Source organism: Cyprinus carpio, unplaced genomic scaffold (genome assembly GCF_018340385.1).
Source record: "Cyprinus carpio isolate SPL01 unplaced genomic scaffold, ASM1834038v1 S000006625, whole genome shotgun sequence".
Classification (NCBI taxonomy): domain Eukaryota; kingdom Metazoa; phylum Chordata; class Actinopteri; order Cypriniformes; family Cyprinidae; genus Cyprinus; species Cyprinus carpio.
In genome coordinates, this window is record NW_024879257.1 from 253,465 (window position 1) to 369,753 (window position 116,289).

Consider the following 116,289-nt stretch of genomic DNA (forward strand, 5'->3'; position numbering starts at 1 on the left):
GGCAAGAAATACAAACATTTGGAATAACATGAGGCGTGATGTAGGCTAAATGTTTTTAACAGAATGATCCATATCACTTTTTTTGCGCAAATAGCACTTAAACATAAAGATAACGTATCAAACAGATCTTTCTTTCGAGCAAAATGAATGTTGCCACGCTTTCAGGTTTCAATATTTAGTAAAAAAGATTATTTTTCCTCACGACAAGATACTGCTGCACCTACCAATTTTCTGCACACACATGACACTGCATATAATCAACTTACTGGCAACCATTCACATCGATTTACATAGCTGAAAGACATCCGTGAGCCCCGTATGCACAAAATAAAAGAGTAATCATTTCAAAATACATTATTATCATACTATGCGTATGTATACTCACAAGGCCTGACGATAAATTGCCCGCGAATTTGGAAAGTTAGGGTTTGGAGGCGTCCCCTTGACAGTGAGGTACTCCAAAGAGCGAGACAGGTCCCAAATGTAGAAAGAAAAGCCCTATGCCAGAACATCATTTTAAACCGATATGGAGGTAGTCAGTAGGCGGTCCCGAACCGTAGAATCTGCGCATGTGATTGGTCCCTGCAAGGTTGTAGTCAGGAGTTTCTGCCCGTTCAGGCTGCTCGACAGTTCTCCCTCATGACGCATCCTTTTAAAACGTTCTGCTTTCAACACCATGATGCACACACTTAAATGTTTCAAGAATACAACTAATTTACTAGCGAAGGCTGCGTTCTCAGACAGAAGATTGTTATGTGATAAAAGTGGGGAAATGAAAGTGAAAGAGGAAATTCATTAATGCACACAGTTCCTCTCATATTTTATCAAATTGTTAGTTTTTGCTCAAAAGAGTCAGCTGACTAGCCACTGATTTCCATAAAAGTGCTCATTGACTTGCTTTGGCTAATTTCATATCTAGCTTTTTATTTTTCCTTAAGGCACAATTGAGCATGTCTAATAATAGGCCTAAGACACACCATCTTCATAATGTGATGCAATCAAAATTTTATTGGTATACTTGGGGGAGGGAAAAATGATTAACAGGTGATTTTTTTTCTTTTTTTTTGTTTTTCACTCCGCCTGGTGTCATATTTTCAAACATGCTTCTTCTCATACTAGTTGAATACAAAAGGAGAAGGCGGGGGGGGGATTTATTATGTACCAAAGTTTTGTGTTGTAGGAAATGACATGATTACTGAGGAAATTTTTGAAGATTAATTATTTACAATCTATCATATTTTTTAAATATGCAGTTCATATCATGTTTTTATGAGGAATTTCATATGTGTTTAGTAGCAGAACACAAACATTAGTCGCAGAATCTGGAATGTGGAAAAATGTCAGCATTTAAAGGGAATAGTCAACCAACCAAAAATGGAAAATTCTGTCGTTATTTTTGCCATGCCCAGGTCATTCCGACCGCCTAAAATAGAAGTTTAAAACTGTGAAGTTATTTCTTGACGTGAAGCACAGAAAAGGAGATGTTTCGCAGTATGTTTCTACACTGCTACTCTTCCACACAGTGAAAATGTGAAACGGGGACAAGGACTATATCCAGGAATCCTTAACATACAGAACAGAGGAAAGAAAACAGAAAAGGCGCCAAGTGCGAAAAGGCGAAGATCCCAATAGACTAACATGCAATACACTACATCTGGACGAGGAGGCGAAAATTCCCCCCCCTTTTTTTTGAAAAGATCCGTTTTTGGGACCCTTATCGGTACTCACATCACTATTCCGTCCTCCACTCCGATTCCCACAAACGGGCTCCTGCTATCTAATGGAACTTCCTATCGATATAATGACAATCCTCCGATTGCATTCCCATAAATCAAGTCTGTGATGTTTCCAGGGAACAGCGACCGTGGCCTGCGTAGGTTCTAGAGGCCTCCTGCTGCGGTCCCAAAACGAGAGGAATGGATAGGGGCGAGAAATAAAAACAAAGCCTGCAGGGAAAGAAGCGCCTCTGTCACTGTTCAGCGTCAAGCTCTCTTGGATGTGCGAAGGGATGGAAAGAAGGTAGAGAGAGTGTCTTGGAGGCAGATGGAGGATGGGGGTGTATAGAGAGAGTAAAAGTGAGAGGTTGCGAGAGAGAGAGGCAGAGATGCACGGCTCTACCAGGTCTCTGTTGTGCCATATAAGGACAATGGGGCCTGCCTGGAATCTCGGCTGTAATCTGTGTTTTAGAAGGGAACACCGAAAGACTTGGACTGAGTGACTAAATATGGTGCAACAGCAGTTTCATTGTTAAGACAAATAGGCATTCATTGGGATATCTTTCGACTGTTTACTCACCAACAATAAACTTCGGAGTAGCTGCAGACTTTTCATTCCGACAAAGACTAGCACCAATTAAGGAATGTGAAGTATTGCACCTGCACATGCTGTATGGTGCTGTAGAAACAGGAACATAAATGTTTGTTTATAGTTTGCTCATTCGTACTATAGAGAATTTCGGAGTTTGTATAGTCAGAGACACTAATACTGAACACAATTGACAGGCTCTTTCAAGTCTTGTCTGAACTTGTGATCATAATAAAAAAGATGATGTTATATTTTTTACTAAAGTGTCTCGCAAATATGCAGTGCACCTTTTTATCATCATGCACTCTAAAAGTGTTTATAATATTAGGCCTACATACAAACAGTAAAAGCCTGTTAATTAGTAACTAATTTACCATATACACTAAAAAAAAATAGAATTTCAGTCTTTCTACTTCAAAATTTCTGTGTAATAATTTGTGAAATTATGAAAACTGTTTTAAAGTAAATCCTACACCAATTTCTGTCAGTTTATACAGCGAAGAACTGTAAATGGCTTAACATCACATTATACGTAATTATACACAGTTTTGTCAAATGTATGGTTTTTGCAAGTGAAAACTATTCACAGAAGTTCTTGCATGACATCACATATGATTCTATTTTACAGAACTTTTTGAGGACATATTATTTATAGTGTGCATTGCAGTGCAACTTTTTATTTTATCAAATAAAATATATTATATATTATATATAAATATAATATAATATATTTATTTATTTATTTATTTTTGTACACCATTGACTTTCAATGCACAGGAAAAATTCAGTGACAATAGTCTTGTAAATGTCACTTTTTAGTTCTGGGTGAACAGGTCTTTATTTTCAGCAAGTGATAAACAATAAAATGTAGGAAAGGAATTATAATAATCCTACTTGGACCAGAGTTTGGCTTCAAAGCATACTGAAGTCCTATGTCTAAATACTTTGTTGTACTCTTATTGGAAGAGCAGTATCTCAGGAATTAGTCCTGACAGTGTGTCTGAAGGAGAACGGAAGGAGGGAATGGGAAATATGTGCTAGATTAAAGCTGAGTGAAGCACAGGCTGTTCAGGGTAGTCTCCTGAGACTCATCCAAAAACTAATTTCTGCTGAAGCCGTTCAGAGTAACTAGAGCATTAACATTTGCCTACCTTAGTAAGAGAACATCACCTTACTAGAGAAAATCTCACTACAATGTGCATATGAATCCACTTACAGTGTTACAAGCACAAGACATGGACATTCAAAAACAGGAAATTACATGTATACTGAGTTAAAACATTACTAAAGAAAAACAAAATGTTTGTTATCTATAATTTACCTATGTGCACATTCCGTTCTCATAAAAATCCTGAGTACATGCATAAGTGCACACTATTTTAGAGGGTCATATGTGTTTGGATATATTTGTCCTCAATGGAACGTGATTTCAGCTTAGCAGCAGGAAAGTAAGCAAATATTTGTCTGCTCAGATTTATTCAATTTGTTTCACATGATCTATCTGTTGGTGATTACCTTTTACTAAAAGGAAACATTCCCTGACAATGCTCTGGGAAAACTTCACCATCAACCTTTCAACAAACTGCTTTATTATTACCCTTGATCTGTGATAATATTGAGTGTGAAAAGCTAAACAAATCAAATGAAGTATTGAGTGAGTATGAAGTGACTTACCTTTGAAGGAAAATTAGGAAATTTGAAGAACTTGGCAATGGATGATGTTTACAGTGTTTGTGAGCTTTGCTGCTTTAAGGTGAAAGAAAACCAAACATATAACTCAATAAGAAGCACTTAAGAAAAAAAAAAGAAGAATGAATATAACGTCTTATTCTTCTAACATTTTCAATTCAGACTGCATGAATTACCACAATTTACATGCTTCCTCATTGTTGACATTAGCTAAAAATAGAACAAAAAAGTAGGTGTACAAACAAATAAGGCTGCTGTTGTTTTACAGCAAAAGTACATTTAATATTGCATATAACAGCTTTTAAAAGAAGATGATACAACATCAGATTCAAAATAAGTTAACTGAATGTCAAATTAAATTAAATATATGAGGAATACGAACATACTGTAAAATACTGTAAAATGCTGCATTGTTTGCACAGCTGAGAAGCTATAAACTGAGCAATCACAGTGGTTTTATTCATAAAACTAGTACTGTAAGTACATAAACCAACATTAAAAAGTAAAAAACTATATAATACATTCAAAATCTACAACCGGAGTAAGCTGGACAGAATATTTTGGTCTCTTTAATGGCAAATTGCTTTAATTGTGATCATATGACTTCCTCTTGTGTGTTGCTTCCTGATGACTGTAGAGATGGAAACAACAGAAACAGCTGAATGGGATGTAATGTTTCTCAGGCTTATGAAACTAAAAAATTACACTTGTTAATCAATATGTGGAAACAAAGTCAAACTCGAGCCCTCTCTTACCTCAGTTTTATGACTCTGTATTACGATGGCCATGAGGTTCTTGTGAAGGCACTGTTGCTGCGCATTTTAGGAAGAGTTTTGCTTTGTGCTCTTCCTTACTGCTGAGGAAATGATGGAGCAATCCATACAACAACGCCCTAAAACGGCAAGACAGAGCAATACAAAAAGCATAAAGGAATGGTTAACCAAAGCTTGAAAGCCCCTGGTCAAAAGAGCTTATTGGACATTCTTCCAAATAACTCTTTTCATGGTGGACATTTAAAAAACTGGTCAAAGGCTGAGTAAACAATGACAGATTTATATTTTTTAATTTTTTGGTTGACATGTTTAATATGCCCATATGTAAAACAGGAGGTTTGGACGAAAAGATAATGGCAATAAACCTAAATGCGTCTTGTCTTTCTAGGACAACTTTCATGAACTTGTTTGATCAAATTCAAAGGGTGACCGAGCGAGAATATAAGATGAAGGAATAGAAGCGAAGAGAAGTAGAAGAGAATAGAATGAAGATATATAATAATTAATATAATATAATATAATATAAATATAATATTATAGGTTTGAATATTTGATCTAGTACTTCAAAGACTGTGCCAGGGCTCCGTGTAAAGAAGGCCCCAGGATCCTTCACAGGTACATAATTTGGGGTTCCTGTCCATCCCTGGTCACTGCGCTCTGTGCTGATAATAAAACGTTATTACTCCAATCTACTTACATCTTGCACTCAGAGAATCTTCTCTGACATTGAGCTCATTGGCCACGAACTCCCAATCTAGGGGAACTTCAGTCTGACCTGATTCTGAGATACACTGTTTTTTAAAAACAATTTAACCTTCAAAAGTTTGTTTTTAGAATGTGTTTTGGTTGTGAGGTATAATGGAGAGCTATGACTGAGTGACCGTGCGTATGGTCCTCCTGCAGGGCTCACGTGCTCACCTGCGGTCAGCACCAAGGCGGTGTATTGAAACTTGTTGAACTGCAGATATTCTCGGATCAGTTCATTGATCAGCAGGTTCTCGTGGGACAGCGGCGGCCGCGGCGTGCTCTCAGCGTCCAGCGCGCTGAACACCTCTGCCCGGATCCTCGCCTTCAGCTGCCCCAGGACCCCACGGGCCTCCAGCGTCTCTCACAAAGCTACAGATCATGCATTTGAAAGCCAGAGAGAGGACATGCACTCCTGAGCTCCTGCAAAATCACCTTTTTAATACTGGATTAACTTGAACTATCTTAGATTTTTTTAAAAAGAGACACACACAAAATTCTGACCATCGACACCACACTACAGCTCGGATTAAAATTCTTTACATTAATCTGGATTTTGAAACAAAATATCTGGAAAAGGACAACAACTGACTAAGGACCCAACAGACCTTGCACCAGAAACTTAAAGCCATCAAAAGAAAAAAAAAAATATGTTACAGAGGACTATTTGTTACAAGGGACCAAAGTAAATACCTTTTCTAAAATCTTTCACCAAGTATTCTACAACAAACTATTTTTCAAAGAATAAAAAAAAGTTTTACTCCTCAAAACAGACAACAGTGTTAGAGAATATAGCAAGGCCTACCTTGTTGCCTGACCACGCACGTCCTACTTTTCAGAAGTGAAATAGGAAGTTGTAAATGTGACACGTCAAAACAATAGCAAAGAAAATCCATACCCAACCCCCCAAACAGGTGCTAATGGCCCATAACACCAGGCCCATTGGAGAACAATGTGTGGAGGCTATCCCACTAATCTACCCCCCGTGTTGCCACTTGACCCCCCGCACCGCACCGTTCCCCCCCCCACAACCACGCTCTCACCGACCAACCCCTCGCGCCTGATTGTCGCCTCCGTACCCACAAGGCTGCACAAGTTAGTCAAGCTGCTTTCTACGCCCACCACGCCCCATCCCTGCGCCACCAGGCCATCATCTTAGACTTCCTCCAAGCAGCACCGACGGGCACTGTGTCGGTTTTTCAGCTGCCCGTACCCACCTGGCACGACGACGGGCCACAACCTCTTTACTGCCTTAACCTATACACCACAACGGGGTAGTTGTGTGTGAAGAGATCAATGAGCTTGAACCGAATTCTCCAAACATCACAAGCAAAGAGCCCAACAGGGCCCAACAACAATAAGACCTCCCCACCCCAGAGGAAACAAGACAGAACCCCAGTCAACGAGCGGTCGTAAAAGGGGGCACCCACAAGAAAGACCCTCCCAGCTCAGAACAACCACAGACCTCTCATCCACGAGCTGTCCTAATAGTCAAACACTAGCCCCTGAGGGAAGAACTTCACCGCACTGGAAATTGAACTGGTGCGTCCGCGAGAAGCGAGAATGACATCTAATTTCTTGCTGCCCAAATCAGCCCAGTCAGCAACACCAACACACCCCACAACCAGAGCAACGAAACACCAAAAACAACAAACAGCTACGAACTCACATCAAGAGAGGGCACCGGACCTTAACGTGCCGCAACTTAGCTACTCAACAGCAGACACAGAGCCACTGGACCCTGACTACACAAGCACGTACCAACGGAGGCAAGCATGAGAGCCCTGACAAGGGCGAAACGGACACGGGACTACCATTGCAAAGACATCACACCTTCAGACGACACCCCCCACACTGATCACAACCTCCCAGAAAAACAAGTGACAGAGCCACGCCAAAAGCCTTCTTTCCTCACCAAAACCTCTACCACAAGCTTCCAGCCATACGCTCCAGAATAATGACACTTTCGTCGGCACCCAAGGAACACACACAAAAAACCCAGAATTTTTTTTCTCCTAATGACTTCAATGGGAAGTTTATAGATGAGAAGAAGCTCTTCCCCAAACAACAGAGTGGCACAAACTATGGTGCCCAAACACCATAGTGGCCCTCAAAAACTGCTTGACGTGGACACACTTGGGTCACCAAGCCACATATATAAGTCATACCGGACACTAACCGACACCTGAGAGACACAACCAGGAAAATAAGTGGCAACAGCACTACATAGCGGTGGTTACAAAACGCCACAACCACCTTTTATAGTGCAAAAATCCCATCTCCCCACTGCTGCCTGATAGAAGGACTTCCACCCAGCTACAATTTCAGCAGGGTGCATGCAAACCTCTCCAGAAGCCCTGTGCACTCCAACCTCGCTCACAACCTGGCACATCACCCCTCCCTGGATTCACATGTATCTACAACACAGTCCACCTGTACAGAAGCAAACTGTTCCCTCCCTTGGCAAAGACATCTAAAAGGGGGTGCACTTAAAACGTAGCATCCACCCCACTCCCAGACGCGAGCAGAGCTAGGCAGTAACCCAAAAACCAGACCGGGGAAAAACCACACAGCACCAAATAAAAGGGCCAAAGACCCCCCGTAAAAACACGTATTCCTGTCCAGCACACTGACGCAAAAGCTTCGATCAACTCTCTACCCCATCCACAGTCAACAGAACCAGATCAACAGTCCTCTCCTGCCTACCCCCCCAACCAGAACATGCAGCAGCGGCCCGGGTCAACCTCATTATATGCCCCAGACAGTGAGCAGAAAACCCAAACCAGGCATCTGCAAGCCAAGTCCCACCAACTTGACGCTGAAAGCACCATGCACACCCAATTGCTACAACCCGGATCTGCTTCACGACATACCGTCCTAGGACAAATGACCTGCGCAACCAATTAAACATCCCCTGGATAACACAAGCCTTTATATCGTTTATGTGGGAATATTCAAGGCCTGCCGTCATCTGTCTTTGGGCACTAAAAAGCAAGAACACCACAAGGCCTACACACAAAATCAAAAACTCCGATCATAATCATCCTGCTGTAGCCATGGAGCAGAGTAGATGGACCCACGGTTTGCCATAACAGGCTACAGAGAGAATACTGCATCAGCCATCCACCAAACTGCCTGCCGGGCGCAGGGAAGAGGACTCCAATGGCAGACTGCGAGGAGATTCGTACTGTAGGTACACTTAAAGCTCAGTGCTGGGTAACAGTACAGTAGATAATTTCATCACCGAGCCAAATCCAAATTTTCTCAGAGCATTCACAGTCAGCCAACTAACCCCACTGTCAGACCACAGTAAAATCACCCTCTAGCTAAACAGATCAAAACCCAACTCAGATGCATCAAAACAAACCCACCTCCACACCCTCAAACACAAATATAGATGGAAACAAAATAGTGAAGCCATCAAACCGTAATTTGTGAACCAAAAATACAAAACCTATTAAATAATTTCTTAGCTACGCCATTCCTTCACAACACTGAAGAGGTCAATTTAGCAGCAGACAGGATGAACCAAGTATTTGCAATGACTGCAACACTATCTAACCTCCTTTTAGCAAACAAAAAAATAAACAGGGAGCATGGACATGAGAAATGGTTTGACAACGAGTGCAAAAACCTTAGAAAAGAAGTAAGAACTTTATCAAATCAGAAACACAGAGATGCTGACAATGTAAACACATGCCAACTCTACCACGAGAAACTTAAACAATATAAATACATCTAAGAACGAAAAAGAAACAAAATCAGCTAAAAGTAATAGAACAATCTTTAGAATCAAACCGTTTCTGAGAACATTGGAACACACTAAACCAATCTTACCATTAAGAGTTACCCATCCAGAACAGATATGTGTGGATAAACCACTTCTCAAACCTCTTCAGCAAAATAAACAAAAACCATGAACAAAACTCACTATACAATAGACTATGTGTTCTAGAGTCAACCATTAAAGAGTACCAGAACACCCTAGATTATCCTGTTACACTAGCTGAACTGTGCAATAATATACAAACACTTAAACCCCAAAAAACATGTGGTATCGATGGCATTCTGAATGAAATGACTAAATGCACAGACCAAAAATTCAAACTGGCCATTCTTAAACTGTTTAATATCATTCTTAGTGCAGGTGTATTTCCCAGCACCTGTAACCAAGGCCGCAGCACCCCCAATTCATGATTGCTGCTGATGCAGGAAAATGTTCTGTGCTGGTCTGGTTTTGACTCAGGGAAGCATTTGATACGTTTATCACAGCACTCTGATTTGACGACTAGTGGGCATTTCGCGAGCTGCTCTGGATTGGTTTCCTCCTATCTTTCTGACCAGAGTTTTTCAGTGTCCTCAGGAAATCTTTCATGTCAATTCTGTCCTTTGTCCTGTGGTGTGCCGCAAGGTTCTGTGCTTGGCCCCCTGCTGTTCAGAGTCCTTTACACTGCTTTCCCTTGGAAAGATGATAAGTAGTTTTTAAACAATTCACTCATTATGATTGTTATCAGATGACGTCCAGTTATTTATTGCCCCATCTGAGTCCAAAGATAGGGAACACTAAACCACCTGGCCCTTTCTTCGGAACTGTTTAGAGTCCCTTAATATCATGGCGAGCCGGAGAACTTTCTGCCACTTACTAAAGATTAACAATCAGAAGAGGAATAGATTTTCTGCCCCATGACAACATTACCCTTAAAGATCAGAGCCATGGACCCTGGGCACGATGCTCCGTGATTCAGTCGTACTGCCGACTGCCATGGACATGCGAAAATACTGCGCCCGCCCCCACCACCCCCCCCCCCGGGACACGCATTTCGGACGCCTCATGGTGTCTCTCTAACCAGTCACCAGTATAACAGTCTGCCTGGTTCCAATACTCTCGTTTTTCCCATCCTCCGGAAACATTGCTGCACGAATAGGATCTATGGTTTCAAAAGAAAGATGGCGATGCCTTTTTCAGCCTTTTATTCCTTGCACGACTGGACACTTTGCAATGGTTGTACACTTGTGTGAATAAATCTTCTATAGACAACTGCAAGTGTACAAAGGCGAGCGCTAGCTTTTGACTAGACCAGCCAGGAGGTCAACACATTACTCCTGTCTGAATGCCCTTCATTGGCTTCCGTTGGTTAAAGTACATTTTTAAAATTTTGTGGTCATTACTTTCCGAGACTGCATGGTCAAGCACCTCTTACGTCCAGGATATTACAGATGCATACTCCCTATCCGGTCTCTGGGGTCTTCAGGCCAAGATCTTTTAACTGTTCCCAGAACACGTCTTAAGACAAGAGGTGACCGTGCTTTCTGTGTTGTGGCTCCAAGGCTCTGGGAACTCGCTCCCTTTAGCTCTGAGAACTATGAGTTCTGTGGAATCTTTTAAAAAACACTTAAAGACTCATCTTTTTGGACAAGCTTTTAATTAACAATATGATTTGTTTGTTATTGAAGTTTTATGGAATTTGATGGTAGTATAGTTGTAGAGTTGTACTAGGTTTGTACTTGTACAGTTGTTATTTTATTTTATTGTTTATTTTTATATTACTGTGCAGCACTTTGTGACCCTCCCTTGTTTGTGAAAGGTGCTATACAAATAAACTTTACTTACTTACTTATGGGTCGACAAATTCGACCCTAATAACTATCTCGGAATATGTGTAAACAGCAACTTAGGTAAACTCTTCTGTAACCTCCTAAACAGCAGACTCCTTCATTACCTTACTGACAGAAATGTCCTGAGTAAATGTCAAATCAGCTTCCAACCAAAATACCGCACATCAGACCATATATACACTCTACATACCCTAATTGACAAAGAAACCAAATAAAATAAAAGAAAAATCTTTTCATGCTTTGTTGACTTCAAAAAAGCTTTTGACTCCATCTGGCATGAGGGGCTTTACTTCAATTAATCCAATGCGGCATCGGAGGAAAAACATACAACATCATTAAATCCATGTACACTAATAACAAATTTGCAGTTAAAATTGGCAACAAACACAGATTTCCTCCCCCAGAGTCATGGCGTGAGACAGCGCTGTAGCTTAAGTCCTACACTATTCAATATTTACATCAATGAAATAGCAAGAGCCCTAGAACAGTCCCCAGCACCCGGTCTTACCCTACTAGACACTGAAGATAAATGTCTTCTGTTTGCGGATGATCTAGTGCTGCTGTCACCCACAAAAGAGGGTCCTGCACACCTTCTGTCAGACATGGGCCTTGTCAGTTAACCTTAAAAAGACTAAAATTATGATATTCCAAAAAAGGGGCCATTAACGAAAACCAACATCACAGTTTCAAATTAAACAACATGCCCTTGGAACGCACTAAAAATTACACATACCTCGGAATAAACACAATAAACTTTAACAAGGCTGTGAACGACCTGAGAGACAAGGCACAAAGAGCTTTTTACTCAATCAAGAAAAATATAAAACTTGACATCTCAATTGGAATCTGGCTAAAAATAATTCAATCAGTTATAGAACCAATCGCACTCTGTGGATGTGAGGTCTGGGGTCCACTCACAAACCAAGACTTCACCAAATGGGACAAAAAGCCAATTGAGACTCTGCAGGCAGAATTCTGTAAAAATATTCTTCGTGTACAACAAAAAAAACTTCACACAATGCCTGCAGAGCAGAATTAGGACGGTACCCACTAATAATTAAATTTAATTCCATGCGCACCTTAAAAGCAGTCATACTGAGACCCTCCGCCATAAAGCCTTAAGCTACCAAGAACTGAACCCAGAGAAAAGCCCCCTCAGCCAGCTGCTCTCAGAACTGACTTTACAATCCAAAACCCCAGCTCGACTAAAATCAAATCACTAAAAATACAGAAAGAGAAATATCTGAAACACTGGACAGAAGCAACAGCTCAACAAAGTGAATTAGAATGCTATCTGTCTTTAAACAGAGAATATAAATTGGCAGAATACCTAAAACACAGTGGCAGACCCTAAAAACTAAGAAAAGTCCTGACCATGTACACACTCAGTGACCGTAACCTCACTATAGAGACAGACAGACACAGACAGACCTGGCTGCCAAAAGAAGACAGATTGTGTCCACACAACATGAAGTGGAAACAGAATTGCACTTTTTAACAACATGCCCCAATTAAACACAAATTAGGGAAACTTTCTTCCCCCAATTCACAAACCAGCAACAAGCTCTAACCTGGCTGCAAGGTACGTCAAATCCTGCCATGACAAAGGGACAAGCAGCAGAACAGAAGCACAAGTCACAGCACACACACACAGACTGACATGACAGGCTCCAGTCCTTCTCCTGTCTCTTTATTTGAACTTTTTATTAGTACTTCATTTACTGAATACAGATATATAGACTCTATATGCTATAGGCTACTTCTATTCTTATGTATATTGTGTTAAATGTCTTTTAAATTGTTTCTATTGCTTTGGTAAACCTTTATTCAAGTGTGCTATTAGTATACTTCTTTTAACCTAAGTAAAAATAGGAAAGCATCCTTTTAGTTTACTTTTTATGTACTTCTCAGAAATGGGCTTTATGTACTTCTCAGAAATATACTTAAAATAACATTTAAGTATACTTGACTTATACTTACAAAAAGTCTAAATATACTTGAACTTTACTTAAGTATACTTAATAAAATAAACTTGAAGTATACTACTTTTTGGTAAGGGAATGTAAATATATACTATTTTACCATGCCAATAAAGCTACTTCAACTTGAATCTTTAAAGTGAGCTGGGCTATCTTGCACAACTGTGGAGAGATTTGAGGGTTACGTGAGTTGTATATGCGTTTACAATTTTTGTAATAATTTTTGCACAATAAAAAAAAAAAAAAAAAAAGATTTTGAGGTTTACGTTTAAGCATCTCTAAAACGTAAACATTAGAAACAAACCTTATGACTGAAAAATTTGTTATTAAAACAAACACGCAAAATAAATCATAACGTTGGAACGACGATATGATGCATTATGACAGTTTATGAGTATTAGCTTACGGCTTTTCAACTCTGTGACAGCTGCCATTGAAACAGAGTCGCACTTCCCAGACCCTTCCGCTAGAGGTCACTGTGGCTCTTTCTGCGTATATAGTTGTGCTAAAGCTTAGCCATTCCACTCCAAGTGCAAGCGCACGTTTGTTTATATTATTTTTATTAACATTACAAAATTAATGTTGAACTTAAAAAATCCCTGTATTAAACGCTTTCAAATAGCATACATAAAGAGTCAATTCAAAACAGCATACATAAAGAGAGAAAAAGGGGAAATAGAAACAGAATTACAATTTATTTTTTTATTTATACATATTTTTAAAAAGGAATACAAAATTATGTAAATTATAAATTTAATATAAATTATTAAAAATGATAAATATTCAATACAGTTAACATATATCTTTTATTGAATATATATGCAAATAATTTAGAGCGTATTAGTGCATTCCTTTTTCAGCGGCTTTAAAGAATGAACTAAAATAATATATTTTTTTAATACTAATTTTTTAATGCGAAATAAACTGAACAATAATGATGTTGAATTAAAAAAATATTAAACTCCTTTACATTACATACATATTTTAAAATAAGAATTAATAAACTAAATACAGTACGTTACCAATGTTGAATATTAAATTAACCTCATTATTAATATTAACATAACTAGATTTAATCAACAAATTCAAACCGCAATACGTAATGAGAGGAAAAATGGAAAACAGAAGTAAAAAAATAAATACATTATTTTACACATGAATAAAAAATTACTAAAATTATTAAAAATGATAAAGATGTTATCAAGTTAATGTAATTTATTTAATATATTACTACACAAGTAATTTAGAGAGTTTTAGGGCGTTGCCCTTCAGGCGGCTTCAAGTACTGCAATACTCAGTTTGAGTGAAAAAGGTAAAAACGAGGGGACAAAAAAAACAAAGGACCACGTGACGTCACCGCGGATTGCGGGGAAGCAAGCGGCGATGTGGAAAAAATCTTCACTCGAAATTCTTTGCTCGGTTCTGTCCCGGAAAAAGACAAAGATTTCTTATCGTGTCAGTTGTCGTCACCCTTCGTGCCCAAACCAACTTCTTCTAGGCCAGGCTGTAAAAATGGTAGGAAAACAGCTTAAAAAAGGACTCATGGCCTGCATACCAACGTAAGTCCTGACATTGATTAACGTTACACTAATGCAGCGCAGCGATGGTGCTTGTGACGGGCGGATTTTACACTGTTTGGGGTAAGCAAACAGTTGCAGCTGTAGGTAGATACTTCCAGAAACTTCACCAACATTATGATGACAGCATTGCGTTCATTAAAATGCTTTCAGTTAATTCAATGAGCTTGTAACCTCCTTAAGTAACCTCAAAACACACTGAAACTGAGCGTGGAAATCCTAATTCACGTGCATACTCAATTTACTCTACTCGCCGTGCTGCAACGTTACTCCAGTGCTGCCACTGCAAGTGTGTGATGGTTGTCTTTTAATAGATATATTTCCTGTTGAACATCATTATAATGGCTACAGTTAGCTCAACGGCATTTCTTTCTTTCCAGAACTAACCCTCAAAACCCCTCCAGAGGGGGATTTGTAGCAAGGTACGAACATTAGAGGCAAGTTAATGAAACTGATCCATTGACCTGCCCTTTACCGTACCTTCTTAATACAATTTTACTTTCATCATTTTCATTTGTATAATAGATTAACAGATTTATTTTTATAATAAAGATAATGAATTAATGAGACTCATTTCTTTCCAACAGGGCCTGTAAATTGAAGAAAATTTCTTTGAATGGGAGGCTCTGCTTATGTAAGTATTATCCATAGGATTGGTAAAAGCGATTTTTTTTTACTCTTCTTGATCAATTCCACCACAAGATTTAATGAATAAAGAAGTAAGGTAAATGGGACTTTTTTATCTCACAGTTGAGCTATTTTTCTCGCAAAAAAAGTATGAATTCTGAGTTTACATCTCATTAATTATTACCTTTTTTTATGAGGAATTAAGTTTTCATTTGCACATGGTTCTGTGTTGTTTGTTTTATTGTATTAATTTTAAGTTTATTTTTGATTAGTTTCCGCCGCAGAATAAAAAAAAAATCACAATTACGGACCATTCGAAGTTATGTCTCACAAATGTTGACTTTGCTTAGGTTATTGTGACTTTTTCTGTCTTACAAATTTTGAATTTTATATCTTCAGGTTTGGCGGTGTTGTCTCACATTTCTGACTTTTTCTCCAAAATTCTGAGATTTGCATTTCTCGCTATTCTGTTTTTTTTTTTTTTTTTTTTTTTTTTTTTTTTGTGACTACGCTAAGGAAGTAAAAAATAAAAAATCCCATGATTTTTACTGCATTCAGAGCTATTTGGGAGTTTACATTTCAGAGTTTCAGAAATTTATGATATTATATAAGTGTCAGAAATCGTCACAACAACTGTCTACATAATATTAGTATTATTATTCATTATTATTATTTTCTTCTTTTATGTGGCTTAAACAAGATTTTTCCCCCATAAATATTGAGCTCCATGTGGCGTGAGAAAATGTTTTATTGATGTTAAAATTATTACAGTTCAAACAGCGTTTCTCTGCCCTGTCTGGTGTGACCCAGCAGAGAGAGTAACAATAAAACTTTTATTATTTATTATTATTATAATAACTATTATTCAGTTTAGTTTATCTGTACAAGATTGGACACAGATAATAACATGTTAAAAACATAAAAAAATAATATACTAAAATGGAACACAGAAAATACGTTAAAAAGAAAAAAAACTATATATATATATATTTATATTATAGATACATTAAAATAAAAATGAATACTATAAAATGCATTTTAATTAGGTTCTGAGTAACTATATGGGTAGTCCCAAATGGTAAGTCGTGATGCTGTGGGTTGCTAGTGTGTTCTAGGTTATAGTACTGTCTGTGGATGTTCTGATATTTAGTGAGATTTTCTTATTTTGTCTGTCGGTGCCTGGGGAAAATGTGCTGTTATTCGCCTTAGAGCAAGGAATAGCACATTAAGTGGTTTTCGAGTTTCTTGCATTTTCTCTTTATATTTTTAATACTGCAAATTGAATTGTGAAAAGACACCATACTGAACAATATAAAACTAATACTAAAGTCACAAATAGTTATCTGTAAAGACACAAAACCTGTATATTATGCTATCCTATACATCTGAACAACAACACCCTTATAATGTAAAAAGAGTTCTTTGATGTCACTTTTTTACAGTTCTGGCCTTTGTTTTTGCCCGGCGCCCTCTCTCTTCACAGCATGCGACAGCTGTCATCTCACTATCATTTGTCCACAGAAGGGACATTAAGTGATGATACACTGACTTTTAATTTCGGCTAACGACTGTCCTCCTAACCAAACGGGTGGTTTGATCAAGTGGTTTTTGAGCAGATAATATTTTAATTAATGAAATAACGGAAGCAGTTCCAAACACAATAAGCGAACAGTGAGTACCCCTAGCAACCCCCTGAAAGAGCCGTGTTCCCCCAGCCACTACGGGAAGTGTGTACCGTTTGATGCTGGCCTGCGCATCGTAGATTACCGATCAATATCTGCCCATAGAAACAGGTTTTTGATTGACAGGCTGGATAATAGCTAAGTAAACAGAAAGAGATTTGCATAGTTAAATGGGCACTTTGAGAATGATTCCATGAAAGTTCTGCCACCAGCCGGTCAGCATCTCTGGGCTGAAGTTCATTTCGTGATTTATGTTAGTTGTGGTTATTTTATGACATTTAGATGAATAGTTTTTTTCTTTTTTTGAGTTTTATTTGGACGCTGAAGGAAGGTGGTAAATGGTTTTTAAACTTGCCTAATTAATTCAGTGACTTCCTCTATACAATAGTAACAAGCTATGCCGTATCGACTGAAGGTTTGTGTATGATCACACTAGGTCTTATACAAATAGGCCTCTTGAGGAACAAGCTTCACTGCAAACCCAACCCCCATGTGGGTTCATCTAAATTCCTGATTGCTAAAGATTTCTCATATATAGTCTGATAAACCGATTGGAGTGAAAATAGTGAACTCTGATAATTAGTACTGTTAACGTGGACACATCTTAAAACGATGTTGCTAATAAAGATCCGCGCGTAAACCTTAGGAGTTGTGTCGAGGTAATATCAATCAATAGCTTATCCAGACATCCACCATTAATAGCCCCTATCTTGGAGGGAGGGGATGCTGGTGGTGGATGCACTTACTTGAAATTGCTTCATTACTTTTTTTTTTTGTTTGACTTTTGTTTGCACGCACAGAGATTCAATAAATAATGCTATGATAACATAACTGATGAGTGTAAACATCGTTGCTCAATTGCTAATGTTTTTGTGCTGTATTGTTTTCCGCCTTATTCCCCTCGTTTCCCCCCTTGGTTTTAGGGGACCAGAGGAGCAAAGTTGTTTTGGAGGGCGGTCGGCTGAGGTTCCCATGCCATCCTCCTCAGTTTCCCTTCAGAACATACCCATCATCGCAAGCCCTCACCAAGATGAAGTTCAACCTTGTTGACATTGTTTGCAGTCCGACACAAGTGGGGATTGATAACACATGTGTTCAGCCATATCAGCATCATGTATATTCTATGTGAGCTTTAGTGACTTTTTTTATACAGCACGATTTCATATACACAATGCGTAATTCAAAGTGCCTTTACGTATTAAAAAATAGAAAAAAATATCATAAAATAAACACAGATATGCAATTATAATTTTCTCAATACCAGCAAAAAATAATCGTGCCTGAATGTTAGATCCAGTATTATAAACTTCACTGAATTTTGATTTTAAATCCATGTATTGAATGTTTCTTGATGGCAGTTATTTATAGACAAATCTTCATATTTAGAAAATATTGTCTCTGTATTCCATAATTAATTATAGTAATTGGAGAACAGATATTGTTCATAGTACAGTGTTTTCATCAGCCTCTATTTTATGATGTTTCGCTTACAGCATGTATTGATAGTGCAGTTTCACTATATTTTAGTGCTGTCAACCAATTTATCGTGATTAATTGCATCCAAAATAAAAGTTTTTGTTTACATAATATATGTATGTGTACTGTTTGTTTATTATGTATATAAAATACACACATTCCATATATATTTAGAAAATATTTACGTGTGTGTTTATATATATATTATTATTATATTTTATATTATATATATAAATATATTTAATATATAAACATAACTTATTTTTCTTAAATATATACATGCATGTTTATATTTATATATACATAATAAATAAACACAGCACACACACAAATATTATGTAAACAAAAACTTTTATTTTGAATGCGATTAATTGTTTGACAGCACTAATATTGAATATATTTATTTATATTTTTATTTAGATGGTGTGTATATATATATATATAATTTAGAGGAGGCATTAAATTGATTAAAAGTGACAGTGAAGACTTGTACATTTTTTACAAAGATTTATTTAAAATATATGGTGTATTAAATAATATTAATATATAATATGTAAATAATAATAATCAAATAATAATACATTTCAGCATTCTATTAATCAATGATTAACGAATCAGCATTTTAGAATGATTTCTGAAGGATCATGTGACACTGAAGACTTGAGTGGCAATGCTGAAAATCCATCTTTTTGTCGCAGGAATAAATTACATATATGAAAATAGAAAACATTAAAATTTAAATAAAATATCACAATATTACAATATATTACAATATTCATTTATTTTTTTTTAAGTGGTAGGGCACAAACATGCAATTACAGATCTCTCATGTAATATATTGTATAAGCTTTCCTGTGCATATATTGGCTATTTAACAATTACTGTGTAGGCAAAACTATCCACTTTATGATTTGCAGTGTTAGAAGAGCCTCCGAAGTCAGGAAACCTTTTAGACTAAGATCTACTCCTAAAGTGCTCTTTAGGGGCCTGGGCATTTCTCTGGGTCCCACTGATGATGTGTGGACACAAGTTCACTGGAATGGGGCCCAGAGAAAGGTCCTTCCTCTGCAGGCCACAGATTCGCAGCAGAGCAGCCCAGCCTAACATCCCCTCTGTGGTGCCGGGGCTCTTGGAGGCGGTTATCAGAGCTGGAGGCATCAGATTCTGATCACTGTCCTCAGCTGTGTGATAGAATGAGGAGTATAGCATCAAGCGTGATAAAACCCGTGGTGAGTGTGGATTCCGAATTCTTTCGGACCCTGACTCCAGGGGTCTTAATAAACTTCTGGTCCTTACATCCTCTCTTCCAAAGTATACTTCTGATTGCTTTGTCGCAGTCCTTTAAAAAGGGAAATCCAATCACGGTCAGGCTCATGGAACTAAAACTCACTTTACAAAAAGCTTGAAATTCATTGAGTTATGCAGATGAATCAGTACTGTTCTTTTGAATCCTTTAAGGATCCCAAAACATCTGCTTTCGATATTGCAGATTCCACAAATAAATGTGTTTATTTAATACCAATTTTGGCCTTTTTAAGCTAGATTGGGAGGAGTGGTTCATTCTGTGGGAATGACATGCATGGATGAACTGAAATTAATGCCAGTTGTCCGGTTCCCAACCCTCAACATAAAAGAAGAGTGTTGTAACAGAGAATGCTGATATACATCAAATTGAAGAAGTTTATACACAATGTAATTCAGTCAAAACCGGCCAATGAAAAGACTGTAAAGATGTCAGCAGGATAAATGACAAAGGATAAACAGAACTATTGCCAGAACTTTTATAAACTAGTGTATTGGGTTGTTTTCCCATGTCAGTATACCCAGATGGCCGTGTGTGTAGTACTCAATCCTGCACGCCTCCTGGTGATGACCCCATGGGCCTAATGAGAGCAGTGCTGAGAGATGGAGTCCCGTTGCAGAGCGTGTGGAAAAGAAAGATCCTGCTGTCCTCGTCGGTAAGCATGCTCGCTGGTTCAGTCACCAGTTTACGTCCATCCATAAATCGATTCCACAATATTCTGCTGTATGATCATTACTTGCCTAAAAAGTGGTTTTACTTGAAATCACCGAAGCCTTAATATTATTTATACACGATGTTTGGATCTTTGTATATTGTTTAAGGTCCCACTTTATTTAAAGGGATACTTCACCCCAAAATAAAAAATTTTTGTCATTAATCACTTACCCACCACTATCGTTCCAAACCTGTCAAGCATCGCTACTGTTCATAGTCTTTGGGAAAACAATTTTCAAGATATTTTGGATGAAAACCGTGAGGCTTGAGACTGTCCCATAGACTGCCAACGTAAAATACAACAGTGCCCCCCCACCCCCCCACCTCAAGGTCCATAAAAGGTATGGAAGGTTGTCGTCAGAATAATACTCCATCTGCTATCAGATGTGCAATCTGGGTTATATGAAGCAACGGAAACACTTTCTTGTACTCGAAGAAAAACAAAAAATAACGGACTTATATTCGGAACAATTCCTTTGTGCAAACAGTTCTCCTCTGTGTCTCTCCATATCACTGGGCAGTGCTGTGTATTTATCTTTGAATTTGAAAGAAAACAGCACATCCTTGTGGTTGTTGTGCGGATGACATTTTCAAAACATAATTAAAACCAATAAACCGGGTATGTGTTGAAATTGTAATAATAGTTTCACACTTTTTTATCGTAATCAAAATCATTACTTTGTGGAGCAAAAGATACTCTCTTACAAAAAACAAACAAAAAAATCGTTATACCTATACACCCAAACCTTTCTAAACCATATAAAACTGTCGTCATAAATATGCAAAAAAAGATACATTATTTCCACAGCATGGCACAAGAAATGTTAAAGGACAGTCATGACCGATTCTCCCTTTCATCACCATGACGAACATCATTCTTCCCTCATCCTCTTGTTGTATGTCCACATCGGCGATTGCAGCCATAAAAATACGTACAGAGAGATCTGACAAACTGTGGCAGTAGGTGCCTTTCCATTACAGATTGACACAAATTCTTTGCGACTATTTAATGTCGATAAAAAACTATAGCGAAATGATGGCGCGTTGTCTGTACAACCGATAGTATGCGAACTGAAAAACGTCATGACTGCCGATGTTGGTCGGTTTATGTATAGGCGCAGCCACTGCCACTAATCATTATTCTTAATCGCGAGAAGACGTAGACGTGTAGTTTTTAGGCAATAGTCAGCACGGAGAGCTCGCTTCCTGACAATATTGTAAACCAAAGCACTGAGAGTGGCCGCAGATCCATGTAAAAAAAAAAAAAAAAAAAAAACTGTTTCCCGCTACAGTTTTGCAAATATATCCTTTTTTTCGAATTGCCTGACAAAAACCACTATTCATGGAGTGTAAAAGCTTTTCACAATATATAGATGTTTTTGCTGCGTGTTTCAGTCTTGCGCCAATCTGGAAAAAGGGTAATGGAAATAAGCGCTTAGTGAGAAATTTTAGAAGAACTAGGTGGTAGTAAATACTAGATTTTTGAATGTTTTAATTACCTTTGTTTCAATTTACATCCTATCAGTTTCACCTTCCTTAAATAATTGGTAAATATTCTCTACTCCAACAGAACCAACGATGAGAGCGGAGCAAATGTGGATGCATCAAAAGATGTGAACCGTGAGGACCAGAGAGCAGTTCAAAACTCTGAATAGCTAAGCAGATCCGGCGCAGATCTCATGGGCACTCTGACAACACTCTCACCACTCCAGGACTCCAGGACAGTGAGGATTGACGTTTACAAGAATCCAAACTCCCCACAGAAAGAGAAAAGAAAGAGTGGTTGTAGTGTACTACCCCCTAACCTCTCCACCAGTGTGAGCACTTTTATTCCCATCCAGGGCTTTCATACTCTCTTCCCAGTTCTCCCCCTCTCTTGTGATTGGGTGAATGCGTTTGACAAAGGCTTTGATGAATGAACGGCAAAGCATTATACATTAACCGGACAGGGTTCTTAAAAGAGAGCCAAGCATCATTTACTGAATAAGTACACAAAAACCCATTTATTCACAGCCATTTTTGGCGGCCGTGTTTGTCTGTCATGTGCCTGTTACTTGTCCATAGTTAGCAATGGGAATGCAGCTTTGGTTTGCTGATAGTATGTGATGCATGTGCTTTTTTATGCCTCATTGTAATAAAATGCATTGTGAGGCGGTGACTGAGACTATCACATATATACTTACCAGATTATATTAATGAGTCTTTTAGAAATAAGGAAAAAAAAGATCATGTCCTATGCCGATGCAAATTTAATAAATGTCTTAATTAATCACATTTAATATGAAAAAGTTTTGAGAAGTGGCCCCTTTGGTAATACACAGAAGGTCAGTGTTTTCTTCAATTTCACTTTACTTTTACTGGAGGATTTTTAGATTCAAGTTAGTAGCAAGCTGGAATCGATCCAGCCCTTCGGCAGAAAGACGGACCAGAATAAATTTGTTGAAATTTACACCGTCATACTTTAATTAAAAAAATCATTTCAATTCTGTATACTTTTTTGCTTTTCAATCTGTATCAAGATTGTTAAAGCCAATAAAATCAATAAATGTTTGTGATTTAAGAACCTCTTCAGTTATTTTATATGAATATGCACAAAATCTGTAATCGCTTCTTTAGACTTTTAATGTTGCTATTCCAGCCACACATGGGGAAAAAAAAAATTGTGCATAGAAGGCAAATGTCAAATATGTGGAGGGAAAAAGTGCAGTGTTGATTAATTTCCTACAGGTCATTTAGTAGTGGGGTAAACTGTATGCCATTTACTACCGATTTGGGGAAATTATATGTATTTAATTTCATTTCAGTTAGTTTGCTTGTTGACAAACTCTTTGGACTTGCCATGTAGACCATTTTTTTTTTTTTAAAGCACAAAACGTGTATTTTAAAATGCTCTTTACATGCACTACTGTACAAAGGCTTGTACGATTTTTTTTTTATTGTTTTGGACGAAAGAATGCTAACCAAGGCAAGGTTTTTTTTTTTTTTTTTTTTTTTTTTTGTGAAACAACATTGTGAAATATTTTTACAATTTAAAATAACTTTTCTTTTTTAGTATATTTCATGATGTAATTTATTCCTGTGATGCAAAGCTGAATTTTCAGCATCATTACTCCAGTCTTCAGTGTCACATGATCTTTCAGAAATCAATGTAATATACTGATTTGGTGCTCTGGAAACATTTCTTACTATTATCAATGTTAAAAACAACTGTGCTCCTTAATATTTTTGTGGAAGCATGAGTTTTCTTTCAGGATTCTTTGATTAATAGAAACTGAAACAAGGCATCTTATATGAAATCTTTTTGAAAAATAAATGTCTTTAGTCTTTACGGTGTAACTTTTTTGTATCAATATGATGTGACCTTGCTGAATAAAACTATTAATTTCTTAAAAATAGAAGAAGAAAAGAAAGAAAGAAAATGTATTGACCCGAAAACGACATGGCAGTGCACGTGTTCACAGAACAATTTTTCAGTGAACTCCCAGGTGGATATCAAACGTATTTGATTCTGGTGGAGCTCAATCAGGATTTGCAGAATCTGACCGCATCAGAGGCTGGATTACTCTTGTTATTCTTAAGATCTATATCAGCTGATGGGGCTCATATATGGACAGCTGCTTCCCTGTATCTGCTTCATTATTCTGCATATAGAGACCGCAGGTTGCCTGTTCTTTCTGAAACGGGCGATCACCATCCCACACATTACGGTATTTGAATGTCAAATATGATGACTTTGCTGTCATTGCCGACAAACCAGCCATGCACTCTGAATCAGCTCCCACACTACGCACCTACTATCACATTCGCTTTGCTTCAGATCCTATCTCATGGTCTACATGGAGGCATTCCCACACAAACTGCATGGCATTCACCACAGCACCAATGTAAATGAAAAACTTGATAACTACACATGAAATTTAATTAAGAAATTTTTATGTTATTGTTAAATTAAATATAAAATATAACTGGACCACAACTGAAACAAAAACTGGATTAAAAACTAAACATAAAACACACACCACTACCCACACACACACACACCCACCACAACCATATATCTCTATCTATATATCTAAATTTTTTTGTTTTTTGTACAGGGGCTCATTATGATGTGATTTAAAATTTTTCTTTCTCTTCGGATAGGTGTTTCAGGCTCGTTGGTTGCATTAAAGCAAGATCTGTAAAGTTGCACAGCTAAAGTCTCAAATCCCAAAGAGCTATTTTTTTTCAAATTTCAAAAAATCTTCTGTGTCCAGCCGCGCGCCAAGGATAGTTTTTTTTGCGAGGTATTTACACTTTGGCTTTGAATGAAAAATACCATCATCGGCGGCAGCACCTGCTGGTACAGGAGAGCGTAACCGCTGCCTGGCCGGAACAGCTCAGATTTGCCAAAATGGTGCTACATTGAGTTGGTGAGAGACACAGAGGAGAGGAACTGTTGAATAAAGTCAGTATTTCTTGTTTTTTGAGTTGATACATAAAACGGTATTCTCGTCGCACGCAGCATAACGTTACAGGTGAATCACTGATGACAGATCGGGGACTATTCTGACGTTGTGCTTTTCATACTTTCCTTGGACCTTGACACTGTTACTTACTTGGCAGTCTATGGGACAGTTCTCAAGTCTATTGGATTTTCATCCAAAATACTTTAATTATTGTGTTCTGGAGATGAATGAAGACTTTTATGGGGTAAGTCGATTAATGACAAAAATTGTCATTTTGTGGTGGCAGTAAAAACCTTTAAACATGCCCCAACATTGTCTACATCACTGTGTGGGAAGATTTGCATAACACCCAAATGTAAGTGCAAAGGAAAGAAGGCGCTTAACTTGTGTTCTTGTGTAAGTAATTGTGTTGCCAAACATGTTGTTGTGGAAAGCAAAAACTACTTTGTTTGGCCCTTCCAAAAGAGGAACATTATCCGCTTCGTCATTCATGCCTAGCCGAGTTGATCCGATCTGGTCGCTGAGGAAATTCAGCCATCACAAAGCACTGAATAGCTGGCCGATCTGAGCATTTCACCTCAGCTTTCAGAACGATGAGCTTTGTAAAAATCAAACACGTTTTTCAGAAGGACGGGGCATAGAGGACCAACAATCATGTAGCAGTTATGTGGAAAATTATGTGTTTTTTTGAACCTTAAACCCACATTAAACACATTGCATTACACCAAATACACAACATAATGTTCTTTTTGGCCGCATCATTATGACCACTTTTTAAAGAATTTGCCACTGATGATTCAAACGCGAGTTTTGAGCAGTGTTGAATAGCGCTTGTTATTTGTCGTTTCATATCATATGACCCCTTTAATTTTGGTTATTGATAAATGTATGCTATAAAACATTTACAAACAAATTGGATATAAACATGGAAAAGGCAATACATAGCAATAATATGGCCCATGCTTATTAAATTCAATGGCCTTGTTTTAATGAAAGCAGTTAACACTTTTGGCAAGCCTAAACTACTAAGACCAACATTAATGATATGTTTAAAATGGATAAAAAAAATAACTAAGATGTAGTTTGAGAAATAGAAGGATGTATTCACAAAAATAGGTTGAATAAGTTTTTGTGATATATATAAAATACACTAAAAATACATAACTGACACAACTGAACTGAAACAAAAATATGGTTTCAACCCTAACTAAATAAAATTCACACAATGTTATTTATTGTTTTTATTATTTTGGGTATTGATAAATGTAGCTAATAAAACTTTTTACAAAATACTTTCTTTTTTTTTTAAAACATTAAATTAACATGAACATGCCAATAAATCGCACTATATACGACCATGCTGTTTACAATTTCATGCCATTGTTTTATGATACCAGTTAACTCTTTTTGGCAATCCTAAACAATACACTTAAGCCAAAATGAAAAGTAACAAATAAAGAAATAAACTGTCTAAAACAATTTAAGAAATATAATTAATTTATTCAAAAAATATATATAATCATATTTGAGATTATATTAGATACTATATATATATCTATAGAGGGATGTTTATATATAGATATAGATATATATAGGATAGATAGATAGGCTTTTTTCATGTTTTATACCCCAGCAGTGGGTTCTCAGGGGTGGTGCACAAGATCCCGGGCGCCCGATGCATAGGCATGTCCTGATGCCCCCCAACCCATCATCCCCCCATACCCCCATGAAATATCCAGTAAAATAAAATGATATTCCAGACCTTTTCAATGGCCATCATCTTCCTTCTGGGGCCCTGGTTAATCAGTACTGGGTTTACCCCAGTCTGACGCCCCCTGGTGGTTCTTCGCACTTTCAATACCCAGAGTTGAACTCAGAACATAAAGTGGAGACCCTCCTCTATCAATCAATTGTATATTAGACAGCATTTTCCTAATTCTGCAACTATTTGCTATCCTAATGATGCTACTGAAGTTTCTATTTATTATTCACATTTTATCTCCTATAGCCTCACAATCCTATCAACACAGAATTGTACTTATAGAATTCAGGCTCACTGAATGAATCAAAATAATAACACGACGGTGGTCCATCTCTTCTGGAATCTCATACCATGGAAACACCAAGCCTGCAGGTAGCTGATTATTTTTTCCTGGTCTAAACATGTCTGATACTTCACACCCAGTGCTGATAATGAAACCTAAATGGAGCTCCAAAGCACAGCGCATCCTCAGGGTCCAGACTTGAGACCCAACAGCTTTCAAAGAACGAACATGACACACACCTCTCGTCTATCACTCCCTCCTCCCGTCCATCATGGCGGTCAAACCACTCCTGAACAGTTTCAATCTGAAACAGGTGTCACACTAGGAGTCCAGTGTTTGTTGTTCACAGGCCAACCCTGAGACTGACGTCAAGACTGACCTGCATCAACCAACAGAACTCTGGCTAATTTTGTAATTAGAGTTGCCTGACTTAGTTACATTTGATTCCATATATGGCTCCCAGGATGCTTTTGTAAAGTTTTATGTTCACATTAACAGTCAAAAGAAAAACTCATCCACTTATCCATGTGTTGGACATTTGTCGTAGAGGGGGACCTTTTTAGAGGGGTTGTGTTTCTATATTTAAAAGAACTGGTCTTTTTTATTTAAAGGAATTAAATAATTAAAATGATTTAATGGAATTATGGGTATAAAGAGAATAAATTAAAATCGAGATTTTGTTAAGAAGACTATATTGGTTAATCCCAATGCTTAATGTGGTTTATGTCTAAAAAATGGCAGAATGCTTCGTGACCTCATTGACATCACTTATCGAAGGATATGAAGGACATATTATGACAGCCTGTGTTTATGATTGGCAGCACTTCGGTCGCCTGGTCGAGCAGAAATGTTCATGCCCCGCCGCGAGCTTCTAAGTGTAAGTATTGCGTCCAAATCAAATCAATTTCAAGTGAGTAACTACGCTGTCTCGCGTGTTCGTGTCTGCCTGGGAAAAAGCTAGCGTGTCTTCTGAACATAGAGATAAAACTTCCGGTGCCGTCTATAGTGCAGCTCCCCCAGGTCGCGTCTCCCATTCGTCGATATTTTGTGATATCACAAGATCCCGGAAAATATTCGTGTGTAGTGCACACTAAGTCGTTAGGTGTAGTTTTTGACAAAAAGTATTTCTGTTAAGAATAAAAACCAGCTCATTTTGAAGTGGACGGTGAGCCTTGTGGTAAATTGGCTGAGTATTCTTTTTGATGATCAAACCAGCAACATTACGGACTAACTAAAGCGGAACAGATTAAGGAAAGCAGAAGGAGCACCCCTTTAAAGTGCTGCACTGGAATTACTTTCTGCTGTAACCAGATAGAGCGATACACTATTACTGTGTAATATTAACTGTTTTATTAAATACTCCTGGGGTTGGTTTTATGGTATGGTGAGTGTTGAGTATTTTGCACAATGTAAATTAAAAATTCAACTTTTTTTTTTTTTTTTTTTTTAACAAATGGTCAACTATGGCAACATATCAAACAATCTGGGCATTATACTTTCACACATTAAAATTGTACTGACACAAAAAAGGATATAACTGTTTTAAATTTTTGTTGGTAAAAATATGTGAAAACTACATTGGTGAAATCTGATTTACCATTAAAAGGTGATAAAAGATAACAAGAGATAGCTTTGTTAAAAAATTTTGTCAAATATTGGCAACTAGTGTAAACATATTGGGGCGGCAACTATGATGGCCAAGCAATGTATTCTTTCAAAAACGTCCTTATCTAATATCGTCAATATATCAAAGAGTATTAAGGGCAATGTATCCTAATTTAAAAATGTAAAAGTAAAACAAATTTCCAAAACTTTTAGACAGATATGGGGGTAAATGCAATCTGGCCCAATGCAAAAATTTAAAATAACTTAAAATGTTGTTCAAGGTAATGCCAGATAGTCACACTGGGGTGGACCATTTGTGGTCAAGCTGATTATTGGTAGAGACTGTGTCCCCCTCAGTGTCTATGGTGTTATTAGCCCTTGCCCTGCTTCTTTTCTTCCTCTTCCTCTTCCCTAAACTAGTAAAGTCTTCAAAAACTATGAAGTAGAACAAGCTGAAGTATATGAAAACAGAGGCAATGAAACAGTTTTGTGATTTAAAAGGGCCCCCCCCCCCCGTGCTCTCGGAAATCTGATTATGAAATTGGGAGATTAAAATTTAATTAGCCTATCTTCTATTAATATGCAGTTAAGAAGGAGGATTCTGTTCCGGATTTTCATGGACAGTGCTTTAAATATCCACTACATAGGAACAGTGAAACTGTTTTCAAGGCCGGTGAGCTACTCATAAAGGAATTTCATTGCTGTGTGTCCTCCCCTTTTAAACTCCCTAATGTTTCCTTCTTTTCTGGCCAGCTTTGATGTGGGAAAAGACGTGTTAAGTGACAAAGGTGATGAAGTGGGGTCAGGTGAACTGATCCATGTCGTGGTTTTGTCTTGAGTGTCTGCTGTATTTAAAGATCGCTAAGGTCAATCATTTAAATATTAATATTGCCTCAGATTTACAGGTAAGGATGAACTATAATGTGTTGATAGCTGCAAACCTGCCTCACTAATTAGTCGAAACCCACATCATTTAGCCATTAAGTGTGGTTTGTGCATCCCCAAAACGTTACCAGAAGTAAGGAGAGACCAAGACTGAAAAACAGACTGCTGGGAAAACTAGGCTGGGATGTAAACAGGGACACGAAAGGTACCTCAAATCAAGCAGCTTTGTTTTGAGAAGAGGTGTGGTGAATGATTATTTAAGTGATTGGAGACTTGCTATTTCTTCGACAGTGGATAATAAAACACAAACTACTTTATAATTTTGACTTTCCTGTTCTTGTTGCCACCTCGCCTTCTACATGGTTTGGAGATCAGTTAATCTTAATTCTTGATTTAACAATTTTTAGTTTTTTTTAAAAAATGTCATTTAATTGTTTATAATCGTAAACTTAATTTTGCATTTTTAATCCTTAATCACAACTATTTAATTTAAATCTCAGAACTCTAAATTTAATTAGAAAAAAGTCATGCCATATCTTTAGCTAGCCCGATAGCTATCCATGCTTGCGCTTCAAACCCCTTGAACCAATCTGAAAAATGGAGCTTAAGCAAATGGTATGCAAAGATATAATGAATCACACCAATTCATTATATATAGGGAATATTAAGAAATAGCATCTGTAACTAATGGGAACGGTTAAAAAAAACATTATTAGAACTTTTTTTTTGCCAGCTGGGTGAGCTGATCGGCTGAAATGAACTGTGTTAATAATTGATAAACTTACTGGATATGGAACTGAACGTGAATACTTCCCTAACTGAATTGAGCTCTTGACTTTTCAGACGCGCTTTACAGCAAGTGAGTTTGAATGTGTCTTCATATTGATGAAGTTTACATTATTGATTCTTTCCCTGTTTATTCTGTTGACGCGTCTTTGAAAACCATCTGTGATTGTGAAAGCGCTACATTAAAATTGACTTTACTTAAAAGTAATACTTAAACATTAATTGTTTTTTGCACTGTGCAAAATGGGTTATCAAATATTTAAAAATAACAATGATACAGCCCAAATAATTATCTTGAATACACAAAAGGAATAATTAAGAAAGTGGAGGTGGTTTGCTGTGTTAAACATCGTTTTTTTTTTTTTTTTTTTTTCACATTACATGTTGGTAAGGAGATGTTTGAGGTGCAGATCAGCAAAGGTCAACAAGGAAAAAAAACAAATTAAGTGAGATGAGAACCAGATGCAGGGCGGGGAGATAGAGGGACTCCCACCAGAGGGCAGAAAATAAAAAGGAAAAGAGAGAGGAGAGAGAGAGAGAGGGAAGAGAGAGAGAGAGGAGGGTTTATGAAGAAATGCAAATACTGGAGATTAGGACCGCAGCAGGAAATCTCTCTCTCTCTCTGTCTGTGCCTATTCTCTCAGGCCTCTGTACCTCCTTTCTGAGCCCCGCCTATCATGTTGACATGGTTTCATTTGAATGTCTCTCTAAGTACAGCGCTTTAAATTTTGCCCCTTGAGCTCTCAGTTGTAGTGTGGATCTGTTAACCTGTGTGACACTCACTGAAGGTGGACAGGTGAATTAACTGCTGCTTTGTGGACGCCTCTGTTCCCTGAGTCAATGGGAAGAAGAGAAGGAAAAGCACAGGCTTGTGGATGCTTCAGGACTTTAATTACAGCTTCCAGACTCGTTTGACCTTCTTGTTAATGTTAACATTTTAAGTGGATGAGGAAAGGAAACTTCCTGAGAAGAAATACAGAAGAACATGAATTTTCATTTAGTTTGTATTGTGTTAATTGAAAACAAGTGGCTGCTATTTTCGCATGTGTTTTGTGATTTTGTTTTTTTTTTGAGAATCACCTTTTTAAGTAGCTAATGGCTCATTGGTGTTTGATATTAAAATTAAACAATGGTGGACAGAACCTATTCTGTAACAGTCAAAGGAGCAAAGGAAAACAGAACATAACAGGGCATCTTGACCAGCAGCTGCTTATGAATTTTTAATGTTTTGGACATTTTTGTGGCAATTCAAGAGTTTGTCAAGGCGACATTTTTTATAAGCAAATCAACAGCTAATGGAAGGACAAGCATCAACTTTTGTGCCATCATCTTGGCTAACTTGCAACTGCGCAAGCTGTACTGCGGCTTCTGCCACTGAACAGATGGTGTGGACCGTGTACCATGGAAACCCTTGTCCAGGTAAGATCCACCACATAACCCTGCTTATTTGTGCTCTAATCACTCAGTAGTTTCAGTGGCGACTAGCTGAATAATATTGATTTTGCCTTCTGTTCGATGTATGACAACAAACGGTTAATCCTTTTAAAGCACTGGTAGCCTACGACCATCGGTATATCTCTCTATCAGACAGAGCACTAAAGAAAAAGGTTGGTTGTCCTAAGTCATAAAATCCTTCAGATTAGATAAAGTCCAGATTGTAAAGATCTTGAATGAAACTGTACATCCTCAATCTGATGTGTCATTGGTATGTATAGGATCAGGCAGTTATTCAGCTATGTATATTAATTACCTTCATGTTCTTCAACAACGTGTTGAAAATTGTTATGGTATTTTATTTGAAAATGATTTGTAAATGAAAATGTCAAACTCTTTTGTGTTGAAAATGATGAGGAAAGCTTTAATAGCTAGGAGTTTAATTTATACAAATCACACCTAATTAGATGATATTTTACACTCTCACATAATATTAGAATTATGGGTCAGATGTTGTGTCTCTTCTTTTCCTCTTCTCTCTCCGCGATTTTTTTTCACGACATGTGTTTGTGAATTTATTTCACTGACAGAAACTGTTGACTTACCACAGTCTCAAAATCTCTTTTGTGTTTGGAACAACAACTTGATGGTAACTAAATGATGACAGAATTCCATTTTTTTTTCGGGTTGAACTATATCCCTTTAATAGAAGAAATCATGCTTCCTAATTTGTGAAATCTGTGCCACACATGTTTTCACTATTAAAGATGGAGCTTCAAAAGCTGAGGTGGTGATCCATGTGTCATCTGATTCACAGGCTCTGAGTCTCTACAATGGAAAAATGTCAAACTCTTTCCCAACCCGTTGGACATCCCTGGGGCTAAATTCTTTCGGTTTCCATACCACGAAGCCATTAACATTAGATATTGATGCAAAAGAAATGAGAAATAAAAATGGCTAATTGAAAAGAGTTTACCCTAGCAGATTACCAAATACATTCCGTAAGTGGTATTTTAAATATTGCTTTTGATTGTCAGCGCAAACCTCTAAATGGTCCAAATTAGGCAATGGCGCAGCTGAAGGCCTGTTATTAAGCAATAGTAAGCTGTAAATACCACCATAATGGGTGACCAACGAATGTTGATAATTTTGTAGAGAATTGCAGTCCCTGTCACTGAACAGCTATAGATGACACTCTTTGTCACATGGTTGTGTCCTCTTTTGAAGCATTCTACACATTTATGATCTCGTTTGGAAAGTATTCCACAGCAAGTAATATATATGAGAACATCATTTGATGGGAAAGGAGTTGGGATTCGAACTCGGGACTCCCGTAGCACAATGAAGCTGTAGGTCCGTGGAATTTGCCCCTCAAGGGCCTTCGGTGCCGACACTTCCACGTTTTGAAACCAGGCCATTGAATAATGACATTAAATCAAATTTACGGGGGAATTTGTAAATTCCGTGAACCTGGGAGAGCTGATAAATATTCTGTCTCCCCCTCTTTCCTCTTTCCTCTGTTATATTGGGTTGGCATTGAAGAATTTGCCTACTTTAGTTAGATAAACCTATACAAGAGCTATTCCCATCTGCGATGCAAAATACATGGCCACCAAGTATTCGAGCTCATAGCCACATGAATGGTGCCATAGCCTGCCTGTACTTAAACTGATGCATGCCAAGTCATGGGAAAGCAAGAGTGATAACATTGTACCTTAATGCAATGTAAGCTCACTAAATAATGTAAAAAAAAAAAAAACGCCTGCCAAAACCACATAATTAAATAGCATTACATAATTATAAAAATCTACTGCTATTTATTTTAAAGCATTATGGCACATTGTATTAAAACATACAACTAATGGTCAAAACTGAATGCAAAATAATTTGGGACACTTACTGGTGTCGCAACGTTATGGAATTAAGTGGTAGTCTGCAATACCTGGAGCACACATTCCATCCATTTTTGTTCCCCATTTTGAATGGCAGACACAACGTCAGAAAGCTCAGAAATATGCAAATGCTTCCTTGCTCCCATCATCGCTGATGGCCACTCAATTCGTAATTCTAGGCACAGAATTTTTAGAGGGTCAATCACCTGATAAATAAGTGTTCATAATTACAACCACAAGGAAAACAATGATCCTGACAATGCTGTATTGTTTGGAGGGGCTAACTGGACCATGTGCTAATGCGGAAACCTTGGTTCTGGCATGGGTCCTAGTTTCATTTGTTTCCTCAACTCCTCTCTTTAATCTTCTCCTCTCCCTCTCCGATCTCCGTCCGTGGACCTTTGTCTCGGTGCTGCCCCTACGATAGGCCTGCTTGGGCCGTATATTTGCAGGATGGATGCGGCTCTTGTTGTCCCAGGTTCTTCAGTCCTACACAGGCACTCAGCCTTTCCATCCGCTCGCCCTTTTCCATTACCTGCCCTTCAATCCCTGACCAGAATTCTCCATAGTGGGCCACTGTAAAAGTGTCTCACACCCGAAGTCAGGTTATGCTAATCACTGAACTTCTAATGCACAGAATCGCATGGGTAGAGTTGTCGTGTCCAGGTCAAACTTTTAAATAAATCTCAAAATTTTGTAACTGTACATTTGTTATTTTATAACAGATATTTAACTCCAAACTGAAGCAGGGTTGCACTCTGGTGCATTGTAGTCATGTGATCATTTCACTAGGACTCAAATCTTCAAGTATCTTTGAGATACAAGACATGCTAAAAAAAAGAAAAAAAGTTTATACATTAGTGCTGTCAAACAATTAATCATGATTAATCATATCCAAAATAAAAGTTTTGATTATATAATATATGTGTGTGTACTGTGTATATTTATTATGTATACATTACCCCACATACAGTGTATTTACATATATATTTATATTTATATATAATTTATATTATATATAAATATATTTAATATAGAAATATAAAATTTTCTTTAATATGTACATGCAGTATATGTGTGTGTATTTATACATGAATAATAAATATATACTATGACATATATTATGTAAACAATAGTTTTATTTTGATGTGATGAATCGCTATTAATTGTTTGACAGCACTAATATATATATATTTCAATTTTGTTTGATTTTTGTTACATTGAAAGATATTTTGGTAAATGATGATTTAAACTTAATATATTTTCAGTTTCAAAAGTATATTTCATTGAGCTTCACTGTTACTTAAATATAGTTATAATTATAATATAATAATATTATAATAAAAATATATATTTCTTTTTTTTTGATGTATGGGTCTTCAAAATATCTTCAGTTTACTCTCCAACTGAAGCAGGTTGCACTCCTTGGTGTGCAGTGTAGTCGATGTGATCATTATCACTCGACTCCACATCTTCCGTTAATCTTTTAGATACGACATCAGCAAAAAGAAAAAAAGTTTATACACTTAGTGCTGGTCAAACATTTAATCATGATTAAATCATATCCAAACATAAAAGGTTTTGTGATTATATAATGATATGGGTGTGTACTGTGGATGTATTTATTATGTATACTACAATACCCAACACCATACGTGTATTTACATGTATAAGATGTATATTTTTATATTTATATTATATATAAACTATCTTTTACATATAGAAATATCAAATGTTTCTTTATATGTACATGCAGCATGTGTTTATTTATAATTGGATAATAAAATAAGAATCACACAGACATATATTATGTAAAACACTAAGTTTTTTATTTTGGATGTATGATCGCTATTATTGTTTGACAGCACCTATATATAGATATTTCAATTTGGTTTGCTTTGTTGTTACAAATGAAAGATTTTTTGGTAAATGATGATTTAAAAACTTAATATCGTTTCAGTTTCAAACGTATATTTTCATTGAGCTTCACTTTTTACTTAAATATAGTTAGGAATATAATATAATAATATTATAATACAATAATATTTTTTTGATGTATGGGTCCTTCAGAATACTTCTTTATTAATACTTCATAATGAAAGTCAATGGGAAGCCAAATGTTTTGGTTATCAACAATCTTCAGAATATATTCGTCTTTATGGCATCAGAAGAAAGAAAAGTTCATGCAAGTTTAAAACGGCATGAGGGGGAGTAAATGATGACCGAATTTTTTCATTTTGGAGGACTATTTCTTATTTTCAATACTTCCATTTTATTTATTTTACAATCATCTCACATCAATGATATTTTGAATAGCCAATAAAAGACACCAAACCTAAACTCAATATTTCCTGTCTGTATGAACTCAATCTGTGCCTTGCTGTTTATTTCAGAAAATGTACTTTGTCTCTGTGGTGAAGGAGGATGTCGATCGAACATCCTGCTGGCATGCTTTTTCTCTAAAGAGAAAGTGCAATCTCATCTATCAGTGAGCTCAATGGGGAGGGGAGCGTCTCAGCTTAAAAGAATCCGCCTGGCGGACAACCACTGGCACAGCTTGGTGTTAGCCGTCAGCGGTCACCATGCCACCCCTCACCCTGGACTAGGCTGGTCATCCCACTGGAACTGTGAGTCTGTACGGTAGTAGAAACGTGACCCCACAAGATATAGGCATAAAGATGACCTCAGAGCTAAATTTTGTTTTTTTGCTTACAATTTCTTGGCCAAAACATGCACATACTCTTGCACTCTGCGAATTTTTGAACAATCAGATACAAATTAAATGCAAATTTCTTACATTTTATTACATAGTCGTATTAACACATGTGACGGGCAGCGATCTGCCAAACCACAAAAATACATTCAGAAACAAAATATAATGTTGGATCTCAAAGTTGAGATCTGTGAGTAATGTACTTTCCCCTGATGGGTTTCAGGGTCCATAAACAGCCATTTCCCTCTGATCTCAGCACTGATGGCTCTAGATTCCACATTAGGTCGTCGACAGGAAGTGGAAAGGCCTGTTCTCTGTAAGCGTTGGATTCTGATATTGCTATTTAATTTGCATTATTTAAAATATATTAGCATACACACAAACATACCTGTTGGTAAGATGATGAACTGTCTTCTTTTCTTAAGGGGTTTACGGCAGCGTCGCGCAGCTTGCCGCGGCCTTCGTCCTTTTGCCTGGATCAGATCTGCTCTCACCACGGGTTTGTCCCTCTTCGAACCATCATTGGTTGAGCTTTCTATCCCTACATCCTGTCAACAATGCCAGTGAAAGCCCCTGAATCGTCCCATGCTGTGCCAACCCTACAGTAAAACTAAAAAATTGACTAGAACTTATGCAATTAAATTTTCAACAATTATTAAGGTTGCCATCAATGAATAAGCGTCTTAATTTTGGTCTGTTTGGCACACAAAGACATTATAAAAATTATTTGATATAAAAAATTATATTATATTATTAAAAGAATAACTGATATCATTTAAAAAGCCTGTGTTCTATGATAATATATACACATACAGGGCATCATTACCAATTAAAACCGAGATACTTAAAACGAATGAAAAGCTATTCTAAAATACAGTGCATCCAGACAATATCACAAAGCACTTCAACGATTGTTCCATTTTTTTATGTAAAAAGCCTTATTCCCACTGGATTAAATTTTAAATTGCCTGAATATTTCCTCTATTATCAACAATACCCTAATGACAACATGACCTACGTTGTTTCACCATCAACATGTGACATAAGTATTCACATCCTTTCTGGAGGCGCACTAATACTTGTTGTGAATGCAACCTTGGTCCACTATTAGTCCCTCAATGCTTTTTGAGTATGTATGAAACTACACCTTGGCAAAACCCTGATTGTTGTGGGCAAGTTTTTCTCATCAGTTCTTTCATGCACACGACCTCTCAAGTCAGCATATACATCTTGGTGGGGAGTGGTAGGTGAGCACACAGGCCAAGTTTTCAGATTCTCTCCAAGATGGTCAGCAGAGGGTGTGTAAGGGTCTGGGCTGTTGGTCTGGCCCTCAGGAACAGGGGCTGAAAAAAAGGACATCACTGAGATGGTTCTGTAGCCATTCACTTTGTTTTTTTATCTTGGGCTGTGGTGCTTCGGCTCCATTGGGTCCCTGAAATGACCCTGTCGCGCCGCCAGGGGCTGAGGTCCGGTTTTCGGTCAAGGATGTCTCTGGACATTGCTGTATTCATCTTTCCCGTCGATCCTGACTAGTCTCCGACCAGGTTCCTCCTGCTGAAAAACATCCCCAGAGCATGATGCGGGCCACGCACTAATGCTTCACTAGGGATGGTATAGGCCAGGTGATGGAGCCATGCACTGCTGGTGTCTCCCTCCCCAGACCTGACGCTTGCCAGTTCAGCGCCAAAGAGCTCAGTCTTTGGTTTCATCAAGTCTGAGAGTCCTTCAAGGTAGGCCTTTAGGCAAGCTCCAGGTGGCATGTTCCATGTGCTCTTATAACTGTGGAGTGTGCTTCCGCTAGGCCACGTCTAACCATAACAAGCAGCCTGATTGGTGGAGGTCAGTGCAGATAGAAAATGGTTTTGTTCTGCATGGAAGGTTCTGCACACTCTACACAGAGTTCTCTTGGTCACTCCCCTAGACTAAGGCCCTTCTTTAACCTTTCTGGAGGCAACTGTATTTCAGCCTAAGCCCATGCAACATCAGTGTTACACTGAACCATTAACAAAAATGATTGTGTCATGCCTGGAGCCATGGACAACTTTTTGAAGAAAGAACAGATCTTTGTGTGAAAGGACGCACACTGATGACATATCGCCCAATGAGGTCGGATTGATGTATATGGTCCCCAAACTAACTATCTGATCTTGTTTCCGCTCTGAACCAGGAAAACGCTGGTTTTCGGTGGCCGCGGTTGTGCAGTGTGGTAGAACTTCAGTGACTGGAGTGGTGTGTGGTTAGCATCTAAACGCTGGCAACATCTCTTAGGGCATATGGCAAGACGACTGCTTTGTGTTTATTATCCATCATATGTGATTGACAATTTTAAATTGAGCTAATGGCCAGCTTGTTATGATACTTAGAGTGAGTTACACAAGGTGAACCTATGGAGTTAAGAATACATTTCAACCCCTCCCAGTCCGAGGCTGACTAGACAGTTTGTTATTTTCACTTGTTATGAAATGCTGAACACACTTCGTTCATATCTATAGTCTGGACTTGATGATGGTTATATCCTTAACAAATAGTCATTACAGATTTCACTTGAACATAACAAGGATGTATAGTTGAATCAATCGCATTACATCCTTGTAATTTCAATCAAGCCCATCTATGATTGAATGTCATTCAAAAAGAAAACTAGTACCTTTAATGTACACATATTTGCGCTGTGTGTACAATTTTGACATTTCTTATTTAGAGGAACGGACAGATACCTGTGTAGACATCTAAGGGTCCTAAGACCGATCATGCCAGCAATTCAAGGCAAGTAAAGCAAGGGAAAACTCTGGTGTGACACTCTGAAAAGAGGCCTTTTTTTATGGTGCTGGTGCTACTGGCACTACTATGCTGCAAGGTCAGAAAAACTCCTAAAAGAACCTACTTTTTTGCTGATTATTTTAGGTTTAAACAAACCGTTGTGCATGTTTACTTTAGATTAAAGACCTGTCAAGTCAATTTCATGATTATAGTTTGATATACACAGACACACGCTGCAAACCAGGGGACAAGGGCAACAATAACCGGGGGACACACAAAACCACTGCACGGGGAACGGATCAAACTAACTTAATTACATCTCTACACACACACACTGCACACTTACAAACACAACACACACACTAATATATATTTTTTTCCCAAGGCGATATAGTATATTTGGCTTTACATGGAGTGTACTGTTCAATCTATCCAAATAAGTTAGATTTTTTTTTATAATACATCTTATTAGTCAATATCATAGGACGTCCTATGATCGAGTCCGTTTTCCAAAGTCTAACAATCAACGCAACGAGATTTGTGTACCCGCATTTTATTTTAGAAAATCCTGTTCCAGTTACCTTTAACATGCAATCATTTAAATTCCCAAGGTGTTATAATTACTTCAACATACCATAAAGCATAATGGATACACTTCCTATACCAAGTTGTGGATGTTGCAAGTGCTAAAGATATCAGAAGAGTAATACAATGGTATTTTATGAGTACAGAAAAAAAAAAAAAACTCTGGGGGACGCTTTTTTGACACCTTTTTGTTTGTGTTTATGTCCAGCTGAAGTTATCAGCAGCTCTAATTCTCATGCGTATGCAGATCTAACGAGAAGACAGAATAAGACTATGTAGAATGATTACCAGGACCTCTAACACCACCTCAGAGCCGCTGGACATATGAGCTCTTTCCAGCTGCCCTCTGTTTGGGCTCTTGAACAGCTCTAGGCTCACTCGAGCCAACAAACCAGCGTTTCTGTGCCTCTACTCTGGAACCATTGCCAATTCCAGCTCTACCAGAACATCAGCCCCTTTAAGGCCCAGGCATGGAAGGCGTTGAACCATAGGGAGGAAGGTGAATAAAAGACGAATAAGATTCTCAACTGCTAGAGCCGAGGGGGTGTTCAAGTGGTACAGCTGGGCAGCGAATATAGCAAGTTTCGACACATATAACATACATGGAAATACACATCATAATGACAGTTGATTAAGAAAAAACAAGTACAAAAAATATCAACATCAAATGTTAACTAAAGGATATTGAAAACTGTAAAAGCATGTGTATTTCAGGTCACATTTTTCACCTCTCAATTTCTGCATTATTTTTTTACTTTTGTTAAAAACCCTAAAATAATTGCAAACAGGCAAAGGTTGTACAGACAGCAGTGGATTGGCAATGTCATTAGGACAGAATTAGGCCTGAGGCTGAAAATCTCAGAGAGGACTATACAGTCAGGAATGCGGTAAATAGGGCAGGGTAAGTAACGGAGACTGGGTTATAGCGATCACACTCGTGGTCCCAGTAACCCTAAGTTGTGATCGGCATGGTTTTCCACTCCCGTCATAGCACAGAGCAACCGAGAAACAGACTTGACAATTAAAATGGCAGGGGAGCCAGGTGTGTTTATGATGTGGTATTTCTTGCCCTCAGTACAAGGCGTATGCAATAAACTTTCTAAATCAATAGTGGACATATCATCACAGAAATTATGATTGAAAGTCTGAATGCTTTCCCTTCCCCGAATGAATCATTTATACCAAACTGGTCTGGTCTGCAGATGAGTGATGTTTTAGTCTTAATTCAATCACACAGTGTCAATCTTGAATTATAAAGAATAGGAAAGTAAATAAAGGTTCTTTTGTTGAAGACCTGCAGGCCCTTTAAGACTATTAGCATCATCAATATAGCACCAGAAGTTTTTATTTGTATCAGGTTAAACATCAATCAACTCTTTCCAGACTGAGTGATGACCTGTATGACTCCATACACATCCCCCAGTCTATCTTCCACCTGATCTTCACACGGTTCTAAATTTAGCGGAGCTGGATTTAATTATCTAGCCAAATGACGCGGGCTAGTACTGAGAAGTGTACAAAGGGCTATTCGCTGTCGTGTCTTTAATCAGGGCTCATTTATCAATGTTTGATGTTGTAGTTGTCACAGATGTTCTTGGCGGTTTCGAGACGTCCTCCGTGGGCCATCAGTGGACGGAGATGCGAGAGATCTGTATGTGATCATGCGTCGGTGTAGTAATAAGAGCCTGAAGTTTGTGCGTGTTCATACCCTGGAGCACGGCACAGCGCTCGTGACTGGAGGCCTGTCATATTTAATAAGTGTGAAGCTTGTTTTTAGCCTGGGTGGCTAATCACCGAACAGGTTTTGTCAACAATGGCTGAACCAAGTGATTCCCTGGGTCCTACTAGGCTTATACAATTAACTGGCCCTGAAATACTGCTAAATGGCTTTCTCCAGTATCACACACCCAGCATCGTAAAACAGTTGCTTCAAAAGTTACGGTTCATCTCTCACTGTCAATGTCTTTCCTAGCCCCAATGACTCCCTTTTACTTCTCTTTATCTGTGGTATCAAAAAAGTGACGCCTCATCATATAGTTTTGAAGATATTAGTTTTGCTATACAAGAAAAGAATATGGTACAATAGGAAGACGTCTTCCTCCGTCGGATGTGGTCGATCCCGGTCACGCCGCTTGGCTCATAGTGCTATGCATCTCCCTAATGTGAAACTGCTACGTCTGCCACATCGGCCAGCCTGTGCGGGCGTGCTTGCGTGCCCTCGCGCATAACCGAAGTACAGCCCACTACTCCAATTGCCAGGAGGAAGGTGGGCAATGTGACTGCCGCCAGCATAACCGCTGACCGCTGAATACTGGCTTACTATCTCGCCATTCCACATTTAAATCTCGCAATTCGGCATTTATATATCACAATCTTTCTGAATTCTAAGTTTACGAGCTCACAATTCTTTGGAAGCCATTCTTCTGCTGGCATGGAAAAAACCAAAATAATTTCAATAATAAAAGTAACTGCAACCTTTCGTCTCACACATTAGGACATGCATCCCGTGCTCTACTTCAGAGGTCATACGTACCCGTAACCTGACTTTTAATGGTACGACTGAGTCTTTGTGTTGTCCTCACTAACTTTGCCGCAAGAACTTTAGACCATATCCTGACAGTGCAAGCAATACTATAGGCTCGATATACTATCATACATCTCTTTCGTTTGTGTATCCTCAGATGATTCGTTGAGATAGTGGTAAGACGGCACAATTCGGCGAAAGAAAATTCCTTGAATATTTGAGTTACGACGTCACACTTACCTATCTTTATTTTTATGGTGAAATAACAACATAATTGCGAGATGCAAACTCAGATTTCTGAGGGAAGGAAAGGTCAAGATTTTGAAAAAAAATTTATATATAAAAAATGGCGCAGTTTGGAGCCACTGAGGCGGGATCAGTTGATTGGTATTCAGCTTTTCTTTTTGTCCACTGCCCTAAAAACTCGGTGCCATTTGTACATGTGAGTATTCATTTCAAACCCTTACCTTTAATGTTCCTGTCAGCCCTTGCAGAGACTGTGGCAATCACAACATTGGACAGCGTTGTTTATAAGTGGAACCCTGGCACTAAGACATTTTAGGGTTAACCAAAAACCATCTAGACCATCAGGAGCTTATGACTGGTAGGATTATTGTTCACTGTATGGCCCTACCACATTCCTAGCAGTGGCAATCCATTTGACGGTACCGTGCTTCCCGCGCTTCCACCCAAAACCAGTACTTAATCTCTATCTACATCCTGGCTTTAATGGAGCCTGAGTCAGCTTTTTCAGAAGCCATAATTTTGCGTTTAGACATCATTTCCATTTCAAAATGCCCTGTGACTGATGCAAACCACTCTGGGACACTTTATGATAGCTGAAACATCAAATGGATCATTCGAAACTTGATGATCATTTACGACTTGTTTGCTTTGAGTGGAAACACTGGTGTACATGAGGTACCTTTCGTCTCCTGAGTTGCACATTAAGCAAAATATATTACAGGTAAATAAAGTGGAGAATCATGAACAACTGCATGAAAAAAGAGAATGCTGGACTTCTGTAGGTGGTTCCCATTGGCAACATGTTTTTTTTTTTTTTTATGGACCTGACACCGTGTTCCTTCCCAGACTCACCATGGGGGCATCTGTAGTATAAGCGGGGGTTGTTTAAGTATAGGGTGCGTGAACAGAAGCTTAAACCGTAGTAAAGAGACCCATGAACGTGCTGCTGAAGAGACTTTAGTTCTGTAAGAAATCCCTGCTTGTCCAAAAAACTTTTTACTTCTTCACTCTCAAGAGGATTTTACTAAGATATATAATAATATTTTTTACTTAATACCAAGTAAAACATAAGATCATAGACAAAATGCTCCTGTTACAGTGGTTACTCGGGGCTTACGCAAGGTGATTTCTGATCAGATCCCAAAACCTTATAGTAAAGGAACAATATCTTTTGTTTCTATTAAATCAAAGAAAGCTTAAGGGGGGAGGCACATACTAGTGTTGGAGCCGCACCAACTTTGCATTTTTTTTTTTTTTCGTTTGAATCCACCTGAATTAGATGGTAAAACTCCAAAATCAAAAAACTTCCAAGCCTTAAAATTAATAAAAGTCAGTATTCGCTGCGTTGTGATGTTCAAATTGACTACTGAATAAGTGTCCCAAGCCATTTTTTTTGTATGCGAAATTCGCAGCGTGGAAACAATTCTTTTTTGTTTCACAGAGGAAATAACTGTTGGAGGTACTAACGAGGCATAAATTTATTTTACTGAATATAAACAAAAGGACTAACAACCAGCAATCGGAAAGTCAAGATGAAATGTAATGGCTCCTTATCATCAATTGCATATAAAACATGGTTACAATATTTTTTTTTTTGTATTTGTTGAATTTCTCTCTAAATCACAAGTACATGTCAACAGACTTAACAAGGCAGCACTCACAACCGCTTGTGATTTGTCAGCCCGTTTCAGAAGGGAATTTCTCTCGTGTGCAGATGTGTTTTACCAGGGGGAGTGGTGCGGTGCGTACAAAAGAAAGAGTTTTTGTTATATCACATGTTTAGTATGATGTTACACTATAATTAAATTATTTGGAGATCTTACCAGCTAACAAAATCAAAATTACGATACCTCACAGGGAATTGGGATATGGATTCTCGTGAAGTGGTGGAGTCGCAGTCAGTGTTAATTCGCGGCAATTTGGGGACTGCTTTTCCCACCTTAATGTCTTCTTACCTGGTAGAGGACATACCTTCGGAGGTTTCACTTTCTAACTGACTAAATAGAGTATGTAAGCCAGAGCAGCTTTTCATACCTATCTCAGGTACCTTTTCATGACAAATTTAAAGGCCAATGAATTAAAAGCCATGGGCAGCAGGAATGTTTTTTAAGGATGTATTGGTATTATTACCAAACCAAATGCTATTTTTTTTTCTCAAACGATATTTGCTTCATGTCTCTAGACATTTGGGGCTAACCAGACTGGGGAGATGTTTTCAGATTGGGAAACAGTAGTCTTCCTAGCTATCTTGCTAATGGACACATTGCTGGGTGAAAGAGTGTCCAAGCCTCTTATAACCAATCAACATCAACTATATCTGAACTTGATATGACAACCAAAGATGTTCCTCAAGTTCAAAGAAATTGATAACCTACAGGTAACGCCTGAACAATAAAGATCGGAAAATCAGTTGTGCCCATCATCTTTGACTTGGGTTTGCCTCTTGACATGACCGTGCATTGGACTTGGGAATTCGTTTCGTTTGAGATGAGCATTTCTTAGGCGTAGCCAACTCTTATGATGGATCGTCTTCCTCTTTGCACAGCGTTATCTAAAGGTAATTGAGTTGAAAGGTGTTGGGTGTACAAGTGGTAAAAGCATTGCGTTTAAGCAGCGCAAAAGGTTGTTCGGTTTTCGATTCCCAGTGTACACATGGTAGGTAAAAAATCGTTGCCTGAATGCACTGGGAAGTCGCTTGGGATAATAGCGCTCTGCTAAATGCCTAAGGCGAAAGCTCAATATAATTATTACACATATCATAAGCATGACTTAAGAGATAAGTTAACCTATAAATTTTCACGTAATTTGTTCATGGTTATAGCTTTTATAAAACAACAGGTTTTCTGATATACAACAACTAGGCCTATAGCCAGGATAAGGACTAGGATCTGTAAATGATTTTGTCATAGTTATTTTCTCAACATATTTATCAATAATATGGAAAAACCCATTTCCACAGTGGAATAAAAAAACATAAAAAAAATGTTTGGTCTTTCTAACAGTCAACATCTCACAATTTTAGAAATAACCAGTTCTCAAATAACTAAATGCCGACATAAAATACCAATACAAATTAATAAATTCTCGTCACAGCATTCTCTGCTGGCTTTTTCCCTGATAATTTCTGAGAAGAAACAAAATGTCCAAAAAAGAAGTAACAGTGGCCAGAACTGCAAGGACAAAAAAGAAAGAGAACAAAAAAAGGATTGGAATGATAAAAAAAGGGGGAGGCCAAAAAAAAACCCCTTTTTATTTCTTTTTTTTAATTGTGTGTGAAGGAAATGGGCTTCTATAGGATATGATTACAGTACTCAGTGCTATAACATAAATGGATATGAAGCAAATGAAGATAGATTTCCTTCAGTATAATTGTTTTTGTCTCTCACAGATGGCAGGGATATGATGGGCTTTGTTACTGTCCATCGGTTACCCACTATTGGATGCAGAGTGACGGGGAGTTCTTTACCTCAGTGAGGGTTAATACCTGATGTACTCCAGTGCCAAAGCACCTCTCTCCAAAGTCTGCAAGGATGGATCCACTGAGCGCACTAAAACAATGAGCTTATTTTTATCACATAACCAGAAGTTGAATCGTTCTCATTCTTCTCTTGACTTACGAAACCGCTAACACTTTGATGAGAAACCCGTAATGTCAGAGAAGTCAATCAAGCTGAAAGTGTGGGGAGTATGGAGTTTGATACTTCCTGAAAACTACCTCTATCTGTGTAAAAAGGGACTGTCAATGACGCAAAGATAAACTTTCAGTGGTGAACCTCACAAATGTGTCCTCTTAAATCACTGTTAATATGGCATCGTGGGAAAGACTATTCTGTTTCAAGAAGTCAACATCTGCACATTGACATCCTGTGAACACAGAAAAGTAAAATGAGGGCACAGAACATTTAGGCTCTGTGTAACTTTTATTTTCATAAACACACATACTTTACCATAAATAGGGTACAATCATTTGTGGAACTTGCATACAATGTAGCTAATTAATATTATATCAATAATGCAAAATAATGTTCTAAAATAATATTATTTATATGTATTTTTACCTTTTGTTCTTTTTGCACTACAATAAACTGATCTTACGTTATAGCTGTTTCCATCAGTGTTCACGTTTCAAGATTTTAACATTTATGTGTGATATGTTAATTTTGTAGGCCTATAGGCCGCTTGTGTATAACAACCCAGCTTTATTATATAAATATGTAATCTTTAACTACAGAAAACCTAACGCCAAGGTACAGCCATGTATGGTTGAAGAATATGTAGTTCTTCTAAGCGAACCAAGTTAACTTGCAAGAAGGGAGGGTCGTAAACGTAGAGAACTACAAGTACCAGAATGCCTAGGCGGCTTGACGCGTCCATCACGCAATACATGGCTGCGTCATAATAACAATAAATGGTTTTCTACTACTAGATTTTCAATTCTTATTGTTATTACGACGAACAAAACGGGCCGATTCGAATGAAACCAGTCGAGTTTAAAAAGAATTATTTACCGAAACTCTTTAGCGGTCTAATAAAACGGAAACGATACAGCGGTTGTCAACGAAAAATATCGTTTTGTTTTTAAATCCTCAATGTGAAATATGGAAGCAGTTGCAGTAACCTCTCAGATTGTCCACGTTGCTTTTTAAACGGACTGAGATTTAATCCCGACACGCGTTGATTGATATCCAGAAAGGACTTCACGAACACTTCCACGGGCAACAAAAATAGCATTCAGTTCTTCTCTTGGCTTTAGAAAGCGAGGTTTAGGAGTCCTGTAAAATCATTCGTATTCCAGGGTGAGCCCTTGTTGGTTTAATACGGGAGCTGAAGGAAGACCAAGATGAGATAGCAAGATGGTGAAACGTCTTTAAGTAACACTTTCAGGCAAGTAAACGAAACTCGAGTTCACTAAGAAACGGAAGGTTTCGACGCTTAACGTTACCAGCTAAAAACTTTTTTAAGCTTTACAAGGGCGCAGCCGCGGTCATGTGCGGAGATATTGTTTGAGGAGGACGGGTAGGGCTTTTACTCCCTCTACACACCTGGCAAGGTTGTCGAAGGGGAGAGAAGTGGTGAGCCTCCACACACCAGGGGAGGGAAAATCAAACTCTGCGGGTATCCAGAATCAGGGTCACAACACCTGTTACCGAAAATTCAACTCCCTGATACCAGACTCTGCTCCCCCCCCTTCACACCACGAGGTTCAAGGGGTAAGATGAAAATAAATCAGATTTTCATTACCGTTTGAAATAATAATTATGTCTAAAATTAACATTTTGTTCACTTATTTACTCTAGTTCTCAATCGCAATTTCTGGCATCTCTAAGTCATATAATTATAATGAAGCTTCGAACGTTTATGAATCTTTTGTTCGAAATCAATTATTCGAGCTAGGGGAAGTCACGTCGGCTTTATTACGCGAGCTTTCTTATGTCTCTACATATTGCGATATATGATCGATGGTTCGTTATATGACTGAACGCAGAAACCGTGTCTAAATGGTTAACAGTTCTTGGGTGGTGTTTTATAATTTAAGATCAGTTTTAATGAAAAAAAACACGCGTGAAAATTGAACATGCATGCCCAGAAACACACAAAAACAGACTACAAAGTGTGAAAGAAACACAAGTTCCACATCCTTTATATTAAATGATATGTAGTCATTTGTAGATTTCAACTTCATGATAAAAATTTGCAGGTTGGTTTGTAAAAAGATGTATGTTGGGTCGATGCTTGGAGTTATGAACAATTAAGAATGAATCAATTGGTCCAATAACTGATGATTTGTTCAGGAATCAGTTTCAACTTTCGTCCAGCTGCAAGAATTTCCACCAATAACGATCTGCCTTGTTTGGCCAACAAAGATGTTGATAAATTCAGAAGACTTTGAAGGGTGCAAATGAATCACTTATTCTTTTCTAATTACTTTTCTGTAAGTTTGAAGCTTGATAGCCCAAGTTCTCATTCACTTTATATTGATGGACGTGGCCATGAAAAAAGAAAAAAACAAAGCCATATAAAGTATTAGTGAGCCGTCAGCAGAATGACAGAAATTTCTTTTGGGGTGAATATTTTTTTGTGTAAATCATCTATTACAGAGGAGCTATTCTGTCTCGGGGCCGGATGAATTAGGATGTCTGGCTGAACGAGGACAAAACCAGAGGCAACGGTGTGGTAATGAATGTGTGTAAGTGGGAGATGAATACAAAGGCTGTATATGTTTTGATACAGAGCAGATGAATAGATTGTCTGTATGATCTCAGGTCCGTGTGGATTCTTCTCTGGAGCTTCAGAGACTGTTCTCATCTGCTTGCTGGTGGATGAACAACAGCTCTCCACGACACGACCTGACCGACAGTTTTGGCTGGACGCAACAACAGAGGTAACAAAGACTTGTGATCTATCCTTACTGTCCATTAGTATCAGGTACCTTTCATCTAACAGTGACTGATTGCAAGCAAAGATAGTGTCTTTTGTTAATCTGGGGCTTAAATGTTTCTCCTGGGGTCGCATGTCAGTCCTCTTTGGGTAATAGCATCGCATGATGTAACTGAATTATCTGCTCAAGGCAAAATACAGGCAGCTGTTCATTGACATCTGCACCTTTAAGAAATTCCCCTTCCTCCTTCATTATGTGAAATAGGAATGAGTGCTTTACTTCTGGTTTGAGAAGTGTCAAAATGTGCGCCAGTAGACCAAACAGTGGCTTCTTGTAAATCAAACAATTTCCACATAAAGTAATTCTGGCTAAAGTTCAAACTAAAAAATGATCACGCAGCTTGTTCAAATCTTTGGTCTTATGTTTTGATTTTGTCTCTTTAGGAAAATGGGTCAGTAGGATGTGCAGCAGGGGCTGAACCGGATCCTGTTCAGTTGATCTGGAGAGCTATTTAGTAGGCACTTCAGGCAGCAGTCTATCATACACCGGCTGCACGTACCATGGGACGCTTTGTCAACCAGATCACCTGCAAGGAGTGTGTGCAATTATCAGTGAGAGACAGGTCAGAAAGAAGAATGTGCCCTTGTTTTTTCCCTTCTACTTTCATTCGCTCTCCAGCAGTCCAATCTGTGAAAACTTTAATATAACCAGCACAAAAAACAGGGGGCATATTTTCTCGATTTTATGATGCACTGTCAAAAATTTGGGCTCTTTATTTACTTTCTTTGTGTTGCAAGAACACCTCTTACATTTGATCAGTGTTTTCCACAGCAGAAGACATCTTCATTTTACAATAGATTTAATCTTGCAATAAATGCTTTATTTTCATGCTTGTTCCGAGGAGGACTTTCTTTTCGGACCTGACTGTGTCAGCAAGTGGTGTGCGAGTGGGGTTAGAGAGGCGGCTGTGGAAATTGAGCATGTTTGTATAGTGAGGATGTTTGAGGGCAATATCTGTACTGCAGCAGATGGGGATCACTGGTTAGGGCCGCTGGAAGGCCAGCCCCTCACATCTTCTGAACTCAAACTCTCTTCATTCTAGCAGGTAAAAAATTGCCCATTTGTCCTTGGAAGCCTTACACAATGGAAACTCTTTGCATAAATTGAGGGGCATAGAAGCACCGTTTAAAAGTGCCATAGTGCATATAGCACATTTTTTTTTTCCCCTGGTTTTGAGTTTGTCTTTATGCTTACCAAGGCTGCATTTAATTAATTTGATTGTAAAAACCGTAACATTGTGAATTATTGATATTATTTAAAATAAGTGTTTTGAATCTATTTTAATATATTATTTATTCCAGCCTCCTCCAGACTTCAGTGTCACATTACGATCCTCTTCAGGTGGAAACTCATTCTAATATGCTGATTTGGCATTGACATTTTGCCTTGTTTCATCACATAGTTGAAAACAGTTGCGCTTTGAATATCTTTGGAATGAAACTCCATGATGCAGCTTTTATTTTGTAATTTCCTACTGTATATATACAGTAATTATAGATCAAGAAAATTTGATCTCCACATGTAATATGGTTTCCTATTAACGCGGTAAATGGTACTCCAATCATTATTCCTAGATTCAATCTAGATGAATCCACTGTAGCTGGTAATAAACCTGCTTAATTTTGTCTTTTGTTGCAGTCTGCTTAAACTGAGAAAAAACTTCCTCCATTCCTGACTCATTTCTTTGTTGAGGGTTCAACTTTGACTTTGCTGGCGTGTGAGCGCCACAAAGAGACCGTGAGCTACTGCTTTTCCTCTTACATCTGTAAATCCTCAGTGACCATTCTTTTGTAGAGCAGGTACCAGGTGAGCTGAATCTCACCACAACATACATTTTCCAAGTTCTCAAGCCAAATAAGATAATCTTGTGTTATTGCAATGAACAGTGTATGATATCTGGTCATGTATTGTGTAGTGAAATGCACCATTGCAAACTCAGAGTTACGCATCCTGTTGTGCAGTCTTTGAACAAATATTTAGATTATTCTAAGCAGCCAGACTAACTTTTCATCACTTTAGTAAACCAGAAGCACAGCTCTATGGAAAGCTTTCATAATGACCACAGCAACTCAATTTCAGCAAGGAATTCACAAATGCTGTAACAGCAGAACACCATCGGACTCCAGAGTATTCGTGACGAAGCTCTTCCTCTCTGTCATCATACATACAAAGGAGGTTGTTATGGAGGTCATTATCATGTCTACATCAAAGACATCGATCAGCTCGCCACTGGGAGGCAACGTCAGTCTTTTTGTTTTTATTGTAGTCTCTATGATGTATGGTAATGCATGTTAACCAGTCCAAAAGTGACAAGTAACCACTATTTTTTATTTTTTTTTCAGGAGGAAGAGGTAAAAGTAAAGGCGAAAACCCAGAGACAAGAGGACAAAGTTGGGGAAAGAAAGAAAGAGAGTGAAAGATCTGTTGACACAGAGGATCCACTCTCTGTTCTTACTGATATTCTGTCTCAGGTATGCCATTACACCATAAAGCTCTACAACTATGTGCAAGACTGTAAGTATTAATATTATTAACACTTTTGGATTTTGTAGCAGTTATTTAATGTATAGAAGGTTGAAATTCCTTCTGAATGAAGGAAATGTTCCATTTTTAATTCACTTCCACAGCACAATAAAGGTGTATTATGAGCGGATTCCTATGGTTTTTGAAAGGCAGGACAACTGTACTGAATATTTTCTAAATTTGGTGGCATAAAATTTTACATATGCTGATTTTTTCACTACTTGGTTTTTTCATTTTTGTTCAGGAGGAGTCAAAATGTGTGCTTGTAGACCAGCTGGGCCAAAGTTGATGAATAAAACGGCATGTGCTATGGAGCAAAAAATATAAAACATACATCATAATCTCCTAGTTGTATACTATTCTTCACACAGATACAGCATTAGACTAATGTTTAAAGTTTTTCTGGGAATTTCATGGACCAAGGAGGTTATTTATTTAAAAAAAAAGTTTTTTTAACTTTATTCTGCAAGAATGCATTAATCAATTGATTGATCAAAAGTAGCAGTGATATTTATGTTTCAAACTATTTTTTTTTTTAACTGTCCATTCGTATTTCATAACAATTTAAAACATCTTACTGATCCTAAATCCTAAAATTTTTCCACAGTGACTTATTAGAATATTACAATAAGTAGAATATATAAGTAATTGATCATACAGGCCAATAATATTAGCAGTGCTGCAGTATGTAATTTTAACTGTGTAACTGAAGGAAAGTATTCGTACTGACCATTTTGTCATCCTCAGTTTCTTCTAGAACTACCCCTGAAGTGTTTATGCTGGTCTCCAATGGAACCCGTGTAGCTCTGAAAGCTGCTGGTCCACTGCAACAACAGAACCCAGTCCAACAGAGCTTGTAGGCAGTTCCAGCTTCAAGCCACATACACAGCCCAGACAACACAGAGCTGCAAACAGGAGACACTGAAGGCCCTGATGGATGTCATTGGTTTGACCTGAATGACTCTACTGTGACGGCCATTTCGCCCAGAAAAGGACATAGAGAAGCAGTTTCAGGGAAAAGAGAGAGTGCCTACATGCTGCTTTTTACAGGAAGACAACTATGAAAAGAAGACCTCCAGAGGGGTATGTTGTTGTGTGTATGTGCACAGGGTCCAGCTTCTTAACTCTTAGCCTCACAAGTAGTTAACTTGGCAAGTGTTCATTTTGGACTCTGTGTGGGCATATGTGGTGCAAATCCATTTGAATACTGAAACGTGGATCATACAAAAGGCTTTTTTTGTGTATGTTTTTTAAACAGCCATAGGAAACCCTGCGTCACAAAGTGCCTACCGTCACCTGGTGGAGATGGTACAAGAGGAGAATCTGCAAGACTTCAGCAGAAAGGTGGCTTTATATACACTCCAAGCACTCCCACACGCTCAGCATGCAGTATTTTATGCAATGTTTGGAGTCATCTGTCTCTTGTAGAGCTGAGTTTGTGATGCCAGCAGCAACTTGTATCGCTGAAGTGCGGCTGCATTTGGCCCCCAGCACACCACTACCAAAAATGGAGCCCCCTGCACCCCATATCTCCCAGATCTAAGACTCCATCATCACAGTCACCTTTGACCGCAGAGAAAGACTGTGGGAGACCACCAAGTGGCCATCTGACCAGGTGACATCACTAATCTATTTCCTGTCCTCCTCCTTCCTTAGCTGTGCTCACATATGCTACAGTTTTTCAGTAACAGTATGACCTAATGTCATTCATTTTCAGTGATAGCCGGATGGTCCTTTTTGGTCTACATGAGCATGAGTTTTTAATGGAGATGATTTTAGATTAGTTCTGACAGAATATGTAGAGTTTTCTCTTACAGCGCTTTGACCTTGGTTTCATAGATGCAAGATCTTTGGGGAAGGGAGACATAGCGTTGATATTGGCTAAGAATGTGCCAGCTAGGTTACATTTGTATGATACACTGACAGGTGAACACACATTTATACTTCCCTTTGCACTTTTTTTGTAAAAACCCTCCTCAGACACTCAACCTGCAAATGTGTTGGGGTCCAGTAAGATATTTTTTATTATTATTATTGTTATTTCAAAGACATTTAAAATTTATTCAGCAGGAGACACATTAAATGTACCAAAAGAGGTATAAGGCATATCATATCACATATAACATATCACATATGTTATATCATATCATATCATATATCATATCATATCATATCATATCATATCATATCATATCATATCATATCATATCACATATGTTATATCATATCTCATATCATATCACTCATATCATATCATATATCATATCAAGCATATCATATCATATCATATCATATCATCTACTTCAAATAAATGCTGTTCTTTGGAACTTTCCGGCCAAAGAAAAGAAATTCGTAATTGAAAAAAAAAAATAATTTATCATATATCATATTCTGAAGGGAAAAAAAGCATCACAAAAAATATGAAACAGAACAACTATTTTAGAAATGGCTGATGAAAATTCAGCTTTTGCAATAACTAGAATAAATTATGTTTTAAAATATATTCAAATAAAAAAACATTTATTTTAAACATTTCATAAATGTTGTGTTTTCGATTAAAATGTCTTGGGTGAACCTAAGAGACTTTATTTAAAAAAAACATTATAAAATCTTACTGATGCCAAACCTTTCAGCAGTAATGTACATGATTATTGATTTTGGATGATTATATATGTCTCTCTTGTTGTTTCAGATGACCAGATATCCCTGTATAGTGCAGGTGTGTCTAATGGCTCTGATCTCTTTGTGTGGAATGGGAGAGAGGTGGGCACCTACTTCATTTGTGAAAAAATTATAATATCCCTTTTCTGTCAAAGTGTTGGAGTCAGCTGCTCTGCTTGTGCTCATTTGAGGCATCTGTGAACCTCTCTCTCATAACTGGTCCATGTTTCCACTGACATATAAGTTGGATAATTTAGCATCTTTTTTCAGAGCATAACTGTAAAGGCAATTTTTCTGGCTCAAAACTGCCATTTCTTCATTGTATGTAACAATCCAGATAAGGCACCGGGTTTGAAATCGGCACCTACTGGTGGAAAAGAGATATATGTGGAATGCAGTTTAAAATTGTTAAACCCGATTGATGTCCCCGCCTCTTCTTTCAGGTCATCAGTGGTGTGGCGGTGAAAACTGGCATCGAATGGGAGCCTGTTTGCTCACTGTGTTGCGCCCCTCTGTGGAGGAGCTGGGATGTGGGGATGGATCAGGGGTTGAAGACACTGATGGATCCGGTCTGGTGCGTTCCATGAAGGGCTTTGCTGGTGGGGCCACTCTGAGTACAGTGCTCGAGGCTCTAGGGCCTCAAGAGGCCTTACTGTGCCAGGAGCAGAGCCGTCCAGGGGCCACTGGGGGCGGGGCGAGTGGGTGGAGGGTTTTCCCACCTCAAGACATGCAGAGGACACTGAGAGAGCTGTCTCTGAAGGACGGAGACGCCTTCTACTGCTACTGCAGCCAGAGGAACTAGACAGCAGGTAAAAGCAGCAATTTCATGACTCCTGGATACCATTATTTAACACAGCAAAAGTTTCTATTAAACACACTTCTTTTAACTATTTAAAGGGATAGTTTACCTAAAAATAAAGTAATACTACCCCATGATATAATCAGCCTCAAGCGATATGACTTTCTTCTTTCAGACGAATACAATTGGAGTTATATTAAAAAATGTCCTGGCTCTTCCAAGCTTTATAATGGCAGTGAATGGGGGGTCAAGATTGAAGCCCAAAAGATGCGCGCCCATCCATCATAGAAAGTGTGGCTCCTGGGGTTAATAAAGGCCTTCTGAAGTGAATTGATGCATTTTTTGTAAGAAAATATCTGTATTTAAAAAATGTATGAACCCTAACCTTCAGCTTCCTCAGAGATGCACATTAACAAGAGAGTGGTCTTTTATTTTAGTTTAAAGGGTTAATTCCTGCCAAAAAAAATAACAAAAATAGATAAAACAAACGAAATGAAAACATTTAACTGATAATTCTAAATTGAAATAAAAAAAACAAATTAACTATATATATATGGACAGTATATATAATATATATATAAAAAAAAATATATATATATATATATATATATAAAAATAGGAATAATAAATTCTTCTAGCCGAATTTTTTTTTTTTTTTTGTGTGTGTGTTTTTATTGTGTGTACACACTTATACAGTCAAATTTACAGACCTTTGACATCAGGTGTCTGTTTAAAATGGCTTAACTTGTCTTATGTAATTACATTAATAAAAAGTTATGTATATTGTCTTGATATTAATGATGAGATATTAATGCAATACTCTGATGCTTTTAAAAAGTAACACAACACAGATACTAGAGAATAAAATACATGCTGTATACATTGATATAATAAGGAAAGACCATGATTTTCTTTTCCACAGTATCTTCAGCCTCAGCGTGACATGGTTACTGTTGATAACGCTTCAGATTGCCGCCAGCTGGCTGCAGGTGGAGTTTTGCTCCACAGAGTGGACTCCTCGAAGGAGGAAGAGGAGGAGGAGGCGAGGAAGAAAAGGAGCAAAGTCTCAGCTTCAGGAAACATGGTAAGAATGAAAACATGCATGTACACACACAGACACACACTGTGTTATTTTGGAATTATTTACATACTATTATAATCATTAATAATTTTGTAATAATAATTTAATAATCATTTTGAAATAATTATTTTTTTATAGTTTCAGTTTTAATAATTTATGCTTTTGTCATTTTTTATTAGTTTTTTACATTTATATTTAGTCTTAATTTATTTTTAATTCAGTTTTGGTAATTTCAGTACATCTAATATTTATTTTATTTCAGTTTTGTGTCTGCTTTCATTACTTTATTTTAGTTGACAATGAGTACGGTGTTGTACACAGTTCAGATTGTAGTACAGGTTTTTTTGATTTGCTGTGTGACTCTTGCAGCTGCTGGTGGAGGTGAAGGAAAAAGCTCTTGAGGAACTTCGGCTACAGGATGAGCTCAGTGGTAATAACACTATATAATAATACTCAATAATATCTAGTAATAGACAATAATGCTTATTAACAAGGAAATGCTCAATAATACATCTCATCTTTATGGTTATTGACAATAACTTCTGTTGATGTTTTCCTCTATCAGCATTGCCTAGAAAAAAGCTTTTCAGTTTGCTGATATTTTGAAATTAGATGTATGTGCATCAGGGAAGAGCTGTTGTCTCCATTTGTGTTCAGATCAGTCTCATATATTTTTTTTTATATTCTGTGTTTAGGTATGTTGAATGTTGTCTGAGGCAAAATGGATAGAACTGGGAAAACATTTACCTCCAGGTATCTTCTCCAAACAGTCATCAGCACCCCTGCTAATGTGGATCTCTCTCTAAGGGCTTACATAGCTAAAAGCGGGTTTTTTTCTGGTAATGTTCTAGTGCATGAGGCATTTGAGTGTTCGGGATGCAGGGGATCAGGTTGATGACTTCACTCTACCTGCGTCCCGGACCGAAGTGCCAAGCAGCTAACGCAAGGTCGCGTTCATACAATTTAAGCATCGCAGGAATGCTGATGCAGAATGCATAATCCACAGCTTTTCTGGGGAGAAATGAGAAAATATCTTTTTTCTCTATGCAGTTGTTCTTGTATTTCAGTGTTGGTCTGGCCCTCAGTTGGTCAGGAGCTAGAGATTGGCCAATAGAGGAGTCTCTAACCATCAAAGAGGTGAACTCTGGATTTTGTATGCGAAATTTTAGCTGTTCTAAAAATGTCAAAAAAATAAATAGTTTAAAAATGCTGGTTCCTCTTATTCCAGTGCCTTAAGGAAATGCTGCAGATAGCCAAACTTAGCGGTAAAATCATTGTTCAAATGTTTGCTTTTTAATGGCACACATGGAACTAGCTTTTCCTCAGATTTATTAATGAAAGCTGTTTCTCTCTCCCCTAGGTGAGTCATATGGCACTTAAGAAGAGTGGACTGGTGTGAGGAGGTTGGAGAGCCACTTATGGATGAGGTATCTTACATAATAATCTCTAAAATTCATACTAATCCACTTATCTCTTTCTTTGTTTGCACATTGATTTTCTAAATGTTGACTCCTGGGTTTCCTTGCCTCTCTGCCTCCCAGAATGCATCTCTGAAAGAAGCAAGGGTCAGTCATGGGGACACACTGGTGCTGGTGGAGGGCGACTACCTCCAAAGAATGCGTTTTCAGTTTTTGGTGATTTCTTATGTAGGAAGAAATAAAACTTTTCAAATAGCTTTCTTTCATCTTATGTCAATTTCAGGGGTACCTCAAACTGTCTGTGAAGATGTACGCATAGACACGATTTGGACAGCTCCAGCGTTCCAGAGCTGAACCACACAGCAGAGTCCCTGAGCACTGAGGGGCTCGCCACAGTTTGACTTCTCTTAGCACATTTTCTAAAGACCAAGTGAGATTCATGTTTCTGTTTCTGTCAGATAATGACTGCGATGGGCGGCAATATCTGTGGTTTGTGCTTGTTTTTACATGTGTTTTCAGAGGGGTCTGGATCAGAGATGAGATTCATTGGACATGTGGAGATATCAGAGGAGGCTTCCCTTGATGATCTCAAGACTCAGGTTGGCAATCATTACTCACAGCATTAATGATTTCCTTAAACTGATAATGATAATTTAAAGGTGAAGTGTGTTATTGCAGAAATGTTTCCCCACACTTCCCCCACATAATCCTAACAGCCCTTTCAAACAGAATATATACAAAATACCTGTCACAGGTCCTGATTTTGTGTGATAATTTGGTTTTTTGATAATCACCATTGTGTAGGTTTATACTATAACACTAGATGACACAAAATATAATATAAATTTGTAATTTACTGACTTTAATTTCTTTGATAAATGGTCAGATGATTCCCCGAATCCAAATGTATCTCTTATCATTTTTTTTTTTTTTGTATTTTTTTTTTTAAGGCAAAAATAGCTAAATCTTTTGGACAGTTTCTAATGTGATACATGTTTCATATTCTATTTTATTTTTGTAAAAGAAAAGTTTATTCTAATATCAATATGGGTCAAGAAAAGCAGCCAAAACTTTTCTGTTTGGTTCATTTCCCTATACTTTTAGTTTACTCAGAAAGGCAAAACCTACAAATGGCATATTTAGTGCAGTCAAAAGATTGTTCATGATAAATCGCATCCAAAATAAAAGTTTTTTGTTTTATATAGTATATGTGTGTACTGTGTATATTTATTATGTACATATAAATACACACACACACGCATGTATATATTTAAGAAAAATGTTATGTTTATATATTTATATATGAATATACATGTAAATGCATGTAAATATTTTCAAACCATATGCTGTTTGTGTGTATTAATATATACATAATAAATATACACAGTACACACACATATATTATGTAAACAAAAAACTTTATTTTTGGATGCATTAATCGAGTGCACTCTACACATTAAACTGCAATAAGAAAAAAATTAACATCAAAAAATATGCATACTTCACCTTTGTAGAGTACACTTATCATCCATCACTCATTTTAGATTAAAAATTGAAAGAAAAGTTAGATAAAACTAGTGAAGAAAGAAGTTCTGTACACTACCATTCAAAGGTTTGAGGTCATGTGATTTATTTATTTATATATTGGAAAAATAAATACTTTTTATTTAGCAATGATTTCTATTAAAAATGCTGTACTTTAAAATGTTCTATTTTCTATTCAGCACAACTGTTTTCAACATTGATAACCAGTAAGAAAGCACCAAATCAGCATATCAATATGATTTCAGAAGGATCATGTCACTGAAGGAGCTGAAGTGATGATGCAAAAAGAAATTCAGCTCTACATCCACAAGAATAAATTGAAACAGACATTTTCTTTAAAATTGTAATAATAATCACAAAATTACTATTTTTGTTCAAACAAATGACATTGGTGATGATCATAAGAGACCTCCTTTTAAAACCCCAAACTTTTGAACAGTAGTGTATGATTACTGATCTGTACTGCACCCACCATAACCTTGAGAAAAGCTACATTTGTGTTCTTGTAGATGATGACTCTGCCCGGCACTTCAGGATGTGTGTGTGCCCAGTCCTGGCGCTTCTCGTATGGCTGCTAGAGGGCAAGAAACTGTCCAGGATACTCAGAGGAAACCAGCAGACACTCAGGTTGATAGCTCTGCATTGCCTTCATGCTCATGAATGCTGCTGTGATGGTGGAAAAGCATGTGAAACTTTTCATTGTATATTGGGTTGAAGTCGAACTTCTTTTCCTGTAGGAAGCTGAAGCTGGGGAATGGGGCAGAGGTGTGTGTTCAGAGGCTGATGAACGAGGAGAACCTGGGGTGAGACTTCCTGACAGCAATCCAGATAATGAGGCGATTGATAGAAACTGTTTTGCAGTTCGAAAAACACCAATCATTCTTTTCTCTTTATCTGTGCAGCCTGAAGGATTTCACATTGCTGAGGGTTCAGATGGGGTGCCAGGAGAGGGGGCGCACATCCTTCTGCGTGGCTTTGTAGGACGCTGGGCGGACGGCAAAACCCCAGGGGCTGCTGACACGCTGCTCTGGCCTCCCTCCCCGGGTAACGGTCTCACTCCTGACAACCCGTCTTGGCTAAACACCTTCCTGACAAACACACCTGGATGCCCATTTCCAACTGGGTGAGAAAAGAGAGTGAAAATTGGAATACAGTATATTTTAGGTGAGAGTGAGTTACTTGAATAATCACACTGAAGTAATCGTGAGACTCAACAGGTCTCAAAAAAAGAAAGAAGAAGAGGAAAGCTGAGAGTCTCCAGGCTGCTCCCTTCTACCCGAAAGATGGAGATATTATAGGTGTCAAGGTAAATTAAAAAAATCTGTTTAAATACCAAGTTAAGCTGTAGAAACTATGTTTGAACCCCTGAATCTGCTGCTGGTCAGGCTTAATAGATAAGCCATTCCCAAATGTTTTTAATTCTCTTTTGTTATTATTATAAACTTTAATTGCTTTAAAGTTATTTAACAGTGCAATATCACTTTCACCACATTGCTTTGGGTTTCAGCAATGCCTTACTCACTTTTTTGGTTTTGTTTGTATTTGCATGTGTGTAGAACCTGCTAATAGACAATAATAAAGAATTCACTACTCTGGAAGACGAGATTGGTCAGCAGAGCCTCAGGAGGAGGCAGCTAATCACAACACAAGGTGCATCCTTTTGCTTTGATTTTTATTGTCACTCTCCAGCATTACAAGCAAGATATAGGTTTGTCAGTGTTTGCTGATTTCATTTGATTAAATATGTAGTAAAAAAAGAAAAAGCTGCAACATTTGGTCTTTGTCAGTAATATATAAGACATTTTATTTAGTATATTTTATTTATCTAGGATGCATTAAATTAATTTATAAAGACATTTTTAATGTTACACTGATATGCTGTTCTACTTTTTGAAAGTATCAAGCTTTCCACAAATGCATTATTCAGTGATATTGAATGATTCATGCATATACATTTTAGAATAATTTCTGAAGGATCATGTGACACTGAAGACAGCTGAAAATTCAGCTTTCTCTTCACAGAAATAAATTGTTTTTTAATAATATTTTTCATTAGAAAACAGTTATTTTAAATGGTAATATGATTTTTTTGTTACATACTTTGTATGTATTTTTGATCAAATAAATGCAGTCTTGGTGAGCATAAGATTTTTTTTTTTTTTCAAAAACATTAAGAAGTCTTACTAACCCCCACCATGTTTTTTGTACATGATTTATGTTGTCCACTAGGGGTCGTCCTGCCACTGAGACTATTCAAAAGACATTGGGTCCAAGCAAAGGTCGGGCCCAACTAAAAACCGGAGACCAGAGGTGGTCTTATCAATCAATGTGGGAGTGTTCAGGTAACCCACCACACACCCTGTGAACTTTAGATCAGCCCTGTTGGTCCTCAAAACCTTCACTAAGGCCCTCTTAAGGTGCCACGAGAGACCCTGCCCCACTGAGTCACAGCAACGGCCAAACCAAGACAAGTGAAAGTGCTGACCAGGAAACCCAGCCTGTGAAAAAATCTGATTCTTGGGCATGGGATGCTGATTCATGACTTAATGTTAAGTAGAAATATCATCTTCAATCACTGAGATATCTTGAATCTTGCACACTTTCTTTGCCCTTTTATATGCAATTCATTCCTGAAGCAAATATTTGTACCTCTACAAGACTTGATAGGATCAGTTTCAGCCTCATGCCAATGGATTTATCCTGCCTCACTTCTGAAAGTCTGCATTTGCTCTCTTCCACAAGGAGGGGTTTGATGGTAATGGTATGAAATGTTACAGGGTCGCTTCTCTATTTTTTTTCAACAAAATCATCAAGCAATACTGTATGAAAGATGTTTTACTCAGATATCTCTTTAATTACTGTATATGCAGTTCTTTATCATTTATAATGTTTTAATTCACTCAAAAATAAAATTCTGTGATTACAACTCTACTCCCCCATATGATCCCCAGACTGTCTCAGTCATAATATTTCTCTGTTTGTCCAGTACAAAAGTCATCAATACTTCTCATTAATCCTCTCAGTGTTTTTAGTGATTGGAATCGATGCATCATTTTAGGTCTAGGTGAAAACACACTGGAATTATCAGCAGTAAATATTTATGTTTTGGTCTGTTTCTCACAAAGCTTTCACGAACTTGGATTATTGATCACTGGTCATATGGATATTTTTTTGTGTGTACATATTTTTTTTTTTATTGAAGGTGAGTGAATAATGACAGATTTTTTTTTTTTTTGTGCTTTCCACATCATCAGTCTTTGTCAAATAATACTTTTTTTATGTTAGTAGTTCTCTTCCACCCCTTTACAACCAAAATGAATTGATTTCTCAGAACATGGTGGTTGATCCTCTCCTACTGCAGGAAATGTGTGTGTGCTGAAATGAAAAATAAATGCTGTTCCCATAACCAAAAACTCCTTTTAGCTTCCTCTAAACCCTTTTTTAACTAGAATCCAACGAGGCTATTACCTCGCATATTTTTTGTTATTGTAATTGTGTACGTAAACAAAGTTAAAAAGAAAAATATTCTTCTTGAAATATCAGAGACATGCAAATCAGGGATGGATATCCACATTTTGTTTTCTTTGCTGTTTTTATTCTCTGTTAAGGAGAAAAATAGAGACACTAATTGGAACTGAAATGGTTCCTAATAACAAAAGCAAAAAGAGTATTGTAAAGGAAACCATTCTGTGGCGAATGAATTGCATGAGTAGTTAAATATTGTTTGCCTTGTTCTAATAAAAAAAATTAAAATGGCAACATGTTCAACAAGTATTATTGGGTATATAACTGCCAAACTAGGTATTACCCATGATTTTTTCAGTTGTTTATTTTCCATTCATTGTTTCTTTTATGTTAAATGTGTATACAGATGATCTATATAATTTCCTTTTAGTGTTGTGGCTTTATTCACTGTTTAGCAGGTCCAGTAACTTGAATGCCTGAGAGGCAAATTGAAGCAGTACGATTTTTCTCAGATTTTATTTTTGTATTTATTTATTTTACTAAACCCCTATTCATGCAACAGGTGAGGGGGAAAATTTTACATTTTATATCTATAATTAAAAATAGTTAAAGGGGTCATATGATGCTTTTTTGAAGATCATTATTTTGTGTATTTGGAGTAACAGAAATATGTTGACATGCTTTTTATAATGTTCAAAACACATTATTTTTTCAAATACTGTACATTATCAGGTAGGTCCTCATGCCCCCGCCTCTCTCTCAAACGCATCCTACACATAGACAGTAAAAGAAATGGACACAGTGCGATTCCCATTGATCTCAACGGAGACAAGTGAAGTCAATTAGAAGCACGCACTTCCTGGGGACGAGCTGCACTGTGCAGATTCAAACTGAGCTTGATGATCGTAAATGTCACGTGAGGAACCTGTCTGACAATTGTAAGTCTTCTAATCAAGCTGTGCCAAGAGAAATCTGAATCACCCACCAAATCTTGCAGACGCTGTTGAATAATTTTGTCCCGTTGCTTTTTATGGACTCTCTCTATGGCGTCTCCCCTGACTTCATGCCTCCACGCCCCTCCCGATAGCCTCATAGACAGTAAAAAGATTGCCTGCGAGCTTCTCCCTGTCCATACGGTAATTTCTCTACTGTGCAACAGAGTCTGCAGGTTATAGATGCAATCGTTAGCCTATTTTACAAAAACCGCTTCTAATGGGCCATAACGTAAGATACAAGGTAATGGGGCCTTTTATACATTTTTACTGTTCTTTAGAAATAATGAATGGACAAATGGATTCTTTAAACTCTCTCAGATGTAAAAGTTATTCGCTGTCAAAGTGACGCTCAAAATGAATGGGAGTCAATGGAATGTTAACAGCAGGTTGGGGTCCGTATGGCACGATGCAATGGTCCTGGGGAAAGCTTCAATAAAATATGAAACCCTGCCCCCATGGTCCTACATAGTCCCTCCTTCTGACAAGTGCAGTCTGCTCTGATTGGCTGAACTGACCCAGTGCATTGTGATTGGCCAAACACCACAAGCACTCTAGAAATGTAACGCAGCTTTTCATAATCGCAAGCTTCACCTTTTTAAACTAAATGTAAAGACAGTTAATAATGTCCTTAGTTTTACCATCAGTTCAAGTCCGAAAGGGGAACAGTGTCAGACACAGTGATGAAGCTCCTATGTGTTTGCAGGTTACATACAGCCACGGATGGTTAAGATAGCTGACTCTCACTGTGCTCTGACCTCTCTCTCTCCTCTCTCTCTCTCTCTCCTCTCTCACACACACACACAACGCCTAAGCAAAACCCGCGATTTGAACAGTCAATAGCAAATACTTAAACTAATAACAAAACATACTTCCAGATTCAGAAGCCGCCAGACTGTCGTGAGCAAAAGTCAGAATTACCTCCCTTCCTAGGTTCACTTAAACAGTCGTCCATAAAATGCATTGCTGTTCTGTTGTAAGTAATCTTAAAGCATCTACTTTCTCAGAAGGCCAAATAAAGTGCTTTGCTTAAGACGCTTCTGCGACCCTTTCACACTGCGATTCCGAAAATACACAGGTAATGTGTCCCGGCCAATTGTTCCTCCTGGGTCGCTAGATTTTGCCCCCTTCACACACTGCCAGTGATTACCCGGAATATGTGCGCGGCGCTCACACACACACAACCCGTAGCTAGTCCCGTGGAAGACACGGATATCAGGTGTGACGTAATGTATGAGTCGAAAACGCTTAGGCATCGCTAACTTCACTCTAAGCTGACTTAACCATCTCAGCTTCCAGCGAGGAAAAGTGGAGGAACTAACTGATCTCTCTGCTTCTGTTACAGTTTGTACATATTTGTTTTGTCACTTAACGCTGATCCGCCTTCAAAACACACGCTTAAAAGCTTTGTGTGTAATAACATCCATCATCACTCACGACACGGCATTAGTTCTGGTCTTTGGCTTTGTTCACACAGCGCAAGTTACGGGACTGAACCCGCAATGCCTACTTTAGGTCCCCAACCCCGGATCAATCCCGGGACGTGTTTGCGTTCAGACAGAAGGCGACCTGGCAATGTTCTGGCAATTTTCAGGGTCCAATTGGAACGTGCAGTGAACGTTAACGTGCAGTGTGAAAGGGGCTCTAGATACACACAGCATCTCCCTGACATGGCTGCCTAACACTAACTAGAAAGCTACTGAAACTACACCTTCTTTCTATGCGTGAACATTTGGGCGGCATTAAGTAAATATTTTCCACACAGTGACATAGAGATGTGGGGCCATGCTTGAATGTAGGGAAGTGCTTTAGGGGGTGTGTGGCAGAGTTCCTTAACTTTGATAAAGAATATCTCTCTCTTTTGATTTGAGACTTTAGTCTTTGTAACTTAACAGATCTTTTTCATGCACCAAGAGCTCGTAATGACTCCAAAGAGAAAGAAAAAATGGAAATCGCATCATATGACCTCTCTTTAGATGACCACAAAATCTGCCCATAATGTTCATTTATAAATATGAGTATGTGGGTAGATTGTGGTGTAATGGGAGTCTTTAATTTGTATTTATTTTACTGGCAGATGGCGATGTGTAGTTTCTTAAATGATCAGTGTTGGTAGGTAACTGAAAATATTTACATACACACACACACACACACACACACACACACACACACACACACACACACACACACACACACATATATATATATATATATATATATATATTCACACACACTTTAATGATATGATTGATTAATTTCCTCATGAGAGTATCAAGCCAGCTGATGCCATTAAAACATACTGTATCTGAACTGCAAAAAATGTTTGCAGTATAAAACGATTTAAAAAATGCAAGCACAAAGTATACAGAATGCAAACAAGGCATCAAGCATTAATGAGAGGAACTATGTAAAGACTCCATACTTTACTGTTCAAAGGAATTCAGCGAAGCCTGCTTCATCGATGGTCTTCCCCTGACACCTGACTCATGCTTCTCAAAAGCATTGTGATCTAAGCTGATAGTAGAGATCAGTAGTGTAATGATTCTACGATCTATGAGGCGTACGTTACTTTGTGGGAAACGAAGTCCTGAACGAGATTCTGCATCAGATCTCCTGACGTACAGCTGTGCAGAGATGTTTGACACTCTTCTTTCTTTGTGTCACCGATGGTAAGTAAACATTTACTGTACAGACAGATGCCGTAGCCTACTGAATGTAGAAGTGACAAAAAGAATGCTCTACAGTTAATAGGCATGTGTTATGATGTGAAGGTTAGCCTACATATTGACTGAAAACATCTATGATAAACAGGGCAGGACTTAGGGGCGTGGGGCCCCTGGGCTTGAGGTTATGTTTTGGGCCCTATACCTACTGTACACTACAAATGCCCTCAAATAGAACATCATAATGGAGTAACACAAAATACACAAACATATGTTTTGAGGTTCATAAATAGTAAAATTAATATGCAACATGTCTAGGCTATAGTCAGAGTTTAAATGTAATATTAAATATTCATTATAATATAATAAACAGGATGTGTTTAGTTGAGAGATCAAAACCCTGAAATAACTCTGAGCAAAAAAAAAAAAAAAAAAAAAAAAAAAAGTCAGAGATGTTGTCTTAGTATTATAAAAGTTATTGTCATATGTCCTCTTATGTCAAGTTCTTATTTAATCAATAAATTCAATCAAATGAAAAGACATGCTGGCTATTAACAATCAAATGAATTCACTATCCACAAAATTCATAGATGGATTATGCATAAATGTTAAATTTAAATTATGGCTGGGTCCTCTTACATTTTTTTAAATCTAATTAACTACATGATGTAGCGATTAATTAACTGAATTAATCACACATCAAATTTGGAGAAATTATAATTTAAAGTCATTGTTGTGTAAAGCATCAAACAGACATTACAAAAAGTAGGTTCAGCAGGAAATATTTAGTTCGATAAAATTTATTACATATACTCTTTTGGACCTTGTGAGTAAATGATGACAGAATTGTCATTTTTGGTTGGGTGAACTATAACTTTAATAATTTATTTTCTTAATTGTATTATTACTATGAAAATATTAAATTATTTCTTTAATGAAATTATACTCTTAATAATAAACTAAAACATCATTAGGCTTGTTCGACTTGAAGCGGGTCATCACCATCAGATCGATCGGTGTGTGACATAAAAGTCCCGCAAGAGCTTTAGAGAGCAGAAACTCCAAGGAAACTCCTTGCCCACGCTTTCTTAACATATCGGCTGTCGCGGTACTGGGTTAAATGATCTGTTCCAACGCACCTATGTGCCAGTGGTTCCACGTCCAACCACATGGTTTCACCCCCTTCGTTCAAAACGTGTATAATGAAATGAAATGCTGCTGTGTGTTGATCCGAGAGGAACAAGTTTCGGCTTTGTCTATATATTTTTGGTTGGGACATTTTATTTTTTTATTTTTTTTTAGCAAACAGACAACATAGTTGTCTAAAATAACACAATAGTTAACTTCGATTTACTAAACCTGTTTGTATACGATGAACATCACAATTGCCACTCGTGTGATATTGCACTTAGCCCCCTAGCTACTGCCTCGTGTGAACGACTGGAGCCTAACGTACTGATTTAAATCATTTGCTGCTCAAAACGTGGTAACACTGAGGAACAAAACACACTGCTTGTTCGGAGACGCAGCGTTTCTGTTTGGTTCTATCTTCTTTCTGATGGAGCAAAAACGGAATTTTGTGTCTTGAAAGTTACTCTGTAGTTGTTTGTTTATTGTAGCATTTGCGATTGTGCAGATATTCGAAAAAAAAAAAAACAGGACTCTTGTTTGTGTGATATGCTAAGTCCTATATCATAGGCAAAGCTATGTCATAAAAACAGAAACTCATTAAAATGCAATTGGTTTTTTTTTTGAAGACGTTTCTTCCCCACTATTGTGTAATGGCCTTAAGACGAGAGAAAGCGCTCAAAACTTATCAGATGATTGCATAATCATACTCTGTAAAGAATTAAGGTTTGAACGTTTAAGAATTAACATTGTCTTTCTAAATGCCAGGTCGTAGTTGTAAGCTGTAGACCCCTGGCTGGCCCGTTTTAGATCTTGCGTGCGCAGTGGAAATGCGGCTATCATTTCTGAATTCTGACTGGCATATAACTAACAAATCAAAGAAACATAAACGGGCCAAAGCGGGCCTACAAGGCGGGGCCCATGGCTGCAGCCCCCTCAAAGCAGGGGCATTGCACAAGATCCCGGGCCCTATACATAGGCAGTCCTGATGGGCCCCCATGAAAATATCCAGGTAAAATAAATTATATTCCACACTTTTTAAGGGCCCTCTCTTCTTTTGGGGCCCTGTAATCAGTACTGGTTTTACCCCCCAGTCTGACACCCCTGCCCTCAAGCCCAATGGTAAAGCCTGGCCATGATGATAGAGCTATCATGGTTTGGCGGTCAGAAAAATCACCCTCAGGATATTTTAAGTATCAGGAGACACAATTCAACATAAGTCATGTGTAGGGAATTTCTACCACATGGAAGACACACAATTTTACAAAATTTGTGAAGTTCGGTTAATTATGGTGGGTGGGATCCTCTCTGAAATGATACGAAAGCAACACTTTTGCATTGCTAGATTACAAGTTGGCAAACTTTAAAGCATTATCTGCTAGACTAAATAAATAAACGATAATGAAAGACGCCCAAACCAACATCGAAACCATAGGTAACCATTACTAACCAGTAGACCACAAAAACAAATCCATGGATAATGAAAAACAACAGTTAGCTGATAAACACATAGATGTATTCAATATTTTTGCCACTTTATTTTACTCGTATAAAAATTCACGACGTAACTAATTTTTTAGGGCCTATTTTATTAATTTAAAGGGATCATATAATGCAATTTCAAGTTTTCCTTTCTCTTTGGAGTGGTACAAGCTGTTTGTGAATAAATAAGACCCCTAAAGTTGCAAAGACTAAAGTCTCAAACCCAAAGAGATATTCTTTATAAAAGTTAAGACTAGTCCACACCCTCCTACAACACCTCGTTTAAACACGCCCCCACATGTCTACGTCACTGTGTGGGAAGCTGTGCATAACGCCGCCCAAATGTTTATGCAAAGACAGAAGGCGTCAAAAAACTTTGATTTTCGCTGTATTGTTGCTGTCGCCGCCACCGTGTCATGGAGACGCTGTGTGTCATTGCGAAAAGCGAAAACTACTTTGTTTGGTCGTCCAAAAGAGTACACAACTAGAAATCAGGCAACTAAGTTGTATTTACAACACTATTCCAGAACAGTTCATCCCAAATATTCTTGTGTTTGCAATGCATTTTATGGAGGACTAGGGTTTTCCTGAACATGGGAGAGTAGCCTACAATGCCAGCTGTTCTGACTCACAGCCTGTAAGTATGTTTTTTCATATTTAAAGAATTTTCCAACTATTCAAACGCGAGTTTTGGGCAGTGTAGTGTAGCGCTTGTTGTTTGTCGTTTTTCTTCTCCAATCACAAATGCAACAAGATAGTATAACTTCGCTTTTCAGAACAATGAGCTTTGTCAAAATCATATGAGCGTTTCAGAAAGGTGGGGCATAGATGAGAAACAATGTACAGTATGTGGAAAAGTGTTTTTTAACCTTAAACCGCATAAACATTTCATTACACCAAATAATGTTATTTTTTTTAGCAACGTAATATGACTCCTTTAAAATATGCAGCTACACATTTAACATACATTGAGTGCACCATCACTTTGTGATAAATGTCTCTGTTAGATGATATTCAATGTCCTTAGTGCCATAGTGTGATGTTTGAGATTATATAAACCAACAAGAAAAAGTGAAGATAATCATCTGATTTCATAGACTGTGTGCAAACTAAAAAAAAAAAAAAAAAAAAAAAAATTATTTTATGTGACTTTATTTATACTTTGTGCAAAATCTCAATCCAGAAAAGGTTAATATAATTCATTAATCAAATACCCCCCATCAATTAGGGTAACAAACAAAAGTAAAGTTACAAATATGCTCTCATCTCTTCAGGGCTCGGCGAGGATCCCGTCCATTAGTGATGGTGACCTTGGGTTTTGATCTCTGTCTCCATCTCGAACTGAAGCAGCACTACCACTGTTCCAATGATTGCGGTTTCAAATGACGTCCACCTGCACCAAAGGAGGGCTCTCGGGGACAGGAGAAGGGGAAAACACAGCAGAGCCGTTTGCTGTGAGAGGTGAAAAGGATGGTCCATATTACAGCTTATTCTGTACAAGAACCACGCATTAAGACAATCTGATGACAAATTTACATCTACAAAGGTGGCACAGAAGTGCTTCTGAAGAGACTTTTAGATGCGTTTACACAGATTGTTTAATTCTTCCCAGAGGTGGTATAAGTAAGGGATAATGCACGGCTAGCTGTGCATCAAACGATTTTAATGCACAACGTGGAGGCCAAGAACCACCCTCCGCAAAGTGCATTAAAAGGGGTGTATTCACACCAGGAAAGTCTGCTAGTTCACTTTTTTTGGTCCGGACCAATTACAATGTTGATTTTTTTTTTTTTTTTGGTGCGGTTCCGCTTTCACACTGCTTTTTTTTGCAAGTGAACCAGCAACTGTAAACAAAACAACAACACGTGTGCTTGAGGTCATCCATTCATTGGTTCATTTGGTCCGCACTCGAGTGCGACTGCTGGTATTCACACCTGCCCAAAAGATCCGCACCAAGAGGGGAAATGAACGGGAGTTTGATTCAGTCGAACTGAACAAGACATGTGTGAATACACCAAAATCGTTTAATGCACAGCTAGCCGTGCATTATCCCACTTATACCTTGGTCATTTGCCAGCATTCACAAGTTAAAGCTGTTAATGATGTTCGCAGTGCAATATTTGACCAGAAGGGTAAAAATGACAGTAATTTTTGTAATTTATGGCTTGTAAGCTCAAGCATTTTGCTCACTTCAAATCAGACTTAAGAGATAAAATAGTGCGGTAAGATCACCTTTATTTGAATTAATCATAGCATTTATTTGAATTAATTAACGATCGTGAGAGAGATGACAGTTGTGTGCGCGTTATCGTCATCTGCGCATCTCTCTACAAACAATGAAGCTGTGTTAGTTCAAAAACAGCAAAAGCTGCTCATTTTTAAAACTTTATTTACAGAAACTCGAATTATGCATTATCCTAATATATAAAAAAAATAATTTTTCTTATATGTTGAATAAAGTTTCAATAAAGTTTTTCTAGGTCTTGCTTTTCATAACCAGTGAATTATTCAGTCATTTTCTAGTCATTTGTGATTACATGGTTTTTAATGAAAATATTTTTTTATTAATTTTTTTACTTATTCACAAAGAATTTCTACATGGGTAAATTATTTTAGAACCCAGATTCTTAAATAAAAATGACAGTTTAAAAGGAAGCAATTAAAATAGAAATATGAACCTTAAATTTATCTTAAACCATGTTTTGTCTTATTGTACATTTTTTAACCATCTTGCACTGCTCCCTTACTGGGATAGCAACAGAAAACGTTTAATTAAACACGAATCATTTTGCAAATTTGTCAAACAACCATTCAATTTTCTAAAGATTCAACCTGTAGGTCCTCCCGGTGGCCCAGGAGTCGGTATACTAGGAGTGCTGCCATGAGCTTCTGTTTTTACCTGTTAAGAGATAAAATAGACACTCATTATATGCTCTTACTGTTCATGCCCTCTGAGCAGTATTTTTGCACTCACGTGGGTGTTGTTGATTTGGTTTGATTTTTGCCAGCACCTCTGGGTTGGGCTCACTGAAATTTGGCACTTCTGAGAAAATCATACAGAACCTTCGATAGATGCAAGAAAGTGCTGGTTATTGTCGTTTTTGTTTCGATGTCAAAGAACTTAAGTTGAGTCAGCTGTGAAGACTTACTCTCCGATCTTCTGAAGGTCCCCTGTTCTTCCAATATACAGTGTTAGACAGCCTTTGAAGAGAGATGCATATCTGAAATCAAATATTTACAACAACAAGAGAATACAAATCAAAACATCATATATCAGATAAATATAATTTAATCAATATTAAAAATATAATCAATAATAAACGGTCACCCTCGATTGAGTCGAATGATGTCTCCTGTTTGTATCAGGCTGCCCACCTCGTCCCACACTGATATTTGTTAATACTTCCGGTCTTGTCAGCTACTTTACATGAACGCACTTCATGTCCATCCTTTGTCTTTGACACTCGACCTGAAACATTATGTTAAAGAAACAAAATAATACACGCTTGATTGAAGCTTAATGAAGATCAATTGGCTCGGGAAATTAGATATCGAACTTCAGTGAGGCGGTTCTTTCAGTTCAAGAGTCGGTTCATGAAAAGGATTCAGTGATTACGTTGAACTTATAAATCACCACACAACGTTTCAGAAGATGTTTTGCCTTTATATAAAACATAGCCGTCTAACAACATTTACATATAATAACAATTAAATTCCTGTCTCTGAAATAGTGCACACATTCACATCGCAAAACATCAGCAAATATTGAACGAAATGAAGTGAGCCATTGTACTCGCTCTCTATGAGTTGAATTCAATGAGTCCGATTCAATACGATTCTTGACCGATTTGGGTTGGGACCTTTCTTTTACTGTCTATGGTTGGGACGGGATTGTGAACCAGTTCAACCGATTCACACAAAAGATCCAACTCAAAAAAAAAAAAAAAACTTCCTTCACAGATTCGCTACTGCTGGCTTATATATATACTTTTTTTTGTTTGTTTCAGCTACGAACAACACAGACGTCAAGGTTTTGTATTATAGTTTATCTAACATTATTTGTCGTTATAAATGCGTCAAACTGTTTGTGAACAACTGGAATTGCAAAGCAATCGTGTAGGCCGCGTTCATTTGTGCTTCCCACACAAGTTTGACTTACCAGTTTCCAAGACGATAAAAACCAAATTAATATTTTTTAATCCAGGTTTAAGGTCTTTAATCAGACATACATTTTCGTTTGATGCGTTTGCCATCGAATAGACAATTCAATTCAAATTTGCTCCCAACTGAGATTGCCAGCCTCATCAGACCACCTTGTGTTAAATTTGATTGTTCCAGGCAGCTTATATAGGCTACCTTTTTCTCACGCGACACCCTCCCCCTAAATTGAACTCACCCATATATATATATATGTGTATATATAGTTGTATATTCAACTGGGGAAACAGGCGAATATGTTAATTTCTTGTAAGAATGAAACTGATTAAACATGTTCATTCAACAGTTTATTCGAACGTCTATTGTGTTTAACGTTTTCATAAAGTAATAATCGTAGTTTGTCAAAACTAAATATCGTCACGAACAGGATTCGAACCTGTGCGGGGGAAACCCCATTGGATTTCGAGTCCAACGCCTTAACCTCTCGGCCACCGTGACTACATGAGACATATGTGTGAAAACAGCTCCATCTACTGATCATCGTACTAAAGTGTTATTTTCGTGAACAAGCAAATGTCTTTTTTAGGGTGGTAAAAATAAAGGAAATGTAAAAGGTGAAACTCTTTTAGAGGTAAACCTTTATTCGTACTCGTATTTAGAATGCCACTCAACATCAATTCAAATAAACAAACAAACAGAGGACCAAATAAAGTATTTGGAAAACATAAAGCGTTTTATTCGATGGAATAAATAAATAATAAAACATTCCGAAAGATGCCTCAGTTATAAAGTTGGGTCTCGTATAAGCTTTTACATCGCTTGTTTTGTTTTTTCTCTCTTTTACTTGAGTCATCATAACGCCAGATGGCGCTAGTGCCTAAGGAGTTTATCACGGAGGGCGTGCATTTGATTTAACCACTCTTCACGTTTGAAACATGGTGCAAGGGATTACACAAGCCTGGCCTTGACATAACAAAATTAGTTAATATGTATGTTCGGAAACAGATATCCTAAATGCACTGACAACGACTTTATAAATCAAAAAATTGCTATGAAAATGCAGGTAAGAAGCATATGTCACTACTGATGTGTTTGTAACCACCTAATTACTCATGTCATGTTCAAATTAGACACTTCTATATTGAATGTATTTAGAATTGACTGGACATGTAATGTTAGAAAACATATTGATCAAAGTAGGTTAGAGGCTATTTCTGTCAGATGAAAACTGATTGCTTTAAAAAAGGACTTTGAAAAGGATACTAAAGATTCCAAGGAACAAGACAGACACAAAAAGCCATGATCCAACATCTTTATTTATTTGCATTAAAAGAATATTTTTAACAAAGCGTGCTTCAATAACAAATTGTGTAAACAGGTGCCAGAAACATTATGAGGTCTCTGCTGTAACTGAGCCTTTTCTTTGACATGAATCATAATGTTTTTAAAATATGATAACCAAGACAACATATAGCTCTCATATATATTATGAAGACATTGACACAATTAACTTCTTAAAAGATATGCAAATAAAAATTAGGGATTACAAGCATAAGCAAAAATGAGTTAAAATCGGTTATATTGTTAAAGACTCACAAGAAGTAAAACCCCATCCCTTTTCACATCTGTGAAAGACATCCACCCAAAGCAAAGATACACACTTAAGGTTTTGTTCAGCACTGCAATACTGAGATTAAAAATATGCTGTAATTATTTGCAGAAAGCAATAACATTTCTATTAAAAACACAAAAATACATTTGACATACATGTGTTACTTGTATGTTTTATATTTATAATAAGGACCAAATGTACTTTCGTTGCTCAAATATTTGTCAGTGCTGTCCCTCAACAGCACCATTTTATTTTCTGGTTTGCATGATAGCGCCAAATTTTGCCAAAGTGTGCACAAATATCAGTAAATTGTATTTATTTCTTATATGATGAAATTGGTATTTGCCCTTGGTATTAGTCAGTTCTCACATTTCGAAACTTCAGTTCAACACTCCAAACAGACTTTCACTTTTTTTGTACTTTTCTCCACACTTCTCTGGCTTATTTGCATCCAGCTGGGCTGATTGTCTCCTTCATCACTTTCAGAAATATGCCTGTAATCTAAACTGGCCCTCACAGTGCCTGTTTCTCAGCCAGCATCATGCCAACGGGAGCTTAAGAAATGGTCTCTGAAAAGAGCCGTATATCAAAAGCAGGAATGCTTTTCTGACTATGGTCCGAGACATATGTGAAGCTCAGGGAAGACCAGGATCCCCCATGTAAACTGCATTCCAGATTCAAAGCAAATGTATGTGAGCTTGGTAAAAATGTTATCTAAATGTTTATCAGCCACTACAAATCAAAACTCTTAAATTCAGAAATTGTATTTTTAGCATAGTTTAGGACAAAGCACGTCCCAAATAGCTTTCTCGCATCTTTTGGTCTCTGTATTAATGAGTTCACAGTATACATAGTGTGACTTGATTTAAACCAAAATGTCAAATTGAGTACATTACATATTTTTGATAAACACAGACATAGTACATGGCAGAATATATATGCTGTTTAATCTCCAAAAACACAAACTGAATTGCGACCAAGATTGGAATAATCTAGGTTGCGTGAAAACCATATCACTTTAGCTGGGCACAGGGCTGTTCCAGAGCGATGCATGGATGAAAACAGGGGGCTACTGTTAAAAAAAGTGTCCATGGGATAGATGGAGTGCACTTGGCGACAAGTTGAACTCCTTTGGCTGTAAGCGATTGTTTTCCTTTGCCAACCTTCTCAGCTGGACAGGTAGGCACCACCAGAGGAAGACTAGAGTGTGCAGTAAATACCGAGTGGAATGGTTTCTCACAAGCGGAAGGTTTGTAACAGAATGTTGGGAAAATAGATGGACAGATAAGACTGCTTTCACATCAATTTCTTCTAAAATAGAAAATTTCTGATATGGGATTTTAAAGCCAATGTCATCTAGTTCATGAATTTTGCCTTTTTGAATAGACTGCATTGTAAGTGTTCTTCTTTGAGGACAGGGCAGATGTCTGGGTCATGTCAGGGGTGGCACTGATAAGGGACAGAGTGTTTTTCTCAGCTTAGGAGGGTGTCCTGGGGCTGGAATGGAGGGTCAGGACATTAGGATGAGTGTCCTACAGCAACACCCTATGCTTGGCCTGCGAGATGCAGCTTCAGCTAGATGGCTGTCTTCACTTTCTTCCCTCTTCCCCTCGTTCTTCTTCTTCTCTTCATCCCCCTCTCCCTGTAAAGCACTGTGGGACACTTCTATCTGGGGAGGCGTCAGGGGGGCAGGGTCGCAGAAAGAGAATACTCCCCGCTTAAATCGTCTGTGAGGACAGATTCAACCTCGGCTGGCCATTCAGGATGTGTTGGGCACCTCCCTCTTTCTCCATTGCTTCCACAGCTGCCTTTACTTCCTCCTGGGCTGGTGCAAGGGTAGGAGTGGACCTCATCTGAAGGACAGGTCTTCAGTTGGGGCTCTCAATAGGGGCCAGTTCAATGGAAGCAACGGCGCTCTCAGATTGAGGCTGAGGGACCTCTATTCAGCATCTGGGTCAGCGTCCCACTGCGGGTTCTTCTTGATGTTTAAAGGTGAGAGGAGAGACCTTGAAAGAGGAGCTCTTGGCACTAGGGCTCTTCTGGTGGTTTGGTTGTAAGGACTCTTCTCTGATTTTCTCACGCTTTCTCTTGGGAGGACAATATTGGTGCTGAACTTGTTAATCTTCTTCTCAATATTCTGCCTGGAGAAAGCTTTCTTCAGGCTGTCACTTTCTTCAGGCTGGAGCTCTTGATGATGTCTCAGCTCGAGATTTTTCAACTGCTGCTTTCACTCTCGAGGTCCAAAAACGGCCAAAATTTCATCTTCATCTTTCATCCTCTTCTGGTCCCTGCTCCTCATCCGAGGAGAGGGCGATGGTCTGAAGGCCCTCTTGTTTGGAATGGTTGGCCGGGGTCTCCTCCTCCACTTCAGGCAATGGTGCAGGTTCCTTCACAAAGACACTATTGAAGGGATTTCATTTTCTCCTGCACAAGAAAAAATGAAAAAAAATCAAATAAAATTTTCAGTTCATATGCAGCATATTTTCAAACCATGTATGATTGCCTATAATACACACAGTTCTGCCAATACTGCTGTTAGAATTTCATAAATTTTATTATTGTAAAAAAGGGAGTGGGTTTTTCAGTGGTAAAAGTCAGTGCTGAAATGGCTGCCTACAAGATTGTATTTGGTTGTCTGAGACAAATGGAGTGTAAGGAATGGTGATAACATAGAGCAGTCATGTGTTTGTGGGAAGATATCCTTTAATAGTTTTACATAAATCATACTAATGCCTTTCTAGAAGGTCTTAAGTTATTAGCGAAATACCTTTTAGGAAAAGGCTAAAAGCGTTTAGGGTGAGGTCCATAGCTTAGTAGCACATTACATGAATCTAAAGAAGTACTTCAAATGAAACATGAAAAAAAGAAAAGTCACCTGTCTCTGGTACTCTGAAATGGGTCTAATAGCCAGTATTCTGGCCAATTAAAAACCTGAGATTGGGAAAAAAAGTTTAAAATGTACAACAGGACACCTTTTTAGTCCAGAGACGTTTGTCTATGGCTTTGCAGAGGTCAGTATGAAAGGTGATTTAGAAGTACAGTGAGCGTCAAAGAAACATCATCACATCCTGGAGCTGGTTTTTTTAATAGTTTCTGGAATTCGGTCTTTCAAAAATCCTTATACAGTGTTGCCATACAATCTCTTAAGGTCATTCTGTTTCAGCTTGTAATATGAATTTCTATATGCAATGTGTAGTGTGGCTGGCACTTTGCTTTTTTTTTTTAACTGACACAAGGGGATAAGAACATGGGAATTTCTGTTCAGATTGTATAAAAACATTGTGTGCCCGACCCTCTTTTCCTTTCATGGAGAAATTCATATCAAAAGAAAATCTTGTTTGTATAAAAAATTGGGTGCCGACATCTTTTCCCTTTCGGGGGGGCTCGAAGAATGAAGAATGAGACGAATAGGCAAGGAAGGCCAGGCTGACCCTACACAAAACTCTATCAGGAGTTTCCACTGTGTTTGTGGAGGACAGCCAGGACAGAAAGAGAGGGAGGAGCAGGGCAACTGGAAAAGAGAAAAAAAAGAGGGAAAGCAGAAAGCAGGGGGGGAAGTATGGTGTTAGGGCTTTGAAAGGGAGTAGGATGAGGTTCAGGAAAGCATTTGGGGGTGGGAAATGCAAGCAATAGGTTAACACCTGGACAGAAGCTTTGCTTGCCCCCAACCCATCAGAAAGTTCCACGGCATCCCAGAACAGCACAAGGAGAGCCTCTGAGAGCCTCTCTCATTAGCGATAAGGGACTCTAAATTTCTGATTATGGATGAGGCATGTCACGTAGAAGGAAACCTCCCAGTTAAAACACTTTAAACGGGTTTACTGTTTTCATACATTCTCTAATCACACAGACGTATTATGAATAATCCTTTATTTGGGCAATAGATGTTTGCTTAAGGCTCAATTATGAAGGAAAACATGCTATTTTTAATAGATTTTCTTATGTAAACTACACTGTCGCTTATTTCTCATTAGGAAATAGTATCATGGACTGTTTTAAAGTGACATTTCTGTTTAAATGATCAGGTGAATGACTCTCATTTGCTCAATCAAGTTCTGTTTTATTCTTTCTATGAACCCACAAAAGAATTTGAGATATAATAGGCAGCCAAGGATTGTATCTAAGCTGTATTTTAAAAGCAAACAGTTGACCAGGTACCTTAGTAGAATGTTATGCAAACATTGAAATTTAAACATGCCTTGATTCTGCTTATCTCGGTATATGCTGCCTGCAAATGGCTTTAATGTTCACATCTGCTATTCTAAAACATGATAGAAAGGTTATGTTCCCCTCTGAACCCCCTGCTGAAGTCTGGCCTCTGAAGTTCTCTGTGTGCGAGGGGGAATGCAGGTTTGGGCCTGTCAAAGTGGAGGAATAGGTTCGACCTAACAAGAAGGAGAAAACTTACAAAAAGGATACATGATGACTGACGGTAATCCCCGTGGGATATATGCAACACGCTAAATCAGTGGCGAAATATCGCTTTTGGGATTTAGCAGATCTGCCCACCCACGAAAGAGCTTTACTTTGGACAGCAAATATGGATCAAAGGTATTGGTTTGATATGCTGGCACAGTTTGAGAATGAATCTGGCCAACTCCCTGCAAACTTTAACACAGGAATTTCCATGTTCCATCAGTCTCTGATCGGAGTTTCCAATCAGTTTACTTTGAATGCTTGGACTTAGAAACACAGCTCTGTGTAGAAAAACAATGTGACATAACATTGGCCATAATTGTATATTTGCTTTTACGGATCATGGAAGCAAAGTGTTTTTATGTCGGTTTGTATTGTTTCCCTCCAGCTGCTTAGAGAAACAGTCTCTTTTTTGTTGTTGGTGTGATGGGATTGTTAGAGGTGGTTTTTGGCAAGGTGCAGTTTTTCATGAACCTCCTGATTATCACAAAGAACAGATTCAAAGTACAGTAAATGTGCTTTTAAGCACCAACAGATTCAACAAATTCATTTATAGCACCAAAGTTAAAATTGTAACCATAGCAAGAACAAAATAAACACAAGATCTCTTCCTCCAGGGTCATATTTAGAAATACTAGTAATACTATGTGTAATTTTTTAGTTTACATATATTAAAAGCATTACTATGACATGTGATTAATAAGATACAATGTTTTCACCAGATTACAGTAAGTAAAATACAATAAGGATAATGAATGAAATATGACAATAGTAAAAAAAGTTTCAAATTAAAATAATTATAGTTCTTGTTTATTCAATTAGGTTTTTGAACATTGTGGTGTAATAAGAATATGTGAGATTCATGAGATAACCCTAAACATTTTTTAGTAAATCTGTTGCTGTTTTTTTGTTTATTTATGTATTTCTCTAGCAAAGCTATAGAAGTAGGTTTTTATGGTACAATTTACACAACTCAGAGGAGTCAGTGCTGTTGTATAGAGTTGCTGCGTTGTTTGGATGCCTCTGATATTGCTCTTTGTTTACATTTGTTTATATTTGCATGTTTTCAAGTTGGCAATCTGTAGCTCAAATTGCCAAATTTGAAAGGTAGAGGGAAAAAAGGTGCTGAGCCACGGACTAGCCTCTGTGAGACCAGAAGAGTGTCTATCAGCAGTCATTAAATCACTTTTTTAGTTCATAACTGTAGATAGTACAGCAATTTCAGTAACTCACAAAATCCCCAGTCATACAGCATGTAGGAAATTTCTATAAGAAAGAGAGTGGAGTGTTGACATTTTGATATTTGTCTGACAGCAGCTTGCGTAATTGCACTGTTGTAAAGTGAACAGTTTCTCTTGGACTTAACCTAGTTAACCAGGTTCAGGCTGTCCCGGAACCTGTACATTTGAAATGGCTAGATGAACAGCTTAGGCTTATGGGCATAAACACAAAGATAACATACACACCCATCACCTCAAATTAAGAATTAAATACAGCAGCTACAAACAGGTTAAAGATTTCCTCCTTTCGTCGTGACAGAGGCTTCCTGGTGTTTTCTCAGTGGGGAACCAAACAGTTTATTCCATGCATTTTAGGTATTAGATCTGGAAATGACTTGTAAATGACTATAACCTCCTCCGCATGTCTTTCATATTCGAGTTGTGTTAAAATATCCTAGGTCTCTCTTAAAAATATGTTTTTGTCACTGCGGAGCATGATTACCTCATGTTGAGCAGTCTGTCCAATGATACTCTAGGTGTTGATTCATTTGTGTACTAAACCGGTCCCTCTTGCCTCAGGCAATGTAGCGCTTATGATAGCCAAGTTGATATGTTTTCATACATGCATGCGAATATAAAGGAGCTTTCACAAGGGGAAAAAATACAGTTTCTGTTACAGTCTATGGTTATTAAAGGAATTTTTTGAGAATGTTTTGGTAAACAGTGTGAGCTTGAGTCATTGCATACAATGCATGCTTGTGCCTGCACGCTCTGTGTTTTTTTTTATTTTTATTTGATTTTTTATTTTGAACAGATGTAGTCCTAATATACACGAAAAAATGCCTGCATAACTTTATGCCAACATACTTAAAGATTCTCATCATAGTCTAACGTTTTTACAGACAACAATAAAGTTACAAATAATATCCTGGGCTTTTTTTTCTTCTTCAGTATATAATTATATATAGTTTACTTTAATGCTTAAAACTTGAAAAGTCCATTCTTCATTAATTCATTTGTTATTTAAAAATTCCTTGTGTATTCTGCAGAAGATAGGTTGTGAATAACATGACAGTGAATAAATGATGGACAGACTTTTCAGTTAAAATATACAGTTTAAAAACCTTTTGATCTAAAGGTCTGTAAGCTTAAATATTTAAAATTAGTTTGTGATAATTAAGAAATGACTTAATTGATACTGTTTATGAATTTCTTTACAAAATGTATTATTTTATATCAAGTAAATAATAAAAAATACATATGAATTTCAGTTTTTTTTTAAAGGACTGAATGGACTTAGTTAAATTATTAAATATAAAAAATTAATGGTTAGTTAAAAGCAGCCCAGTAATTCGCTCGTACTTTTTAAATAAGCTAAAATATTTGTTTTGACTTTCCAAACATTGTTTGGTCAGTAGGGTAGTTCATGTAGATCTGTTGTATATTAGATATTTCCTTTATTAGATGTGTTCAGATGTTTGACATGTATGTATGTCCACACAGATATACACCCACACACAAGCACCTCTCCGTACCATGCTCTCTCCTCTCTTTGCTTTATCTGCAGCGTTATCATAGACGCTGTCCAGTTACAGTTGTTTTCCCAATATTCACTTCATGTTCTAAACACACGTGACATATGCGTCATCTTAAAGGACTATTATGAAGGATTGGTGGTAAATATTTGCTCAGGGGGGGGGTGCGGAGAGAGTAGAGATAGAGTTGTAACGTGGCTGAGTTTGAAAGTGTTGTAGATGGTGGCGGATTTAAGCTAATGCTATGTTTTTTATCTTTGGCAATGCAGTGGGACCTCCAGCCCGTAATTCTCTTAAAAATTTGAATGCTTAAATTCCCCTTCCTGCTGCCCATTAAAACAACACCATCTGACAGGAAGCAGCTGTTTAACCTCCATACACTCGTCTGTGCTCTCTGCTTTAGCGTCATATGTTGAAATGTAGGCACGTATTTGTATACATTCTCTGTCTCTATCAAATCTTCCATTTTCCCTCTTATATAGCTAGGCAGGTCATTTTGGACGCATATACAGTAGGAGTAACTTGTACTTTAGCTTGATAGGTTTAACACTGTCTGTGTGTGCCAAGAAATGTACTGTTGTGTGTATGGGTGTGTATGTGCTTCTGTGTGTGTAAGACGTCAGGTGGAACAAATAGTTTGAGCAGGAAAAGGGTGCGAAAGTTAAGTGGAAGAGGGCTTCCCTCTCTAAAAAAATAAGCCCAGTAAAAGTTCAAGCAACAATGGCCAGTTTACATGTACCACCAACTGTGTGATAATTAATAGCGTCCAGAGTAAAGGGATTACATGGATTAAGATGTTTACATGACATGAGCCTAACCTCTTCAAACATGCTACTTGCCATTATTACAATTATTCACTGAGAAAATGTACTTTTGTCAGAGTTTGAGAAATGTGATTTAATCCTGTGCCTGTATAGTGCAGTATAAAACTACTACTTAACATTTTACAATGGTTACTCTGACTACACAATCACCAGCATTCTGTCATGAGCTTAATTCCAGAACTTCCTCAAAAACACATTATCATGTTGTATAATATGTCACATCATATAACTGAATATTCTACTTATGTGGTAGTTTTAGTTTTAATGGCGGTTATAGTTTTAACTCCAAATTATATTCTTTAAAAGTTTAAAAATTGCATTATACTGTATATACACAGCTCATATAGCTCTCTGGAATACTTGATTCTTATTGGTCAGTTGTAGCATTTTGCATTCTGTGATTTTTTTTTTTCCTCACATACATAATAATTTCAGTAGTTCTTGTCCATTACTAATGTATTTATTTCCTAAGTAGTCACTGTAATAAGTGGAATAATGTGCATTCAGTAAGTCATTGTTGCAAAATAAACTCCAATGGGGTAATCAGGAGGACCCCCCTGATGTGAATCAGAGGTCTTATATCAGCCTAATGGGTTTATTTATTACTTAACCTTTATTCTGAAAGAAGAGGTTGATGAAAGATCAGTGTAAAAGGGCATGGTTTTGTTGCAGTTTTCTTTGTTATTGATGTGTAGTCTGTTTCAGGGCCTGAAACAGGTTTGTCCCGGCACGTATGTCCCTATGAGTTCCCATGGCATTGTGAGTTGTATAGTTTTCCCTCTATGCTGGCATTGCTCCCTGTCACGGGACCCACACAATAACAGCTTTTGTCTCTTCAGTATGTGTGTGTGTGTGTGTGTGGTGTGTGTGTGTGTATTTAGATAGGACCCAAAGAGACAGAGTTCTGTCAGCTTTCCTAAACCCTATGCAAAAGGATGTCTGTTTTTATGGATAATTACAGTATATTACTTCCAGCTCAGAAAGGCCCAGACAGTGTTAACTTACAATTCTCTCAGATATTGAGAATAGACTGTATTAATTTCCTTCATCTGCTTCAATAATTGAGTATTTAGCAAATGGTGCTATCACAGGTGTGCTTTTGTGTTTTTTCTCTTATTTGTATGTGTGTGTTTATTAGTGTATAGATGTTCAGTGCATGCTTGTGCTCAGTTTAGATTTGATTGTCAAATATGGATTTTAAATAATTTTTGTTTGCTATTCATTTGATTTCACTGTGTGGCAGTTAAAAAAGGGACCGTGAGCACCTGTAGGCAGTACAGCTGTCAGGATAACTACAAACATGCTGTGTTGAGAAGTGTTTTTATAATTTTTTTAATGTCTATTCATGCTTTTGACACTAGTAAGTCTCAGTGTGTTAGCTGTCACTGGGGCAGTACCTTTTCAAAAGGTACACTTTTTGAACCTTTTAGGTACTTAATATGTACACTTAGGGAACTAATAGTACCTTTAAGGTACCAATATGGACTGTTTAGGTCCAAAAGGTGTGCCTTAGCAAAAGGTACCGCCCCAGTGACAGCTTTTGTACCTGTAGTTTAGAGCTGGGTAAAAAATATTGATTTTTGTTCTTTTAAATCATGTTTATAGTCCATTTCACAAACAAATGTTTCTTTTTTTTTTTTTTTTTTTTTAGTGCATCACAAAACATTATAATGTGATGAATGTAGCTTGTTTCCCCAAACAAGTGGTTCTTATGAGCATGTCGGAATTCCTCTCATATAACCACATTTCACATGTTATTCAGTATTTTAACCCTGTACAGTGGAATGGTGCCAGGTCAGACCAAACCGAGGCTACCTACCCGCTAGGGGCTTGTAAATATTTGCTTGTACATTTTTTTTTTTTTTTTATTTAAATTACAGTATTTTGTTATTTCATACAATGCAGTTGGTCTACAATACTTTTGCATTACAATGGTGTGTTTTCAGCATTTTTTTAGTTTTTTTTGAATATCACCACTGAGCAACAGCTATGCTATGTGTAAATCTTAAATTGCACTGAGCACTTTTCTCGTCTTGCATCATTTTAATCTTACCCCCAGTGCACACCAGTGGGAACTCTAACAGTAAGCGAGTTTGGAGAGAGATAATGCCTTTTTTGATGGACAACGGAAAACAAACACTCTTGTCTCTCTTCTCTCTGCCTACAGGCCTTCTTGCACTCACACTTTTTCTCCCCCTCTATCTCCCTCTCTCTGGAGAGGCATAAGATATACTTATTAGGTGATAGCAAAGGGCTAGTTTGTAAAAATACCCATCTGTGCTTTCCTGCTCTAGGATTTGGCTTTCAGCATGATGCAAATTGAAGCATTTTGCACTGGAAAGTAATGAGAACTTGAGATGTTTGTGCAGCTATAACACAAGACCATTATTGTTAAGTTTTAAGAAAACATAGGGACAATTAGTTAAGTGTGTTCATTGAATGTTGCATCATGCAAAAGAATTGCAAATGGACATGATGTTTGGCTTAATCCATGAAAGGCTCCTCATCAGCTAATTTTATGAGCTCCGTTCTTCTTTTCTCTTTTAAGGCTGTGGTGACCATGTCTTGATCGACGTCTCATGGAGTTCTAAATTGATTGTGGTGGTTACTGGCCTATTTATATAATTTTTGAAAGTGGGGAGAGACTCCTTCCACCTCTGGAATGTGAGCGTTTGAGCCAGAGTTTCTGCTTATGTGCAAAAGTTTCCAGCGTTCTCTCTCCCTCCTTTTACGTCCGCCTAAGGGGAGAGCCAAGCACCCCTAATCCAACAGCAGCAGGGGAAGATAAAAGTGAAAAACGCAGGCAGGCAGGGTGTGGTGACCCACCTGAATGTAGCTATGGAGATGAGGAAATAAAACTTAAAATTTTAAAAAGACAAACAGACTATATTTGTTGACTCTTATTGAAACCACAAAGACTTCAGACCCGAACATCTTTTTCAGTTTTTGTCAGGCTTGTTTAGTATGGACAATTGTATATGAAACACTTGGCAGGAAGTGACTGAAAAAAGTTTTGGCTCCCCTGAAGAAGTTATGTTTGTTGTTAAGTCAGCTTAGGGATTGCTCAGATCCTATCATTCCTTAGAAACAAACCCAGGCAACCCCATGGGAGAGCAGAAGTGGGGGGGGTTAATGAAGGAACATTAAAGTAAACAAGACAAGGATCGTCCAAGAATGTTTGTGTGGGTCTGTCAGGCATGTTTGTTGGCAAATGTTATAAAGCTCTAGGAACATTTTGCCCCTGTATCCACCACAGTCCCACCCATTATAACTATGATGCAGGACAGATCAGGAGACCACAAGAACCCCATGGCGTGGATTAACAAACATTCCCTTAGAACGTGACCAGGACATCGCCTCGACTGCTGTGCAAATGCTTAGAAAATGAAACACAGCGACCAAATCCCTTTCTGCAGTAATGAGCCCAAAATCATTAGGCGCACAAAGAGGAAAATCTCAACTATCGTACCCTCGTAAAAAGAGGATTTCCCTGCAAATAAAAAAGGTAGGTGCCATAGCAACACACATTTTTGGCCAGCTTTAACAAACAGCACTATGTCTGTGACGGCAAACTGTAAAAGCTACAGGGTGTTTTCACACTAGTTCATCGAAGGAAATGTACCTTCCCATCTTAGTTTAAAACACTCTCTTCGCACAGAGATGGAAAGTTGACTTTCTAAAAAAATGCATTTCAGTAGGCCCCCTCTCTCATTCTCTACATAATGTACTTGTTCCAGTAACCACACCAGCTGGGAAGAGAGAGAGGGGGGAATGGAAGGCTCTCTCAGCCTCTCTGACTTTGGAATCACTGAGTCATTTCAGTTGATTGTAGGTTCTTGCGGTAAACAGCAGCTAGCCGCTCGTAGCATAGCACATTTCAGGCACGGGTCTTCTGACAACAGATACACATTATGCTGCACTGTAGCTGATCTCTGGAACACACCTTCTATTCAAGTCACTTTGTGTGCTTTAAATAATAGCTTTTGGCTAAGCTTCAAAACAAGCCTCCCCTATTGGAGTGTCTAGCGACTCTCTAGTCTCTCTCTTAGTTTGGAGTCCTGTGCTGATTTTCTATATGAAATAATAAAGCTATCTGAAATTCTACCTGGGTATTCAAAGATTAATACTTTGAGTCAAGTACAAACACTTGCAAGGACTTCTGCTTTCAGGTGCTCAAAACATCCACAAAAAAAGCCATTGATTTGATCATCCCAAAAACCCACTCGAAAAACTGGGTAGTATTGTCTGAGCTTTTTGACCCAAAGCAATATCCATTATAGACAGAAATGAGACGTGAACACCTAGATCTTGCTTCCATTCCACACCCACCTCACAATGAGCTCAGGGTGACATCACACCCTCTTTCAGCATTGCTTTCATCTTTACACTCTGAACTATGACCCTTCTCCCCTGCTTCAGAAATGGACCCACCCTGAGGGAGGCATGTGACCTGTTCTTTTAATTTAGTTAAATGACATTTAGATTCCATAGCTCAAGGCTCTACTTCAGCTGTGTAAGACCGCAATATCCCTTATATTGTTATCAGAGTTGGAGACAGTTGAATTTGGTTAAGGCGCCCACCGACATGCAGCAGCCGATCACCTGCACAATGCAATCATTCAGCGTCCTCACCTGAGCACATCAAATACCCCACCGCCAACCGCTCCCCATTACACACACACTGTACATTTACCTGGAAGATGAGCACTTTGAAGTTGTCTCTCTTGATCAGCTGAGCGTGATTAGCCTCCAGTTTCTTCAAACCTGGACGGCCTGCTTATCCATCTTGTCCTTGACCTCCTTCATGTGGATGCTGACCTTGCGACTCTTCTCCAGGAGTTTTGCTGACCGTGTTGGAGGTGGAAGTGTGGCTCTTGGAGAGCTTGGTCATATCGTTCTGGATCACCTCTCACCGCCCCGTTCTATCTCGCCTGTCTCGGCTTCCATCTTATGCTGGTTCTCTTGCACCGTGTCCAGCATGTTCAACCAGCTTATCTAGAAGTGTCAAGACCAGTGATGGGCATTCACTTGACCTGTAGGTGAAGCTCCATCTCTGTGGAGAGTGCCTGTGGTGCCCCCCAGCCAGAGGCCCAGGGCTGCTAGGCTCTCCACTAGGGGCGTTGGTTGCGACGGTTGCCCAGATGTGAGAGGCTATGTGTGGGTGAAGACTGACAGTGGGGCTGGGGCTTGGCACCACCAGCTCCTGGTTCTCATGTGTGCTATCTCTACTACCAGGCCTGCTCATTTCCTGCTTTGCACCCTGCACTATTCTGTCCCATTCTGAGGCTTGTGGCTGGGCTCCGCGGATAACTATGACTTGAGGATATCGTTCTTTAACTTCTTTTCTTCACCTTTCAGCTCGCGCGTCCCTTGCTGAACCGGATTCCCCTCCGAGATATTTTTATCTGTGTCACCACCATTCTTCACAGCTTTGATTCCTGTTGACAGGCTTGGGAAGAACTTTTCAGCTTCCCAGGTTCAACGTTTGCCACCCCTTTTTGAAGTATCCACACTCAACTCTGTCCTCTCTCTCGTCCTGTCTCACCCTCCCTCCCTCTGGTGCGATTTGAAGAGCCCCCTGTGTAGAGGCTTTCCCCACAGACTTAACAAGCCTGTCCACACCCCTATGGGGGCGGAGCTTTGGTTTTCCATAGGCAGCTGAGCCTGCCCAATTGGTGAGGGAGTTGATGTCTGTTGCATTGTCCACGAATGCGAGTATTTGGGTGTGTACTCTGCTGACTATATAGCAACGCGGCTCCACATGTAGAACCTCCCCTTAACTCTCGCTGTCTCTCTGCTCCCTAGGGTCTTGGTTCTGTTCTAATAGGGAAAGAGCAATAGTCTATATTAAGAGTCATGGTTGAAGAGTGAGCTCATCTGTGATTAAAGAGAGCGAGAAAGGAGATAGGACCACGGTGGTGTGTGTTGTTTTTCCCCTATCAAATAAGATGTGCTAAGCAAACACTGGTAGAGGAGTTTGTCTAAAATGTTGGTAGATGTGCGGGAAGAAATGTGGTGTGGTCTAAGTTCCGCTGTATTTATTTTATTGGTTTACAGTTTGTTTAAACCTCTTCAGAAGTTTTATTCTGGGAAAAACAAATGTCACCCAAACATGTACCCAGGCCAGTGTGCGTGGATTTATTTTTCCTGCCTGCAGGCTGTACCCGGTAGCATGGCGAAACTGAGCAGAAGAACGGCACAATCTAGGGGGGTGGGGGGGGTTGCGTTTACATTTCACTATTGCTCATGAGCAAATTAATGGTGAACAGTAAAAACCACTGCTAGCATGAAATCCTATCTTAAATCTTAAAAAACGATCATTGTTTTCTTCTTGTGTTGCCTCTTACACAACGCAAACAGAATGTCTTGAATTGCTCCCCCATTTTCCGTCTTTCTGCATTGGGTATAAACGTGCCTTCCATGATGTTCATTTTTCCACCTCCTTTTTTCCCGGGGCAGGTAATGGCTGGGGAAACTTAGGCCTTCGGAGAGCGGAAAAGATTCCAGTTCAGGGACATCTGACCTCTACGCTGGGAATACTTTACATGCGTCAGATCTAGTACATCACACATTATCATAGCATACATGGGATTTTTGCACAAGTTCCTAGTATGTTGTCCATGCAAAGACATTGACAGGCATTGGTGTAACTTGTTATTAGCGCCAGGCTCACACAGTAGTAAATAAACATGGTGATTTTAGAAGACTTTCCTCAGTTAGCAAATAGAGTTAAACCTTTATGTAAAACATGCCTGTTAGGATTACATTCAAAGGTTGGGGGATTCCTCTCTTATCAACTTGTTTAATCTCCATATGTTGCTCATTCCGGGAAGCGCACCTCCTGATATCTCTGTTTTTTCTATGGGAATATCCCAAAGATTTGAAGGCAATTGGCTCAGGTTGCATATCTTTTAGACATGGACTTTTCGCCCCCTGGAGAAAAACACTATGTTAGTGCAACCTCAAAGTTGCAGCACCGTCCCGACCAGATTGTCTGGAATCCGCACAGCTGCTTCCTTGGAACTCGTACAGTGAAGTGATACAAGTTCAATATGAACTCCCCTTTTACTCATCAAAGAGTTTTTAGTGTGTTTCTTGAAGGCATTAGGAAGACCCTGTTGAAATCATCTCCCAAAAGTAAAATGCCCACGATTTGCGCGCAATAAGAATGTGTCCATTCTGTGCAAATCGCAGACGGAGCTGAGGACGTAAACAACCTGTAAGTTAATTCCACTTAATGTGTGAAGATAAGTCTGGTGTTGTGTCTCACCATTTGGGAATCAGTAGTATGATTAACCAAATAACCCACTAAACTGTACATAGACATCTAAATTTTAAGAAATGTTCCAGGTTAACTTACACGTTTTAGTAAAAGGTATTGTTTATTGAAAGCACTGAAGACTAAATTTTGCCGCAAAAATGCTGTCGCTCCGGGAAATGTGTACTGGTAATTGGTTTTGGCTACTTAGTAATTGTTGTGGCCAAGACATATGAACTTGTGAACATAGCGCTAGTATATGTTTGTTGTGTATCCAATTATGAGTATTTGAAACAATAGATTATTTTTAACAATATAATTAAAAAAAATATACTGTTATATTTTGAAAAAAAATAAAAATAAATCCAGACCGTGCGGCATTAGTTACAGTATATTATATTAAATTATATTGCACACTAAGTATTCATACTGTTTTATGACTCAGTGTCAGTATTTTAATAAAGGGGAAAAATATCCCATTCCAGTTTTTTTTTTTTTAATCCATTCACTGCTCATTTCTTTTTTTATGTTTGTACAGTCGTGGCCAAAAGTTTTGAGAATTACATAAATGTTAGTTTTCAGAAAGTTTGCTGCTAAACTGCTTCTTTTAGATCTTTGTTTCAGTTGTTTCTGTGATGTACTGAAATATAATTACAAGCACTTCATACGTTTCAAAGGCTTTTTTTGACAATTACATGACATTTATGCAAAGAGTCAGTATTGCAATGTTGGCCCTTCTTTTTCAGGACCTCTGCAATTCGACTGGGCATGCTCTCAATCAACTTCTGGGCCAAATCCTGACTGATAGCAACCCATTCTTTCATAATTACTTCTTGGAGTTTGTCAGAATTAGTGGGTTTTTGTTTGTCCACCTGCCTCTTGAGGATTGACCACAAGTTCTCAATGGGATTAAGATCTGGGGAGTTTCCAGGCCATGGAGCCCAAAATTTCAACATTCTGGTCCCCGAGCCACTTAGTTATCACTTTTTGCCTTATGGCACGGTGCTCCATCGTGCTTGAAAATGCATTGTTCTTCACCAAAGTGTTGTTGGGTTGTTGGAAGAAGTTGCTGTTGGAGGGTGTTTTGGTACCATTCTTTATTCATGGCTGTGTTTTTTGGGCAGAATTGTGAGTGAGCCCACTCCCTTGGATGAGAAGCAACCCCACACATGAATGGTGTCAGGATGCTTTACTGTTGGCATGACACAGGACTGGATGGTAGCGCTCACCTTTTCTTCTCCGGACAAGCCTTTTTCCAGATGCCCAAAACAATCGGAAAGGGGCTTCATCGGAGAATATGACTTTGCCCCAGTCCTCAGCAGTCCATTCACTATGACTTTCTGCAGAAGATCAATCTGTCCCTGATGTTTTTTTTTGGAGGAGAGAAGTGGCTTCTTTGCTGCCCTTCTTGACACCAGGCCATCTTCCAAAAGTCTTCGCCTCACTGTGCGTGCAGATGCGCTCACACCTGCCTGCTGCCATTCCTGAGCAAGCTCTGTACTGGTGGCACTCCGATCCCGCAGCTGAATCCTCTTTAGGAGACAATCTTGGCGCTTGCTGGACTTTCTTGGATGCCCTGAAGCCTTCTTTACAAGAATTGAACCTCTTTCCTTGAAGTTCTTGATGAACCTATAAATTGGTTGATTTAGGTGCAATCTTAGTAGCCACAATATCCTTGCCTGTGAAGCCAATTTTTTATGCAACGCAATGATGGCTGCACGCGTTTTCTTTGCAGGTCACCATGGTTAACAATGGAAAGAACAATGATTTCAAGCATCCACCCTCCTTTTAACTGCTACGCTCGTTAATTTCAGCCTGTCACTAGATCCTATACGCCCCTTTCACCTGGTTGCGTCGTGCAAACATTCGTCCCCTCTGCTGTTAACAGCACTGTACCCATTACGCGTGCAATGAATCTCAGCGGAATTCCGTGTAATGACAGCCAACGGGAATTTGCAGTGTATAAAAGGTTTTGTTTTTTTTGGGTTAGTTAATTCTGTCATGGCAAATCCGCAAGGACTATGCAAGTCGCGAATTCTACGTCTTCATAACAGGGCTGGAGTATATGCAAAATTCGCCGAGTGCATAAATAACTTAAGGCCTTCCCAACTTTTCGAAACGGTTCCATTAGTTATGTAATTTCCTGTCAATAACTTTTGGGGGGGGGGGCCACTCTGGGTCCTATTACCGTTAAACGTCATTGCTTAATAACTTTTGTGTATATGGTATGCTTGTTTATTTTGTAACGCCTTGTGCTATAATGCATTGTCAACCCAGCAAAATAACTGGATCAATAATGCATGGTTCAACAAACAACAAAAAAAAACAGAAGAAGCAAGAAAGAACATAATTAAAACAGAAATCCCTTATCAATAATTCCGGATGCACCAATTTGCTACAAATCTTTTGCGCTAGCACTATTGCAAACATTATGACTTATTGACATCGTTTTAACTAGTTTGATTTCTCTTATGTTTTGCAGCAACCCGCACGACAACTCATTTGGACGACAGTGCTATCGTTTTTCCTGGAATTTTGTAATATCACACATCCCTTAAAATGTGTCCACAAGACCTCTGTTTTTTTTTTTTTGATCTGCACTGAGCAGCAAGTGACAACAAATCGTAGTGGTCCTCACGATGTCGTAGACTGACGATTAGCTTTCTCAAGGCAGGATGAACCTTTAGAGTGTTTTACAATGTATCGTGTTACACAAACCTCAAGTCGCAAATTGGGGATTTTATTTTGACACAAGATTTACACTGAAGCTGACAGGCGGCTATAGGTAAGGGGCCTAATGACCTTTCCCGTACCAGGTGGTGCAGAGTGCTGCCAATCACCAACACACACTCACGGCCCTGTGCTATCCAATCACAGCACATTTTCCTATGTTTCAGAAGGCTCCGGCATTTCAGTTATGATTACAGGAACTATTTGAAAGTGCTGTTCATATTTTGTGCTGCCAGACATACTGGGGTGGAGTAGAGAGTATTTCGGTACTTAGATGAATAATAATTCTATCGGTGGAACATTTCGTTTTTTATAACACGCGTCTGCCTATGGAGCACGCTCCTGTTCCTAGCGCCCCCCCTCCCAACTTATGCCACTCGAAATCAACGACTTTGTAAAAGCTACATAACAGGCGACTATAGTGCTTTACAATGGTACTTTGCCTGTCCAGTATGTCCTTATTGTCTTATTTAGTGTGATGCAGTTTACTTATTGCCATGGCTGGTTGCTTTGTCCAAAAGCAAAAGTACGTCTGATGAGCCATGCCAACTGCATAACAATGTTCACGGGTAGCAAACTTACCAATGTTACGACCCCTCTGCAATACTTCTTATTATTATTATTATTTATAACTGGGCTGCTGTATTCCAGGTGATCTAGCTGGTGTGTGTTAAATATTCATGTAGCAGCATATATTGATGGATTTTTTGTGTTTCATCTCAACCTAAAATTTGATTTTTTGGCCTGGGAAAACAGTAAGTTCATGCGTAAAGCTGTATTATATTTTTAGATATTTATTATAGTTTTTTCCATAAAGTCTGAGAAGAAAATGCAACACCAGGAGTACTCAAAAAATGCTTGGGGGCGACAGTGCATTCTTCCGCTGATTTCAGTTTAGAAAAAAAAAAAAATTGTCTATATTTTATTGGCGCCATATTTTTGTAGTTATATTTGCAGTTTAAGCAGATCTTGTCACATAAACACAGGTTTAAGCCATTTCTTCACATCAGTGAGAGATTGCAAGATGTTCGACTAGGGCTACAGATAATTTTCACCAGGCAATAGATCCAGAAAAGTGCTCACGGTTGCACTTTAGATGATAGAGTTCAGGAGGAAGAGGAAAACATAACCCCAGACCAGAGACCTATATGCTATAGACAGTTTTAAGTAGGCCACACAAAAAAAAATAAATAAAATATAAAATTCCTGGATTCTACAGTGAATAAAAACATCAATCAAAGTTTCTGGGGCGTGAATGGTAAGGTAAAACTAACTGGACAAACACAGCAGAATCATATACTACTACGCATTCCGCAAAATTATACCTAGCACATAGCAAAAATCTTCTTCATTGTAAAGCCCTCTCAGTCAAAACCAATCTATGGATAGCATATTGGAGAAGTTTTTATAACAGAAGTTGTATTGTGCCTACGGCAGTGTTTCTACAAATTCGTGTAAGATTTTGCCTTCTTATAGTTTACAGAATATAGTTTCATGAAATGTCCAGTTACCGCCATGGGAAATTTGTATATGTGCATGTAGTCTATTACAGCAATAAAGTTACAATATGAAAATTTCTGTATCATATTTTATATCTCTTCCTTTTTAATGGACACATCAATAAATAATTAAACATTATGGTAGCAACAAAGTGCCCCTTCAAACCTTTTGGTACTGTTACTCCTTAGACTCGATTATTTTATTATGCAACCCGGTTTTCTCTCTTCTCAGTTTTGATCACGGCGGGCGTCGTGTCTAAAGTTAATCATTTGCATTATTGATCTATCATAAATTGACTTTGTCTGTTGCCTTGGATTCATTATTAACAACTTTCCATCTTCCTCATTTTTCTCTCCGGTTCTGACCTCGACCCCTCTATGATTCTTCCTTTACAGTTTTTTCTTTCTGGAAGTCCAGACCCACACCCCTTTCTCATCTCATAGCAGACCTGGCCCTGCTGTCTCTGTCTGTTGAGCGTCTGCTGTACTTGTTATTGAGATTCCCCTGCTGACAGCCCGACTCTGGGAAACCTATGAATAGCGAGGATCCTGGGTTTACCTGGCACTGCCTTGAGGAAGGTGGGGAATAAAGTACTTACAACGAAGCCATGGAAGTAATTGATTGCCTTACAACTGCAACACTCGTCCTCAAACACTGCATCGTTCCACAGCCACACACAGCCCCTGTGTAGATTATTCATAACTGTGAGAGAAAAGCGCCTGTGGTATCAGGCCCCCCTTATATTTATAAGGCTTCACACTCCCTTCACAGATACAAAGTTGGCTCATTATGTTGAAGCTCCTTGGCAGTCTTTCTTTTTGTGTTTTCATGAGAATATACGGAAGCCTGAAAAGTATTTTTACTAAAGCCACACCACTATTAGATTTCAAAGGGTTAGTTCACGCCAAAAATTAAAAATTAGCCCCATAAATTACTCGGACGCTCAAGTCATGCCTTTTATAGTGACACGTCAGTCGTTGCTAGATGAATCCCCGTTGGAGTTATATTAAAAATTGTCTTTGACTCTTCAAGGCCTTCGTTTAATGCGCACTCAGTGGGTATTGGCTGCATCGCGGATTCAATACGTAATGAAATAGAAAAACAACCATCATAAAAAAACAAGAGTGGCTCTGGACACGACCATTACAGCACCGTAACAGAAGAGTCATTTAAGGAGCTCAAAAAAGTTATGACCAGCTGCTTTCTATCATACACCACACATGACAAGAAGTGATTTTTTCTTCTGCAGTTTTAATAAGAAAAGACAATGTAAAAACAGATAACTAGGCTTGATTTTTTTTTGGTTTGTATTTAATGCAACATATATCATATGCGCCCCAATGTCTTTAATGCATTAAATTCTAACGAAATCCACAGAATGTACTTACGCGGGGTACCTGAGAGAATCTTAACAAAGTAATCAAAGACACTCCTGTATAAAAGAACATGGAGAGTGATCAGTAGACACAGTCGTTATAGGGCATAATATATTATAGGAGTAGCAGTTCCTTTTCTGGTCGTCTCGGAATCTGATTGGCTGATAAGAGTGTGATGTTAGAGTCCAGCACAGTGTATTGACCGGGCAACAACTCGAGAAGGCCTCACCCTTGCCGGTGGATTTTCGGAGTTCGACGCGGGTCGGATCTTCGTAAATCCGGCGATCTTGCTGGAATTTTAGCAAGTAGGCTCTGAATGTCTCTATAGTGTGGTTAAAGCACTTAGATATATATTTTGTATTGGTGTAAATGCCTAAAACGATAACAATTGCATTCTTTTGTCTCGATTAAACTCTTATTGTTCCAGAGCGAAACAGTTGTAGTGCAGAGGGGCAAATCGATCATTGGTTATAATAACTTAAATCCTGGTATATCAGTGCCCTGTCTTGATAGCTTTTGACTAAGCACAGTTCACAGCGTGAGATCAGTATTTAGGCTTTATACGCATACATTTTGGTATCGTTATTGGTGTTTCTTCCACACGGATCGGGCAGTTTTCGGGTAAAGGTGAAACTGATGACTTTTTTGAAAAAAAAAAAAAAGAACGGGGCGCCAGAGGTGGATAAAATCTGAAAACAGGCCAGCCTTGTGCATGTTCAGTCGTTGTACAGCGAATCCGTATATTTCAGTTAAAAACTTTATGACATCATCAGCCCACTCTCGCCCTTGATCAGTGACTACCCCCACCGAGCCCCCCCCTCCCCAACTTCGTGAAAAAAAAAAAAAGCTCAGGTAGGACACCCCCCCCCCCCTGGCTATGGTCCATGTAATCAGGAACAAAAAAATGAACATAACCAACTCGAAAACCAATGTCTTGTTATTTAACTAACATTAACACAGATTAATAAATAGATTGTTCGCATGTTCGTTTGTGTACACCGCGGGCAAGTGTTTAATGCGCATAGTCCTAGCGTCTTTTTTTCTTTATCTGTTTTAGTGTATCTCTGGTGCAAGTAATTAGCAGTGCTCAGCATAACTGTGCTTGCATGTGTAACTAGCATCGTTTGTTGTCCGTTTTCATGGTTTAGTGATGCCGCAGATATTGTCTTGAGCACTTAGGGGAAAAGAAAGATCAATTAGGAAAAGCTCTGACTTCGTGTGGACAGCGATTAATGATGGCATTGTTGTTGTTTTTAAAATCATTATTATTTAATAAATATTTTATGATCAAATAAATAGTCGTATTTACTATTAGGAAAAAGTGTGTGTTCGTAATGGTTATTTTATTCCAACTTGTGTTACATGACAAGATGTCAGCAGTAACGATTTGTGTTGAATAAAAGAAGAGACTGAAACGGAGGTATTTTTTTACTTGTAGCAACAGCGTGAGAGGACAACCAAGCAAATTGCATGAGGTCAGGCGCTGTTAGCAGAAAAAAGGATAGTACAACGAATAGAGAGCTATCGTGCTTTTCTCAGGTAGCGGACATTCAAACTTAATGTTTAATTGTGACTAGGAGTGCCTGAGCTGGAAGAATGACCGCTGTAGATGTCAGGTTATCATGAGTCAGCGTTCAGTCAGTCTTTTTAAAAAGCATGCAATACAATAGGTTTTAAATGGATCAATCTCAATGTTCCTCGTTACTAGTTCTAAAAGTTACATTGAGTAATTAGTAACAGTGGGCTGGGGCTCAGCTGTTTAAACTGTCCCAACTTTTAGATTTAAATCCTTGTCTAGAAAAGGGGCCTTTTCAACAGACCACTTTGGTGTTCTTCCTAATTTGTCTTTACACACGTCCTCCAAGGCGACGCTGTTGTATAAATGGCATATCCAACGAGTAGGACGTGAGGATTATGGCTGTATATCGCAATGGCTCGTGAATTGCCGGCATCCAATGCATGCCAATATCGCAAAACGCAAAAAAACGGCATAGTCGTGTCGCAGATAAACAGCTCCAATATTCTCACGTGCTACTCGTGTGGATGTTGCTGCATATATCAAGTAATTTATAAACATGTTTCAGTTCGCATGATATCTCATGGTGTGAGGCATTGACCATATTGATAAGCTGATGCAGACATTATGAATCTATAATTAATTACTACTAATTACAGTTGCTATAGCAGACAGTTCTTGTTCTGACAGACATTGCAGAACTGTTCCCGCATAGCAAAAATTACCCTTTTTAAGCATGGAGGCGAACACCTTTGCGCTTCGTCAGAATGACGTTGTTAATGTCTTAACATTATGAAATGAATGGCATTGACCAGTATAATGATCGATCATTTGGAGGACAACTCACTTGAGCAAATGCCATCGTGTGAGTCATATGATGCCTAATGTCAACGAGCAGACATGAGCAATCATAAGAACAATCGATCAATTTCATATCATGCATCATTTCTAGTTTATATATTATCAGCTTGCTCAGGCACACATACACAAATCGGCCATTCTGTCTCCCTAAGGACTGTGGATCTGGTTCCACGAGTTACCTCAGGTCACATAAGGGCTATTGGTATCAGTGTACAAAACGCACCAAACACTGACTGTGTTGGCGGTGATTGTATTTGACCGCTCCGGAGTGCAGTATGGAGAGGACGCTGACTGAGGGTTGTGCATCAGCTCTCTCGGCTGTCGATCATTGTGCTAGCATTTATTGCTGGGTAATGGGTGTCGGCACACAGGCCATCGACGCGTTTATGTTCTGCTGGCTTCATCCGTCTTAGCAGCTCCGCTTTTGGGCCGAAGGATGCTTAGCAGACAGACTTTCCATTCTGGCTCGTTGTTGTCAGGATTGTGGCTAGAGGAAACAAGTGACTGAGAGAAAAACGGATGTATCGTGCATTCCTCAAGCTAATCAAACTAGAGGGCTGGGTACTTCTAACAATTTTTGTTGGCATAGACTATTGTTTGAAAATTGAAAGGACTTTCAAAATATGGAAGGTTAAGGAGTTTGTTGGCAGGGAGGAAGGCACTGTAGCTAAAGTGTAAGGACATTTTTTTTTCTGTGCGTGTTTTACAGAATTGTTTTAAAGATTGTGAGAAGGGCCATTTCGTATATGTTAGCAATCTATATACTATATGTTTTTAAATATGTTGAAACTGGACAGAGAGCAAACCATACTTCTGATGGCACAATTATTAAAAAAGTCTGGAGACGTGATGAGAATAAGCAGTAGATCATTTATTATAATACATGGCCAAGATTTTATATCTATATCGATCCTGTTGTCTGGGATAAAAATAGCCTAAAAACTGAAATCATTTTCAATTTTTTTGTCCATCATTCTAAAGTCAATTTAGGCACACTAATGCATAATCTGTACTAATTGTGCCGAATCAAAATGAACAGTGCATTGGTGCAGATGTACATAACAAAATTAAGATAGTAGTGTTTTAAAAAAGAAATCAAACTTTAAGTTGTACTTTTAGATGTATGGGCAATAGGGAATCTAAAAGAACAACAACAATTGCAAATAAATTAACATGCACAATTAAATATTTAGATTTCAAATTGGGGGGGGAGTAAACCATATGGGTAATCCATTATATTGGTTGCATGCCCTACAATACCAATTAAGGAAATGAATTTGTAACACTTTACAAAGAATCTTGTTAACATTATTTAACTGCATTAACACAACAAACCGACAATGAGAGCAATGCATTTTTACAGCATTATTAATCTTTGTTAATGATAGTTAATAAAGATGGCATTAATATCAAATATCAAGAAAAATATATTATTAAAACAGATGTTGAGATTAACAATGACTAAGAGTTATAATAATAATGTAAAAGAAAGTATAGTTTATTGTTAGTTCACGTTAACTAATGTAAGTAACGTAATGAAACCTTATTGTAAAGTGTTTCGCTGAGTTTTTTGCAGCGGTTAGTCAAAGTCATTACACAATGATGCATCAATTCACATGATATAAATTACTTCTCTTTTATTTACATTAGCAGCAAATAAAAACAAAGAAAAAAACATCACAAGTATGTTAACTCTATTGGAAATAAATATAATACATTACAAAGAGAGCCCTGGAGAGCTAATTTCGTCGACATGGTGTCATTTGACAACAAATACATAGGTCAACATGTGGCACACCTCTCCAGTCATCCATCCATCATTTCCATTCATCCCATCCATAACCACAAGCACTTCCTCTTTTCCAGTATTGTTGCAGACCCCAGGGAAGGGCTGTTTTTTGGCTGTTACGCTCTGACGAAGCAAGTAGGACTGCCTGTTCTCTTTTCCCTTCTTCTGACTGAGGTCTGACTCCAGCCTTGCATGGCCTTAGGTCGGACAAAACCAGCTGCACTGCTAGGCTTCCGGAGTGCCCGTGAAGGCCGGCATTGCCTGTTCCCTGTCGCTTCTTGTTTGTCCTACGCTGGATTCCCAGGGATGATAAGGTTTGCACACTGCCAGGAGTTCCGGCCTCAGTTTTTACATTCAACACCCAACAACACACTGGTCTGGAGCGGGTGTGTGTTCTCCAACAATTCTCCTGGGGCCTTTTTCTTTTGTCCTGTGCGTTTAGGGTCACGTCGACTCAAAGATAAGGGTTCGTACAGATGAGTCATGTGTAGGATTCCGCGCGGGTCAGTGTTTGCCGGCCGAGGTGAAGTGTGGAGTGTTTTGTTTCTGCCTCGTGCTACATCGCCGATTCGCCCACAATTGACAAACTTCTGGAAACACAGCATAAAAGAAGGAAGGTTTATCTTCTCCATTTCTTTGATTTAATAGGGCTGCACGATATTATAATTGAAAATTAAGTTCAAAATCTTTGGTGCAATATGTCTTAGCCTCTTGTGATCCACTGTCTCAGAGTGCGTCTCAGTTCTTGGCAGGAAATTGCTGCTCAATATGATTTCATGTCTGCATGTGACTTTAAGGTGTAAGTGCGTAAAACTATTATTGTGTAGTATAATTATTTGGTGTACAGGCAATATTACAATAGTAATAGTTAATTCTTCTCTAGCATTATTTAATTTTTTTATTTAATAATAAAAAATAACAATAAAAATCTAAGAAACGCATCTGTCCGTTCAAACAAAGGTGGAGATCCCCCGCCCCGCCCCCTTTGCTTAAAGATCTTAAACCACATAAAATCATTAAATATTAGTAATATTTAGCTAATTAGAAATAGTAATATTTCTTATTTTCTTTCTATTTAGTAATAATTTATTATAATTATTATTGTCTGTTGTCAAGAGAAGAGATGCTTTAAAATGTAACATGACCAAAATAATAATAATAATAATAATACTAATAATAATAATAATATAATACTAATTGAATATTAACAAACAGAAAGCACTGCAACCAACCGAGGAGGCTTTTATTTTTATTCTTAACAGAAAAAAATTAATTATTAAAAATTACATTAGATTGTAGACTAGGGCTGTCAATTAAAACAATATGCAATCAAATTAAATCACAACTATACATGTATCAATATTTTCTGAAAAAAATCCCCTAAAACTATAAAGTTATTGACGGGAATGTATTGACTTTAGAAGTAAAAAGATATTGAATTAGATGGTAATGATTTTATGACCAGTGCAGGACCAGATTTGTTCCTTTTAGATTAGTTCCATTCTCCTTGCTTACAAACATCAGGTTTGAACACAGTGAAGAGAAGCTTTAACTTCAACTCTAATTGGCCAAAAAAAAAAAAAAATAAAAAATTATACAGGTTAAGGGAAACAAATCACTTACCAAGTTTTACAGCATTACAAAACTTTAGGAGTCATATTAAAAAAGTCTGCACACTGACCTACAGTCTAAATAGTGACCCATTTTGGCAATTGTATTTTGTCAGTCTGTCTGATGTAGATGCTTTCATCAAAGGACTGTTTATATTATATTATTGATTTATGTTCCTTATTACCAGCTGTTTGACATAGGGGGCAGGTGTGGCATGATTTAAAGGCGTTATGCATTTTAAACAGGGTTTTTTTACTTTTATATACTTAATTTTTTACTAGATTAATACGTTAAACTGACAGTTTATAAGTACTAACTGTTTAAATCGCAACGAGAGAAGGAGGACGATGGAGAGTCGACGAATGGAGATCAGATATTCGACAGACCTGCACATTGGCTGGTGGTTTTAAATTGTCTAATTAATACAGTTCTCCGCGTCCCCTTCTCTAGCAGCAGCTCGGCAGGGAAACGTTCCAGCCGCAACGGGTAAACATTTATTATATTTTTTCGTCGCTTTATTAAGATGTCCATGTTTGGCATAGGGCAGTTAGTGGGAGCCCATGGTCTTAAATCGGGCTTCGGCGGCAGTCAGGGTACTGCGGCGGAACAATGCTTCCTATACCATGTACCAAAGCTGTTACTGTTTTAATTAGATTCCAGCCTCGACGCTTGCGCAAAACATCACAGTTACAGCAGTAGTGAAGAGTAACCCTTACTGCTTGAACGGGTTGAGAAAACTAAATCAGCGCGACGCAAGTCTTAAATCATTAGTTGCATTAATGATTCACAGGTCCCTCAAATGACACTTTTTGCCCATGGACAGTAGCCAGGGGTGGTGTGAAATAAGAAAATTCAAACGCCCATAAATATTTCAAAAAAGTTTTGTGGCATTATTTTTTTTTATGGAAAAACTCTCTGAAAAACTCAGCTGTGTGGACAAGCCTGTAACCAGTTTTCCTGCGTTGGCATGAAAGATTCAAAAGTTTGACGGTGTTTAAGATATTCTGAAAGGCAGGGACCCTGTCACTGGAAAACTCCACGCTAAAGGTATTTTTTTTTAAGTTTATTTATTTATTTATTCTTTATTTATTTATTTATTTATTTAATTTAGTTAGTTTTTAGCAAACAATCATTCTCTCTAGTATACGAGTATAAAAAAAATCATTATATGACAAATATAACCTTGATATCTTTAATATTAACTAAGTAGGGAATGTCAAAGGTTTTCCTGAATTCGGAAAAAAATTCGCATTGTGTAAAAGACAATCTTATTGTTAAAACTGTGCAGGCACATTGAAGCATCATAATCCAGATAGGGCCCATATATACTGTATCATATTTAAGCTGAAGATTCATGCGCTTCATTTTTTCAGTGATATATAAGACACATATACTGAGAATTCTTAACGTGGTGTAAACATAGGTCTATTATTTATGATGGCCTGGCATGTGAAATACAATTACAATTCAAAATAACCAGTTTTCTCTAAATATATTTTAAAAAGTAGATTTATTTCTGTGATGGCAAAGTCTGAATTTAACATTATTCACTTATCGCCTTCATTGTCAGGGCATGACCTGCAAGAAATCATCTATGCCTAGTTGTGCTTAGTTTTTTTATTGTTTTTTTGGAAACCGTATTGCATTTTTCTGGATATCTTGTACAAACAGAAAGTTCAGAAGGAATGGTATTTATTTGGGATAATACATTTGTCGTACACTTATTACAGGCCTTTTTGGATCAAGCAAAATAACTATAAAGATAGATATATTAAGTGGCTCTCACATCTAACGGACGAATAATGTTTATGTTTTACTGTACGTGCAGGTTTTACGCTTTAAATGCTTGTTTAAAATACGGTCACTTTAAGGACTGGTGGATTCTGATGTGGCTGGAAGAAAGTTCCGCTAGGTAAATGTGATTCGCCACAAAAGTCATCCAATTAGGATTCCAGCTGTATAAATGCACACTAACTGGGCTAAACATTAAAATGTATTAAAGTAGCATACGCTTTTTATAGAAAGGGACGTATAAAATTTCTGCTGTTACGCTTGTATTGCTGACAGACAAACAGTCTAGTATTTTTATACATAGTCTGAGTATTTATGTAGGGGGGCCTTTTAACTCACAAACGCACACACAGAGTCACTAATATCACTAAGGCAGGGTCTGCAAGGGTCCCTCAATTCTATTGAAAATAATTTCCATGATTGTCTTTTGTAGTTTTCATAAACCTCTCGATTAACATGGGATATAAGCCACTACTAAAATAAAAAATAAAACAAATTTTAATACTCTTTTAAATAATTTTTCACACCACCATGATATTTTGTCTATTTTCATGGAGCTGTCTGTTTCAACTTATGTCCTTTTTCGAAATAAGTTTGGTTTGAGTTATTTGACCGTAAACGGGAGTGGTGGGCTCATGATTGTGAGCTTGTGATTGTGGCTCTGCGGGGAGTTTGGGTGGGACTTTTGATACTGTGGCTTCACGCCTTACAAATCACTACTGCACAGACTTTGGCTCCAAAATGACGTCATCAGGTGCAAAATCTTTAAAATTGTGGTTTATACCACCTGAGCTGAATAAAGAAACTTTCCATTTGAAATACGTTTGTTAGGATAGGACAATATCTGGCTGAGATACAAATACATAGTTCAGTCATGAAACTCTAGATGGCGAAGGCTGACTGATGATATTCAGAGAGTTAAATGGCTTGGCACAAATCCTCCACCTTCCCCAGCTGCCACCTGTATAGATCTGCAATGGGTGTAATGTTATTAATGGCTACTATGTGCAGCAGCAGTATGTCTTAGAATACTTCGCGGCACCGTATCGCTGTATGCATTGGCAGGTAACAAGTTCCTGTACGATTTTGCTTGCAACAGCAGCAGCAGCAGAGGCAATGGGCTTTACAACTACAGCAATAACCAACAGCAGCAGCAATTCATCAGCAGCGTAGCAGATCTATTCCGCCAAGGACTAAATACATTAAATTGTTATTATATCCATCACGCCACTGCTACTAAATCTTTTGAGAGTTGTCCATTGATTGAACTATTTGAAAATCTGGAATCTGAGGTTTCAAAAAATTTTAAATATTTAGAAAAAAATGCCTTTACAATTGTCCAGAATGAAGTTTATATAGCATGCATATTACTAATCAAAAATTACATTTTTATATATTTACGGAACATATCTTAATGAAACATGATCTTTACTTAATATCCTAATGATTTTTGGCATAAAAGAAAAATGGATAATTTTGACACATACAATGTATTGTTGGCTATTGCTACAAATATACCTGTGCTACTTATGACTGGTTTTGTGGTCCAGGGTCACATTTTGCCTTCAGTGGAAGGAAATAGGCACACATTGTCCGTTTTTTTTTTCACATATGACTGGCATTTTACTTAGGGTTTGTTCTTCGCTAACTTATATTATTGACAGTTCTATCACCTTCCATTTAGTCGCAGTTGTACACCCTCTGAAACTACAATGGTGAAAGTTATTCCAAAAAAGCCTGGAAATTAAAGCTGGGACATTAATCCCTGCAAAACATTTTCCACTGCATTGTGTCTGTTTGGGCGAAACTTTTGATGTTTTTATCAATTAAAACCTCTCTTTCAGAATCCTACAGACTACTTTGGAGAGTTATATTAAATGGATTTGTTAGTCGAAGGCCCATTTGTGCTGATTATACAAAAAAGTGAGTGGGGCATTTCCCCCTTGGATCAAAACACTAAGGGGCACACAGAGCCATTATGACAACATGGTTCCATTTCCACCGTCACCTGGGAGCCTCGTTACGGGACACCCAAAGCAACATCAAAAACAACCGTAACACATTAGAGCCTGCAGAAAGCCTGGCTTACAGGTGGAGCGCGGGATGATAAAAACGGTCGAGCCGTACTGCCAGGCGTCCGTAAACTTTTAAAACGTCAAGAGTCTGATATGATCGACTCATTAAGAGAGAGCTTGATGGTTTTTCCTCGCTCTTTGTATTTTCACTCTCTGAATCTCATTACTTTTGCTACCTAAACCCCTGTAGCTCTTACTACTCTGCATGCATGGCGGCGTCAGAGAATCAATTACAATCACCTAAATCACGTACCACTACGGCTCTGCGCCCGTTGAGAGGAGTGTGTTTGATTAAACATGTGCTTCAGTCTAGAGCATCTTTGATTAGCTAGATGGAAAAAAAAAAAAAGACAGAGAGCGAAAAGATACCGACAGACAGAGGAGAGCCGCGAGTGCGAGACAGTGAAAAAGACAGGACTTGTAGAAAATTAAAGGGGGAAAGAAAGCAAGAGGAGACAGATAAGAGAAAGGGGGGGACGTTCCGAAAGTCACTGCTGCAGTTAAGAAAGTGTGTTGCTATAGAAACCGGTTGCGGGCTGTAAGGGGAAGGAGGGCACTGCGGTGAAACACTGTGCACTTCTGAAACACCTTGTTATTTCATGCCTATGCATGGTGTGGGTCAGGTTTCATTATCTGATCGTTTATCATAATAGTTCTCTCTGGATATTTGCAATCAGAGTTGTTTGATGAGTTACAGAAATTTATTTTAAACTTGTGTGTCTGCAACTGCATGCGCATAATATTTATTGTATGAAGGCCTTATATATATAGCTGAGAACTGGTACTTGAATTAATTTGCTGCTTTAGCATCAGAATAATCAAGGGAATCACATGTCCTTCTTCAGCCCAGGAAGAAAAACAAAAACTGTTGAATTTTGAATAAATTATATAGAGGAACTGTGGCAATGCGGACAATACTCATAACACTCCCATTATAATCAGCAAAGCTGTGACCGCAGCTCTATGGTGTGTGTGTGTGTATTGTGGTTTCGTGTATAAATGCGAGTTCTTAAATGTTCAAGGATACATTATATAGTTTTAAGCCACAAAGAGTGATTAGCTTGGATTTACTTATTAAGTATTTAGGCATTTTTTTAAGTTATTAAAAGTTTTAAGGTAGAAGTTTAGTGTAGTTGGATTTTTGTTTTATTTAGGTTACCCTTTTTGTTAGCCAGTTTAGTGTTAAAAGTAGGGTGAGTAAAGTAGTTAAGTTATTTTTTTAGTTTTTTTTTGTGCAAAGTTTTTTAAGGAGTTTTTTTTTAGTTTGGTAAGAGTTATTTTTTAAGTTAATTTTTTAGTCAAGTTATAGTTTTTTGTCTTTGTAACTGTGTATTATAATATGATAAAAAAGGATAGTTTGTCCAAAATAAATTAAAATTACCATAACTACTCATTCAATAGATCTCTCTTTAAAAATGTAGATAAAATGGGCTTCCATATGTTCTGCCATAATTAACTGTCAAACATGGAAAATCTCTGTGTACTGTTTGCGAATATTAATACTACTCTGTGAAATAACACCCAAATAAAAATAAAATTTTTTACAGATCTGTTTCAGATACTGAAAAACCCTATGCACATTGTGGGATAGACTCCTGGTCTGGTCATAAAAGCTTTAACATTCCTGACTTATTCCCGTAACTTTTGGATTTTATTTTCAGCTGCACAGTGATTGTCATCAGAAGCATGTGACTGTGCATGTGTTGAAGTTTAGAGAACCTTTGCTACATGTGTGGTTTTGTGTTTAAGCTCACCGCTTGTGATGCAGAGTCCCATACGAGGCAGATAATAGCCACTTTGCAGAGCTCCCCATGATGGATTTGGATGCGATCAAAACGTAGCGCAGCTTTACCGAACCCAGGTACCACCATTTTAGTACATACAACGTTATAGTCCATTCCTGCACACTGTGGCCCAATGAGCCCGAATGAACACTGAAAAAACACACAAACGGGACGAGAAAGGAAAAAATAAAGTTAGAGTTTGAAGTAAAGAAAAGATGGGGAGACCATATATCAATAACTACTTTTCAGCAGGTGATGGATAGAGGGCAGTGTGGCATAATGCACTATGACACATAGAGATGTTGATGCCACTGTTGTGGTATAATTACTAGGGGCATTCAGTGTTTATAGGTGCAAAAAAAGCAGTGGAAGTGTGTGTGGGTGGGAGTGAGTGTGGGGCATGCGGGGAGCTGGTGCACACTGGGAGAAAACATAGTCTTGTTTAATTAGAGCGCTCTCACCTCTTCAGAGGAGGTCGGTTAAAGGGAGTAACCACGCTGGCCATGCCGTCCGCAGATACGACTCAGCCCCCCCCTTCCCACAACCCCCCACACATCACATCACACACACACAGCACACATGGCAACAGCTGGTAGGAATGAGTCATCTTCAGGGGGAGGCACACACACACACACACACACACACGTCTCTTTCCTTTTCTCGTTCCTTCACACTTTTTTCTGCCTCTTTCATCACTTCTCATCTTCTCTCTTTCTCCATCTCCCTGCTTTTGTATTCTCCAGCGCTCTCCAAAATCATCTCACCACTGTCTTTAAAGAGTCTGTGGGCGCGGGGGAGGGAGAAGGAAGGTGATAGTTGTTTGTCTGTGTCGTGTGGTGCGGTAACTGCAGGTGGGGGGCGAGGCGTTCTAGTATACTCGCACTCTCCATGGACACAGTAGTTCTGTAGCGCTCTGGACACGGGATGTAAAGACCCCATGGTACCTCGCCTCACCTGGTCTCTCTCCTCTAAGCACACCCCGAACAAGCGCGAGAGAGAGAGAGAGGGAGACTGTTATTCAACAATCAGTTTTATGTTGTCAGGTTCGTTGTGAAGGGTCAGTTTGTGATTGAAATCATGAAACTGGAGTAAAAATAGTGTACAAAGTGTTGTAACGTAAAAAAAAAAAAGGTCAAATCAACTGCAAAAGTCACTGCAAACATCAAAAGTGGTTTGCATGGCCCGGCAAGTGCACCAATCCTAATAGCGCGGGTGTCTGTTTGCAGTCTATCCACCAACTTGGCAAGTGACTTGCTCGAAATTGTATTCCTAACAACGACTCATGTGGAAGCAACACACCCCGATTATGTTTTTTTGAGAAATAGCTTTTTGCTTCAATATGTGATGAGTTGGGAGCATGGACTGTATAAAAAAACATGGGCGTAGTGTCCGTGACGTCACCGTGTAGCTTCCTATAGGCAGTTGCACATTACATTCCGCCATGTAAATAACAAACCTGCCAGAGGCGTGGCCACAACTAGCTTTTAAAGGGGATGGGGGATGATAAATCCTGATTGGTTTTATTACCGTTACACCCAAAAAAACACCAATTACTAATTAAGGAATAAGGAAAAACCCATTTAGACCATGTAGCCTGGAGTGCGCTGACCATTTTCCCGTCATTGAAAGTAAGCAAAGGTGGATCGGGACCCGCCCTGAGTGCACCTCGCGCCGTGCTCTTTAGCCCATGCGACTTAGATGGTTAAAATAGGTCCCAATGACACAGTTTTCCACAGCTGAGCGAGTCTCTTGTTCTTTTACTTCCAATGGACTGGTTCAAAATCAGAGGCTAAATTCAGAGTATAAAAATTACCATTGGAATTCTAAATTATGAACCATAGTGTATTATGAAAATGAACGGACTACTCGCGCTACTTCAGGAACATTCTAAAATAATTCAAAAATCTGCATGCCATGGACTGCTTTTAAACATGCATTAAGCATTCAACAGGTTAAGCTTTATTTTCACATGCACACATTTAAAAAATATTTTTAGCTGTTATATGTTTAGAAATAAATATTTAAAACCACCCCAGCCACCACTAATTCGCTCAAGTTAGAGAGGACTGGCTAATTAAGTATTGACATTCCTATAAATTCCCCTTGGCATCTGAGGTGTAACATAAGGCTTACATATAAAATATTTGGTAATAGTATGTAACCATCCATAAAATTTTAAGTTTACTTGGTTGGCATGATGATGTTTAATGTCATGATCGTGGCGCTGTCTTTCAAGACCAACACATGCTTACTCCCAACCAAGCGGCAACCTCCTTCTCTCTCTCTCTTGAAGCCAGCAAGGAAGTGACAAACTGTAATTTGTAAGCTGGCCGCCTTTAGAGGCTGGCTGCAAGGGGAGTCAATCCCATAGACTCCCATGTTAAAATACCCAACTTTACAGCAGAAAAAAAACGTTTACAGTCTGGTTCAAAAATTATTTTTGGTTTACATATAGCTAAGTTTGCCCTTCATGACAACTGTGAGGGAATTTTAAACTCTTCGTTTAAATTATATTAAGCCTTAAAATTTTGAATAATTAAGGGAGTGGCCACTTGGTGACAGGTGGATTGCCGCTGCTGACACTGCCGTCAAGCTAGGTGGGCGTGGCTTCAGCAGCCGCTGCTGACACTGCCGTCAAGTTTTGATCATCCGGGAGTGAAGCGCAGTGACGCGCTGCCAAGATGATGATGGCCCGCTTCGCCCACTTTGCACTTCAAAAACGCTCTTCAGGAGTCTACGGGTGACGTCATGGACACTAAATCCATTTATACAGTCTATGCTCCCAACTCATCACATATTGATGCTTGGTCAGGCCCCTTTAGTGTCATTTTTCAATGTGCAGGGTCCTCCATTGCTTTAATAAGAAACCTTAGGCATCAAAATGCCGACGGGGGAAGTCGTGGCCTAACGGTTAGAGTGTTGGACTTTCAATCCAAGGGTTGCGAGTTCGAGTCTCGAGCCGGCAGTAATTGTAGGTGGGGGGAGTGAATGTACAGTACTCTCTCCACCTTCAATACCACGACTGAGGTGCGCCGAGCAAGGCACCGAACCCCCAACTACTCCCCGGGCGCTGCAGCATAAATGGCTGCCCACTGCTCTGTGTGTGTGTTCACGGTTTGTGTGTGTTCACTGCTGTGTGTGTGCACTTTGGATGGGTTAAAAGCAGAGCACGAATTCCGAGTATGGGTCACCATACTTGGCTGTATGTCACGTCACTTTCTTTTTTTCACTTTCACTTAAGGCACTGGGAATTTATTCTTCATGATTAAATTATGTATTGGGTAATAATATTGCCATTATTGCATATATGTTGGGGTGTGATTTTTCAATGTTAGCAGTCACAACAACAGTTTTATTAATATTACACTATGTACACATTTTTGAATAAGATGTCTCATCTTTTTGAATGAGATTTGCACGCGTTAACGGAGCGGGATCATTTTCAGTGATTAAAACCTTATGTTTTACTCTCTTCTTCACATAATGATATCGTTTGGCTTCAGAAGACTTGGAATGCAACACGACTTGTTTGTAATGCTTTTATACTGCTTTTTTATGGTTAGTTTTTGCAATAAATACCTGTGACTGTCCTTATAATTGCCTTTTACGTGTTTTATATTGTTCAGAAGTGGGTAGGTTTAGGGTAGGGGTGGGGTTAGGTGCGCCAATGAAAGTATAAATTTATATAAAAGTACTTCTATTTTTTTACAAAGGCAAACAACTGGAAACAATGGAGGACACTTCACGTCAAAAAGTGATGCCAAGGGGCTGTGACCAAGCGTCAATGTTAGAATGTGTTGTCAAGACACGTAAAATCACCAGTGGAGTATTATTTATATTTTATGTTGTAAAAATAAAATGTGAAATTATCTTGAGCTTCTTTTATCCACAGACTTTATGTCAGGCATTAAATAAAAGCCATTGACTTTGGGACTTTTGGGAAATTCAAAAAAGCTAACTTGTTTCCAGGTTTTTAGGACTCATTCTTGCAGGACTCTATATGTGAATGTGAATGAAATTCGAGAGCTGTGGGGAAAAGAAACGTTTCAGCAAACGATTTGGTCTTCAATTTCTGTCTGTTCCTCACAGACCGTTCTAAAATTATATGGACTTTGCACAATGAGGGTGAGTAAATGATGACAGTATGTTAATTTTTCGATGAACTAGCCTTTTAAAAGACTATTTAGGACAGAGTGCAGCGTTTCGTCTCTAAACGGTGAGGAGAAAGTGTGTGTGTGTGTAAGAGCGCATTTGAAGGGTATCCGTGTTAAGTCAATGGAGGGATCAATGCAACAGCAGTGACACCACACCCTCCTCTGTTTACTCAATTAATCACAATCTTTCTTTCTTTCTTTTCTTCTCTATCTCTCTCGCTCTCAAACTCTCTCTTGACACTGTCTGTGAAGCAGGTCACAGCACTCAGTCAAACTGTCACACACACTGGGAGGTATCAGGGTACGGTGGCCTGTTGAGGACACATAAAGCAGGCTAGTTCTCCAGAGACTCACTGGTTGCAATATGTTCCTTCACACCACTCTGTTTATCACAAGAAAGGAGCGACACTTTGTTTTTAGAGCTGTTAACATTTATGTTTGGTGCCATTTTATTTAATGCAATTAACACTTTTAGTGAATATGAAATTAGAAGTACTTGAAAATGCAGCCTGACTCTCATTTACCAATAAATGAAAGAGAACATTTCTTTAAGAAATCTTTAATGGCAAATTAATTTATTTGTGTTGAAGAACCAACACAGGTTCTTCAAATAAAAGCTATTTTAAATTTCTTCATTCAGATTGAGCTTAAAATGCATCAAAAAGTGGTGTGTGGGTTTGGATGGAAGGGGACAAAAAATTAGATACAAAAATTAGGATGAGGAGTTCTTAATTTATGACTATGATTGGGGCTGGGTCAAAATGTAAAAAAAATAAAATACAAAGGTAAATGTACACAAAATGTATGTTGTGATTATTCGAATCTACTAACATTTATGTTGCACTATTTAATTGGCTACAGTATGTAAAAAACATCAGTAAAACATAGTAAGCCTTTGTGCATGTGTGTGTGAAAGATAGAGAGGGTGTGTGAAGGTGAACCTTCCTCATAACCTCCTCAGATCGTGAGCAGAATGAATGTGATTAGACTCTCAGGCAGAATCAGAGGTGAATGCATTTGTGATAAATAAATTGAGAGTTGAGACTGACCCTTACAATGTCCGAGGTATTTGACCTCAATCCTCTCCTGTTTCTGACACGACACCTCTTTCACCTGGCAGGGGTTGTCATAGGAACGGCCGTCTGATGCACAGACTGGATTAAAACTGATGTGGGAGCAATCAATGTTGCACACACACCTGCAGAGAGAGAGAGAATGAGAGAGAGTCAAAACTTTCATATCAGAGCAAACTTTACTGTTCATCCTAGATGGAGATTCATGTCTGGGTTTTCTTATAAATTCCATATAAGTTTTTGAATAATTAAAGAGGGTAGCCCACTTGAGTGACAGGTGGATTGCCGCTGCTGACACTGCCGTCAAACTGGGTGAGTGGCTTCGGCAACCAGCTCCATGCTTTTGGCAATTTTTGATTAGCAGCGCGCGGCCAGATGGTGATGGCCCACTTTTAGCCCACTGCTTCAAAGCATAGCTGGGGAATCTGAGGGTGATATCACGGACACTACATCCATTTATACAGTCTATGCTCCCATGTTAAATCACCAGTGGGTATTTTTTTATTTTATGTTGTAAAATAAAATGTGAAAATATCTTGAGCTTCTTTTATCCCACAGACTTTATATCAGGCATTAAATAAGCCATTGACTGGGACTTTTGGGAAATTCAAAAAAGCTAACTTGTTTCAGGTTTTGGGACTGCTCATTCTTGCAGGACTCTATATGTGAATGTGAATGAGGGGTGAGCTGTGGGGAAAAGCGTTCAACAAGCGATTTGGTCTTCAATTTCTGTCTGTTCCTCACAGACCGTTCTAAGTATGGACTTTGCACAATGGGGGTGAGTAAATGATGACAAATGTTAATTTTAGATGAACTAGCCCTTTAAAAGACTATTTAGGACAAGTGCAGCGTTTCGTCTCTAAACGGTGAGGGAAAGGTAATGTGTGTGTGTGTGTGTGTGTGTAGGCGCATTTGAAGGGAATTTATCCGTGTTAAGTCAATGGAGGGATCAATGCTACAGCAGTGACACCACACCCTCTCTCTGTTTACTCAATTAATCACAATCTTTCTTTCTTTCTTTTCTTCTCTATCTCTCTCGCTCTCAAACTCTCTCTTGACACTGTGTAGGCAGGTCTAGCCTCAGTCAAACTGTCACACTACTACTTGGGAGGTATCAGGGGTACGGTGGCCTGTTGAGGACACATAAAGCAGGCTAGTTCTCCAGAGACTCACTGGTTTGCAATATGTTCCTTCACACCCACTCTGTTTACATCACAAGGGCATACTTTGTTTTTAGAGCTGTTAACATTTATGTTTAGTGCCATTTTATTTATGCAATTAACACTTTTAGTGAATATGAAGTAGAGGTACTTGAAAATGCAACCTGACTCTCATTTACCAATAAATGAAAGAGAACATTTCTTTAAAAACCTTTAATGGCAAATTAATTTATTTGTGTTGAAGAACCAACACAGGTTCTTCAAATAAAAGCTATTTTAAATTTCTTCATTCAGATTTAGGCTTAAAATGCATCAAAAAGTGGTGTGTGGTTTGGATGGAAGGGGACAAAAAATTAGATACAAAAATTAGGATGAGGAGTTCTTAATTTATGACTATGATGATTCTTGGCTGGGTCAAATTGTAAAAAAAATAAAATAAAAGGTAAATGTGCACAAGGAAATGTATGTTGTGATTATTGAATCTACTAACATTTATGTTGCACTATTTAGTGGCTACAGTATGTAAAAACATCAGTAAAACATAGTAAGCCTTTGTGCATGTGTGTGTGAAAGAGAGAGAGGGGTGTGTGAGGTGAACCTTCCTCAACCTCCTCAGATCATGAGCAGAATGAATGTGATTGGAGCTCTCAGGCAGGGAATCAGGGTGAATGCATTTGTGATAAATAAATTGAGAGTTGAGACGGCCTTACAATGTCCGAGGTGTTGACCTCAATCCTCTCCTGTTTCTGACAAACCTCTTTTTGTCATGGAGCGACAGGTCTGATGCACAGACTGGATGCAAAACTGATGTGGGGCAATCAGTATTTGCACACCTGCAGAGAGAGAGAGAGAATGAGGAGAGAGTCAAAACTTTCATGTCAGGTAAACTTGCACTGTTCATCCTAGATGGGGTCATGTCTGGGTTTTCTTATAAATTCCATATATAAGTGTGTTTTTTTTCTTCAACAATGATCATGTTCATGTCCCAGGGCTTGGTTTTTATTTTTTGTTTGTATATATATTTAAACAGTCTTCAAATGCCTTTTTTTCTTTTTGACTACTTTTCACATACTTTTGTGTGTAGACTTTGTGTAGTCTTGTCCCCAGATAGTGTTGTTTGAGTATATTTGATATTTTGAATTAGTTTTTATTTTTTTATATTTTGTTTCAAATATTTACTTTATTTTAGCTAAGGTTTTAGTAATTTTTGTTGTGTTTTTGTCATCTAAAAAACATGTCTATACAGTTTGTATTAATTTTAGTACATTGATTTAAACTAAATGAAAATAAGACTTTTTCAATATACAGACGTCATCTTAAAATAAGAAAATCCATCATAAAATAAAATTTTAAACAATAATGATCTAAACAAAAAGGTAAATAAACCATTTTAATACATATTGTGTGAAAATTATTTATATACATTTTTAAACTAATTTTTTGTTAAAGTTACTGTACTTGGTAACAATGTCAGTGTGAAAACTTTGTATGAAATTTGAGACGTAATGACATTTGTTCATTACGGATCAGATGATGCATGTACAGTATATCCACTGTTGGACATTTAATGAAGTACTTTAATTTCCAAAAATCCACAGGGCCCAAAGTGCCCAGAGTTTAAAAAAAAACAAAACATAAATAATTATGCACAATATAAGAAAAGTCAGTTAAACAAATTCCACAGCAAATAACATGCAACTATTAAAGGAACCTAACAAATATATTTACGTTCACTAATAATTGGTTTCTGAAACTTTCCAAAAAGAGAAAGAAATAGGAGTGTGGACTTTGATATTAGTGTTGGACTTCAATTATAAGAAATTGGCGCTCTGTTAGACACAGATGATGAACCTTCTGGCACCTACTGCTGGTTTAAATCTTCTATTTGTCAAAGAAAATGACACATTCAGTTCCAGTAGCAGGTTTATTACTATATAAGAGCAGAGTGTGATTTTCCTCCACATTTTAAAAATCTAGGTTTTATTCAAGCAGCATGTTCAGAACAACTGGCTATAGCAGGGCAAAAGCAAGCAATGTTGAGAAAAAAAACAAGTAGAATCCTAGACGAACAAGGGACTATCCAGTTAATAACATATTTTGGCTGTTGTTTGGTTTATTTAGGCAGTTGGGCATGCATTTTTTCCCTGCTTACCCATGCAAACAAATTGTTCTTGTATCAGATGTTTGTAATGAAATCATCTAAAACCAGTTCACAAAAACAGGTTAGAAGATGATATTTTATTAGCTTCTTCTATTATATTATTATTTTTTATTATTCACACTCTTATTAACTGAGAAACCATATTAATTCAATAGCCGAAAGCATAAAATATAAACAATACAAACATACATGTACTGCTTGCATGACAAAGTTCCATCAAACACACAAACAGGTTTTAATAAATGGTTGTTAAACATGGCTGCAACGAACCCAACTGGGGAAAAAACATTCTATAACCAAACCTTATTAACAGATAAATAAAACGTTGGGATGTCAGAGACATGTGAGACGGAATTATGTGATGACAAAAAAAGAACCGGCGGACTGAATCAGACACTTAACGAGGTCAGACTCATCACTATCTGAGTTTCCTATAAGAGTAGAGATAAGCACTGAGAATAAGATGCACACAGACTCTAACAATCTTCAAACATTATTTCACCAACGTATCTTTCAGTTTACTTTGCATTGTACTTGCAGTTTATTTGTTCATTTATTTATCTAAACGCACACTTGTGCCAGACACCCCATTACTGGAGACTGACTCTATCCTGGCAGAATGAGCATCGTCTCTCCCTCTCCTGTACTTGCTATCTGAGATATTTATCTATCTGGATGAGCTTCGATATATTGCCATCTGTTTGCCTGTGTGGTCTCAGATAAAAAAATAAATAATAATAATTATTATATATATAAAACCAAAAATGAGTTTGCCAGTTTGTGTGTCTCTATGCATGTTTATGGATATGTTTGCAGTCAATAAGTCTTCACTAGTGCAAATGTTACTATTTAGCATTTTTGTCATTTAAACCTCTGTTGCATGGTGACCACTACAGTGTAAATGTCTCAGATTGAATCATTTGGAAGTATCAATTACATATTACTAGATAAGGAATCATTCTGTTCCCAAATATTGTAATATTAATATAAATTAGGCTAAATATTAATATTACGATGTTAACAAAAATAAAATATTTGAAAACAGTTGTTGTTAATTAAAATCAAGCTAAAATAAAGATGTT

At 38.1% G+C, this 116,289-nt stretch overlaps 1 protein-coding gene, 1 non-coding gene and 3 pseudogenes across 2 annotated transcripts; 1 reads left to right on the forward strand and 4 right to left on the reverse strand.

Annotated features, from left to right (window-relative positions):
- Nucleotides 1-5,455: 5,455 nt before the first annotated feature.
- Nucleotides 5,456-7,287, reverse strand: LOC122144240 (centrosomal protein 20-like). Its single transcript, XM_042754996.1, has 3 exons — nucleotides 7,272-7,287; nucleotides 5,685-5,873; nucleotides 5,456-5,547 (listed from the first exon to the last, which is right to left on the reverse strand). The coding sequence occupies exons 1-3, from the start codon at nucleotides 7,285-7,287 to the stop codon at nucleotides 5,456-5,458; spliced, it is 297 nt and encodes a 98-aa protein (XP_042610930.1).
- On the forward strand, nucleotides 7,286-61,415 carry LOC122144241 (annotated as a pseudogene).
- Nucleotides 61,416-69,850: 8,435 nt separating this feature from the next.
- On the reverse strand, nucleotides 69,851-72,933 carry LOC122144256 (annotated as a pseudogene).
- Nucleotides 72,934-73,176: 243 nt separating this feature from the next.
- trnas-cga lies at nucleotides 73,177-73,259 on the reverse strand. The gene has a single exon. It is a non-coding gene; the product is annotated as a tRNA-Ser (tRNA).
- A 2,632-nt stretch (nucleotides 73,260-75,891) lies between these two features.
- Nucleotides 75,892-87,613, reverse strand: LOC122144242 (annotated as a pseudogene).
- Nucleotides 87,614-116,289: the final 28,676 nt, after the last annotated feature.

Excerpts from the sequence above, each read along its gene's own strand:
- LOC122144240 (XM_042754996.1), bottom strand. Across the intron at positions 5,548-5,684 it reads CGCCTTGGTGCTGACCGCAG|AATCAGGTCAGACTGAAGTT; the intron begins GTGAGCACGTGA and ends AGTGTATCTCAG.